The 144,179-nt window shown below is 44.5% G+C and overlaps 3 protein-coding genes across 4 annotated transcripts; 1 reads left to right on the plus strand and 2 right to left on the minus strand.

The window, feature by feature from the left end:
* Positions 1 to 17,275: 17,275 nt before the first annotated feature.
* Positions 17,276 to 27,985, minus strand: LOC122923618 (heme-binding protein 2-like). The gene is made up of 4 exons (XM_044274487.1): positions 27,839 to 27,985; positions 21,354 to 21,483; positions 19,780 to 19,951; positions 17,276 to 17,501 (listed from the first exon to the last, which is right to left on the minus strand). The coding sequence occupies exons 1-4, from the start codon at positions 27,983 to 27,985 to the stop codon at positions 17,276 to 17,278; spliced, it is 675 nt and encodes a 224-aa protein (XP_044130422.1).
* A 2,558-nt stretch (positions 27,986 to 30,543) lies between these two features.
* Positions 30,544 to 102,814, plus strand: LOC122923614 (heme-binding protein 2-like). 2 transcript variants are annotated; one of them, XM_044274481.1, is made up of 4 exons: positions 30,544 to 30,704; positions 94,281 to 94,410; positions 98,201 to 98,372; positions 102,449 to 102,814. In XM_044274481.1, exons 1-4 carry the CDS (start codon positions 30,558 to 30,560, stop codon positions 102,672 to 102,674), a joined length of 675 nt encoding a protein of 224 aa, XP_044130416.1. In that variant the 5' UTR covers positions 30,544 to 30,557; the 3' UTR covers positions 102,675 to 102,814. The 2 variants fall into 2 exon arrangements, with proteins under 2 accessions (XP_044130416.1, XP_044130417.1); XM_044274482.1 differs by lacking the exon at positions 30,544 to 30,704 and adding an exon at positions 91,991 to 92,114.
* LOC122923616 (heme-binding protein 2-like) lies at positions 83,771 to 89,346 on the minus strand. Its single transcript, XM_044274483.1, has 4 exons — positions 89,241 to 89,346; positions 87,592 to 87,721; positions 86,315 to 86,486; positions 83,771 to 84,126 (listed from the first exon to the last, which is right to left on the minus strand). Exons 1-4 carry the CDS (start codon positions 89,244 to 89,246, stop codon positions 83,901 to 83,903), a joined length of 534 nt encoding a protein of 177 aa, XP_044130418.1. The 5' UTR covers positions 89,247 to 89,346; the 3' UTR covers positions 83,771 to 83,900.
* Positions 102,815 to 144,179: the final 41,365 nt, after the last annotated feature.

Consider the following 144,179-nt stretch of genomic DNA (forward strand, 5'->3'; position numbering starts at 1 on the left):
TCTTTTTGTAGTGATCAGAAAGTCTCTTGGCACAAGTAGCGCACTTTAGAGGTCTTGCTCTAGATTTAGATTCTCTTGCTCCCTAAGGAACAGAGAAGAGCAAACAAGTATCATACATTGGGTTAAGGAAAAAGACACAAATGCAAAAATCATACTCCCCATAGGGGAACTCACGGGAGGTGCAGCCGGAAAGGGTGCTGGAGCTTCAGGTGCAGACACGGTGCATGAGATGCAGTTTCCAGGTTGCATGAGCGCCCCGCTTTCAAATACCGGTGTATTGGTATGTGAAGCCGGAGATGCGTGTCACAAGCATTGCACGAGTGTCCCACGTGACCCAGGTTTCACTGAGCATACCCTGTAGAAGCAGGATAGCAATCTGGATGGAACTCAGGCCCCAGCATGAACCGGAGCGAGCGTCCCATGACCTAAAGTATCCAAGGTCTGCTTCCTACATGTAGTGGAAGGAAGACCCAGACATGGATTGAGCGCAGGTCCCAGTTTGAGCCGGAGCGGGCCTCTATGTTGTTCCCGCTGCCTAGCCTTAGCTCCTGCCGCGGGAAGGTAGCAGGAGATGTGAAAGTAAAAAAATCTGACATCTTCACCTACCGATTGGGAGGAATCTCTCTGCATGCTTACACCGTAGGGGCAGTTTAAACTATCTCTGTATCAGGGGCGTTGCTAGGTTAAAACATTCGGGGCCTGGGACCCTGATGTTTTGTCCCAGGCCCCGAATGTCCTGCCTGGCAGATACAATTGAATCTAATGCCCTGCAAGAGCTGAAGGACCTGTGGTCACATCACAGATCATGTGATCAGTTCTAAATGCTGTAGCTGGAAAGGACCTGCGATGATGTCACCATCATGTGACCAGTGCAGGAGAGGATGGCTCAGCAGTGAAGAGAAGTTCTGGGAAGAAGCTGTGGTGAGGTCTGCTACATGAGGAGAGGTAAGTGAAGAGAGGCAGAGCAATGTTGGGAGTTTTGGTTATTTAACTGGAACTGTATGTTAGGGCTGAAGGGAGGGGAGTTTGTGTGTTGGAGGTTGCTAGGGCAGGGTGTTATTTACATGGGACTATATATTGAAGGCGGCTGTGGAAGGGAGTGATATTTACACGAGACTGAATGTTGAGAGGTAATGTTATTTACATGGGACTGTATGTTGAAGGCAGCTCGGAAGAGGGTGATGCTTTTTACATGGAGGGGGTTGTAGATAGGGATGTTATTTACATGGGACTGTATATTGGAGGGGGCTGGAGAGGTGGTGTGATGGTATTTACATGGGACTCTATGATGGAGGGAGGAAAATAATGTTATTTACATGGGACTGTATGTTGGGGGGCCGAGGAATTATAATTTCTGAGGGCACTAAACAGAGGAATATAACTACAGGGGCACTTTAGGGGTATTATAACAGTAAGGGTGATATAAATACTTGGGCACATCAGGGTGAGCAATATAACAGTAGGGGCGATATAAATGTGGGGAGTTTTAAATTCAAGGGACATTAGGCGTTCCCATTACTACTGGGGGCTCTACCGGAGGGACATAGATCTGCATTATTTCTACTAAGAGCACTGTGGGGGCCTTACTACTGAGGGGTCAGTAGATCACTTTACTACTGGGGGGCTCTATAAGGGCATTATTAATAATGGAGGCACTATGGGCGAGCACCATCACTGGTGGGGGGCACTGTAGTGAGCAGTATTACCAATGAGGGCATTCTAAAAGGGAACTACTATTGGTGGGACTCAGTTGCACTATTACTATGAGTAAGAGCCGTATGGCACTAATTTTTCTTTAGAATAGCACTTGGGGTACAGAAAAGTGAGGACCCCAAGATGTCCATGTGTTACACTCTGCAGAGACAAGATGGCTGAGAGAATTTGTCCGGAACAAATGGAGATGATGGCAGAGATCTACATGAGAGGAGACGTCACATGGGAGGCACCGGATGTGAGGTATAGCAAGTACAGTAAAAAGGTCTTTAGTGCTAGTGTTTGCGGTGGGTCAACTTAGAGAACTGGTCAATATGCATTGGGGCTTGGGTCCCAGATCTTTTGAGACCCTAGCAACGCCCATGCTCTGTATATTCCTGCCCCTACAGAGGTCATCTCTATTCTGGGAGTCATGGTGGATGGAATGGAAAATAACCACCTCCGGACCGCCTAACGCACATGTGCGTTCCGGAGGTGGCAGCGCTGCGCACAGTCACGCATATACGCGTCATCTCGCGAGACGCGAGTATGCGCCCGCGCAGTTCGCGCTGGAATTTCATCGAGAAGTATTTCGTCAGCAACCTGCCAGCCAATGATCGTGGCTGGCAGGTTGCTGATTTTTAAAAAATCCAATCAAAGTGCCAGATAGCAGATCATATTTGTAAATATGTTCTGTTATATGGCTGCCTGCTCCTCTTCTGGTTCTTTTCGTCGGTTGGATCCAGCAGAGGAGCAGGCTTCACAGTGAGTACACCAAACACTACACTATAGCCCCTGATCACCCCCCTGAACCCCAATTAACCCTTTGATCACCCCTTTGATCACCCCTGTCAATCACAAGTGAAAAGAAAAAAGTGATCAGTGCAAACTGTCACTTTTTTTTTTCACTGTTATTGACCGTTAGGTTTTAGGTATAGTTTAGGTCCCTTGGTTAGGTAGTTAGCGATCAGTTAGCGCCCAGCCCACCGCACCGCAGTCCGTTATTCGCTGATTAGCGTATCGCTAATCAGCATTTGTACTTTTATAGTATCTGGAAGTGATCAAAACTGATCACGGTCAGATCTATAATTGTATTAGTGTCACTTTAGTTCGCCCTCCACCCAAAACGCAGTGTTTGCCCGATCAGGCCTGATCGGTCGCCCACACGTGCGTTCGCCCACACCCGCCCCACCGCAGTGACAAAAAAAAATTTTTTTTTTGATCACTGCACATTCACTTTACACGCACTGCGGCGATAAAAAAAATCTGTTTTGAGATTTTTTATCAACCGCAGCGGCCTCCGGTACTTCGCTAGCCTCCCCTTTGTAAGACAGGCTTGCTTTTTTTTTCTTGGGTAGTCTCAGGGAATACCCCTAAATTTAGTTGCCCACATGTCTAACAGGGGGTATTCCTCTGAAGAGGCCTACAGGCTTCTGACCCAGTCGGATGAGGAGTGGGAACCCTCATCTGATGAATCCAGCGGGTCAGAATACGAACCTGTAGAAAGCAGTGGCTCTCTGACCCAAAGTTCGGACGAGGAGGCTGAGGTCCCTGATAGCAGCAGGCGTACCCGGCCCCGTGTCGCTAGACCGCAGGTTGCGCAGGATCCGCTTCAAGAGCAGCAGAGTGGGGCTGGTGCTGTCGGATTACGTGGTGAGGCATACACCAGCAGCCCAGCCCTCCCTGGACCTAGTACCAGCACTGCCGTTCAACCTGGTGAAGTAGCGAGCACCAGAAGGGCAGTTGAAGCTGGTACGGTGGCACGTGCAGTAGTGACCCCGTCGCAGCTACCGCAAAGACGTGCCCGTAGAGCCCCTAGAATCCCAGAGGTGCTGGCAAACCCTGATTGGCAGTCCCCAACTTCAGCCGCACCTGTAGTTTTCCCCTTCACTGCCCAGTCTGGAGTTCGGGTTGAGACGGCTCAGATCGGTTCGGCCCTGGGATTTTTTGAGCTGTTCTTGACTGCGGAGCTTTTAGACATAGTTGTGGCCGAAACAAACTGGTATGCCACACAATTTATCACCGCTAACCCGGGAAGCTTTTATGCCCAGCCTTTCCGGTGGAAACCAGTCCAAGTTTCCGAACTTAAAACTTTTCTGGGCCTCCTCCTCAACATGGGCCTGACAAAAAAGCATGAATTGCGGTCATATTGGTCCACGAACCCGATTCATCACATGCCCATGTTCTCTGCTGCCATGTCCAGGGCACGTTTTGAGGCCATCCTGCGGTTCCTGCACTTTAGTGACAACACCGCCTCCCGTCCCAGGGGCCACCCTGCTTTTGACCGGCTCCACAAAATTCGGCCCCTCATAGACCATTTCAACCAGAAATTTGCAGATATTTATACCCCAGAGCAAAACATCTGCGTAGACGAGTCCCTGATACATTTTACCGGGCGCCTTGGCTTCAAACAATACATCCCAAGCAAGCGCGCCCGGTATGGGGTCAAATTGTATAAGCTCTGTGAAAGGGCCACAGGCTATACCCACAAATTTCGGGTCTATGAGGGAAAAGATTAGACCCTGGAGCCGGTCGGTTGCCCTGACTACCTGGGGAGCAGTGGGAAGACAGTTTGGGACTTGGTGTCACCCTTATTCGGCAAGGGGTACCATCTTTATGTGGACAATTTTTACACAAGTGTGGCCCTCTTTAGGCATTTGTTTCTAGAACGGATTGGCGCCTGTGGTACCGCGCGGGCTTCCCCCAACGGCTCGTTACCACCCGTCTTGCAAGGGGGCAGAGGGCCGCACTGTGTAACGAAGAACTGCTCGCGGTGAAATGGAGAGACAAGCGTGACGTTTACATGCTCTCCTCCATTCACGCAGACACTACAATACAAATTGAGCGAGCAACCCGTGTCATTGAAAAGCCCCTCTCAGTCCACGACTATAACCTCCACATGGGAGGGGTCGACTTCAATGACCAGATGTTGTCTCCGTATTTAGTTTCCCGACGCACCAGATGCTGGTATAAGAAGGTGTCTGTATATTTAATTCAATTGGCTCTGTACAATAGTTTTGTTCTCTACAGTAAGGCTGGGAGAACTGGATCCTACCTCAAATTTCAGGAAGAGATCATCGAGAACCTCCTGTATCCAGGAGGTTCCGTGGCCCCAACCACCAGTGTAGTTAGCCGTCTACACGAGCGACATTTCCCCAATGTCGTTCCTGGTACCTCAACCCAACAGTCACCCCGAAAAAGATGTCGTGTCTGTAGCAGGAGTGGAATAAGGCGTGACACCCGCTATTTCTGTCCTGACTGTCCGGACCACCCTGCCCTATGCTTTGGAGAGTGTTTCCGGAAGTACCACTCACAGGTACACTATTAGCATAGGGATCATCTCACCATGACAGGCACACAGGGCTATTAGGGCCCATTCACTCACTGCTGCTGCAAACGTCTCCTTTCACATGGGACAAAGTGCATAACGCACTTCGCCACATCTTTGGGCGATTTGCGCTTTGCACATTGACCCATGGGGAAGGAGAGGTTTGTTCTATAAAGGTAAAAAAAAAAAAAACACACCAGTAAGCAAACACGTTAATGTTCAGTTAAAAAAGTTAAAGTTTATATGTTCTGTTGCAAAGTTAATAAAATTATTGCGTTGCGGCCTGGTTTTTTCTTTTTTTTTTTTTTTTCTTTTTTTACCTTCCAGGTGGACCAACCGATTGACTAGCTGCAGCACCGATGTGCATTCTGACAGAAGCATTGCGCTGCTGTCAGATTACACGCAAGTCGGTGTATGCGGCGCTGCAAGACGGGATTTTCTCCTCTGCAGTGACAGATACGTTTGCCGAGGCATACGAGCTGAGGAGGAGGCGGCGTTCCTATGCTTTGGCAAACACTTTGTATATATATGTATATATATATATATATATATAAAAAAAAAAAAAAATCCCGGCAATGATTTATTCATCCACATCGATTGATGTGAATGGAGAAATCTGGTTTGCCAGGGCATACGAGCTAAGTGGGTATGGATGTTGGGCGGAGCTCCTATGTCCTGGCAGACGCCTTTCCCCTCCATTTTTTTTTTTTTGGCAGAGATTTTTTCATCCACATTGATCGATGCGAATGAAGAAATCTGTGCCGTTCATTTTTTTCTTTCAGCCCAGATTCTGAACGGAAAAAATAATCTCATTACCTGTATGCTCAATATAAGGAGAATAGCAGAAACTCCTAATGCTGGCCATACAGGTCCTTCTCAAAAAATTAGCATATTGTGATAAAGTTCATTATTTTCTGTAATGTACTGATAAACATTAGACTTTCATATATTTTAGATTCATTACACACCAACTGAAGTAGTTCAAGCCTTTTATTGTTTTAATATTGATGATTTTGGCATACAGCTCATGAAAACCCAAATTTCCTATCTCAAAAAATTAGCATATCATGAAAAGGTTCTCTGAACGAGCTATTAACCTAATCATCTGAATCAACTAATTAACTCTAAACACCTGCAAAAGATTCCTGAGGCTTTTAAAAACTCCCAGCCTGGTTCATTACTCAAAACCGCAATCATGGGTAAGACTGCCGACCTGACTGCTGTCCAGAAGGCCATCATTGACCCCCTCAAGCAAGAGGGTAAGACACAGAAAGAAATTTCTGAACGAATAGGCTGTTCCCAGAGTGCTGTATCAAGGCACCTCAGTGGGAAGTCTGTGGGAAGGAAAAAGTGTGGCAGAAAACGCTGCACAACGAGAAGAGGCGACCGGACCCTGAAGAAGATTGTGGAGAAGGACCGATTCCAGACCTTGGGGGACCTGCGGAAGCAGTGGACTGAGTCTGGAGTAGAAACATCCAGAGCCCCCGTGTACAGGCGTGTGCAGGAAATGGGCTACAGGTGCCGCATTCCCCAGAAACAGCGGTAGAAGCGCCTGACCTGGGCTACAGAGAAGCAGCACTGGACTGTTGCTCAGTGGTCCAAAGTACTTTTTTCGGATGAAAGCAAATTTTGCATGTCATTTGGAAATCAAGGTGCCAGAGTCTGGAGGAAGACTGGGGAGAGGGAAATGCCAAAATGCCTGAAGTCCAGTGTCAAGTACCCACAGTCAGTGATGGTCTGGGGTGCCATGTCAGCTGCTGGTGTTGGTCCACTGTGTTTTATCAAGGGCAGGGTCAATGCAGCTAGCTATCAGGAGATTTTGGAGCACTTCATGCTTCCATCTGCTGAAAAGCTTTATGGAGATGAAGATTTCATTTTTCAGCACGACCTGGCACCTGCTCACAGTGCCAAAACCACTGGTAAATGGTTTACTAACCATGGTATTACTGTGCTCAATTGGCCTGCCAACTCTCCTGACCTGAACCCCATAGAGAATCTGTGGGATATTGGGAAGAGAAAGTTGAGAGACGCAAGACCCAACACTCTGGATGAGCTTAAGGCCGCTATCTTATGCATCCTGGGCCTCCATAACACCTCAGCAGTGCCACAGGCTGATGCCTCCATGCCACGCCGCATTGAAGCAGTCATTTCTGCAAAAGGATTCCCGACCAAGTATTGAGTGCATAACTGAACATAATTATTTGAAGGTTGACTTTTTTTGTATTAAAAACACTTTTCTTTTATTGGTCGGATGAAATATGTTAATTTTTTGAGATAGGAAATTTGGGTTTTCATGAGCTGTATGCCAAAATCATCAATATTAAAACAATAAAAGGCTTGAACTACTTCAGTTGGTGTGTAATGAATCTAAAATATATGAAAGTCTAATGTTTATCAGTACATTACAGAAAATAATGAACTTTATCACAATATGCTAATTTTTTGAGAAGGACCTGTACATGTAATGATTGCGGAGACCCTCAAATGCCAGGGCAGTACAAACACCCCACAACTGACCCCATTTTGGAAAGAAGACACCCCAAGGTATTTGCTGAGGGGCATATTGAGTCCATGAAAGATTAAAATTTTTGTCCTAAGTTAGCGGAAAGTGAGACTTTGTGAGAAAAAAAAATAAATATCAATTTCCGCTAACTTATGCAAAAAAATAAAAAATTCTATGAACTTGCCAGGCCCCTCATTGGATACCTTGGGGTGTCTTCTTTCCAAAGTGGGGTCACATGTGGGGTATTTATACTGCCCTGGCTTTTTAGGGGCCCTAAAGCGTGAGAAGAAGTCTGGGATCCAAATGTCTAAAAATGCCCTCCTAAAAGGAATTTGGGCACCTTTGCGCATCTAGGCTGCAAAAAAGTGTCACACATCTGGTATCGCCGTACTCAGGAGAAGTTGGGGAATGTGTTTTGGGGTGTCATTTTACATATACCCATGCTGGGTGAGAAAAATATCTTGGTCAAATGCCAACTTTGTATAAAAAAATGGGAAAAGTTGTCTTTTGCCAAGATATTTCTCTCACCCAGCATGGGTATATGTAAAATGACACCCCAAAACACATTCCCCAACTTCTCCTGAGTACGGCGATACCAGATGTGTGACACTTTTTTGATGCCAAGGTGGGCAAAGGGGCACATATTCCAAAGTGCACCTTTCGGATTTCACCGGTCATTTTTTACAGATTTTGATTGCAAAGTACTTCTCACACATATGGGCCCCTAAATTGCCAGGGCAGCATAACTACGCCACAAGTGACCCCATTTTGGAAAGAAGACACCCCAAGGTATTCCGTGAGGGGCATGGCGAGTTCCTAGAATTTTTTATTTTTTGTCGCAAGTTAGTGGAATATGAGACTTTGTAAGGAAAAGAGAAAAAAAAAAAAATCATCATTTTCCGCTAACTTGTGACAAAAAATAAAAAATTCTAGGAACTCGCCATGCCCCTCACGGAATACCTTGGGGTGTCTTCTTTCCAAAATGGGGTCACTTGTGGCGTAGTTATACTGCCCTGGCAATTTAGGGGCCCATATGTGTGAGAAGTACTTTGCAATCAAAATGTGTAAAAAATGGCCTGCAAAATCTGAAAGGTGCACTTTGGAATATGTGCCCCTTTGCCCACCTTGGCAGCAAAAAAGTGTGACACATCTGGTATCGCCGTACTCAGGAGAAGTTGGGGAATGTGTTTTGGGGTGTCATTTTACATATACCCATGCTGGATGAGAGAAATATCTTGGCAAAAGACAACTTTTCCCATTTTTTTATACAAAGTTGGCATTTGACCAAGATATTTTTCTCACCCAGCATGGGTATATGTAAAATGACACCCCAAAACACATTCCCCAACTTCTCCTGAGTACGGCGATACCAGATGTGTCACACTTTCTTGCTGCCAAGGTGGGCAAAGGGCACATATTCCAAAGTGCACCTTTTGGATTTCACCGGTCATTTTTTACACATTTTGATTGCAAAGTTCTTCTCACACATTTGGGCCCCTAAATTGCCAGGGCAGTATAACTACCCCACAAGTGACCCCATTTTGGAAAGAAAACACCCCAAGGTATTCCGTGAGGGGCATGGCGAGTTCCTAGAATTTTTTATTTTTTGTCGCAAGTTAGTGGAATATGAGACTTTGTAAGAAAAAATAAAAAATCATCATCATTTTCCGCTAACTTGTGACAAAAAATAAAAAGTTCTATGAACTCACTATGCCCATCAGCGAATACCTTAGGGTGTCTACTTTCCGAAATGGGGTCATTTGTGGGGGTTTTCTACTGTTTGGGCATTGTAGAACCTCAGGAATCATGACAGGTGCTCAGAAAGTCAGAGCTGTTTCAAAAAACGGAAATTCACATTTTTGTACCATAGTTTGTAAATGCTATAACTTTTACCCAAACCATTTTTTTTTTTGCCCAAACTTTTTTTTTTAATCAAAGACATGTAGAACAATAAATTTGGCGAAAAATTTATATATGGATGTCGTTTTTTTTGCAAAATTTTACAGCTGAAAGTGAAAAATGTCATTTTTTTGCAAAAAAATAGTTACATTTTGATTAATAACAAAAAAAGTAAAAATGCCAGCAGCAATGAAATACCACCAAATGAAAGCTCTATTAGTGAGAAGAAAAGGAGGTAAAATTCATTTGTATGGTAAGTTGCATGACCGAGCGATAAACGGTGAAAGTAGTGTAGTGCCGAAGTGTAAAAAGTGCTCTGGTCATGAAGGGGGTTTCACCTAGCGGGGCTGAAGTGGATAAGATATGGCTTTCAGAAAATGGAGACATAAACATGATGGTTTCAAAAATTATATTGCGTTAAACCAAAATAAGACAAATTTGTTAATGCCACGTCCGTATCAACCTGCTCTATAAAAATTTCAGGTGAAAAATGTCAGGTGAAAACTTAAAAAAAAAAATATATAATGTTTTTTACCATACATCACAAAAAGTGTAATACCAAACGACCAAAAAGTAGTATGTACCACAAAATATACCAAACAGTCAACCCCTTGCCACAAAAACTGAGCCCTTACATAAGATAAATCGCTCGAAAAATTGGCTTTTAGAAGAGACAAAGAGTTAAAAAAAAGCTTTTACGTAAAACTGAAAAAAAAATTTTTTTATATATATGGTAGTGTCCATAACCTTCTCTATAAAAATAGCACATGATCTAACCTGTCAGATGAACACCATAAAATACTGCCATTTCTTGGTTAAAAGTCAATAACCCCAAAATAGTACCAATGAAAGTGTCACCTTATCCTATAATTTTCAAAATGGGGTCATTTTGGGGGAATTTCTCCTCTAAGTGCATGGGGGGGGGGGGGGGGTTTAATGTCATAGCAATTTAAGATTATCCCAGTGAAATCTGCTGTCCAAAAACTCAGTGCTCCTTTCCTTCAGCACCCTGCCATATGCCTGTACAGCAGTTTAAGACCACATGTGGGGGAGTTTCTGTAAACTGCAGAATCGGGTAATTGTTTTATTTGTCAGTTAACTCTTGTGATACAGGGGGAAAAAAAATGAAAATCTGCTAAAAAGCCGGAATTAGTACTTACCGGTAATTCATTTTCCATGAGATCACCACGACGGCCATACAAGGAGATTGACCCCTGACCTCTGTAGGGGCAGGAAGCAGAGAAAGGTTTAAATACTCCCCTCCCACCACCAACACCAGTGCTTCCAAAATACCAGAGTAAAGGGTGGTGGATACACACGTGAAAAAATAAATAAACAGGAGAAGATATTCCATCATATCAACCCCCAGGTAATTAACAGGGAGGGAAATACGGGCCGTCGTGGTGATCTCATGGAAAATGAATTACCGGTAAGTACTAATTCCGGCTTTCCATATCATCACCACGACGGCCATACAAGGAGGTATATCAAATATGAATTTACGGGGGGGACACAGACTGAAGGACTTTGTCCGAAAGACATATCAGTCTTTTTTGAAAAGGTCCAACCTATAATGTTTGGCAAAAGTATGGATACTGGACCAGGTGGCTGCCTTACAGATCTCCTCAAGGGAGACACCGGCTCTTTCTGCTTGAGAAGATGACATTGCCCTGGTAGAGTGGGCTCTGATATTGCCAGGGCAGGAAAGATTCTGTAAGGAATAACAAGAAGCGATGGTAGCTTTGATCCATCTGGCAATGGAGGACTTGGAAACCTTCTGGCCCTTGTTTCTTCCTCCAAACTGGACAAAGAGGCAGTCTGATTTCCTAAAGTCTTTAGTGGTATCTAAATAATCCAGTACTGCCCGTCTGACATCAAGTGAATGAAGGGTAGATTCCGAATCATTAGATGGGTTGTTAAACAAGGAAGGGAGAGTGATCTCCTGATCCCTATGAAACTCTGTGTCTACTTTCGGTAGAAAGCACGGGTCTAGTCTTAGAACTATCCTGTCATCCCGGACCTGTAGGTAAGGCTCTCTAAGTCTTCTGGCTGAGGAGATGGCAACCAGGAACGCAGTCTTGTAAGATTTATGCTTCAAAGAGCAGTCACTCAGAGGTTCAAATGGAGGATGTGATAGGACGATGTCTAAATCCCAGAAAGGTACTTGAGACCTTAAAGTCGGACGTAGCCTCGTTATTGCCTTCATGAAACGCTTTATCCACCTATGGTTTGCCAGCTCTGTGTCGTAAAAGCAACTAAGGGCTGATACCTGTACCTTGAGTGTGGAAGGTCTTAATCCCAGGTCAAAACCTTTTTGTAAAAAGTCCAGAATCATTTGGATGTTTGGAGCTGAGGTATTTGGAGAAGGCGAACCCGACCATGAGCAGAAACGTTTCCATATCTTCATGTAAATTGAAAAGGTCACCTTCTTTTTGGAAGCCTTTAGGGTTGAAATTACCGCATCAGATAGTCCCTGATGCTTTAGGATCTGGGTCTCAGGATCCAGGCTGCTAGGTTGAGGAAGTCCGGGTGTAGGATCGGACCTTGGTGAAGGATGTCTCGTCTCTTTGGCAGAATCCAAGGATCTTCGCTGGCCAGGTTCCACAGGATTGGGAACCAGCTCCTCTTTGGCCAGTAGGGTGTTACTAGTATGATTGAAGTACTGTCCTGTATGATCTTCTGTACCACCCTCGGTATTAACGGAAGAGGAGGGAAAGCGTAATGGAGACCTCGGTTCCATCTGAAAGAGAAAGCGTCCATAAATCTCGGGCTGTCTCTGGGATGTAGGGAACAAAAAACTGGCGACTTTGAGTTTACTCGAGTGGCAAAGAGATCTATTGCTGGTCTCCCCCACTTGTCTACTATCATCAGGAAGACTTCCTCGTTTAAGGACCATTCTGAGTGATCTATCCTTGCCCGGCTTAGGTAGTCTGCTTCCACATTTAGGGACCCCTTCAGGTGGACTGCTGACACAGACCGGACGTTCGCCTCGGCCCAGGTGAATATCCTTGCCGACAATTCCAGCAGGCTGCTCGAACCTGTGCCTCCCTGATGGTTTAAATACCTTATCACTGTCGTATTGTCTGACAGGACTCTTACGTGATGGCCTTGAAGATGACTCTTTGCTTGCCTTAGAGATTCTCAGACTGCCATCAATTCTCGAAGATTTGACGACTGGAGACTGAAAGATTTGGACCAGACTCCCTGGTAATAAACATCTCCGACCTTCGCTCCCCAACCGTACTGGCTTGCATCTGTGGTGATCTGGGCATAGGGATTCTTTGACCACTGCACCCCCCTGGAGATATTGAACCTGTCTTTCCACCAAATAAGGGAGGTTTTTATCCTCTGAGGGACAATCACCCTTTGGTCTAGGGAAGATTCCCTTCTGTCCCAAACCCTGAGGATCCACATCTGCAGGGTTCGGAAGTGGATCTGACACCACTGAACGGACGGTATGCAGGATGTGAGGATCCCCAGGAGACTCATTGAGTCTCCGATGGAGCAGAAATTCTTTGAGTTGAAGATGGAGATTTTCTTCTGGATGTCCTGTATCTTGCTCTGAGGCAAACAGGTTATCTGCCTCTGGGAATCCAGAATAACCCCCAGGAACTGGATCTTTGTTGTCGGATCTAACTGAGATTTTTTTATGTTGATCAACCAACCCAGACCCTCTAGGGTTTGACGGAAAAAAACTTAGATCTCTCTGCAGAAGAGGAACGGAACTGTTTGAGATTAGAAAATCGTCTAAGTATGGAAAAACTGTCAGACCTTCCTTCCTTAGATAGGCCACTACCTCGATCATTAGCTTTGTAAAAACTTGAGGGGCTGATGATATGCCGAAGGGGAGAGAGGTGAATTGATAATGAAGGATTCTGCCGAGATGGTCTCTGACCGCGAACCTTAAGAACCGTTGAGAGCTGGGATGTATCGGTACATGATAGTATGCGTCGGTCAGATCGACCGAGCACATCACTGAATTGTTCTGGAGCAGAGGGACTATAGATCTTAGAGTCTCCATCCTGAATTTTTGATAGGTAATGTATCTGTTCAGGCGCTTTAAGTTTATTATTGTGCGGTAGGATCCCTCCTTCACTAGGAAGAGGTTCGAATAAAAACCCTCTCCTTGTTCGGATCGTGGTACCTTCACCACTACCCCCTTTGCGAGTAGTTCCCGAATGCCCACGTGAATAGGATGATTGAATTCAGGGATCGCAACCTTGGTGACTAGGAATCTTCTTGGGGGAAAGTCTGAGAATTGTATTTTGTAACCTGACTCTACAATCCTCAGAGCCCAGGAGTTTGAGGATATCTCCTCCCAACGGGGAAAAAACATCCTCAATCTCCCTCCTACCCTGATGTCACTGGTTTCCATTTCCTTTTTGGGGGGCAGGAGCGGGAGCCCTTGGGGTAACTGAAACGGCCCGACTTGTCCTTACCAGAGAACTGACTACTTTGGTTGGAAGGGGCACGAAAGGGACTTTTGTAGACCTTTTTCCTCCGGAAAACCCTTCTTTTTATCGGAGGCCCTTTCTAGGATCTTCTCTAATTCTGGTCCGAAGACATACTTTCCAGAAAAGGGGATGCCACAGTCTGGATTTTGACACTTTGTCCCCTGACCAGCATTTCACCCACAAGGCACGGCGAGCTGCATTGGACAGACCCGCAGCTTTTGCTGAAAAACGTATCGACTCCGCGGAGGCGTCCGCTAAAAAAGCTGTAGCAGATTTTAACAGGGGGATGGCACTCACAATCTCATCTGTTGAGGGATCGCTGGAGGCCCTATTCTCTAACTCAGAGCCAGATGAACATAGATCTGGCAACTGAAGTGGCTGCTATGTTCGACTTCAGCGTGAACATGGCCGCCTCCCAGGACCTTCTCAATAGGCCATCAGCCTTTCTATCCAGTGGATCTTTAAGCTGAGAGGCATCCTCAAATGGTAGACTGGTCTTTATATTGACCCTAGCTACCTGGGCGTCAATTTTAGGAATGGTATTAAAGGTCCTAGCCTCTTCTTGATCAAAGAGAAGCCGGTTCTGGAAGGATCTGGCAAGACCTAGCCGTTTCTCCGGATCTGCCCATTCATCCCCTTGATATTATCGTTAATAGGGAAGACACTGGATTTCTTCACCCTGAGACCTCCAAACATCTCCTCTTGTACTGATGGAGTAGCGGGGACCTCCTCTACTCCCATAGTAGCTTTGACGGCTTTCAAAAGCTCGGGCATATCCTCAGAGGAGAAGTAAAACTTCCTTCTATTTTCTGAAATCTCTCGTTCAGAGAGCTTATCTTCATCCTCCACATGTTTAGAGGAGGAAGCCGAACCCCCATAAACCTCAGAATCGGATGAAATATAATCGTCCGATCTGTGGCGTTTAGCGGGGGGCTCCGAAACAGGTTTCTCTGTTTGGAGAGAGGAAAAAGCCGCAATGGAGGATCTAATCTCTTCCTGCATTATGGACTTAATCTCGTCCATGAGGGACGGCTGTTCCTCCCGGACAATCTTAGCAATGCAATCCCTGCACAACTTCTTAGGGTGGTCATCAGGAAGACGCTTAAGACATGAAATACACTTTGATGACTTCTTGGGTTTTCTCAGAGAATCCTTAGCAGTCTGGAAAAGCCAAGAAAAAAACTCATCAATAATGGGCCCAGGTGAGGAAGAAAAAACTCTCCCCTATGGGGAACTTACGGACGGCAGAGTAGAGGCCTCGGTATGCTCAGATGCAGACATCCTGAAGTACCGCCAGAGAAAGGCAAGTCCTCACCGCAGGACGCTGCCGCAAAGAGGATCCATTTGAATTCTCCCGCCTCCTGGAGCCGGCCCCGTCCGCGTCACTGCTAACCGAAAATGACGAATGTATATAGCGCCGCATGGCGCTGGGCGCACAAGCCGGCATGGTTTAGGTGAACCAGCGGGCGTTCCGTGCCCCGGGAGCAGGCCCCAGATCAACCGGAGGCGAGTCTCTCCCTTTCCCCCCTGTCCGGCATAAGTATAAAACCGCGGGCTGACGGGGGGGGGGGGGTCCCGCTAAAGCAGGTACGCGACTCCGTCCACTTCTGGACCTTCATCTCCACGGCAGCTGCCTGCGGAGACCTTTCTCCGCCCCTGTCCTCTGTAGGGACAGGAAACACTGGTGTTGGGAGGGAAATATTTAAACCTTTCTCTGCCTCCTGCCCCTACAGAGGTCAGGGGTCAATCTCCTTGTATGGCCGTCGTGGCGATATGGAAAAAAGATGTTTAATTTAATCTCTTCCTTTAGTTCTTGTGGAACACCTAAAGGGTTAACAAAGTTTGTAACTTCAGTTTTGAATAACTTGGTGTCGTTTCTACAATGGGGTAATTTCCACTATGCAAGCCCCACAAAGCGACTCTAGAATTGAAGGGGGTCCTTTAAAGGTGGGTTTCAGAAAATCTTAAATTTGCTTCTAAAATTCTAAGGCTTAATGCACAAACGCATTTTTCTTTCAGTGTTTTTTGTGGATCATATATGGAACCATTCATTTCAATAGGTTCACAAAATGTGCAGATCCTAAAAAAATAAAACTACATTTACAAAATGCAAACCTGAAAGTGGACATATGGGAAATATAAGGCAATAACCCATGATCTGCCTGAAAAGCAGAGTTTTGAAAATTTTGGATTTTATAAAAAGGCAAATTATATAAAATTCTCACCATCATGAAGTACAATGTGTGGTGAGAAAACAATTTCAGAATAGATTGGATAAGTAAAAGCAATCTTGAGTTATTACCACATAGTGACATGTCAAGTCTCAAAAAAAAACTTCCTGGTCCTTAAGGTGAAAAATGGCAGGGTGTTAAAGGTTTTCCAAGACTCTGAATTATGACCCATCCTCAGTAGGTCATCAGTATCCGATCATAGGGGTCCAACACCTGGGACCCCCACTGATCAGCTGTTTGTGGTGCTCACAGCACTGTATATCATAGAATCTGTGCTTGGCATTGTGCTCACCCACATTCTATACGGCTGAGCTGCAGCTAGGCCACATGACTGATGGATGTGTTGTTACTGGCTTAGAGAAGGTTGTGGCATTACTGCAAGCGCTGCAGCCTTCTCAAACAGATGATTGGTGGGGTCCCCAGGTGTCAGCCTCCCACTGGTCAGAAAGTCTTGGAAAAAAACTCACCTTAAGGCCTCATGCACACAACACTATTTTTTGAGGTCTGCAAAAAGGTGTTCCGTTCTGTGAGTCTTTATTTTTTGGAGGATCTCCAAACATTAAGAAGAAGAAGAAAAAAAAAACAAACAAACAAAAAACCTTGTGTGCATCCTTGTTTTTGCACGGACCCATTGACTTGAATTGGTCCAAACAGTTGTCAGTGAAAAAAAATAAATAGGACAGGTCACGTTTTTTTTTAACGGACTGGAAACACACATGCGGACGACAAATGGTGCATTAGCCGAGTTTTCCATGGACCCATTGAGGTTGTGTGCATGAAGCCCAAGTCTGTCAGAGACTCCTGGAGGAAGTGCCAAACTTGCATAGGGGCTTTTGACTACACAACTTGTGCTTCTTCCAGCAGAACAGTGGGCGTTAAGACTGTCTTGGAAAACACTGGTCTTAATAAGTGTACCCCTGCTGATATAAATAACACGACCCCACAACGATATTTGTCACACTTCATCCGCCAGGGGCTATTATGTACACAAAGATAATCTACTCAAGTATATAAACCAAGAAAAGCCACAGTATACAAATATTTTATTGCTGCAAAATCAGTTACAAAATCAGCACATACATAACACTTACAAGGCAATGCTGAAGATGTAACAGCCAGACTATTTTGCACATTTGGATCTGAGCTGTATAGAGAGAATGCATGAGGATCACAGCCAGGGCTGAGCAGCAGAAAGATCAAGAATATCCCACTGCTGAGGGGACTTTGCCATGTACCACACTTCATTGTGGCGGCCGAAAAAGTCTAAAGGAGAATTGTAGCCAGCACGTACAAAGTATGTATAATCAAACTGCAGACCAAGGGCAGCCAGGTTCTCTGCTAGGGCTTTAGCTTGCTCGACATACATAGCGGTAGAGGCGTATCCTCCAAAAGTCCTGGAAGAGGAAAAAAAAAAAATATTTAAAATATTAAATCCAGCAGCGATCAGTAAATAATTTACACATCAGGTTACATCAGTTAGACATATGTCCATCAAGTTCAACCAAGGGATAGGTGGGGATGCAAATCTGGGGATCTGTGGATGACACTGTTATGTGTTTGCCATCCACAGACCCCCCACCCCATAACAGTGCCTTCCACAGACCCCCCCACCCCATAACAGTGCCTTCCACAGACCCCCCCACCCCATAACAGTGCCTTCCACAGATGTTCCCTGTAAAACTGTTAGCCACAGATTTCCCCCTCCAGTATACAAATATAAAATCTCATTCAATTAAGAGTGATTAAACATGTCCCCTCACTCCTAATATTACCATACATCCTAACAGCTTCTGTACAATGCAGGCGGGATGGCCGGCACGTCACTTGCCTGCGCCGCCTGCTTCATTCATAAAGTAGGAGGCGCAGGCACGTGACATCAGGGAGTTAGGCTGCCGCCCGGCCTGCATTCTACAGAGGCGGTTAGGATGTATGGTAATATTAAAAGTGTGGGGGCATGTTTAATCACCCCCCCTCCCCCCCCCCCATGTTTAATCACTTAATTGAATGAGCCTTTTTATAATCCAGCACTGGAGCGGCAGGGCCGTACTACAGTGACTGCACCGCCCTAACTGCCCACCCCCCCCCCGCATATACATTGCAGCCTGTGATGTAAAAATGTCAGCATTCGCCCCATAAGACGCAGGGGGTGCGGAGTGCGTCTTACGGGGCAAAACATATGGTAATCTGAGGCTCTCCAGCTGTTGAAAAAAAAATACAACTCCCGGTATGCTCAGACTGCCTACAGCCATCAGCAGGGCATGGTGGGAGTTGTAGTTTTACAACAGCTAGAGCAGGCATGTCCAAACTGCGGCCCTCCAGCTGTTGCAAAACTACAACTCCCAGCATGCTCTAATAGCTGTAAGCTATCCAGGCATGCTGGGAGATTTAGTTTTGGAACAGCTGGAGGGCTGCAGTTTGGACATGCCTGAGCTAGAGTTTAATCAAACAGGTTATCCAAGCTTTTATTATATAATAATTATACCTAAATAAGTTCTCTAGTTAGCCATCTTGTTTATTTCATCTCCATCCTCACCTACCAGTTCATTTTGTCTTCTACCTTTGACCACATGAAGCATGCACCAAATAGAAGGTCGCTTCATTGAAGCATAATTGGATGATGCTTTACATAAAGGAATGTTATGATTTTATTGGCATTTGTTCTCCTTCGATAACCTGATTATACCGTTATTCCGCTTTACACTAACAAATCAGACTAAAGCACGTTAACAGTTTGAAATTAAAAACTCCATAAAAACGACTGAAACAGAAAATACATCAGTTCTGCAACCATCGGCACTTAGTGTTTTCTAATCTTTTTTAGGTCTTGTCCATCAGGTGTGGTTTATTGGAAATGTGCATTGGTTTGTAGGAAAGTGTGTGGTTTGTAGTAGACTGCACCAATATTGGAACTTTTTTGCAGCAAAACTAAGTCAACGTATAGGTGATATAAGCTTACAGTAGACCGCCTAAAAAACTAAGATCCTTTATCCAGCATCAACCATAAATCTGGTTCTGTTTAAAACCAAGTTTACAGTTATTTAAACATTAGCAAATCTGCCCCATGGTTCCAAATTAAAGATTAGGCAAAGGGTGACATTTTAGTGGTAATATACTATGTGTGTAGGGGCTCTTATACTGTACAGCAGTTCACCTGACAAGTTTTTGTGAGGTCTGAGAAATGAGACCCTCTATGGTCAGTTGCTCGATGTGCCTGTATAAGGGCTCAGTCACACAGCCCACAGAACAGAACCCGGCTGTGTGACCACCACAAATCCATTAACTTCAATGGGTCCTTGCGCCACATGTTGTGACAATGTCTAGAGCTTGTCCCATCTTGCTGCATGGTTACAGAAGCCCTTCCACATCCAAGCCAGATATGGCAAGTCCTGTGCTTCACCACAACATGTACAAACCCATTTAAAGGAGTTGTCCGGAGTCAGCTGTGAACCCGGACAACCCCCTTTAAGTCACGGGTCAGCACCGTCAGTAACTTATGGATCTGTGTTTTGCAGACCACAAAACATGGTTGTGTAAATGGGACCCAAGAAATGTCTAGGCATAAACAGTATATTCACCCTTGTCATGCAATGTCTGTGCCATAGTTTTAGATTTCTCTTTACATGTTGCTACAACAGAACAAATGGACCACGATCTGAACCGGCAGCGACTTACTTCACATATAGAGAAACTGCAGGATATGTATCCAGGTAAACTTCAGGGTCTGTAGGTGGCGGAGGTTTCTTCACTTCATGTGACACAAAGAAGGACATAGTGGCACTGCCAGCAAGGGGTTGCTTTAATGGCATGTATACCATCACCGGTACTGTCATATTCATCTTCAGCCCTATAAAGGAGACAGATTGTCAGTATGGATTATACAACACATTGATGCCATATTGTCTACACAGCCTCTGAAACACCTCACTGGATAGCTAAACCTCAATACCTCTTGTATCAGGGCCAACACCTCGTTCTGCAAGTCAAGTACAGAACCACTTAAACTTTTTATTTTACAACATTAAAGAAATCAAAACTTCAAGATGGTGGCTCACTCAAAACAAAATACAGGAGCAGGTGCTACTAGCCCAAATTAGAGGGACACCCACCCTCTAGTAATGTTTGGTTGAAATAAAAGCTATAGTAATGGGCGAGCACACTTCATTTGGACTTGTGTGATTTAATTAAATTTTATAAACCGTACAATTTTATAATGGACACGTGTATATCATAGAAATAAAATGGGATATAAAACAATGTACTGTAAAATACAATAAGATAGTTAAAAATAAAATGCAACTTATTTTATAACATTAAAGAAATCAAGTTGTTTGAGTGAAGTCCAAAGTAAATTTTCATTTATACGACTGGTGTTAATACACAACTACATGGCTTTGGATGCATACCTTTATATGGGAAAATTCCTACATCACCATAAGTTAGTGTTAAAATACAGAATCTCCATATTATGCCATGGTTTGAAGCTCTCCATTGTTGCCTCATATCAGACAGTGGGGGCATATTGCTAGGATATGCCCCCATTCTCTTCCAGGTGTGAGTCCCACCGCTGGAAGCCACACCTATAGCAAAAAACAGAGCCACACAAAGTGGTGGCTGGAGGAATTCAGTCACCAAGCACTCAGCCCACAGAAGAGCTCCATGCATGACCGGCCACTACTTCTATGGGCCTGACGGAAGTAGCCGAGCCAGTGCTCAGCTATTTTCGGAGGCCACATAGAAATAATGGAGGGTGGCTGCGCATGCGCAGTGTGCCCTCACCACTTTTAGGGCTCCGTTCAATATATCTATTCATATGCTTCCGTTATCTGAGATGAGAACCCATTTAAAGCTTTGGATTCCATTATATTCTTTGCCATTATTGTTCTGGTGCAGTGCCAGACGGTACTGTTGGCATTTACTTATATAATTGGTTCTGTCAGGGTTTCAATCATTTTGATAGCAATAAGGGTCCATTCACACGTCCGTTGTTTCTTTCCTGATCTGTTCCGTTTTTTGCGGACCAGATCTGTACCCATTCATTTTCAATGGGTCCTGAAAAAAAGAAAAAAATCTGACATTGTGCTGTCCGATTTTTTTTTTTTCAGGACCCATTGAAAATGAATGGGTACAGATCTGTTCCGCAAAAAACGGAACAGATCAGGAAAGAAACATCGGACGTGTGAATGGACCCCAATAGTACTCCAAAACAGAGAACCGCACAAGATGGCCTTATCAAGAACACAACCTACCTTCAGCATTCTTCCCATTGATATACCTAAACAGACGACTGAAGCTAGTCACCATCCCTATGTTAAAAGGGTCCTGTTTTAGTGAAGTTGTCACCCAATGAGTTTCCTCATAGCAACGAAGTTCAAAGTCCTGAAAATGTAAACATCCAATTAGAACACAATTATACTGTCAGCAGCTAGGTTAGGATGACCAGATAAAAGTAACACTAGAGCGACTCACGATTGTCCAGAGCACACATAAATATCAGTTTATTAGTCAATTATTCTTACAAAACAAACATCCTTAAAAACAAGCCGTAGTGCATGAAGTACTGTAGCAGCATGTACCCCCTCAGTTCACTGGATCAGGTACTGTAAGCTCGGAGATGCCTGGGTTAAGCCACACCTATAGCCACACCCATTTGGGGTGTGGCTTAACATAGCCAGTATTTTTTGTTGGGAAAGGTGGCAACCCTACAGCCAGTACCAAAGCCCACTAAGGAGTCCTACCTTAAAGTGTTTTAACCACCTCCGGACCGCCTAACAGGATCGCGCTCCGGAGGCGGCTCTCCCAGGCAGAGTCACGCAGTAATGAGTCATCTCGCGAGACGACGCGATTAGCCGGCCTGCACATGCGCATCGCGGGCTGGCAATAGTTAGAGGGGGGGGGGGGGGGTCAGGTCATCAGCTTGCCAGCCAATGATCGTGGCTGGCAAGCTGATTTAAAAAATAAATAAAAAACAGAAGCCAGTTAACACATTATATTAGTAAATATAAGGTGTTAAATGGCTTCCCTGCTCCTCTGCTGGTCCTTTTGGTCAGTTGGTTCCAGCAGAGGAGCAGGAATCACAGTGAGTAGCACCAAACACCACACTTAACCCCAGATCACCCCTGTCAATCACCTAGTGAAAGGAAAAAAGTGATCAGTGTAAACTGTCAGGTTTTAGGTATAGTTTAGGCCCCTTGGTTAGGTAGTTTAGCGATCGGTTAGCGCCCAGCCCACCGCAGTCACTGATTAGCGTATCGCTAATCAGCATTTGTACTTTTATAGTATCTGTAAGTGATCAAAACTGATCAGTCAGATCTATAATAGTATTAGTGTCACCTTAGCTCGCCCTCCACCCAAAATGCAGTGTTTGCCCGATCAGGCCTGATCGGTCGCCCACACATGCGTTCACCCACACCCGCCCCACCGCAGTGACTAAAATATATATTTTTTTATCACTGCACATTCACTTTTCAAGCGCTGCAGTGATAAAAAAAAAATCAAAACTGATTTATTTATTTTTATCAACCGCAGCGGCCTCCGGTACTTCGCTAGCCTCCCATTTGTAACACAGGCTTGCTTTTTTTCTTGGGTAGTCTCAGGGAATACCCCTAAATTTAGTAGCCCAAATGTCAAACAGGGGGTATTCTTCTGAAGAGGCCTACAGGCTTCTGACCCAGTCGGATGAGGAATGGGAACCCTCATCTGATGAATCTAGCAGGTCAGAATATGAACCTGTAGAAAGCAGTGGCTCTGGCACAAAGTTCGGACGAGGAGGTTGAGGTCCGTGATACCACCAGGCGTACCCGGCCCCGTGTCGCTAGACCACAGGTTGCGCAGGATCCGCTTCAAGGGCAGCAGAGTGGGGCAGGCGCTGTCAGATTACGTGGTGAGGCATACACCAGCAGCACAGCCCTCCCTGGACCTAGTACCAGCACTGCTGTACAACATGGTGAAGTGGCGAGCACCAGAAGGGCAGTTGAAGCTGGTAGTGGCACGTGCAATAGTTACCCCGTCACAGCCACTGCACAGACAGGCCCGTAGACCCCCTAGAATCCCTGAGGTGCTGGCAAATCCTGATTGGCAGTCCCCAACTTTTGCCACACCATTAGTTCCCTCTTTCACCGCCCAGTCTGGAGTTCGGGTTGAGACAGCTCAGATCGGTTCGGCCCTGGGATTTTTTGAGCTGTTCTTGACTGCGGAGCTCTTGGACTTAGTCGTGGCAGAAACAAACAGGTATGCCACACAATTTATAACCGCCAAACCGGGAAGCTATTATGTCCAGCCTTTCCGGTGGAAACCAGTCCAAGTTTCTGAAATTAAAACTTTTCTGGGCCTTCTCCTCAACATGGGTCTAACCAAAAAGCATGAATTGCTGTCATATTGGTCCACAAACCCAATTCATCACATGCCCATGTTCTCTGCTGCCATGTCCAGGGCACGATTTGAGGCCATCCTGCGTTTCCTGCACTTGAGTGAAAACACCACCTCCCGTCCCAGAGGCCACCCAGCTTTTGACCGGCTCCACAAAATTCGGCCCCTCAGACCACTTCAACCAGAAATTTGCAGATTTGTATACCCCTGAGCAAAACATCTGCGTAGACGAGTCCCTAATACATTTTACTGGGCGCCTTGGCTTCCAACAATACATCCCAAACAAGAGCGCCCGGTATGGGGTCAAATTGTTTAAACTCTGTGAAAGGGCCACAGGCTATACCCACAAATTTCGGATCTATGAGGGAAAAGATCAGACCCTGGAGCCGGTCGGTTGCCCTGACTACCTGGGGAGCAGTGGGAAGACAGTCTGGGACTTGGTGTCACCCTTATTTGGCAAGAGGTACCATCTTTATGTGGACAATTTCTACACAAGTGTGCCCCTCTTCAGGCATTTGTTTCTAGAACAGATTGGCTGCTGTGGCACCGCACGAACTAGTCGCGCAGGCTTCCCCTCCCCAACAGCTCGTTACCACCCGTCTTGCAAGGGGGGGGGGGGGGGCTGCCTTGTGTAACGAAGAACTGCTCGCAGTGAAATGGAGAGACAAGCGTGACGTTTACATGCTCTCCTCCATTCACGCAGACACGACAATCCAAATTGAGCGAGCAACCCGTGTCATTGAAAAGCCCCTCAGTCCACGACTATAACCTTCACATGGTAGGGGTGGACTTCAATGACCAGATGTTGGCTTCATATTAAGTTTCCCGACGCACCAGACGCTGGTATAAGAAGGTGTCTGTATATTTGATTCAATTGGCTGCATATAATAGTTTTGTTCTCTACAGTAAGGCTGGGAGAACAGGATCCTTCCTCAAATTTCAGGAAGAGATCGAGAACCTCCTGTATCCAGGAGGTTCCGTGGCCCCATCCACCAGTGTAGTTAGCCGTCTACACAAGCAATGACATTGGGGAAATGTCGCTGCTGGTACCTCAACCCAACTGTCACCCCGAAAAAGATGTCGTGTCTGTAGCAGGAGTGGAATAAGGCGTGACACCCGCTATTTCTGTTTTGACTGCCCTGACCACCCTGCCCTATGCTTAGGGGGAGTGTTTCCGGAAGTACCACACAGGTACACCTAGCATAGGGATCACATCTCACCAGGACAGGCACACAGGGCTATTAGGGCCCATTCACACACAGCTGCTGCAAACCTCTCCTTTCACCTGGGACAAAGTGCATAACGCACTTCGCCACATCTTTTGGGCGATTTGCGCTTTGCACATTGTCCCATGGGGAAGGAGAGGTTTGTCCTATTAACCGCCTCCGGACCGCCTAACGCAGATGTGCGGTCCGGAGGCGGCAGCCGTGCGCACAACGACGCATATACGCGTCATCTCGCGAGGGCCGGGATTTCCTGTGAACGCGCGCTCACAGGAACGGAAGGTAAGCGAGTGGATCTCCAGCCTGCCAGCGGCGATCGCTCGCTGGCAGGCTGGAGATCTGATTTTTTTTAACCCCTAACAGGTATATTAGACGCTGTTTTGATAACAGCGTCTAATATACCTGCTACCTGGTCCTCTGGTGGTCCCTTTTGTTAGGATCGACCACCAGAGGACACAGGTAGGTCAGTAAAGTCGCACCAACCACCACACTACACCCCCCCCCGGTCACTTAACCCCTGATCACCCACCCCCCCCCCCCCCCCCCCCCCGTCATGCTCCGTTCAGACGTCCGTATGATTTTTACGGATCCACGGATCGGATCTGCAAAACACATGCGGACGTCTGAATGGAGCCTTACAGGGGGGGTGATCAGTGACAGGGGGGGTGATCACCCATATACACTCCCTGATCACCCCCTGTCATTGATCACCCCCCTGTAAGGCTCCATTCAGACGTCCGCATGTGTTTTGCGGATCCGATCCGTAAAAATCATACGGACGTCTGAATGGAGCCTTACCAGGGGGGTGATCAATTACAGGGGGTGATCAGGGAGTCTATATGGGTGATCACCCCCCCCCCCCCCCCCCCGTAAGGCTCCATTCAGACTTTTTTTGGCCCAAGTTAGCGGAAATATATATATTTTTTTGTTTGTTTTTTCTTACAAAGTCTCATATTCCACTAACTTGTGTCAAAAAATAAAATCTCACATGAACTCACCATACCCCTCACGGAATCCAAATGCGTAAACATTTTTAGACATTTATATTCCAGACTTCTTCTCACACTTTAGGGCCCCTAAAAAGCCAGGGCAGTATAAATACCCCACATGTGACCCCATTTCAGAAAGAAGACACCCCAAGGTATTCCGTGAGGGGCATATTGAGTCCATGAAAGATTGAAATTTTTGTCCTAAGTTAGCGGAAAGTGAGACTGAGAAAAAAAAAAAAAAAAATAATTTCCGCTAACTTATGCAAAAAAAAATAATTTTATATGAACTCGCCAGGCCCCTCATTGAATACCTTGGGGTGTCTTCTTTCCAAAGTGGGGTATTTATACTGCCCTGGCTTTTTAGGGGCCCGAAAGCGTGAGAAGAAGTCTGGGATCCAAATGTCTAAAAATGCCCTCCTAAAAGGAATTTGGGCACCTTTGCGCATCTAGGCTGCAAAAAAGTGTCACATCTGGTATCGCCATACTCAAGAGAAGTTGGGCAATGTGTTTTGGGGTGTCATTTTACATATACCCATGCTGGGTGAGAAAAATATCTTGGTCAAATGCCAACTTTGTATAAAAAAAAAAAAATGGGCAAAGTTATCTTTTGCCAAGATATTTCTCTCACCCAGCATGGTTATATGTAAAATGACACCCCAAAACACATTCCCCAACTTCTCCTGAGTACGGCGATACCAGATGTGTGACACTTTTTTGCTGCCAAGGTGGGCAAAGGGGCACATATTCCAAAGTGCACCTTTCGGATTTCACAGGGCATTTTTTACAGATTTTGATTTCAAACTACTTCTCACGCATATGGGCCCCTAAAATGCCAGGGCAGTATAACTACCCCACAAGTGACCCCATTTTGGAAAGAAAACACCCCAAGGTATTTCATGATGGGCATAGTGAGTTCATGGAAGTTTTTATTTTTTGTCACAAGTTAGTGGAATATGAGACTTTGTAAGGGAAAAACAAAAAACACACCATTTTCCTCTAACTTGTGACAAAAAATAAAAAGTTCTATGAACTCACTATGTCCATCAGCGAATACCTTAGGGTGTCTACTTTCCGAAATTGGGTCATTTGTGGGGTTTTCCTACTGTCTGGGCATTGTAGAGCCTCAGGAAACATGACAGGTGCTCAGAAAGTCAGAGCTGCTTCAAAAAGCGAAAATTCACATTTTGTACCATAGTTTGTAAACGCTATAACTTTTACCCAAACCATTTTTTTTTTATTTATCAAAGACATGTAAAACAATAAATTTAGGGGAAAAAAAATGTATATATAGATGTCATTTAAAAAAAAAAAATAAAATTTACAACTGAAAATGTCATTTTGTTGCAATGAAGTTTCGATTAATAACAAAAAAAGTAAAAATGTCAGCAGCAATGAAATACCACCAAATGAAAGCTCTATTAGTGAGAAGAAAAGGAGGTAAAATTCATTTGGGTGGCAAGTTGCATGACCAAGCAATAAACGGTAAAAGTAGTGTAGTGCAGAAGTGTAAAAAGTGGCCTGGTCATTAAGGGGGTTTCAGCTAGCGGGGCTGAAGTGGTTAAAATATGCAGATAGGAATATTGTGGTAAATCACCAAAGTCTCACACAACTATGGGCAATATGAAGTTTGCCTTCAAAGAGACAGTACATTTTAACACTATAGAAACAGCAATAAAAACTAAGGGAGTTATCAAACTGGTGTAAAGTAGAACTGGCTTAGTTGCCAATAGCAACCAGATTCCACCTTTCATAGCTCCTTTGGAAAACAAGAGGTGGAATCTGATTGGTTGCTAGGGGCAATTAAGCCAGTTATATTTTACACCAGTTTGATAAATGACCCCATATGTTTTTTAATGAGTCAACTCTGGATCTACAATCCAAAGCACAATTCACTCAAGCCTAGCCCTGACCGATTTACAATCTTCACAGCTGGAAGCAGGCATAAGAAGGAGAACTATTCCAGTCAAGGGCCCAAATAGTTTTTACTCCAAGAGCACAGGCCGCAAGAGGTGCACCCAATGAGCACCAGTTACAGATACATAGACTAGGACAGCACAGGAGGTTCTACCAATTGACAGAAGAGAGCATTAGGTGAAAATAGTAACTAATAAGTGAATCCACAACTAGAAGACATGATGGCTCCTCCACACTTACAGCATATTCTTTCACCAGCCGATACTTCGGACAATCATAGTTGTGACAAAATGGAGGCAACTGGTTCTGACTGGAGACATCAGCCGCTTGTACTGCAATCCCCAGTACAGAGAGCAGCCCCAGCAGAAGTCTTCTCCTCACCTCCATGTCTGGATGTGTCTGAGGGGAGCTCAGCTGCTGATATAGGAGGTGGATATGGGTGGAGCAGAGAACGTTCCCAATCAACAGGTTAAAGCCTGGAGTTATGTCCGATCACCGTCACCTGGAGACAACGCGGGAGCACATTTAGGCTACTGTACGGCTACACAGCGAATTGTTGTTGCCAAAAAGTAATGTGACATTTTTTATAATGATAGACACGACAGTTGCAAAAAAAGAAAAAATCCATCCAAGTTGTATTTTTGTGTGGCACCATTGACCATTATTATAAAATATGTTGCGCAACTTATTGTTGCCTTAGGCTAGGTCTACACGACGACATTTGTCGCACTAACGTCGCGCAACAATTTTTATAATGGCAGTCTATGGTGTCGCACTGCAACATGCTGCTACTGCGACGCAACAGTCGCGGAAAAATCCATCTCGAATGTGCAACAAAATGTCGCGCAACAAATGTCGTCGTGTAGACGTAGCCTTAGGGTACAACTACACTACATGTTTTTTGTAATGATAGTCAATGCCGTCACACCGCAACATGCTGCAACTGCAATGTGACAGTCACACGAAAATCCCACTTAGATGGATTTTTTGCAACTGTCGCGTCACAGTAACAGCGTGTTGCGGTGCGACACCATTGACATTCATTACAAAACAACGTCGCGGTGTAGTTGTACCCTTTTTGTAAGGCCTCCTGCACACGAATGTGTGCTGCTCATTGCCATATTGCGGACCACATTTGTGGATCCGCAATACACGGGCGCCGTTCAGTGGGCATTCCGCATCACGGTCACGGACCCATTCACTTCAATGGGTCCGCAAATTCGGAGATGCAGAATGATGTGGAACGGAAGCACAGAACAGAACCCTTCAGAGTGCTTCCACAGGGTTTTGTCCCGTACTTCCGGTTCGCAAAAAGATAGAACATGTCCTATCTTTTTGCGGGAACGGCCGGATCGCTGACCCATTAAAGTGAAAGGGTCTGCAATCCGCTGCGCCTGCCCCACGGTCAGTGTTCATGCATTGCGGCCCACAATTTGCGGGCTGCAGCACGGCCACAGGGCGCACACGTTTGTGTGCAGGAGGCCTTACACAACTTTTCTGCAACACATGTCGCCGTGTAGCTCTAGCCTTAGGGCTTGTTCACATCACCGTTATGGATTCCGTTTTTGTTTTCCATTATAACAAGGTTATAACAGAAAATAATGGAATCCATAAGACGGAAGTCAAAACGGAAGCCTTTAAGAGGCACTCCGTTTTGATCCGTCATAATAGTAGTCTATGAGAATTATAACGTCTGGCTCCCGTTATGCAAGACGGACAACAAAGTCCTGTCGATAGGACTTTTTTTTCGTTCTGCAGAATGAAAACCAGACGGATACGTTATGATTCCCATAGACTTCTATTATGACGGATCAAAACGGAGTGCCTCTTAAAGGCTTCCGTTTCGACTTCCGTCTTATGGATTCCGTTATAATCATGTTAAAATAGGACATGTTCTATCTTTTCTGCAGAGCCGCGGTACGGAATAACGGATGCGGACAGCACACGCAAACCTTCCGCAAAATTGCGGGACGGGTGTGTATCTGTTCATACAGCCGTGTGAATGAACCCTAAGGGCTTGTTCGCATGAACGTAAGAGCCCCGTGGCCGTGCTATGGACTGCAAATTGCGGCCTGCAATGCACAGGCACCGACTGTGGGGCAGTCGTATGCGGATCGCAGACCCATTCACTTGAATAGGATCCACGATCCGTCCGTTCAGCAAAAAGATAGAACAAGTTCTATCTTTTTGCGGAACGGAACACCACAGAAGCACTCCGTAGTGCTTCTATGGGGTTCAGTTCTGTACTTCCGTTCCGCACCGTATCTTCGGATTTGCGGACCTATTGAAGTGAATGGGTCCGCATCCGTGATTTGGAATGCCCACGGAACGGCGCCCGTGTATTGCGGATCTGCAAATGTGGTCCGCAATATGGCAATGAGCAGCACACATTCGTGTGCAGGAGGCCTTACAAAAAGGATACAACTACGCTGCGACTTTTTTTGTAATGAATGTCAATGGTGTCGCACCGCAACACGCTGTTACTGTGACACCACAGTTGCAATAAATCCATCCAAGTTGGATTTTTGTGTGACTGTCGCATTGCAGTTGCAGCATTTTGCGGTGCGACGACATTGACTATCATTACAAAAACACGTAGCAGTGTAGTTGTACCCTTATTGTCGCTGTGTAGCCCTAGCCTAAGGCAACAATAAGTTGTGCAACAAAATGTCGCGCAACATATTTCATAATGATAGTCAATGGTGTCACACAAAAATACAACAACGATTTTTTTTTGCAACTGTCGTGTCTATGATTATAAAAAATGTCACATTACTTTTTGTCAACAAGAATTCGCTGTGTAGCCCTACAGTAGCCTAAATGTGCTCCCGTGTTGTCTCCAGGTGACGGTGATCGGACATAACTCCAGGCTCTAACCTGATGATTGGGAACGTTCTCTGCTCCACCCATATCCACCTCCTATATCAGCAGCTGAGCTCCCCCTCAGACACATCCAGACATGGAGGTGAGGAGAAGACTTCTGCTGGGGCTGCTTTCTGTACTGGGGATTGCAGTACAAGCTTCTGATGTCTCCAGTCAGAACCAGTTGCCTCCATTTTGTCACCATTATGACTGTCCAAAGTACCAGCTGGTGAAAGAATATGCTGTAAGTGTGGGGGAGGGGTGGTGGAGCTGTCATGTCTTCTAGTTGTGGATTCACTTATTAGTTATGATTTTCACCTAATGTTCTGTCAACTGGTAGAACCTCATGTGCTGTCCTAGTCTATGTATCTGTAACTGGTGCTCACTGGGTGCACCTCTCGCGGCCTGTGCTCTTGGAGTGAAAACTACTCCGGCCCTTGACTGGAATAGTCCCCCTTCTTATGCCCACTTCCAGCTGTAGATCAGTCAGGGCTAGGCTTGAGTGAATTGAACATTAGATCATAGATCCAAAGTTGACTCCTTCAAAAACATATGGAGTCATTTATCAAACTGGTGTAAAATAGAACTGGCTTAATTGCCCCTAGCAACCAATCAGATTCCACCTCTTGCTTTCCAAAGGAGCTATGAAATGTGGAATCTGGTTGCTATCGGCAACTAAGCCAGTTCTACTTTACACCAGTTTGATAGCTCTCTTAGTTTTTACTGCTGTTTCTATAGTGTTAAAATGTATTGTCTCTGTGAAGGCAAACTTCATATTGCCCATAGTTGTGTGAGACTTACCACCATAATTTTATCTACCTATATTAACACACTTTAAGGTAGGACTCCTTAGTAGGCTTTGATACTGGCTGTAGGGTTGCCACCTTTCCTGACAAAAAATACTAGCCATGTTAAGCCACACCCCCAAATGGGGTGTGGCTATAGGAGTGGCTTAACCCAGGGTGTTAAATTGCTATCATACTGTGGCTCCAAATAATAATGCTCTTATTAGCGCCCCCATGTAATAATGACTCCATCAGTGAACCCCAGAATTGATGCCCCCAGTAAGAGTAATGGGCCCATTAGTGCCCCCAGTAAAAAATAATGCCCCCCTACTAGTGCACCCCAGAATTAATGTCCCCATCAAGTCAAAATAACCACGCCCCTTCCCTTTTAACTGACAGTCGCTAGCTGTTCAGCAAAGCCGGCAGAAAGTGAGTGTGCATCAGATGTTCATGTGTGGCTGTCAATCTGAGGTGAAGGGGCAGGGAAAGGGGGTGTGGTTATCCTGACTTGAATCGGGGAGGCCGCTGCCCCCTTGACTTCAAACTCTGCTGTTACATAGCGCGTGCAGGGGATTAAAGTTAGTTTTTCAAGATTTTGGTGCATCTGGGCGGAGGAAGAAAAGTATCTTTAGGAACATACTGCTGGCTACTTTAAGGTAAAGCTGGTGGTTTGGGAGGTGTTTTTTAGGTGACAGTTTCCCTTTAAACATAGCACATCCACAGTGCCCCAGTGACCTGCATAGCGTTCCGCCTCTGTGGCTGATGGCTATGCTGTCTCTCATAGAAACCTGTACACTCAAGACGGCCGGGTCCTGGTGCATGGTAAGGACTGGTACATAAACTGCTCGTAGTCTGTAGGGAAGCTGATCCTCTGAGGTGGTCTCTCCTGAGCAAGCGGCTATAATTCCAGTGGCTCTTCCTACAGGAGCTGTTGCTGCTCTGAGGTGTTCTCTCCTCAGCTGGCAGCCACAAACTCCAGGATCTTCCTCCTAGAGAGTAAGGGTGGAACCAGCCCTGACTAGCCTCATGGGACCTCCCACTTCCTATACAACCTTATGGGATTTGTGGGTCATGCACATAATACATGAAATACATTACCCCTCTTCTGTGAGCAGGCAGTCTGGGTTCACTAGTCAGATCAGCGACCGGGTTTGATAACTGGAGGAAGCATGTTACCTTTTTGTATTTGCTTGTACTCTTCATTTGAGTAGGAAAAAAGCATTACTCTTCAAGAGCTCATGACAGTTATGCAGTCTGCATTTCAGCTGGCCCATAATACAACAGAAAAACAAAAGGGTGGTCCCTAGAGGGAGATAGTGTTAAAACACTCTCCCAAAGTGTACTGCTCTGTAACAAGGAATGTATAGAACGAGTGAGGGGCAGTAACGTTTTAAAACTTAAAGTTTATTTAGGACTGTTTTAAGAAAAAGCCCCTACCAGACAAACGAGACAAACAACAAGCAACAGTATGGGACCCACATCAGTGAGTCACCGTCGTACGAGTCCGCCGGTATTTATACAGAGGTGCGGAGCCGAATGACAAAGCAACACCATATACAGTCTGATGGTAGGGTGCCGCAGACTAATAAAAATGCCAGAGGCAAATAATGGGGTGGATCTTACCGGTGGTGCCAGTTGGGACCTTGTAGTCCAAAACCCTGGAGGATGAGGGGCTTCTCGGATCCGAAAAACGCGTCCTCTTTCCAATTTCACCTGGTGCCAGGGGCTGCAGGGAGAATCTATCCCTGTTTTTGCCCTACTTGGCCTGTATATCCCTAGCTGCCTCCTAACACGGGGTCCTATCCCCGCAAGGGGTGGCCTCGTCCGGAACCTAACCCTAATAAATGAACCCTAAATGGCCCTATAGGGACAGCAATAGTTGGCCCCAAGGGTGATGGTAGCTGATAGGGTGAAAAATGATCTAAGTTCTGATGGATTTATTCTACGTCCCTACGCGTTTCATCTAATGAACAAATCAAAACTATAAAGAGTACCTCCACTTCATAAAGATAGACTGGAGACCCCCTGACTCATCAGGGGACAGGGGTCATGGGTGGAGGATAAGGTCTATACCCTTAACCTATTCTGATAGATAATGGGAGAGGGTAAGCCAAAAAGGATTGCACAGACCTGACTAGACCTATGTGGTCCCAAATCAGTCCGGATACCTGTGGATGATGTAATAACAAAACAAAACCCATTCAGATGTTGAACCCACCAAAAGCTGATATACTTGTGGCTAAAAGAGGTGTACTTACTTTTAAGGTCATGGAAGCCGTGTGGCCAGTGCCATGAGAAGCGGGAGTGTGGTTTAGCACCCGCCTGTTATATCGGCGTCTGTCTGCGCTGCTAAAGGCGCCAGTGAGTTTAAATGGAAGGGGGTATCATGAAGTGCGCCTGCGCAAGGAGTGCGGCCGCCGTCATGTGACTAAAGCATGTGTCAGCTGACGTCGCGATCCGCCTCCTAACAAGCGCATGCGCACATGTGGAATACAACAGTCCTGTCCATAATGTCTATCTTATTTTTTTGCAACCCTATTGGAGAGGTTCTGCGTACGGCTGTAAAAAAAAAGCACAACAGACCATACAATCTTGTGTGTGAGTCTGAAGACATGGTTTTACCTAACTGGTCACCCTAACCTAGCTGCTGACAGTTTAATTGTGTTCTAATTGGCTGTTTATATTTTCAGGACTTTGAACTTCGTCGCTATGAGGAAACTCATTGGGTGACAACTTCACTAAAACAGGACACTTTTAACATAGGGATGGTGACTAGCTTCAGTAGTCTGTTTATGTACATCAATGGGAAGAATGCTGAAGGTAGGTTGTGTTCTTATGTAAGGCCATCTTGTGCGGGTCTGTAGTACTATTCTTGCCATCAAAATGATTGAAACCCTGACAGAACCAATTATAAGTAAATGCCAACAGTACCGTCTGGCACTGCACCAGAACAATAATGGCAAAGAATAAAATGGAATCCAAAGCTTTAAAGGGGTTCTCATCTCAGATAATGGACGCATATCGATAGATATATTGAGAACGGAGCCCTGAAAGTGGTGAGGGCACACTGCGCATGTACAGCCACCCTCCATTTATTTCTGTGGCCACTGAAAATAGCTGAGCGCTGGCTCGGCTGCTTCCATCAGGCCCATAGAAATGAATGGGAGCGGTGGCCGGTCATGCATGGAGTGCTCCCATTCTCTTCTGTAGCTGGGTGTTTGGTGACTGGATTCCTCCAGCCACCACTTTGTGTGGCTCTGTTCCCGCTATAGGTGAGGCTTCCAGCGGTGAGACCTGCACCTGTAAGTTAATGGGGGCATATACTAGCGCTATGACCCCACTGTCTAAGATGAGGCAACAATGGAGCATCCTTGTGTCTAGAGCTTCAAACCATGGCCTAATATGGAGATTCTGTATTTTAACGCTAACGTATGGTGATGTAGGAATTTTCCCATATAAAGGTATGCATCTGGCCTACAATGTGGAGACGTCCAAACCCATGAAGATGTGTATTAACACCAGTCGTATAAATGGACTTTGGACTTCACTCAAACAACTTGGTGTCTAAAGTAAAAAAAGTTAACCACTTCACATCCAGGTCATTTGCCCCCTTTCCTGACCAGGCCTAATTTTGCAAATCTGGCATATGTCGCTTTATGTGGTATTGGCTTTGGAATGCTTTTACTTATCCAAGCCATTCAGAGACTGTTTTCTCGTGACACATTGTACTTCATGATGGTCATAAATTTGAGCCAATATATTTCACCTTTTTTTTATGAAAAAAATCCAACATTTACCAAAAGTTGAGAAACTCAATTTCAATTTCCCTGCTTTTAAGTGATTCCTCATAAAATATTTATTACTGAACATTAGCCATATGTCTCCATTTATTTATTTTTTTAGAACGTTAGAAGGCTTAGAGTTTTAGAAGCGTGTCTTAAAATTAAGAATTGCCGAAATCCACTTTTTAAAGACTAGTTCAGATCTGAAGTCACTTTGTGGGGCTTACATAGTGGATAACCCCCATAAATGACCCCATGGTAGAAACTACACCCCTCAAGTTGCTCAAAACTGATTTTAAAACTTTGTCAAACCTTTAGGTGTTGAGGAATTAAAAGAAAATGGCAGAATTCACTTTGGCAGATTTCCATTTTAATCCATATATTTTTTTTTTTTTCTTTAACAAATCAAGGTGTTAACAGCCAAATAAAATGATTTATCACCCTGATTCTGCAGCTTACAGGAACACCCCACATATGGTTGTAAACTGCTGTATGGCCACACGGCAGGGCACAGAAGAAAAGGAGCGCCATATGGCTTTTGGAAGGCAGATTTTGCTGAACTGGTTTTTAGATGCCATGTCCCATTTGAAGCCCCCTGATGCACCCTTAGTATAAAGTCCCAAAAAAATACCCCCTTTTGGAAACTAGGGGGTAAGGTTCCAGTTTTATTGGTACTATTTTGGGGTACATATGATTTTTAATTGTGCTATATTACATGTTTTGTGAGACAAGGTTACCAAAAAAATTGCAGTTTTGGCACAGTTTTTATTTTTTACAACTTTCATCTGACAGGTTAAATCATGCGCTATTTTTATAGAGCAGGTTGTTACAGACGCAATGATATCAAATATGTCTTTGTTTTACATAACTTATTTTCAAAAATGCTTTGTTTTATTGTCATGTTCTGAGAGCTATAGTTTTATTTTTTATATATATTTTTTTTAATGTTTATCAGACTGGATGGATCTTGTGATATATTTATGGAGCTGACTGTCACGGATGCGGCAAAATCCAATATGTCTTATTTTTAAACATAACCACATGGCGCTTCCTGATCTGTACACAGTGCTGGTTGAACGCTGTGGATGCAGCGATCTAGAAGGCAGGGACACCTGGGAACTGTCCCTTATCTCTGGGTTGCCCTGCTGTCACTGACGGCAGGCAACCGCTCTGCAACTGAATGATTAGCGTGCAGCTGCCATCTCTGGACATGGAGATCCACCTCCCCAGATGTTTAGTCAATGGGCAGAAGGGAGGTGGTAAAGTAGGTGCATATTAAGTAGTTCTGTAGTTGACTTGCAGAATAAGGTGTTATCCCTGATACAAGAGGTATTGAGATTTGGCTATCCAGTGAGATGTTTCACATATTGATGCCATACTGACAATCTGTTTCCTTTATAGGGCTGAAGATGAATATGACAGTACCGGTGATGGTATACATGCCATTAAAGCAACCCCTTGCTGGCAGTGCCACGATGTCCTTTGTCACATGAAGTGAAGAAACCTCCGACGCCTACAGACCCTGACGTTTACCTGGATACATATCCTGCAGTTTCTCTATATGTGAAGTAAGTTGCTGCCGGTTCAGATCGTGGTCCATTTGTTCTGTTGTAGCAACATGTAAAGAGAAACCTAAAACTATGGCACAGACATTGCATGACAAGGGTGAATATACTGTTTCTGCCTAAACATTTCTTGGGTCCCATTTACACAACCATGTTTTGTGGTCTGCAAAACACAGATCCACAAGTTACTGACAGTATGCACACAGCATCACGGTGCTGACCCATGACTTAGAGGGTTGTCCAGATTCAGAGCTGAACCCGGACAACCCCCTTTAAATGGGATGGTACATGTTGTGGTGAAGCACAGGACTTGTCATATCTTGGATGTGGAAGGGCTTCTGTAACCATGCAGCAAGATGGGACAAGCTCTAGACATTGTCACAACATACAGCACAAGGACCCATTGAAGTTAATGGATTTGTGGTGGTCACACAGCCGGTTTCTGTTCTGCGGGCTGTGTGAATGAGGCCTTATACAGGCACATCGAGCAACTGACCGTAGAGGGTCTCATTTCTCAGACCTCACAACCAGCTGAACGTGTCAGGTGAACTGCTGTACAGTATAAGGACCACTACACGTGTGGCAGATTACTACTAAAATGTCACCCTTTGCCTAATCTGTAATTTGGATTTTTCTTTTTTTTTTTTAACCATGGGGCAGATAAACTGCACCAGATTTATGGTTGATGCTTGATAAAATCTGTTTTTAGGCTGTCCACTAAGCTTACGTCACCTATACATTGACTTGGTTTTGCTGCAAAAAAGTTCCAATATTGGTGCAGTCTACTTAAACCACACACTTTCCTACAAACCAATGCATTTCCAATAAACCACACCTGATGGACAAGACCTAAAAAAGGTTAGAAAACACTAAGTGCCAATTGTTCCAGAACTGATGTATTTTCTGTTTCGGTAGTGTTTTTATGGAGTTTTTAATTTCAAACTGTTAAAGTGCTTTAGTCTGATTTGTTAGTGTAAAGCGGAATAACAGTATAATCAGGTTATCCAAGGAGAACAAATTCCAATAAAATCAGATAACATTTCTTTAATGTAAGGCATCATCAATTTTGATTCAATGAAGCAACCTTTTTTTGGTGCATGCTTCATGTGGTCAGAAAGGTGCAGAAGATAAATGAACTGGTAGGTGAGGATAGAGATGAAATAAACAAGATGGCTAACTAGAGAACTTACTTAGGTTTGATTTATTATATAATAAAAGCTTGGATAGTCTGGATTAAACTCTCTAGCTGTAGGATTCTCTCCAGCTGTTGTAAAACTACAACTCCCACCATGCCCTGCTGATGGCTGTAGGCAGTCTGAGCATGCTGGGAGTTGTAGTTTTGCAACAGCTGGAGAGGTTGGCCATACCTGATATGTTTCATGTTGAATAGAAAGTTTGATCTTTCACTTACATTGATGCAGCGCCAAGAATCATAAGTCTTTCTCCAATAACCAGGAGTTCATTGACTGGTTTGGTCTCATGTTCCGGCTAGTGGTGTCTAATGCTGGATTAGCTATAGTGTTTGAGGTCACCAAACATGAATATATGAACCTCTTGAACTGCTGCAAATTTATAAAAAAAAAAAATCTAAAGCATAGGGGCAATATAAATTACATATTGTATGTTGAATTCAGCTTGCATGACAAGAAACACTATCTTTCAATAGACATCTCCTCAAATGCTATGGAGTCTCTAATTGCAATGCGCACACCAGCCTTTTTTGGTTTGAGCATGAGAGGTAAATATAGGGGAAAAGTTTATGCTTCATTCTAGAGGCATCTCCTAGCAGTAGATGGGATTCTTGAATGCAGATAATGTCTGCTCCATGATTTATAATATAATTTTTTATTTTTCCTTCCCTCCAGAATGGCATTTATATGGATGACTACAACAAAACTGGACTAGGACATTCATAGTCACAGGTGCACATCCAAAAAGCTAGCATGCAGGAGGCAATAAAACTGGGAAATGGGTATTCTACTTATTAAAGGAGTATTATACCTACTATAAATGAAAAAAAGTAGAAGCCTTTTGTGCAAATTTTGATCTAATATGGGTTGGGCCCATCTACCAGGCATCAAGGTGGCTTCTGCAGATGGCTCCCTAACAGAACTGCCTCTCCTGGGTTTGACCTCAGCCTACAATGTTCAGGGCAGTGTAGGAACCATAATAGGGCTCTTTCACATCTGCGTTCTTGTCTTCCGGCATAGAGTTCCGTCGTCGGGGCTCTATGCCGGAAGAATACTGATCAGGATTATCCTAATGCATTCTGAATGGACAGTCCGTCCTTCAGGATGTCTTCCATTCCGGAACGGAACGTTTTTTGGCCGCAGCAAATAGCGCAGCATGCTGCGCTTTTTGCTCCTGCCAAAAATCCGGAACACTTGCTGCAAGGCCGGATCCGGAATGAATGCCCATTGAAAGGCATTGATGCGGCCTTAAGCTAAACGTCGTTTCGCGCATTGCCGGATGCGACGTTTAGCTTTTTCTCAATGGTTACCATGGCTGCCGGGACGCTAAAGTCCTGGCAGCCATGGTAAAGTGTAGTGGGGAGCAGCATACTTACCATCCGTGCGGCTCCCGGGGCGCTCCAGAGTGACGTCAGGGCGCCCCAAGCGCATGGATGACGTGATCGCATGGATCACATGATCCATGCGCATGGGGCGCGCTGACGTCATTCTGGAGCGCCCCGGGAGCAGCGCGGACTAAGTATACTGCTCCCCCGCTCCCCACTACTACTATGGCAACCAGGACTTTAATAGCGTCCTGGCTGCCATAGTAACACTGAAAGCATTTTGAAGACGGATCCGTCTTCAAATGCTTTCAGTACACTTGCGTTTTTCCGGATCCGGCGTGTAATTCCGGCAACTGGAGTACACGCCGGAACCGGACAACGCAATTGTGAAAGAGGCCTTATATGGGTGATTAAGTCAGTTTACATTTGAGGAGAATACTTTAATAGTCATTTTGTGTTGTGAATAGCTTAGTCCAGTCCCAAGAAACTGACAACTGTAAGTCCTTGGCTTGACTGGCATAAATCAGTTTCGGGTTGGAAGGTCTTCTGAGGATGAGTGGTTGTTATGTTGGTTGCAATAAGGACCTAAAAAGAAACGTGGCAAAAACTCAAACCAAAATCCTATTCCTTGTAGAATTGGAGTTAGTGTTGTCTGGGTTATCAATAAGTGTATAGGGACAGTCATTGTGGACTTGTTCACCTCATGTGTTGAGGTTCAGGCCTCCGAATAGGCAGGGAGCCATTCCTCCTGAATATTCCTCTTTTCCTGCTTTCCTCAGGTTCTGTTATTTGGTTTTGGTGTTTTGTAGAACAAATGTAATGTTATGCATCTTGGTAGTAATCTGTGCTTCATATGTCCTAGGTGATGTAGCACTGGGAGAGTCACTTATAGAGAAGGATTTGGGTGCCCTTGTGGATGGTAGATTAAACTACAGCATACAATGTCAATCGGCTGCTTCTAAGGCCACCAGGATATTGTCATGCATGGACTCGCGGGGCAGGGGTGAAATATTACCACTTTACAAAGCACTGGTGCGCCCTCTTCTGGCATATGCAGTTCAGTTCTGGGCACCAGTCCATAGAAAGGATGCACTGCAGCCAGAAAAAGTACAGAGGAGAGCGACTAAACTGATAAGGGGCATGGAGGGTCTTGGTTATGAAAGATTAAAAATTTAATTTATTTAGTCTTCAGAAGAGACATCTAAGGGGGGACATGATTAATCTATACAAATATATAAATGGGCCATACAAAAAATACTGTGAAAATCTGTTCCATGTAAAGTGTGCTCAAGACAAGGGGGCACTGCATCCGACTGGAGAGGAAAAAGTTCAGTCTCCGGAAAAAAGCTTCTCTGCAATAACTGTGGAATAGACTTCCTCAGGACGTGGTCACAGCAGGAACAGTGGACAGTTTAAAAATTCGTCTGAACCCTTTTTGAAAAGTGAAAACATGTAGAAATCTGAGTCTCCCTTTTGGGATTCACATTCCCCCACCTATCCCTTGGATGAACTTGATGGACGTATGTCTAACTATGTAACCTGATGTGTAATTATATACTGATCTCTGCTGGATTAATTTATTTATTTTTTTCCTCTTCCAGGACCTTTGGAGGATACGCCTCTACCGCTATGTATGTCGAGCAAGCTAAAGCCCTAGCACAGAACCTGGCTGCCCTTGGTCTGCAGTTTGATTATACATACTTCGTACGTGCTGGCTACAATTCTCCTTTAGACTTTTTCGGCCGCCACAATGAAGTGTGGTACATGGCAAAGTCCCCTCAGCAGTGGGAATTTCTTGATCTTTCTGCTGCTCAGCCCTGGCTGTGATCCTCATGCCTTCTCTTTATACAGCTCAGATCCAAACGTGCAAAAAAGTATGGCTGTTACATCTTCAGCATTGCCTTGTAAGTGGTTTTGCAGCATTAAAATATCTGCATAATGTGTCTTTTCTTGGTTTATATACTGAGTGGATTTTCTTTGTGTACATAACCCCTGGTGGATGAAATGTGAAAAATATCTTTGTGGGGCCATATGTGCCAGCAGAGGGACATTTATTAAGACCAGTGTTCTCCAAGACAGTATTAACTCCCACTGTTCTGCTGGAAGAAGCACAAGTTGTATAGTCAAAAGCCCCTTTAAGTTTGGCACTTCCTCCAGGAGTCTTTGTGACAGACTTAAGGGGAGTTTTCCAAGACTTTCTGACCAGTGGGAGGCTGACACCTGGGGACCCCACTAATCATCTGTTTGAGAAGGCTGCAGCGCTTGCAGTAATGCCACAACCTTCTCTAAGCCAGTAATGACACATCCATCAGTCATGTGGCCTAGCTGCAGCTCAGCCCTATAGAATGTGGATAAGAAGGCACAAAGGCTTCTGTGAGCACCACAAACAGCTGATCAGTGGGGGGTCCCAGGTGTTGGACCCCTGTGATCAGATACTGATGACCTATTGAGGATGGGTCATAATTTAGTCTTGGAAAACCTTTAAAATCCCTGTCATTTTTCACCTTAACGACCAGCATGTTTTTGGAAACTTGATGTGGTAATAACTTCAGATTGCTTTTACTTATCCAAGCGATTCTAAAATTGTTTCCTCACAAAACATTGTACTTCATGATGGTGAAAAATTGTAATTGATAATTTGCCTTTTTATTAAATCCAAAATGTACAGAATTAGGAATTTTCTAAACTCTGCTTTTCATGCAGATACTAGTACATGAGTTACCTTACATTCCCCATATGTCCACTTTCATGTTTGCATCATTTTGTAAATGTAACTTAATTTTTTTAGGATCTTATAAGGCTTAGGCCTCATGCACATGACGTATGTATTTTGCAGTCCGCAAAAAATACAGGTGACGTCAATGTCCATTCTGTGGAACAGCTGGCCCCTAATAAAACAGTACTACTCTTGTCCATAATGTGGACAATAATAGGACATGTTCATATTTTGAGAAATGGAATGCACGCAGAGTAACTTATTTTTCCAGGACGTCCCCCATGACAGCACATGGGAGGATGTCCAATCCAATCTCTGTTGGGACAGGAAGTGAGACAGATTAAAAGCCCCTTCCCTCCAATCTCCAGTGTCTTCCTGTCCCTACAGGGATGGGCAAGTGAAGCAGGTTTTTCCCTTAGGAATTGGGGTGCTTACCTAGGCACCAGGGGTCGGGTCGGGGGTCCGGTACTCCCCTCTCAGGCCAGGTCGGGTGGCGTCCCGTACGGCCCCGCTAGCGCCCCCCTCCGAGGGTTCTCTAGCTTGTCCCGGCCTGCCTTGGACGGCGGCAGGCGGGACGCTGATGCCGCTTCTCCTCCGGGAGCTCTGGGCTCAGTGGCGCGCTCCTGACGGCGTTGTCGCACATCTCGTGACGCGGCCATAACGTCACTTCCGGGTCAGCCGGAAACAAGATGGCGGCGCCCAGCACAAGCGCTGGAGGCCCGGTCTCGCGCTCAGGGGTTGACTCCCTCCCCCTGGGGGGTTGAGTTCCCCTTATAAGAACGGAGCAGCGCGGCAGCAGAGGTGGAGGTAAGCCCCAGTGGGGAAGTTGTGAGCTGCTGTGTGTTTGCTTAGCCACCATGGAGCCCCAAGCGTCAGCGAAATCTGAGATTGTGTCTGACCCCTCTGCTGCAGCCCATGTAAGTGTCCTTATCCTTATACCCTGGTGTACTCTCCCCAGTCATTGAGCACGGTTTCTCAGATTTTTTCCTAGGATAAAAAAAGTTCAGGGCAGTCGGCTCCCCAAGATCCCAAAAGGAAACCGAGAAAATGTGCGACTTGCGGGGAAAGGATGCATATATCTTACAAGAAGCAGTTATGTGCCGATTGCATTGCCAGGTTAATGAAGGAGGAGCAGCCGTCGTTTCTCACAGAACTTAGGAATATCGTTCGTGAAGAAGTACAGGCTACGGTTTCTTCTCTAAACCCTCCGCCACCTCCTTCTCAACCTGACTCCTCTCCCCAAAAAGGAGGACTCAGGAGGACTCTGATAATCAGGAAGTCTCGGACGGAGAGATTGAGGAAGACACCATCTCTGCTTCTGGTTCTTCAGACCACCCTAAAAGATTTTTATTTTCTACTGAAGACCTAGACGCCCTCCTCCATGCGGTTAAAGATACCATGCAAGTAGAGGAAGCTAGCCCTCCCATATCCGTTCAGGACGAGATGTTTGGGGGGTTAGGGGCAAAAAAGACTCGCCTATTCCCAGTAAATTCCCATCTGAAGAAGATAATTCTGGAGGGAGGCCGAAAAGAAACTAGTTATGCCTAGGGAATTAAAAAATCGGCTGATATTTAATCCTGAGGATACTAAACTATGGGATGAAGTTCCCAAGATAGACATTCAGGTGGCGAAGGTCACAAAGAAGACCACCATCCCCTTTGAGGATTCCTCAAACTTAAAGGACCCTATGGATAGGAAGGCGGAGGGTCTACTTAAGAAGGCCTGGGAGTGTTCGTCTGCTCTTATTAATGCCAATATTACTGCCACCTCGGTAGCCAGGTCTATGGGGTTATGGCTGAATCAGCTAGAGAACCACCTTAGACTAAAAACCCCAAGGGAGGACATTTTAGAATCCATTCCCCTTCTTAAGATGGCTACGGCCTATCTGGCGGACTCTTCGGCCGAATCCATCAGGATTTCAGCTAGAAACAGAACCCTGGTGAATACGGCTAGAAGGGCCCTTTGGCTAAGAAGTTGGTCAGGGGATGTAGCGTCAAAGAATAAGCTCTGTTCGATCCCTTTCTCAGGTTCACATGTGTTTGGCCCAGTCCTAGATACAATCCTTGAGAGTGCCGCGGACAAGAAAAAAGGCTTTCCGGAAGAGAGCTCTAAAAAGACTCAGTCCTTTCGGAAGGATTCAGGCCAGGGACAAACACAGAATTTTTCAGGTAGAGGGAACGGCAAATCGGGCAGGTGGAGCTACCCCAAAGGTGGGAGGGGGTTCCTTCTCAAACCCAACACTTCCTCTTACCAGAATAAATGACGCCAGACCAGTGGGGGGGAGACTTCGGTTCTTCAGTCATCAATGGTCTTTAGTAACTCAGAACCCCTGGGTACTTCAGACTGTACGAAAGGGGTACAAAATAGAGTTCTGTCGTCCTCCCCCTCAGATTCTGTGTTACCACTCCCTAGTCTCCGTCTCTAAAGAACCAGATGGTTCAGGACTTGGAGAAACTTTGCGCAATGGAAGCAATAGTTCCGGTTCCAAGACCCCAACAGGGCAGAGGCCACTACTCCAAACCGTTCTGGGTAAACAGACGGTTCACTAAGAACTATCATAAACCTGAAGTTCCTGAACAGATGGATTCAATATTTCAGGTTCAAGATGGAGTCAATACGTTCAACGGTTCCACTGATTCCAGCAGGGGCATTGATGTGCACCATCGATCTCAAAGATGCCTACTATCATGTCCCCATTCATCATTAGTTCCTCAGGTTCGTGGTGACGTTAGACGGCATAGTTCATCACTTCCAGTTCCAATGTCTTCCATTCGGGATTTCAAGTGCTCCACGCATCTTTACGAAACTAATAGTAGAGATAATGGCTTTCCTGAGACAACAGGGAATAACAATAGTCCCGTACTTAGACGACTTCCTCCTGACAGCATCCTCAGAGGTCCTTCTGCGGAACCATCTGCAGACGACGTTACGGGTTCTACAAGATTTAGGCTGGATAATCAACCTAGAGAAATCAGATCTTTGCATGAGCGAAAGGAAGATCTTTCTAGGCACCCTTCTGGACTCCCAGAGACAGATGTCCTTCCAGATTCAAAACGCGACGCTTTCATAAAAGAAATATCCTCCTTCCAAAGAAGAAACCTCTGCTCCATCAGAGGCTATGCGGATACTAGGCTTGATGACATCCTGTATACAGATGGCCCAGATCCACTACAGGGTCTAGTTCTCACCAAGTGGGACAAAGACCAGAGGTCTCTAGACAGGAAGATCAGGATCCCAATGTCCATAAAAGAGTCCTTGAACTGGTGGATAACTCCCGACAACCTGCAGAGAGGGGTTCACTGGTTGAGAAGACCTTGTTTGACGGTGACCGATGCCAGCATGACCGGTTGGGGTTCGCACATAGAAGATCATCTTTCAGGGTTCATGGTCCCTGACAGAGTCAGCGTTCCTCAAACGTAAGGGAATTAACCACTTCAGCCCCGCTAGGTGAAACCCCCTTCATGACCAGGCCACTTTTTACACTTCGGCACTACACTCCTTTCACCGTTTATCGCTCGGTCATGCAACTTACCACCCAAATGAATTTTACCTCCTTTTCTTCTCACTAATGGAGCTTTCATTTGGTGGTATTTTATTGCTGCTGACATTTTTACTTTTTTTGTTATTAATCAAAATGTAACGATTTTTTTGCAAAAAAAATGACATTTTTCACTTTCAGCTGTGAAATTTTGCAAAAAAAACGACATCCATATATAAATTTTTCGCTAAATTTATAGTTCTACATGTCTTTGATAAAAAAAAAATGTTTGGGCAAAAAAAAAATGGTTTGGGTAAAAGTTATAGCATTTACAAACTATGGTACAAAAATGTGAATTTCCGCTTTTTGAAACGGCTCTGATTTTCTGAGCACCTGTCATGTTTCCTGAGGTTCTACAATGCCCAAACAGTATAACTACCCCACAAATGACCCCATTTCGGAAAGTAGACACCCTAAGGTATTCGCTGATGGGCATAGTGAGTTAATAGAACTTTTTATTTTTTGTCACAAGTTAGCGGAAAATGATGATGATTTTTTTTTTTTTTTTTTTTCTTACAAAGTCTCATATTCCACTAACTTGCGACAAAAAATAAAAAATTTCTAGGAATTCACCATGCCCCTCACAGAATACCTTGGGGTGTCTTCTTTCCAAAATGGGGTCACTTGTGGGGTAGTTATACTGCCCTGGCAATTTAGGGGCCCAAATGTGTGAGAAGAACTTTGCAATCAAAATGTGTAAGAAATGACCGGTGAAATCCGAAAGGTGCACTTTGGAATATGCGCCCCTTTGCCCACCTTGGCAGCAAAAAAGTGTCACACATCTGGTATCGCCGTACTCAGGAGAAGTTGGGGAATGTGTTTTGGGGTGTCATTTTACATATACCCATGCTGGGTGAGAGAAATATCTTGGCAAAAGACAACTTTTCCCATTTTTTTTATACAAAGTTGGCATTTGACCAAGATATTTTTCTCACCCAGCATGGGTATATGTAAAATGACACCCCAAAACACATTCCCCAACTTCTCCTGAGTACGGCGATACCAGATGTGTCACACTTTTTTGCTGCCAAGGTGGGCAAAGGGGCACATATTCCAAAGTGCACCTTTCGGATTTTGCAGGGCATTTTTTACACATTTTGATTGCAAGGTACTTCTCACACATTTGGGCCCCTAAATTGCCAGGGCAGTATAACTACGCCACAAGTGACCCCATTTTGGAAAGAAGACACCCCAAGGTATCCAATGAGGGGCCTGGCAAGTTCATAGAATTTTTTTTTTTTTCGCATAAGTTAGCGGAAATTGATTTTCTTTTGTTTTTTCTCACAAAGTCTCACTTTCCGCTAACTTAGGACAAAAATGTCAATCTTTCATGGACTCAATATGCCCCTCAGCAAATACCTTGGGGTGTCTTCTTTCCAAAATGGGGTCAGTTGTGGGGTGTTTGTACTGCCCTGGCATTTGAGGGTCTCCGCAATCATTACATGTATGGCCAGCATTAGGAGTTTCTGCTATTCTCCTTATATTGAGCATACAGGTAATGAGATTTTTTTTTCCGTTCAGCCTCTGGGCTGAAAGAAAAAAATGAACGGCACAGATTTCTTCATTCGCATCGATCAATGTGGATGAAAAAATCTCTGCCAAAAAAAAAAAATGGAGGGGAAAGGCGTCTGCCAGGACTTAGGAGCTCCGCCCTACATCCATACCCACTTAGCTCGTATGCCCTGGCAAACCAGATTTCTCCATTCGCATCAATCGATGTGGATGAATAAATCATTGCCGGGATTTTTTTTTTTATATATATATATATATATATATATATATATATATATATATATATACAAAGTGCTTGCCAAAGCATAGGAACGCCGCCTCCTCCTCAGCTCGTATGCCTCGGCAAACATATCTGTTACTGCAGAGGAGAAAATCCCGTCTTGCAGCGCCGCATACACCGACTTGCGTGTAATCTGACAGCAGTGCAATGCTTCTGTCAGAATGCACATCGGTGCTGCAGCTGGTCGATCGGTTGGTCCACCTGGAAGGTAAAAAGACAAAAAAAAAAAAAAAAAAAAAGAAAAAACCAGGCCACAACGCAATAATTTTATTAACTTTGGAACAGAACATGTAACTTTAACTTTTGGAACTAAACATTAACCTGTTTGCTTACCTGTTTTTTTTTTGTTTTTTTTTTACCTTTATAGAACAAACCTCTCCTTCCCCATGGGTCAATGTGCAAAGCGCAAATCGCCCAAAGATGTGGCGAAGTGCGTTATGCACTTTGTCCCATGTGAAAGGAGACGTTTGCAGCAGCTGTGAGTGAATGGGCCCTAATAGCCCTGTGTGCCTATCCTGGTGAGATGTGATCCCTATGCTAGGTGTACCTGTGTGTGGTACTTTCGGAAACACTCCCCTAAGCATAGGGCAGGGTGGTCGGGACAGTCAGGACAGAAATAGCGGGTGTCACGCCTTATTCCACTCCTGCTACAGACACGACATTTTTTTCGGGGTGGCGGTCGGTTTGAGGTACCAGCAACGACACTGGGGAAGTGTCGCTCGTGTAGACGGCTAACTACACTGGTGGTTGGGGCCACGGAACCTCCTGGATACAAGAGGTTCGCGATGATCTCTTCCTGAAATTTGAGGAAGGATCCAGTTCTCCCAGCCTTACTGTAGAGAACAAAACTATTGTACAGAGCCAATTGAATTAAATATACAGACGCCTTCTTATACCAGCGTCTGGTGCGTCGGGAAACTAAATACGGAGCCAACATCTGGTCATTGAAGTCGACCCCTCCCATGTGGAGGTTATAGTCGTGGACTGAGAGGGGCTTTTCAATGACACGGGTTGCTCGCTCAATTTGTATTGTCGTGTCTGCGTGAATGGAGGAGAGCATGTAAACGTCACGCTTGTCTCTCCATTTCACCGCGAGCAGTTCTTCGTTACACAGTGCGGCCCTCTGCCCCCTTGCAAGACGGGTGCTAACGAGCCGTTGGGGGAAGCCCGCGCGACTAGTTCGCGCGGTACCACAGGCGCCAATCCGTTCTAGAAACAAATGCCTAAAGAGGGCCACACTTGTGTAGAAATTGTCCACATAAAGATGGTACCCCTTGCCGAATAAGGGTGACACCAAGTCCCAAACTGTCTTCCCACTGCTCCCCAGGTAGTCAGGGCAACCGACCGGCTCCAGGGTCTGATCTTTTCCCTCATAGACCCGAAATTTGTGGGTATAGCCTGTGGCCCTTTCACAGAGCTTATACAATTTGACCCCATACCCATGTATCAGGGACTCGTCTACGCAGATGTTTTGCTCTGGGGTATAAATATCTGCAAATTTCTGGTTGAAATGGTCTATGAGGGGCCGAATTTTGTGGAGCCGGTCAAAAGCAGGGTGGCCCCTGGGACGGGAGGCGGTGTTGTCGCTAAAGTGCAGGAAACGCAGGATGACCTCAAATTGTGTCCTGGACATAGCAGCAGAGAACATGGGCATGTGATGAATCGGGTTCGTGGACCAATATGACCTCAATTCATGCTTTTTTGTCAGGCCCATGTTGAGGAGGAGGCCCAGAAAAGTTTTAAATTCGGAAACTTGGACTGGTTTCCACCGGAAAGGCTGGGCATAAAAGCTTCCCGGGTTAGCGGTGATAAATTGTGTGGCATACCTGTTTGTCTCTGCCACGACTAAGTCTAAAAGCTCCGCAGTCAAGAACAGCTCAAAAAATCCCAGGGCCGAATCGATCTGAGCTGTCTCAACCCGAACTCCAGACTGGGCGGTGAAAGGGAAAACTACGGGTGCGGCTGAAGTTGGGGACTGCCAATCAGGGTTTGCCAGCACCTCTGGGATTCTAGGGGCTCTACGGGCACGTCTTTGCGGTGGCTGCGACGGGGTCACTACTGCACGTGCCACCGTACCAGCTTCAACTGCCCTTCTGGTGCTCGCTACTTCACCAGGTTGTACGGCAGTGCTGGTACTAGGTCCAGGAAGGGCTGGGCTGCTGGTGTATGCCTCACCACGTAATCCGACAGCACCAGCCCCACTCTGCTGCTCTTGAAGCGGATCCTGCGCAACCTGCGGTCTAGCGACACGGGGCCGGGTACGCCTGGTGCTATCAGGGACCTCAGCCTCCTCGTCCGAACTTTGGGTCAGAGAGCCACTGCTTTCTACAGGTTCGTATTCTGACCCGCTGGATTCATCAGATGAGGGTTCCCACTCCTCATCCGACTGGGTCAGAAGCCTGTAGGCCTCTTCAGAGGAATACCCCCTGTTAGACATGTGGGCAACTAAATTTCGGGGTATTCCCTGAGACTACCCAAGAAAAAAAAAGCAAGCCTGTCTTACAAATGGGAGGCTAGCGAAGTACCGGAGGCCGCTGCGGTTGATAAAAAATATCAAAACTGATTTTTTTATCGCCGCAGTGCGTGTAAAGTGAATGTGCAGCGATCAAAAAAAAAAATTTTTTTTTGTCACTGCGGTGGGGCGGGCGTGGGTGTACGCACGTGTGGGCGACCGATCAGGCCTGATCGGGCAAACACTGCGTTTTGGGTGGAGGGCGAACTAAAGTGACACTAGTACAATTATAGATCTGACCGTGATCAGTTTTGATCACTTCCAGATACTATAAAAGTACAAATGCTGATTAGCGATACGCTAATCAGCGAATAACGGACTGCGGTGCGCTGGGCGCTAACCGATCCCTAAACTACCTAACCAAGGGGCCTAAACTATACTGAAACCTAACGGTCAATACCAGTGAAAAAAAAAAGTGACAGTTTGCACTGATCACTTTTTTCCTTTCACTAGTGATTGACAGGGGGGGATAAAAGGGGTGATCAAAGGGTTAATTGGGGTGATCTGGGGGCTAAATGTGGTGTGGTGGGTACTCACAGTAATGATGTGCTCCTCTGCTGGAACCAACCGACCAAAAGAAGGAGCAGAGGAGCACAGCAGCCATATAACCCCATCATATTTACTAATATGTGGGGTTAAATGGCTGCTTATTGGTTTTTTTGAAAATCAGCAGCCTGCCAGCCAATGATCGTGGCCGGCAGGCTGCTGACGAAATACTCTGCAGTGAAATGCCGGCCCGCGATGCGCATGCGCGGGCCGGCTGTGACGTAATCTCGCGTCTCGCGAGAGGACGCGCCGATGCGTCCAGGAGGAACTAATCAACCACCTCCCGGACGCATCGGTGCGTACAGCGGTCGGGAGGTGGTTAATGGCGGTACTAAAGTCTCTCCAAGCAGCAGAACTTCTCTTAAAAGGGAATCACGTTCAAGTTCTGTCAGACAATATAACTACAGTCTGCTATATAAGGCATCAAGGGGGAACTCAGAACCCAGGTCTTCAGGAGGTCGCAGGAAAAATCTTTCTTTGGGCACAGGAAAATATCCTATCTATCTCAGCCCTCCATATCAGAGGGAAGGACAACATTACAGCAGACTACCTGAGCAGAAGAAGATTCCATCCGGGAGAATGGATGCTGAACAGGCAAGTCTTTCATCAGATCTGCAGGAAATGGGGGTACCCCCAGGTGGATCTCCTAGCCTCCAAAGAAAACGCCCAGGCTTCTCAGTTCTTTTCCCTAGATCCCAGCGGGGATCCTCTGGGGATAGATGCCATGTCAAAACCATGGGACATGGATCTAGCATATGCCTTCCCGCCAATCCCGCTTATCCCGGCCACCTTGAGGAAGATCAGCGAGAGCTCGGGGAAGTTCATTTTCATAGGCCCAGCTTGGCCGAAGAGGAGCTGGTATCCCCTGTTAGACAGGCTAAAGGTAGAAGAACCAATATCACTCCCTCTGAGGCCAGACCTTCTCACTCAGGGGTCCCTTCTCCACCCGAATCTGGAGAAATGGAATCTGAAAGCCTGGATCCTGAAAGGAGAATGCTGAGCAGGCAGGGCTTGTCACATGCTGTGATTTCCACATTACAAAAAAGTAGGAAACCAGTGACAAATGCTATATATAGGAAGATCTGGAGCAGATTTAATTCCTGGTTGGCTGATACACATCCGTCCAGATCAACTCCTTCCATTGCGCAGATTCTTGACTTCCTACGGAGGGGCTTAGACCTGGGGCTACGCCCTAGCACGATCAAGGTGTAGATATCAGCCTTATCATCCTTCCTAGACTACCCACTAGCAGAGCATCGTTGGATAAAAAGGTTCGTAAAGGCTATATCCAGACTAAAACCCACTCTGAGACACTGTTCCTCCTTGGGACTTATCTATAGTTCTAGATACCCTCTGTAAGATGCCCTTTGAACCCTTGGACACCATTCTGTTAAAATTACTCTCCTGGAAGACGGCCTTCTTGGTAGCCATCACTTCAGCACGCAGAATTGGTGAACTTCAGGCCTTATCCATGAAGGAACCTTTCTTATTAGTCTGCCCGGATCGAATAATTCTTCAGTTAGACCCAGCGTTCCTCCCTAAGGTCGTCTCTACTTTCCATAGGGAACAAGAAATATTCTTACCTTTTTACGCCTCTCCTAGAGATCCGGAAGAGGAGAAATTCCATTGCCTGGACGTCCGTCGGGCAGTCCTTGAATACCTTCGCCGAACAGAACCGGATAGGAAGGACTCAAACCTCTTTGTACAATTTGGAAAAGCAGGAAGAGGGAAGAAAGTGATTAAGAGGACTCTGACAGAGTGGATCAAGTCAACAATTGTGGAAGCATATCGTCTTCAGGATAGTCCCTGTCCTATCTCTATCAGGGCACATTCTACTAGGACAGTCGCAGCTTCCTGGGCGGAGAAGGCGAACGCCTCTATAGATCAGATTTGTCAGGCAGCCACCTGGACAAGTTATTACACCTTTTGTAAACATTACAGGTTGAACCTACCGTCCAATCGTCAGCTTTCCTTTGGGCGTAAGGTTCTACAGGCTGTGGTCCCTCCCTGATGGCTAAGTTGGTAACTCTCCCATGTGCTGTCATGGGGGACGTCCTGGAAATCGGTAGTTAGTCTTACCGGTAACGTTCTTTCCAGGAGTCCAACATGACAGCACTACTAATTCCCTCCCTAATATGTGATTCAGTGTGATGTTAACATTGCTTATCATATTAGTAATAAAATTGTGTTGCATCCATCCGGTGTAGTAATTTAGAAGACACTGGAGATTGGAGGGAAGGGGGGGGGGGGCTTTTAATCTGTCTCACTTCCTGTCCCAACAGAGATTGGATTGGACATCCTCCCATGTGCTGTCATGTTGGACTCCTGGAAAGAACGTTACCGGTAAGACTAACTACCGATTTTCAGACCAATTGAAATGACTGGTTCCATATATTGTCCACAAAACGGACACTGAGAGAAGTGCATTTACGTGCATGAAGCCTTGGAATTTTAGAGGCAAATTTAAAATTTTCTGAAACCCACCTTTTTAAGGACCACTTCAATTCTAGTGGGGCTCACATAGTGGAAACCACCCATAAATGACCCATTATAGAAACTACACCCCTCAAGTTATTCAAAACAGTGTTTTACAAACTTTGTAAACCCTTTAGATTCCACAAGAATTAAAGTAAAAGATTACATTTGTAAATTTCACTATGGCAGATTTTCCACTTTTTTTTTTTTGTTGTAACACAAGGGTTAACAAATAAATAAAATATTTATTACGCCAATTCTGCAGTTTACAGAAACTCCCCCACATGTGGTCATAAACTGCCGTACAGGCACATGGCAGGGTGCAGAAGGAAAGGAGCGCTGTTGGGTTTTTGGACAGCAATTTCACTGGGATAATCTTAAATTGCCATGACATTAAAGACCCTCTGATGCACCCCTAGAGTAAGTCCCAAAAAGTGACCCCATTTTGAAATTATCGGATAAGGTGACACTTTTATTGGTACTATTTTGTGTTATGACTTGACTGCTCTATATATTAGGCTTTTTGTGAGGCAAGGTAACCAAAGAGTGCCTGTTCTGGCAGTTTGTATTTTACAGTGTTCACCTGACAGGCTAGATCGTGCTATTTTTATAGAGCAGTTTGTTTATGGACACAACAATACAATTTTTTATTTTTTTTTTGTCTTTTCTAAAAAGCCTTATTTATTCGGGCGAGTTTCTTATGTAGGATTTCTTTTTGTGGCATGAGGTGATGGTTTGGTACTATTTTGGGGTACATACTACTTGATCGTTTTGATGTATGGTGACAACATTTTTGGGGCAGTTTTATTTTTTACAAAATGTTGCATGATATTTTTATAGAGCAGGTTGTTACGGACACAGCGATACCTAATTTGCCTCTTATTTTGGTTTTACACAATAGTTTCTGTCTCCATTTTCTGAAAGCCATATCTCTATAGTTTCCTTTTGATGCTTTGTCTTGGTCTCTTATTTACAGGATGAGATTGGTATTTTTGGGTACATATGGTTTTGATCACTTGGCATTACACTTGATGAAAGGTGACAACTTCAGCAGTTTTTATGGTGTTCACCAGACAGATTAGGTCATGTGATATTTTTATTCGGCAGGTTGTTGCGCAAACAGCGATGCCTAATTGAACCTTTTAATTATATTTATTTAACACTTTTTTACTTCACTTTATTTTTGTCCCACTGTGGGACTTCAACATTACAGGGTCCCATCCCTGTTTCAATGCAGTACAATACATCTATCAGTGGCCCTAGGCCTCCGTAGCTGCCAGGCCCAAAGGCCTTTAATGGCTTGAGGCTGCCATAGCAACCATTGGATCCACGCCACTGCAGCACAGGGAGCTGATGGCTCAGGAGAGGGAGTGCAAACCTCCCATATGCTGTGACATGAGGGGGTTAATCCACCAGCATTGTTGATGCTGGCGGATGAAGCAGGGATCCAGCTGTCAGTAACAGCTGAATCCTTGCTGCTGATCACAGCACTGCACATGGGGGTGTTGAGGACCGCTGGATGAGAATGCTTGTCCTGGGCCCTTAAGGGGTTAACCCTACCCCAAAAAGGGGGCTGGTGTAGATTTAAAGGCTATGGACACTTAATCTTTTTGAGCTTATTTTGTGGAGAAAATCATTTCTCCAAATATTTTATTTTTTGGTTCTACAGCCAACTGTGTGTTCTATGCTGCATTCGTAACAAATGATCTATAAAAGGATCATGTTTTACCCCCCCCCCCCCCCCCGAGGCTGGTACCATTGATATCTCAGCCCCCAAATAGAGACACCACTACGGATTTCACTGGTGATGAGATGTACTGGATGTAAACCACTCCACTGTTAGGCTACAGCGATCTGCCATTATCATTAGAGATGAGCAAAGTTATTAAAACTTCAATTTGACTGCATTGCCCAATTTCACAAAAAAATTGATAAAATATTTGATTCGTGATGAACTACTCACGGAGCGCATATATTTGTAAGTAGCGGGCTCATGGCCCTTTTGTCATTGAACCCCTGGGATGTTGTGTTTATTGCATCTGAGATGAAAAATTAGGGCTCTCAGGGGTTTAAAATAACATTCACCTGTTTGTTTGAGCACAGAGTCTTCTGCAGCCATCTTGAATGAAGACCTGCCGTGAAATCTTGCGCGATGTGTGAGGATGTCATTGTGCTGCCTGAAATTTGATGTTTTACCATGAAGCACAAGGAAATTTGGTTTCGCTGCGAATAGAATTTTCCTTAATTCAGATCGAAGTCCACTTTGATTCACTCAACACTAATTATCATACTTCATAACAGTCCCAGATTTGGCAGCTGTCCCAGGAGGGCTAAGGAATGTCCTCATTTCAGCTGTATCTGCTTCCTGAGGACAAAAATCCAGTTGAATGCAATAGTGAAACACGGAGCTGTAAGCTCTCTGCTCCACCAGTCCCCTGCTGGTGTCCTTCCCAGTAGCAGGCACAATGAAGTGGTGTCATCGCTCCTGCTGAGCTGAAGACTAGAGAGCACATATGATGGAGACCCTCATCTAGTTTATGTACTCTTTTCTCATGCCCATTGCCCACCAAGCTGTTGGTGAGAGCATGATATTTTATGGTCTGTTTATTGGAGGCATGTGGCTTGTTGAGTATTGCTTATTATTTGAAAAGTACATGGGCAGCACTAGTGTGAATGAGGCATTACAGATCAGTGTTTTGGTCAGCGATTTTCGGCCAAAACCAGGTATGGCTCTATAAACAGAACAGGTGCTGATCTTTCCTTTTATACCTTATGTCTGTGGAGGCTCCAATCACTGATAATAATGACGTGAATGAGGCTTAAGGGGGCATAACTACTCTGTGGGGTGACTAAGGGGCATATCTACTATGTGGGGGGCACAAAGGGACTACACCATTGTAAGTGGGCACTAAGGGGGTAGCATTGTTGTGAGGGAGGCATACTGTGTGGGTGCACTAAGGGAACATAACTATTCTGTGCGGTCACTAAGGGAGCACTCTACCTTGTGGGGCACTACGGAGGTATCCCTACTATGTGGAGGTCACGAAGGATGAATACCTACTGTGTCAATTTTTCTCCACGCATAGTGTTGTGTGTTTCTTCCAAACAATTCAACTTTAGTTTTATCTGTCCACAGAATATTTTGCCAGTACTGCTGCGGAACATCCAGGTGCTCTTGTGCAAACTGTAAACGTGCAGCAATGTTTTTTTGGACAGCAGTGGCTTCCTCTGTGGTATCCTCCCATGAAATCCATTCTTACTTAGTGTTTTATGTATTGTAGATTCGCTAACAGGGATGTTAGCATATGCCAGAGACTTTTGTAAGTCTTTAGCTGACACTCTAGGATTCTTTTTTACCTCATTGAGCAGTCTGTGCTGTGCTCTTGCAGTCATCTTCACAGGAAGGCCACTCCTAGGGAGAGTAGCAGCAGTGCTGAACTTTCTTCATTCATAGACAATTTGTCTTACCGTGGACTGATGAACAGCAAGGCATTTGGAGATACTTTTATAACCCTTTCCAGCTTTATGCAAGTCAACAATTCTTAATTGTAGGTCTTCTGAGAGCTCTTCTGTGTGAGACCTCATTCGCATCAGGCAATAGGGCAGGGAAGCTGTAACCAACACCTCCAATCTCATCTCATTGACTGGACTCCAGTTGACTGACACCTCACTCCAATTAGCCCTTGGAGATGTCATTAGTCTAGGGGTTCACATACTTTTTCTACCTGCACTGTGAATGTTTACATGGTGTGCTCAATAAAAACATGGTAACATTTAATTCTTTGTGTTATTAGTTTAAGCAGACTGTGATTGTCTATTGTTGTGACTTAGATGAAGATCAGATCACATTTTATGACCAAATCCATATCATTCCAAAGGGTTTGCATACTTTTTCTTGCAACTGCATATTGGCATTGGTTGGAGTTTTAGGTATGGCTTAGTGTTACATGCTCATCTGATGTATTTCCTCCTTAGGCCTTTGAAAAGTTGGGAGGTATGGTCACTATCATTTTGTGACCAAGCACTGGACCAAAGTAGTAAATGCTTCTGTTATTTTTCCATTGACCCCCCCCCCCCTCCCCCAAATCACTGAAATCAATAGATCCATGTGCTGCTTATGGAGAACATGGACAGCACATGTCTGTCATGGTAACACAAGTCCCATATTCTCCCAACATAATGAATACCGATAAAATACACACAATAGAAAGCAATTTGGCTGCAATCCACCCAGCCCAGGGATGCTTTTTTTTTTTTTTTTTTTTTATACCAGTAGGGTCATGGGTAAGGAATACCCTATTAGATCTTTCATAAAATGTAGCACAAAAGGGGTTATTTATAAAGTTATCTGTGTGTGGCCTAGAATATATTGGCAAGATGACCCAAAAACTACATAGGCGAATTGGCGAAAATCTGACTTAAAGGGACTCTGTCACCACTTTCTAACCCCCACTTTTTTAACTATCGTTTTATTCATGGTGCCCTTCTGATTACAGTTGTCATCTTATATGTTAGATCTGCGGTGCCGTTTAGGTAAAAAATCGATTTATATCACCTGTCAATCAGCTAGATAAGGTGCCCAGGGCGTTCCTCTCCTCTTGAATCTGCCGCCTGCCGCCGCCGCCGTTGGTGCCCAGCTCCTCCCCCGTTCTCGTCAGCGCTGCTTCAAACAACACAGATCCGCCTCCGGCTCTCCCTCAATGCCCCCTCCTTTTTTTCGGAAATCTCGCGTGTGCGCACAGGCCTGCGCCCGTGCGTACGCATCCTTTTCTCGCGCATGCGCATAACGCGAACTTAGAGCGATGATGCCGAAAGGATGCGTACGCACGGGCGAGATTTCCGAAAAAAAGGAGGGGGCATTGAGGGAGAGCCGGAGGCGGATCTGTGTTGTTTGAAGCAGCGCTGACGAGACCGGGGGAGGAGCTGGGCACCAACGGCGGCGGCGGCAGGCGGCAGATTCAAGAGGAGAGGAACGCCCTGGGCACCTTATCTAGCTGATTGACAGGTGATATAAATCGATTTTTTACCTAAACGGCACCGCAGATCTAACATATAAGATGACAACTGTAATCAGAAGGGCACCATGAATAAAACGATAGTTAAAAAAGTGGGGGTTAGAAAGTGGTGACAGAGTCCCTTTAAGGCATAACAAAAAATACCCCTCTTGCACAACATATTGAAGGGGAACATGGGGGAGACTCCTCCAAACTCCGATTCATGGGTATTGAGGCTGTTCAGCCTCTTAAGAGAGGAGGAGATTGGGATAAAAAAAAACTTTTGCAGAGAGAAACCTGGTGGATTTTTTAACTCAAAACAGTCCATCCAAGGGGACTAAATGAACAACTACTCTTTGGTTGTTATATTTGACACACCACCATTATATAACTTTGCTCGTTTACCATTCTTCCATTGCTATTTTCCCAGGGCCTTGGGCACCTCGAGTGGTCTAGTAGATCTACCTTTTTTGTAGGTCATATTTCTGCATATGTATACAAATACCCTTGGGTACAGGCTGTGGACCCTATTGTCTTATTCCCTTTCTCCCTATGGACATGTATTCATGAGCTCTTTCATGGCTCTCTTCGGCTTCTGCCCCACTCAGTATTTTCAATCCTTACACATAGTGTCTCTCTTTTTCCCCCCTCTGTCATACTTTTGGAAGTGTGCATGTTTTTATGGGTTATTTCTACATGTGGAAATATGCTTACTAGGTACCGTTGAGCCTTTTTGGAGTAACTTTTATGTTATCCTAAGCCATTGAGTATATATTGTTACCGGTGATTGAAACTAGCACCTGCCAGTAAAACCCATTCTGCCTTGAGCGCATAGGTACAGTATTGTTGCGCTCGGCATACCATATCTCTAACATACTGACGGGCAGGCTGTGGGAGGCGAATTAAGGCCAGCCGCTTCCCACATCCCTGCCCATTTCTCCACGTAGCTCTGACACCAGGTCGGGGGTGGCTCCACATCTTAAGGAGGCGCTCCCAGGCCGGTCTCGTCCGATCACGTGGCGGTTTTGGTCATCTGACTCGTCACGTGATCGGCTACCATGTGCTGCCACATGCAGGACACTAGATGAAGACTACAGCTGAAACATGAGGGGCTACTATTGGACAGCTAAGTAAATGGTGTTTCGCTTTGTAAACACTGCAAAGATTATTGCAAATCTGTTCCTCCAGCATTATAAGAGTACCCTGTAGACCTCAATTAAGATCATCTTCCAGTCCAGAACGTACTTGGATTGGGATGGAATGTAGAGAATGACAAGTTCTTCTTTAAAGTATCTATTGAAGAGAAAATTGCAACTAGACGTACTATTCTTTCCACAGTGGCGTCTATATTTGATCCATTGGGATTCTTGGCCCCAGTAATCCTCAGAGCAAGAGAAATACTACAAGACTTATGCAGACAGAAGTTGGGATGGGATGAGCCCATACTGGAAAATTTGAGGCCTAAGTTGGATAAGAGACTTGCAAAACTTGAGAGTGATAGAAGACACTTGGAAGTGATGGAAAATTCTTCAAATTTATATTTAAGTCCTACCACTAGGAACATAAAATTATAGATAATTTTGGTGGGAGTGTGGCTGGCCAGCAAAGACCTGTCCTAGGTTGCTAACCTAGCTTATATGTTTATACAGCTAAACCTGCCAATAACCTTAATATAGTTCCTATGTTTGTGTGTTAAAGACAAGAGCAGAGTTATTTACAGTGATCTCATGTTTAGATGTCATATAATAGTTTGATTTTGTGTCCACAGAAGCAGAAAAAGATAATGTGCCATTAAGATTCATTATATAATGTAGTAAGGTAAGCTCAATGACACAGCAGACACAACAGAAAGCAAAGAGTTAAACTGTTGTTGCTAGGCAGGAGTATTGACCAATCCTAGCTAGCCTTACACAGCCCAGGAGTTTGGATCAGTTACAGCCAGCCTCACACACAGCTTGTGTGGGAAATTCCCCTAGCAGGAGCTTCTGGAATCATTATTCACCAGGGAGAGGAGCTGGACAGACACACACTCCACTAAGAGCTCTGTTTTATGGAAGCAAGAGGCCAAAATAGGTATTTAAAACAGTTATATAATGTTCCAACTGTTAATATAGTGATTAGAACTGTATACTGTTTTGTTTTAAAATTGTTTTTATTGTTTTTACAACATAAGGATCATACAATTGTTGATATGCCCTAACAGGGCGCAAATGAGAGGAATACAGTTGATACCGTACAATCAGGTTGGTAACAATCAAATTATAAAAAATAGTAATAATAAAATAGTAATAATGAAATCAAAATTATAGGAACATAGAATAAGGGAGAGGGGGGAAGGAAGGTCCAAGGGAGAGAAATGGAGGGGGTGTTGGCGCCATTTTTGATGCAAAATGACAGTACTTGGATACGGATAGTTACTTGAACTATATCAAACGTGTTCACTAGCAATATACTTAAGATTATCACTTTGTAAAACCCCTAACATCTTTCCAAGGTTTCCAAATAGCTTCAAATCTGTGTGGTGTTCGGGCCTCCCAGTGAGCCATCTGTTCAAGGCGATACAATTGGTCACATCTTTGAATCCAATGTTTTAGTGGGGGCGTCTCAACTTTTTTCCAGTATACTGCAATAAGTAATCTGGCTGCTGCCAATAAAATCTGACCCAATTTTTGTGTGTCTCTAGAACATCTGAGATCCCCGAACACCCCAAAGAGGCACATTTTAGGAGAAACCGGAAAGCTTATTTTACACACGTCAGAAATTACTTTACATATCTTTTGCCAGTAGGAAGCAATTTTAGAGCAGTTCCACCATATATGGCTGTGATTGCCTAATTCCGACTTACACCTCCAGCAGTACGGGCTGCTTTCAGGAAACATACGGTTAATTCTTTGTGGAGTGTAATACCATTGAGATAGCACTTTATAGCTATTCTCTTGTAGTTTGACACACCTGGACACCCTATGAGGCGCTTTAAGTACACTATGTACTTCCTTTGCTGAGAACTGGATCTTTAGTTCACTCTCCCATTTAGAGATGAAGGAAACTTTTACCGGGCGCGACAGGGTCAATAGAAGGCTGTATAGTTTGGATATCTTTCCTTTTGGTTCTTTTAATTGCAAGGCAAGTTTCTCTAAAACAGATTTTTCTGAAGTTAAATTGAGATTCTTGAGGTGGGATTTCATAAAATGAATAAAGTGAGCCAATTGGAAATTAGAAAGGCAAGCTGCTTCAGGGTGTTTTTTCAGTTCTTCGTATATTGGGACATCATTATCTGGACATAGGGACAAAACCGGTGTAGTAACAGCTTTAGCTCTGTCAGATATAGTTTCCCAGAACTGGGTTGAGGAGTGGCAGAGGACATCCCGCACTTGCATCAGGGCAAGATAGTTGGTTAATAAGTGGTCTTTCCATTTAGAGTTTTTCCACATGTCGAAAGTATATTTAGTGATGGCTTTTTTTTTTTTTTTTATACCAGTAGGGTCATGGGTAAGGAATACCCTATTAGATCTTTCATAAAATGTAGCACAAAAGGGGTTATTTATAAAGTTATCTGTGTGTGGCCTAGAATATATTGGCAAGATGACCCAAAAACTACATAGGCGAATTGGCGAAAATCTGACTTAAGGCATAACAAAAAATACCCCTCTTGCACAACATATTGAAGGGGAACATGGGGGAGACTCCTCCAAACTCCGATTCATGGGTATTGAGGCTGTTCAGCCTCTTAAGAGAGGAGGAGATTGGGATAAAAAAAAACTTTTGCAGAGAGAAACCTGGTGGATTTTTTAACTCAAAACAGTCCATCCAAGGGGACTAAATGAACAACTACTCTTTGGTTGTTATATTTGACACACCACCATTATATAACTTTGCTCGTTTACCATTCTTCCATTGCTATTTTCCCAGGGCCTTGGGCACCTCGAGTGGTCTAGTAGATCTACCTTTTTTGTAGGTCATATTTCTGCATATGTATACAAATACCCTTGGGTACAGGCTGTGGACCCTATTGTCTTATTCCCTTTCTCCCTATGGACATGTATTCATGAGCTCTTTCATGGCTCTCTTCGGCTTCTGCCCCACTCAGTATTTTCAATCCTTACCCATAGTGTCTCTCTTTTTCCCCCCTCTGTCATACTTTTGGAAGTGTGCATGTTTTTATGGGTTATTTCTACATGTGGAAATATGCTTACTAGGTACCGTTGAGCCTTTTTGGAGTAACTTTTATGTTATCCTAAGCCATTGAGTATATATTGTTACCGGTGATTGAAACTAGTACCTGCCAGTAAAACCCATTCTGCCTTGAGCGCATAGGTACAGTATTGTTGCGCTCGGCATACCATATCTCTAACATACTGACGGGCAGGCTGTGGGAGGCGAATTAAGGCCAGCCGCTTCCCACATCCCTGCCCATTTCTCCACGTAGCTCTGACACCAGGTCGGGGGTGGCTCCACATCTTAAGGAGGCGCTCCCAGGCCGGTCTCGTCCGATCACGTGGCGGTTTTGGTCATCTGACTCGTCACGTGATCGGCTACCATGTGCTGCCACATGCAGGACACTAGATGAAGACTACAGCTGAAACATGAGGGGCTACTATTGGACAGCTAAGTAAATGGTGTTTCGCTTTGTAAACACTGCAAAGATTATTGCAAATCTGTTCCTCCAGCATTATAAGAGTACCCTGTAGACCTCAATTAAGATCATCTTCCAGTCCAGAACGTACTTGGATTGGGATGGAATGTAGAGAATGACAAGTTCTTCTTTAAAGTATCTATTGAAGAGAAAATTGCAACTAGACGTACTATTCTTTCCACAGTGGCGTCTATATTTGATCCATTGGGATTCTTGGCCCCAGTAATCCTCAGAGCAAGAGAAATACTACAAGACTTATGCAGACAGAAGTTGGGATGGGATGAGCCCATACCGGAAAATTTGAGGCCTAAGTTGGATAAGAGACTTGCAAAACTTGAGAGTGATAGAAGACACTTGGAAGTGATGGAAAATTCTTCAAATTTATATTTAAGTCCTACCACTAGGAACATAAAATTATAGATAATTTTGGTGGGAGTGTGGCTGGCCAGCAAAGACCTGTCCTAGGTTGCTAACCTAGCTTATATGTTTATACAGCTAAACCTGCCAATAACCTTAATATAGTTCCTATGTTTGTGTGTTAAAGACAAGAGCAGAGTTATTTACAGTGATCTCATGTTTAGATGTCATATAATAGTTTGATTTTGTGTCCACAGAAGCAGAAAAAGATAATGTGCCATTAAGATTCATTATATAATGTAGTAAGGTAAGCTCAATGACACAGCAGACACAACAGAAAGCAAAGAGTTAAACTGTTGTTGCTAGGCAGGAGTATTGACCAATCCTAGCTAGCCTTACACAGCCCAGGAGTTTGGATCAGTTACAGCCAGCCTCACACACAGCTTGTGTGGGAAATTCCCCTAGCAGGAGCTTCTGGAATCATTATTCACCAGGGAGAGGAGCTGGACAGACACACACTCCACTAAGAGCTCTGTTTTATGGAAGCAAGAGGCCAAAATAGGTATTTAAAACAGTTATATAATGTTCCAACTGTTAATATAGTGATTAGAACTGTATACTGTTTTGTTTTAAAATTGTTTTTATTGTTTTTACAACATAAGGATCATACAATTGTTGATATGCCCTAACAGGGCGCAAATGAGAGGAATACAGTTGATACCGTACAATCAGGTTGGTAACAATCAAATTATAAAAAATAGTAATAATAAAATAGTAATAATGAAATCAAAATTATAGGAACATAGAATAAGGGAGAGGGGGGAAGGAAGGTCCAAGGGAGAGAAATGGAGGGGGTGTTGGCGCCATTTTTGATGCAAAATGACAGTACTTGGATACGGATAGTTACTTGAACTAAATCAAACGTGTTCACTAGCAATATACTTAAGATTATCGCTTCGTAAAACCCCTAACATCTTTCCAAGGTTTCCAAATAGCTTCAAATCTGTGTGGTGTTCGGGCCTCCCAGTGAGCCATCTGTTCAAGGCGATACAATTGGTCACATCTTTGAATCCAATGTTTTAGTGGGGGCGTCTCAACTTTTTTCCAGTATACTGCAATAAGTAATCTGGCTGCTGCCAATAAAATCTGACCCAATTTTTGTGTGTCTCTAGAACATCTGAGATCCCCGAACACCCCAAAGAGGCACATTTTAGGAGAAACCGGAAAGCTTATTTTACACACGTCAGAAATTACTTTACATATCTTTTGCCAGTAGGAAGCAATTTTAGAGCAGTTCCACCATATATGGCTGTGATTGCCTAATTCCGACTTACACCTCCAGCAGTACGGGCTGCTTTCAGGAAACATACGGTTAATTCTTTGTGGAGTGTAATACCATTGAGATAGCACTTTATAGCTATTCTCTTGTAGTTTGACACACCTGGACACCCTATGAGGCGCTTTAAGTACACTATGTACTTCCTTTGCTGAGAACTGGATCTTTAGTTCACTCTCCCATTTAGAGATGAAGGAAACTTTTACCGGGCGCGACAGGGTCAATAGAAGGCTGTATAGTTTGGATATCTTTCCTTTTGGTTCTTTTAATTGCAAGGCAAGTTTCTCTAAAACAGATTTTTCTGAAGTTAAATTGAGATTCTTGAGGTGGGATTTCATAAAATGAATAAAGTGAGCCAATTGGAAATTAGAAAGGCAAGCTGCTTCAGGGTGTTTTTTCAGTTCTTCGTATATTGGGACATCATTATCTGGACATAGGGACAAAACCGGTGTAGTAACAGCTTTAGCTCTGTCAGATATAGTTTCCCAGAACTGGGTTGAGGAGTGGCAGAGGACATCCCGCACTTGCATCAGGGCAAGATAGTTGGTTAATAAGTGGTCTTTCCATTTAGAGTTTTTCCACATGTCGAAAGTATATTTAGTGATGGCATTATATGTTTGTACTTTGGTGTGTTTTGGAGACTGGTCCAAGAAGATTAAAGAGCGAAGCGGGAGGTTTAACATATCGTCTTCTGTAATTAAATCTAGCCGATTGGGGTAAGGTCGTAGCCATTCTAGGCACCTAAGTGCAATTACTGCTTTATGATAGGTATATAGGTCTGGAATACCAAGCCCCCCGTATATATATACTGTATACTGTATATATGTATACTGAACTGGTTATATGTACAGTCAGGTCCATAAATATTGGGACATCAACACAATTCTAACATTTTTGGCTCTATACACCACCACAATGGATTTGAAATAAAACGAACAAGATGTGCTTTAACTGCAGACTGTCAGCTTTAATTTGAGGGCATTTACATCAAAATCAAGTGAACAGTGTAGGAATTAGAACAGTTTGCATATGTGCCTCCCACTTTTTAAGGAACCAAAAGTAATCGGACAATTTGATTCTCGGCTGTTCCATGGCCAGGTGTGTGTTATTCCCTCATTATCCCAATTACAATAAGCAGATAAAAGGTCCAGAGTTCATTTCAAGTGTGCTATTTGCATTTGGAATCTGTTGCTGTCAACTCAAGATGAGATCCAAAGAGCTGTCACTATCAGTGAAGCAAGCCATCATTAGGCTGAAAAAATAAAACAACCCCATCAGAGAGATAGCAAAAACATTAGGTGTGGCCAAAACAACTGTTTGGAACATTCTTAAAAAGGAAGTTAGCAACACCAAAAGACCCGGAAGACCACGGAAAAAAACTGTGGTGGATGACCGAATAATTCTTTCCAACAGTTGGCCAGATCAAGAACACTCTCCAGGAGGTAGGTGTATGTGTATCAAAGTCAACAATCAAGAGAAGACTTCACCAGAGTGAATACAGAGATGTGAACCTTTGGTGAGCCTCAAAAACAGGAAGGCCAGATTAGAGTTTGCCAAACGACATCTAAAAAAGCCTTCACAGTTCTGGAACAACATCCTAGGGACAGATGAGACCAAGATCAACTTGCACCAGAGTGATGGGAAGAGAAGAGTATGGAGAAGGAAAGAAACTGCTCATGATCCTAAGCATACCACCTCATCAGTGAAGCATGGTAGTGTCATGGCGTGTGCATGTATGGCTGCCAATGGAACTGGTTCTCTTGTATTTATTGATGATGTGACTGCTGACAAAAGCAGCAAGATGAATTCTGAAGTGTTTTGGGCAATATTATCTTCTCATATACAGCCTGCAGAACTCATTGGACGGCGCTTCACAGTGCAGATGGACAATGACCCAAAGCATACTGCAAAAGCACCCAAAGAGTTTTTTAAGGGAAAGAAGGGCAATGTTATGCAATCACCTGACCTGAATCCGATTGAGCATGCATTTCAAAACTGAAGGGAAAATGCCCCAAGAACAAGCAGGAACTAAAGACAGTTGCAGTAGAGGCCTGGCAGAGAATCACCAGGGATGAAACCCAGCGTCTGGTGATGTCTATGCGTTCCAGACTTCAGGCTGTAATAGTTGCAAATCCTTTGCAGTCAAAGTATTAAAAAATGAAAGTTTGATTTATGATGATTATTCTGTCCCATTACTTTTGGTTCCTTAACAAGTGGGAGGCACATATGCAAACTGCTGTAATTCCTGCACCGTCCACCTGATTTGGATGAAAATATCCTCAAATTAAAGCTGACAGTCTGCAGGTAAAGCACATCTTGTTAGTTTAATTTCAAATCCATTGTGGTGGTGTATAGAGCCAAAAATGTTAGAATTGTGTCCATGTCCCAATATTTATGGACCGGACTATGTTTACTTACAGTTCCACCATACAAACGAACTACTGAGCCATACAATCCAAACAAATTCCATACAAATGCTAACTGCTCATACCAGATCATAAGCAATTGTATAGAGCAAATTGCAAACCAAGTGAACTATTGGTTTACTTTAGATATACCTTTCAGAGAGATCATAAAGTGCTTAAATAACTTAGTGAGAGTACAGATACTGAAGAGAGAAATATATCCACCATTTTATGTTGAATGACAAGATTGAACAGTTGAGCCACCATCTTATGCATACCGCCATTATATGATACTTTATTCAACACGTGTTTTGTACATGGACTATCTGTAGCAGAGGCGGCAGTGTTATATATGAAGAAAAGTTGAAATTAATAAAAAAAAAGCAATTTCAAGCATTTGGTGTGCTTTTAAAACCTCCTCCTGCTTCCATAGAACGGTGCTAGAGGAATTACAGATTAATAGACACATTCTGGTTAGACTAAAAAGTATATAAAAATTCTTCTAATGCCACAGCGCAAAAGGCACTTCATAGTGCTGCGCCTGCCGCACCCTGTGCTAGGACCTGTAAAGCCCAGAGATTTTATGTGATGTGATTCCATTGCTCGAGAAAATCCTTCAACCTTCCTCCTACTTTTGGCGTCATTGTTTGTTCTGGTTATTCTGGGGATTGAGGATAAATCCCCTACCTTTGACTCCCTTGATGTAGCTCCAACGACCTGTCTTACCCTTTCCTCTATAGGATCTAGATTGGGAAGAGAACGGGCAAAAGGGTTTCTTTCTCTTTCGGAAACCCTTTCTTCTTGTCAGCAGCTTTTTCCAGTATTTTGTCTAATACTGGCCCAAATACAAATTTGCCTGAAAAGGCGATGGAACATAACTTGGCCTTGGAGGCCTTATTTCCCAACCAAGCTTTCATCCATAATGCTCTTCTGGCAGCATTGGATAAAGCTGCATCTTTGTCGGAAAAACGCATTGACTCAGCCGATGTGTCAGCCAAAAAAGCATTGCCGATTTTAAGAGTGGGACAGAATTTATAATATCTTCCCCGGGGGTCTTATTTTTTAGATGTTCCTCTAATTCTGATAACCAGAAATACATAGCTCTGGCTACAGATGTAGCTGCAATGTTAGTCTTGACGCCAAACATTGCAGATTCCCAAGCTTTCCATCAGATCGCTAAGTTGCAAGGAATCCTCAAACGGAAGCGAAGTCTTTTTTACTACCTTAGCCACCTGGATATCAATCTTGGGAATTTCATCAAATATTTTACATTCTGTCGTATCAAATCTTAATCTATTCTTAAATTCTCTTGATGCTCCTAGCCTTTTTTCTGGCTCGATCCATTCATCCATAATCATGTCCTTAATGTTTTCATTGATGGGGAATACGTTAGATTTTTTCGCTTTTAGACCCCCAAACATCTGTTTGTGGTTTGAGAGTATCTTCTATACCCATAGTGGATCTTATGGCTTTGATTAATTCCTTCATCTCATCTGAGGAGAAGAAGTATTTTTTATCATCCTCCACAATTTCTCCCTCAGACAATAGATCCTCTTCAAAGACTCGTCTGGAGGAAGAGGCATCCTCGTCAATGTCCTCTGGCTCAGAGGACGATTGAACAGACAGTCTGGGTTTTTTAGGAGTTGGAGTGGGACTAGCTGATCTCAGTGATGCCATGGAAGATCTGATCTCTTCTTGAATAAAAGATTTAATCTCAGAAAAGATAGATGGCTGCTCTTCTTTTATGATGTCCGACATGCAGACTTTACATAATTTCTTTTTGTAGTTATCAGGTAATCTCTTGGCACAAGTAGCGCACTTTAGAGGTCTTGCTCTAGATTTAGATTCTCTTGCTCCCTAAGGAACAGAGAAGAGCAACCAAGTATCATACATTGGGTCAAGGAAAAACACACAAATGCAAAAATTATACTCCCCATAGGGAAACTCACGGGAGGTGCAGCCGGAGAGGGATCAGAGCCCTCTGACCGGGGTGCAGGACATGCAGTTTCCAGGTTGCATGAGCGCCCTGCTTTCAAATACCGGCATCTGATGTCATCCTTGTGAGCCTTGCATGGTGCTCCGCCTCCCTCTGCTTCTGGAGGTGCGCATCCCATGTGACCGAGGTCTCATCGAGAGTACCCTGTAGAAGCAGGATAGCAATCTGGATGGAACTCGGGCCCCAGCATGAACCGGAGCGAGCGTCCCATGACCTAAGGTATTCGTAGTCTGCTTCCTACATGTAGTGGAAGGAAGACCCAGACATGGATTGAGCGCAGGTCCCAGTTTGAGCCGGAGCGAGCCTCTATGTTGTTCCGGCTGCCTAGCCTTAGCTCCTGCCGCGGGAAGGTAGCAGGAGATGTGAAAGTAAAAAAATCTGACATCTTCACCTACCGATTGGGAGGAATCTCTCTGCATGCTTACACCGTAGGGGCAGTTTAAACTATCTCTGTATCAGGGGCGTTGCTAGGTTAAAACATTCGGGGCCTGGGACCCTGATGTTTTGTCCCAGGCCCCGAATGTCCTGCCTGGCAGATACAATTGAATCTAATGCCCTGCAAGAGCTGAAGGACCTGTGGTCACATCACAGATCATGTGATCAGTTCTAAATGCTGTAGCTGGAAAGGACCTGCGATGATGTCACCATCATGTGACCAGTGCAGGAGAGGATGGCTCAGCAGTGAAGAGAAGTTCTGGGAAGAAGCTGTGGTGAGGTCTGCTACATGAGGAGAGGTAAGTGAAGAGAGGCAGAGCAATGTTGGGAGTTTTGGTTATTTAACTGGAACTGTATGTTAGGGCTGAAGGGAGGGGAGTTTTTTTTTACATGGGAATGTGTGTTGGAGGTTGCTAGGGCAGGGTGTTATTTACATGGGACTATATATTGAAGGCGGCTGTGGAAGGGAGTGATATTTACACGAGACTGAATGTTGAGAGGTAATGTTATTTACATGGGACTGTATGTTGAAGGCAGCTCGGAAGAGGGTGATGCTTTTTACATGGAGGGGGTTGTAGATAGGGATGTTATTTACATGGGACTGTATATTGGAGGGGGCTGGAGAGGTGGTGTGATGGTATTTACATGGGACTCTGATGGAGGGAGGAAAATAATGTTATTTACATGGGACTGTATGTTGGGGGGCCGAGGAATTATAATTTCTGAGGGCACTAAACAGAGGAATATAACTACAGGGGCACTTTAGGGGCATTATAACAGTAAGGGTGATATATTGCTCACCCTGATGTGCCCAAGTATTTATAACAGTAGGGGCGATATAAATGTGGGGAGTTTTAAATTCAAGGGACATTAGGCGTTCCCATTACTACTGGGGGCTCTACCGGAGGGACATAGATCTGCATTATTTCTACTAAGAGCACTGTGGGGGCCTTACTACTGAGGGGTCAGTAGATCACTTTACTACTGGGGGGCTCTATAAGGGCATTATTAATAATGGAGAGCTCTTCGACTAATGGAGGTACTATGGGCGAGCACCATCACTGGTGGGGGGCACTGTAGTGAGCAGTATTACTAATGAGGGCATTCTAAAAGGGAACTACTATTGGTGGGACTCAGTTGCACTATTACTATGAGTAAGATCCGTATGGCACTAATTTTTCTTTAGAATTGCACTTGGGGTACAGAAAAGTGAGGACCCCAAGATGTCCATGTGTTACACTCTGCAGAGACAAGATGGCTGAGAGAAGTTGTCCGGAACAAATGGAGATGATGGCAGAGAAGATCTACATGAGAGGAGACGTCACATGGGAGGCACCGGATGTGAGTTATAGCAAGTACAGTAAAGGGTCTTTAGTGCTAGTGTTTGCGGTGGGTCAACTTAGAGAACTGGTCAATAAGCATTGGGGCTTGGGTCCCAGATCTTTTGAGACCCTAGCAACTCCCATGCTCTGTATATTCCTGCCCCTACAGAGGTCATCTCTCTTCTGGCAGTCATGGTGGATGGAATGGAAAATAAGATATGGCTTTCAGAAAATGGAGACATAAACATGATGGTTTCAAAAATTATATTGCGTTAAACCAAAATAGGACAAATTTGTTAACGCCACGTCCGTATCAACCTGCTCTATAAAAATTTCAGGTGAAAAATGTCAGGTGAAAACTTAAAAATAAAAAAAACTATTTTTTTACCATACATCACAAAAAGTGTAATACCAAACGACCAAGAAGTAGTATGTACCACAAAATAGTACCAAACAGTCAACCCCTTGCCACAAAAACTGAGCCCTTACATAAGATAAATCGCTCGAAAAATTGGCTTTTAGAAGAGACAGAGTTAAAAAAAAAGCTTTATTACGTTAAACTGAAAAAAATATAAAAAATTATATATATGGTAGTGTCCATAACCTGCTCTATAAAAATAGCACATGATCTAACCTGTCAGATGAACACCATAAAATACTGCCATTTCTTGGTTACCTTGCCTCACAAAAAGCCTAATATAGAGCAGTCAAAAGTCAATAACCCCAAAATAGTACCAATGAAAGTGTCACCTTATCCTATAATTTTCAAAATGGGGTCATTTTTGGGGAATTTCTACTCTAAGTGCATGAGGGGGGGGGGGGGGGGGTTAATGTCATGGCAATTTAAGATTATCCCAGTGAAATCTGCTGTCCAAAAACTCAGTGCTCCTTTCCTTCAGCACCCTGCCATATGCCTGTACAGCAGTTTAAGACCACATGTGGGGGAGTTTCTGTAAACTGCAGAATCGGGTAATTGTTTTATTTGTCAGTTAACTCTTGTGATACAGGGGAAAAAATATAAAAATCTGCTAAAAAGCCGGAATTAGTACTTACCGGTAATTCATTTTCCATGAGATCACCACGACGGCCATACAAGGAGATTGACCCCTGACCTCTGTAGGGGCAGGAAGCAGAGAAAGGTTTAAATACTCCCCTCCCACCACCAACACCAGTGCTTCCAAAATACCAGAGTAAAGGGTGGTGGATACACACGTGAAAAAATAAATAAACAGGAGAAGATATTCCATCATATCAACCCCCAGGTAATTAACAGGGAGGGAAATACGGGCCGTCGTGGTGATCTCATGGAAAATGAATTACCGGTAAGTACTAATTCCGGCTTTCCATATCATCACCACGACGGCCATACAAGGAGGTATATCAAATATGAATTTACGGGGGGACACAGACTGAAGGACTTTGTCCGAGAGACATATCAGTCTTTTTGAAAAGGTCCAACCTATAATGTTTGGCAAAAGTATGGATACTGGACCAGGTGGCTGCCTTACAGATCTCCTCAAGGGAGACACCGGCTCTTTCTGCTTGAGAAGATGACATTGCCCTGGTAGAGTGGGCTCTGATATTGCCAGGGCAGGAAAGATTCTGTAAGGAATAACAAGAAGCGATGGTAGCTTTGATCCATCTGGCAATGGAGGACTTGGAAACCTTCTGGCCCTTGTTTCTTCCTCCAAACTGGACAAAGAGGCAGTCTGATTTCCTAAAGTCTTTAGTGGTATCTAAATAATCCAGTACTGCCCGTCTGACATCAAGTGAATGAAGGGTAGATTCCGAATCATTAGATGGGTTGTTAAACAAGGAAGGGAGAGTGATCTCCTGGTCCCTATGAAACTCCGTGTCTACTTTCGGTAGAAAGCACGGGTCTAGTCTTAGAACTATCCTGTCGTCCCGGACCTGTCAGTAAGGCTCTCTAATTGAAAGAGCCTGTAGTTCACTTATTCTTCTGGCTGAGGAGATGGCAACCAGGAACGCAGTCTTGTAAGATTTATGCTTCAAAGAGCAGTCACTCAGAGGTTCAAATGGAGGATGTGATAGGACGATGTCTAAATCCCAGAAAGGTACTTGAGACCTTAAAGTCGGACGTAGCCTCGTTATTGCCTTCATGAAACGCTTTATCCACCTATGGTTTGCCAGCTCGGTGTCGTAAAAGCAACTAAGGGCTGATACCTGTACCTTGAGTGTGGAAGGTCTTAATCCCAGGTCAAAACCTTTTTGTAAAAAGTCCAGAATTATTTGAATGTTTGGAGCTGAGGTATTTGGAGAAGGCGAACCCGACCATGAGCAGAAACGTTTCCATATCTTCATGTAAATTGAAAAGGTCACCTTCTTTTTGGAAGTCTTTAGGGTTGAAATTACCGCATCAGATAGTCCCTGATGCTTTAGGATCTGGGTCTCAGGATCCAGGCTGCTAGGTTGAGGAAGTCCGGGTGTAGGATCGGACCTTGGTGAAGGATGTCTCGTCTCTTTGGCAGAATCCAAGGATCTTCGCTGGCCAGGTTCCACAGGATTGGGAACCAGCTCCTCTTTGGCCAGTAGGGTGTTACTAGTATGATTGAAGTACTGTCCTGTATGATCTTCTGTACCACCCTCGGTATTAACGGAAGAGGAGGGAAAGCGTAATGGAGACCTCGGTTCCATCTGAAAGAGAAAGCGTCCATAAATCTCGGGCTGTCTCTGGGATGTAGGGAACAAAAAACTGGCGACTTTGAGTTTACTCGAGTGGCAAAGAGATCTATTGCTGGTCTCCCCCACTTGTCCACTATCATCAGGAAGACTTCCTTGTTTAAGGACCATTCTGAGTGATCTATCCTTGCCCGGCTTAGGTAGTCTGCTTCCACATTTAGGGACCCCTTCAGGTGGACTGCTGACACAGACCGGACGTTCGCCTCGGCCCAGGTGAATATCCTTGCCGACAATTCCAGCAGGCTGCTCGAACCGGTGCCTCCCTGATGGTTTAAATACCTAATAACTGTCGTATTGTCTGACAGGACTCTTACGTGATGGCCTTGAAGATGACTCTTTGCTTGCCTTAGAGTTTCCCAGACTGCCATCAATTCTCAAAGATTTGACGACTGGAGACTGAAAGATTTGGACCAGACTCCCTGGTAATAAACATCTCCGACCTTCGCTCCCCAACCGTACTGGCTTGCATCTGTGGTGATCTGGGCATAGGGATTCTTTGACCACTGCACCCCCCTGGAGATATTGAACCTGTCTTTCCACCAAATAAGGGAGGTTTTATCCTCTGAGGGACGATCACCCTTTGGTCTAGGGAAGATTCCCTTCTGTCACAAACCCTGAGGATCCACATCTGCAGGGTTCGGAAGTGGCTCTGACACCACTGAACGGACGGTATGCAGGATGTGAGGATCCCCAGGAGACTCATTGAGTCTCTGATGGAGCAGAAATTCTTTGAGTTGAAGATGGAGATTTTCTTCTGGATGTCCTGTATCTTGCTCTGAGGCAAACAGGTTATCTGCCTCTGGGAATCCAGAATAACCCCCAGGAACTGGATCTTTGTTGTTGGATCTAACTGAGATTTTTTTATGTTGATCAACCAACCCAGACCCTCTAGGGTTTGACGGAAAAAACTTAGATCTCTCTGCAGAAGAGGAACGGAACTGTTTGAGATTAGAAAATCGTCTAAGTATGGAAAAACTGTCAGACCTTCTTTCCTTAGATAGGCCACTACCTCGATCATTAGCTTTGTAAAAACTTGAGGGGCTGATGATACGCCGAAGGGGAGAGAGGTGAATTGATAATGAAGGATTCTGCCGAGATGGTCTTTGACCGCGAACCTTAAGAACCGTTGAGAGCTGGGATGTATTCGTACATGATAGTATGCGTCGGTCAGATCATCCGAGCACATCACTGAATTGTTCTGGAGCAGAGGGACTATAGATCTTAGGGTCTCCATCCTGAATTTTTTATAGGTAATGTATCTGTTCAGGCGCTTTGTTTATTATTGTGCGGTAGGATCCCTCCTTCTTCGCTAGGAAGAGGTTCGAATAGAAACCCTCTCCTTGTTCGGATCGTGGTACCTTCACCACTACCCCCTTTGCGAGTAGTTCCCGAATGCCCACTGGAATAGGATGATTGAATTCTGGGATCGCAACCTTGGTGACTAGGAATCTTCTTGGGGGAAAGTCTGAGAATTGTATTTTGTAACCTGACTCTACAATCCTCAGAGCCCAGGAGTTTAAGGATATCTCCTCCCAACGGGGAAAAAACATCCTCAATCTCCCTCCTACTCTGATGTCACTGGTTTCCATTTCCTTTTTGGGGGGCAGGAGCGGGAGCCCTACCTCTCCCCCCCCCCCTTGGGGTAACTGAAACGGCCCGACTTGCCCTTACCAGAGAACTGACTACTTTGGTTGGAAGGGGCACGAAAGGGATACTTCCTTTTGTAGACTTTTTCCTCCGGAAAACCCTTCTTTTTTTATCGGAGGCCCTTTCTAGGATCTTCTCTAGTTCTGGTCCGAAGACATACTCTCCAGAAAAGGGGATGCCACATAGTCTGGATTTTGACACTTTGTCCCCTGACCAGCATTTCACCCACAAGGCACGGCGAGCTGCATTGGACAGACCCGCATCTTTTGCTGAAAAACGTATCGACTCCGCGGAGGCGTCCGCTAAAAAAGCTGTAGCAGATTTTAACAGGGGGATGGCACTCACAATCTCATCTGTTGAGGGATCGCTGGAGGCCCTATTCTCTAACTCAGAGATTCAGATGAACATAGATCTGGCAACTGATGTGGCTGCTATGTTCGACTTCAGCGTGAACATGGCCGCCTCCCAGGACCTTCTCAATAGGCCATCAGCCTTTCTATCCAGTGGATCTTTAAGCTGAGAGGCATCCTCAAATGGTAGACTGGTCTTTATATTGACCCTAGCTACCTGGGCGTCAATTTTAGGAATGGTATTAAAGGTCCTAGCCTCTTCTTGATCAAAGAGAAGCCGGTTCTGGAAGGATCTGGCAAGACCTAGCCGTTTCTCCGATTCTGCCCATTCATCCAAAATCATCCCCTTGATATTATTGTTAATAGGGAAGACACTGGATTTCTTCACCCTGAGACCTCCAAACATCTCATCTTGTACTGATGGAGTAGCGGGGACCTCCTCTACTCCCATAGTAGCTTTGACGGCTTTCAAAAGCTCGGGCATATCCTCAGAGGAGAAGTAAAACTGTGGCGTTTAGCGGGGGGCTCCGAAACAGGTTTCTCTGTTTGGAGAGAGGAAAAAGCCGCAAAGGAGGATCTAATCTCTTCCTGCATTATGGACTTAATCTCGTCCATGAGGGACAGCTGTTCCTCCCGGACAATCTTAGCAATGCAATCCCTGCACAACTTATTAGGGTGGTCATCAGGAAGACGCTTAAGACATGAAATACACTTTAATGACTTCTTGGGTTTTCTCAGAGAATCCTTAGCAGTCTGGAAAAGCCAAGAAAAAACCCTCATCAATAATGTGCCCAGGTGAGAGAGGAATAAAAAAACTCTCCCCTATGGGGAACTTACGGACGGCAGAGTAGAGGCCTCGGTATGCTCAGATGCAGACATCCTGAAGTACCGCCAGAGAAAGGCAAGTACTCACCGCAGGACGCTGCTGCAAAGAGGATCCATTTGAATTCTCCCGCCTCGTCACTGCTAACCGGAAATGACGAATTTATATAGCGCCGCTGGGCGCACAAGCCGGCATGGTTTAGGTGAACCAGCGGGCGTTCCATGCCCCGGGAGCAGGCCCCAGATCAACCGGAGGCGAGTCTCTCCCTTTCCCCCCTGTCCGGCGTAAGTATAAAACCGCGGGCTGACAGGGGGGGTCCCGCTAAAGCAGGTACGCGACTCCGTCCACTTCTGGACCTTCATCTCCACGGCAGCTGCCTGCAGAGACCTTTCTCCGCCCCTGTCCTCTGTAGGGACAGGAAACACTGGTGGTGGGAGGGAAATATTTAAATCTTTCTCTGCTTCCTGCCCCTACAGAGGTCAGGGGTCAATCTCCTTGTATGGCCGTCGTGGTGATGATATGGAAAACAGATGTTTAATTTAATCTCTTCCTTTAGTTCTTGTGGAACACCTAAAGGGTTAACAAAGTTTGTAACTTCAGTTTTGAATAACTTGGTGTAGTTTCTACAATGGGGTAATTTCCACTATGTAAGCCCCACAAATCGACTCTAGAATTGAAGGGGTCCTTAAAGGTGGGTTTCAGAAAATCTTAAATTTGCTTCTAAAATTCTAAGGATTCATGCACACTAACGCATTTTTCTTTCAGTGTCTTTTGTGGATCATATATGGAACCATTCATTTCAATAGGTTCACAAAATAAATATATATATATATATATACACATATATAGTCATGTGCAGATCCTAAAAAATAAAACTACATTTACAAAATGCAAACCTGAAAGTGGACATATGGGAAATATAAGGTAATAACTAGGGATGAGCGAACTCGAACTGTATAGTTCGGGTTCGTACCGAATTTTGGGGTGTCCGTGACACGGACCCGAACCCGGACATTTTCGTAAAAGTTCGGGTTCGGTGTTCGTCGCTTTCTTGGCGCTTTTGTGACGCTTTCTTGGCGCTTTTTGAAAGGCTGCAAAGCAGCCAATCAACAAGCGTCATACTACTTGCCCCAAGAGGCCGTCACAGCCATGCCTACTATTGGCATGGCTGTGATTGGCCAGAGCACCATGTGACCCAGCCTCTATTTAAGCTGGAGTCACATAGCGCCGCCCGTCACTCTGCTCTGATTAGCGTAGGGAGAGGTTGCGGCTGCGACAGTAGGGCGAGATTAGGCTGATTAACTCCTCCAAAGCACTTGATTAATTGATCGATCTGCAGCTGTGGATCATTGAGCTGCTGATAGTCAATTGCTCACTGTTTTTAGGCTGCCCAGACCGTTTGTCAGTCACTTTTTTCTGGGGTGATCGGCGGCCATTTTGTGTCTTGTGCGGTGCTGCGACCAAGTGCATCCAAGCTGCGACCAAGTGCATTTAACCCTCAATGGTGTGGTTGTTTTTTGGCTAAAGCCTACATCAGGGTGAAGCTGTCACACCAAGTGCATTTAACCAGCAATAGTCTGTTTATTTTTTGGCCATATACTAAATCAGGGGCAAGCTGCGCCCGTCACCAAGTGCATTTAACCCTCAGTAGTGTGGTTGGTCAAGCTGTCACACCAAGTGCATTTAACCAGCAATAGTCTGTTCATTTTTTGGCCATATACTAAATCAGGGGCAAGCTGCGCCCGTCACCAAGTGCATCTAACCAGCAATAGTCTGTTCATTTTTTGGCCATATACTACATCAGGGGCAAGCTGCGCCCGTCACCAAGTGCATTTAACCCTCAGTAGTGTGGTTGGTCAAGCTGTGACACCAAGTGCATTTAACCAGCAATAGTCTGTTCATTTTTTGGCCATATACTACATCAGGGGCAAGCTGCGCCCGTCACCAAGTGCATTTAACCCTCAGTAGTGTGGTTGGTCAAGCTGTCACACCAAGTGCATTTAACCAGCAATAGTGTGGTTATTTTTTGGCCATATCCCAGTCTAATTCTGTCACTAAATCCATACCGGTCACCCAGCGCCTAAATACTAGGCCTCAAATTTATATCCCGCTAAATCTCTCGTTACCGCTGTCCTGTTGTGGATGGGAAAGTTATTTAGTGTCCGTCAAAGCACATTTTTTGTTCTGGGTTGAAATACAATTCCCAATTTAGCAATTTCATAATTTAGTGGTTTCTGCCATATCAGAGCTATTTGAAATCTATCCCTAAAAGGGTATATAATATTCAAGGTGCACATAGGGTCATTCAGAATAACTTCACACACACGCTACTGTGCATTTCCAAGTCTAATTCTGTTAGTAAATCCATACCGGTCACCCAGCGCCTAAATACTAGGCCTCAAATTTATATCCCGCTGAATTTGAATACAATACATTGGGCCAAATAATATTTTTGTTGTTGTGGTGAACCATAACAATGAGGAAAACATCTAGTAAGGGACGCGGACGTGGACATGGTCGTGGTGGTGTTAGTGGACCCTCTGGTGCTGGGAGAGGACGTGGCCGTTCTGCCACATCCACACGTCCTAGTGTACCAACTACCTCAGGTCCCAGTAGCCGCCAGAATTTACAGCGATATATGGTGGGGCCCAATGCCGTTCTAAGGATGGTAAGGCCTGAGCAGGTACAGGCATTAGTCAATTGGGTGGCCGACAGTGGATCCAGCACGTTCACATTATCTCCCACCCAGTCTTCTGCAGAAAGCGCACAGATGGCGCCTGAAAACCAACCCCATCAGTCTGTCACATCACCCCCATGCATACCAGGGAAACTGTCTCAGCCTCAAGTTATGCAGCAGTCTCTTATGCTGTTTGAAGACTCCGCTGGCAGGGTTTCCCAAGGGCATCCACCTAGCCCTTCCCCAGCGGTTGAAGACATAGACTGCACTGACGCACAACCACTTATGTTTCCTGATGATGAGGACATGGGAATACCACCTCAGCATGTCTCTGATGATGACGAAACACAGGTGCCAACTGCTGCGTCTTTCTGCAGTGTGCAGACTGAACAGGAGGTCAGGGATCAAGACTGGGTGGAAGACGATGCAGGGGACGATGAGGTCCTAGACCCCACATGGAATGAAGGTCGTGCCACTGACTTTCACAGTTCGGAGGAAGAGGCAGTGGTGAGACCGAGCCAACAGCGTAGCAAAAGAGGGAGCAGTGGGCAAAAGCAGAACACCCGCCGCCAAGAGACTCCGCCTGCTACTGACCGCCGCCATCTGGGACCGAGCACCCCAAAGGCAGCTTCAAGGAGTTCCCTGGCATGGCACTTCTTCAAACAATGTGCTGACGACAAGACCCGAGTGGTTTGCACGCTGTGCCATCAGAGCCTGAAGCGAGGCATTAACGTTCTGAACCTGAGCACAACCTGCATGACCAGGCACCTGCATGCAAAGCATGAACTGCAGTGGAGTAAACACCTTAAAAACAAGGAAGTCACTCAGGCTCCCCCTGCTACCTCTTCTGCTGCTGCCGCCTCGGCCTCTTCCTCTGCCTCTGAAGGAACGTTGGCACCTGCCGCCCAGCAAACAGGGGATGTACCACCAACACCACCACCACCTCCGTCACCAAGCGTCTCAACCATGTCACACGGCAGCGTTCAGCTCTCCATCTCACAAACATTTGAGAGAAAGCGTAAATTCCCACCTAGCCACCCTCGATCCCTGGCCCTGAATGCCAGCATTTCTAAACTACTGGCCTATGAAATGCTGTCACTTAGGCTGGTGGACACAGACAGCTTCAAACAGCTCATGTCGCTTGCTGTCCCACAGTATGTTGTTCCCAGCCGCCACTACTTCTCCAAGAGAGCCGTGCCTTCCCTGCACAACCAAGTATCCGATAAAATCAAGTGTGCACTGCGCAACGCCATCTGTAGCAAGGTCCACCTAACCACAGATACGTGGACCAGTAAGCACGGCCAGGGACGCTATATCTCCCTAACTGCACACTGGGTAAATGTAGTGGCAGCTGGGCCCCAGGCGGAGAGCTGTTTAGCGCACGTCCTTCCGCCGCCAAGGATCGCAGGGCAACATTCTTTGCCTCCTGTTGCCACCTCCTCCTTCTCGGCTTCCTCCTCCTCTTCTTCCACCTGCTCATCCAGTCAGCCACACACCTTCACCACCAACTTCAGCACAGCCCGGGGTAAACGTCAGCAGGCCATTCTGAAACTCATATGTTTGGGGGACAGGCCCCACACCGCACAGGAGTTGTGGCGGGGTATAGAACAACAGACCGACGAGTGGTTGCTGCCGGTGAGCCTCAAGCCCGGCCTGGTGGTGTGTGATAATGGGCGAAATCTCGTTGCAGCTCTGGGACTAGCCAATTTGACGCACATCCCTTGCTTGGCGCATGTGCTGAATTTGGTGGTGCAGAAGTTCATTCACAACTACCCCGACATGTCACAGCTGCTGCATAAAGTGCGGGCTGTCTGTTCGCGCTTCCGGCGTTCACATCCTGCTGCTGCTCGCCTGTCTGCGGTACAGCGTAACTTCGGCCTTCCCGCCCACCAGGTGGAACTCCACCTTGCACATGCTGGACAGACTGTGCGAGCAGCAGCAGGCCATAGTGGAGTTTCAGCTGCAGCACGCACGGGTCAGTCGCACTACAGAACAGCACCACTTCACCACCAATGACTGGGCCTCCATGCGAGACCTGTGTGCCCTGTTGCGCTGTTTCGAGTACTCCACCAACATGGCCAGTGGCGATGACGCCGTTATCAGCGTTACAATACCACTTCTATGTCTCCTTGAGAAAACACTTAGGGCGATGATGGAAGAGGAGGTGGCCCAGGAGGAGGAGGAGGAGGAAGAGGGGTCATTTTTAGCACTTTCAGGCCAGTCTCTTCGAAGTGACTCAGAGGGAGGTTTTTGGCAACAGCAGAGGCCAGGTACAAATGTGGCCAGACAGGGCTTACTACTGGAGGACGAGGATGAGGAGGAGGTGGAGGAGGATGAGGATGAAGCATGGTCACAGCGGGGTGGCACCCAACGCAGCTCGGGTCCATCACTGGTGCGTGGCTGGGGGGAAAGGCAGGACAACTTGTCCTTACCCCTGGGCAGCCTGGCACACATGAGCGACTACATGCTGCAGTGCCTGCGCAACGACAGCAGAGTTGCCCACATTTTAACCTGTGCGGACTACTGGGTTGCCACCCTGCTGGATCCACGCTACAAAGACAATGTGCCCACCTTACTTCCTGCACTGGAGCGTGATAGGAAGATGCGCGAGTACAAGCGCACGTTGGTAGACGCGCTACTGAGAGCATTCCCAAATGTCACAGGGGAACAAGTGGAAGGCCAAGGCAGAGGAGGAACAAGAGGTCGCAAAGGCAGCTGTGTCACGGCCAGCTCCTCTGAGGGCAGGGTTAGCATGGCAGAGATGTGGAAAACTTTTGTCAACACGCCACAGCTAACTGCACCACCACCTGATACGCAACGTGTTAGCAGGAGGCAACATTTCACTAACATGGTGGAACAGTACGTGTGCACACCCCTCCACGTACTGACTGATGGTTCGGCCCCATTCAACTTCTGGGTCTCTAAATTGTCCACGTGGCCAGAGCTAGCCTTTTATGCCTTGGAGGTGCTGGCCTGTCCGGCGGCCAGCGTTTTGTCTGAACGTGTATTCAGCACGGCAGGGGGCGTCATTACAGACAAACGCAGCTGCCTGTCTACAGCCAATGTGGACAAGCTGACGTTCATAAAAATTAACCAGGCATGGATCCCACAGGACCTGTCCATCCCTTGTCCAGATTAGACATTAACTACCTCCCCTTAACCATATATTATTGGACTCCAGGGCACTTCCTCATTCAATCCTATTTTTATTTTCATTTTACCATTATATTGCGAGGCTACCCAAAGTTGAATGAACCTCTCCTCTGCCTGTGTGCTAGGCCTAAATATATGCCAATGGACTGTTGCAGTGGTGGCTGACATGAAGCCTGATTCTCTGCTATGACATGAAGACTGATTCTCTGCTGACATGAAGCCAGATCCTCTGTTACGGGACCTCTCTCCTCTGCCTGTGTGCTAGGCCTAAATATCTGACAATGGACTGTTGCAGTGGCGGGTGACGTGAAGCCTGATTCTCTGCTATGACATGAAGACTGATTCTCTGCTGACATGAAGCCAGATCCTCTGTTACGGGACCTCTCTCCTCTGCCTAAATATCTGACAATGGACTGTTGCAGTGGTGGCTGACGTGAAGCCTCATTCTCTGCTATGACATGCAGACTAATTCTCTGCTGACATGAAGACAGATTCTCTGTTACGGGACCTCTCTCCTCTGCCTGGGTGCTGGGCCTAAATATATGCCAATGGACTGTTGCAGTGGTGGCTGACGTGAAGCCTCATTCTCTGCTATGACATGCAGACTAATTCTCTGCTGACATGAAGACAGATTCTCTGTTACGGGACCTCTCTCCTCTGCCTGGGTGCTGGGCCCAAATATCTGACAATGGACTGTTGCAGTGGTGGCTGACGTGAAGCCTGATTTTCTGCTATGACATGAAGACTGATTCTCTGCTGACATGAAGCCAGATCCTCTGTTACGGGACCTCTCTCCTCTGCCTGGGCCTAAATATCTGAGAATGGACTGTTCCAGTGGTGGGTGACGGGAAGCCAGATTCTCTGCTATGGGACCTCTCTCCAATTGATTTTGGTTAATTTTTATTTTAATTCATTTCCCTATCCACATTTGTTTGCAGGGGATTTACCTACATGTTGCTGCCTTTTTCAGCCCTCTAGCCCTTTCCTGGGCTGTTTTACAGCCGTTTTAGTGCCGAAAAGTTCGGTCCCCATTGACTTCAATGGGGTTCGGGACGAAGTTCGGATCCCGAACATTTCCGGGAAGTTCGGCCGAACTTCTCGAACCCGAACATCCAGGTGTTCGCTCAACTCTAGTAATAACCCATGATCTGCCTGAAAAGCAGAGTTTTGAAAATTCCTAATTCTGTAAATTTTGGATTTTATAAAAAGGCAAATTATATAAAATTTTCTCACCATCATGAAGTACAATGTGTGGTGAGAAAACAATTTCAGAATAGATTGGATAAGTAAAAGCAATCTTGAGTTATTACCACATAGTGACATGTCAAGTCTCAAAAAAAAAAAACTTCCTGGTCCTTAAAGTGAAAAATGGCAGGGTGTTAAAGGTTTTCCAAGACTCTGAATTATGACCCATCCTCAGTAGGTCATCAGTATCTGATCATAGGGGTCCAACACCTGGGACCCCCACTGATCAGCTGATTGTGGTGCTGTACATCATAGCATCTGTGCTTGGCATTGTGGTCACCCACATTCTATAGGGCTGAGTTGTGACTAGGCCACATGACTGATGGATGCGTCATTACTGGCTTAGAGAAGGTTGTGCCATTACTGCAAGCGCTGCAGCCTTCTCAATCAGATGATTGGTGGAGTCCCCAGGTGTCAGCCTCCCACTGGTCAGAAAGTCTTGGAAAAAACTCACCTTAAGGCCTCATGCACACACTATTTTTTGAGGTCCGCAAAAAGGTGTTCCGTTCTGTGAGTCTTTATTTTTTGGAGGATCTCCAAACATTAAGAAAAAAAATAAAAAAATTTATGGATGACAATCTTGTGTGCATCCTTGTTTTTGCACAGACCCATTGACTTGAATTGGTCCAAACCGTTGTCAGTGAAAAAAAAATAAATAGGACAGGTCATGTTTTTTTCAACGGACTGGAAACACACATGCGGATGACAAATGGTGCATTAGCCGAGTTTTCCATGGACCCATTGAGGTTGTGTGCATGAGGCCCAAGTCTGTCAGAGACTTCTGAGGAAGTGCCAAACTTGCATAGGGGCTTTTGACTACACAACTTGTGCTTCTTCCAGCAGAACAGTGGGCGTTAAGACAGTCTTGGAAAACACTGGTCTTAATAAGTGTACCCCTGCTGATATAAATAACACGACCCCACAACGATATTTGTCACACTTCATCCGCCAGGGGCTATTATGTACACAAAGATAATCCACTCAAGTATATAAACCAAGAAAAGCCACAGTATACAAATATTTTATTGCTGCAAAATCAGTTACAAAAACAGCACATACATAACACTTACAAGGCAATGCTGAAGATGTAACAGCCATACTATTTTGTTGGCTTCAGCTGTATTAAGAGAAGGCATGAGGATCACAGCCAGGGCTGAGCAGCAGAAAGATCAAGAAATTCCCACTGCTGAGGGGACTTTGCCATGTACCACACTTCATTGTGGCGGCCGAAAAAGTCTAAAGGAGAATTGTAGCCAGCACGTGCGAAGTATGTATAATCAAACTGCAGACCAAGGGCAGCCAGGTTCTCTGCTAGGGCTTTAGCTTGCTCGACATACATAGCGGTAGAGGCGTATCCTCCAAAAGTCCTGGAAGAGGAAAAAAATATATATTAAAAATATTAAATCCAGCAGAGAACAGTAAATAATTTACACATCAGGTTACATCAGTTAGACATATGTCCATCAAGTTCAACCAAGGGATAGGTGGGGATCTGTGGATGACACTGTTATATGTTTGCCATCCACAGACCCCCCACCCCATAACAGTGCCTTCCACAGATGTTCCCTGTAAAACTGTTAGCCACAGATTTCCCCCTCCAGTATACAAATATAAAATCTCATTCAATTAAGAGTGATTAAACATGCCCCCCCTCACTCCTAATATTACCGTACATCCTAACAGCTTCTGTACAATGCAGGCGGGATGGCTGTCACGTCACTTGCCTGCGCCATTCATAAAGTAGAAGGCGCAGGCACGTGACATCAGGGAGTTAGGCTGCCGCCCGGCCTGCATTCTACAGAAGCGGTTAGGATGTATGGTAATATTAAAAGTGGGGGGCCCCCCCCCCCCCCATGTTTAATCACTTAATTGAATGAGCCTTTTTATAATCCAGCACTGGAGCGGCAGGGCCGTACTACAGTGACTGCACCGCCCTAACTGCCGCCCCCGCATATACATCGCAGCCTGCGATGTAAAAATGTCAGCATTCGCCCCATAAGACGCAGGGGGTGCGGAGTGCGTCTTATGGGGCAAAACATATGGTAATCTGAGGCTCTCCAGCTGTTGAAAAAAAATACAACTCCCGGTATGCTCAGACTGACCTACAGCCATCAGCAGGGCATGGTGGGAGTTGTAGTTTTACAACAGCTAGAGCAGGCATGTCCAAACTGCGGCCCTCCAGCTGTTGCAAAACTACAACTCCCAGCATGCTCTAATAGCTGTAAGCTATCCAGGCATGCTGGGAGATTTAGTTTTGGAACATCTGGAGGGCTGCAGTTTGGACATGCCTGAGCTAGAGTTTAATCAAACAGGTTATCCAAGCTTTTATTATATAATAATTATACCTAAATAGGTTCTCTCTAGTTAGCCATCTTGTTTATTTCATCTCCATCCTCACCTACCAGTTCATTTTTCCTTCTACACCTTTGACCACATGAAGCATGCACCAAATAGAAGGTCGCTTCATTGAAGCATAATTGGATGATGCTTTACATAAAGAAATGTTCTGATTTTATTGGAATTTGTTCTCCTTGGATAACCTGATTATACCGTTATACTTTACACTAACAAATCAGACTAAAGTAATTTAACAGTTTGAAATTAAAAACTCCATAAAAACTACTGAAACAGAAAATACATCAGTTCTGCAACAATCGGCACTTAGTGTTTTCTAATCTTTTTTAGGTCTTGTCCATCAGGTGTGGTTTATTGGAAATGTGCATTGGTTTGTAGGAAAGTGTGTGGTTTAAGTAGACTGCACCAATATTGGAACTTTTTTGCAGCAAAACCAAGTCAACGTATAGGTGATGTAAACTTACAGTAGACCGCCTAAAAACTAAGATCCTTTATCCAGCATCAACCATAAATCTGGTTCTGTTTAAAACCAAGTTTACACAGTTATTTAAACATTAGCAAATCTGCCCCATGGTTCCAAATTAAAGATTAGGCAAAGGGTGACATTTTAGTAGTAATATACTATGTGTGTAGGGGCTCTTATACTGTACAGCAGTTCACCTGACAAGTTTTTGTGAGGTCTGAGAAATGAGACCCTCTATGGTCAGTTGCTCGATGTGCCTGTATAAGGGCTCATTCACACAGCCCACAGAACAGAACCTGGCTGTGTGACCACCACAAATCCATTAACTTCAATGGGTCCTTGTAGCACATGTTGTGACAACGTCTAGAGCTTGTCCCATCTTGTTGCATGGTTACAGAAGCCCTTCCACATCCAAGCCAGATATGGCAAGTCCTGTGCTTCACCACAACATGTACAAACCCATTTAAAGGGGTTGTCCGGGATCAGCTCTGAACCTGGATAACCCCCTTTAAGTCATGGGTCAGCACCGTGATGCTGTGTGCATACTGTCAGTAACTTGTGGATCTGTGTTTTGCAGACCACAAAACATGGTTGTGTAAATGGGGCCTAAGAAATGTTTAGGCATAAACAGTATATTCACCCTTGTCATGCAATGTCTGTGCCATAGTTTTAGATTTCTCTTTACATGTTGCTACAACAGAACAAATGGACCACGATGTGAACTGGCAGCGACTTACTTCACATATAGAGAAACTGCAGGATATGTATCCAGGTAAACGTCAGGGTCTGTAGGTGTCGGAGGTTTCTTCACTTCATGTGACACAAAGAAGGACATAGTGGCACTGCCAGCAAGGGGTTGCTTTAATGGCATGTATACCATCACCGGTACTGTCATATTCATCTTCAGCCCTATAAAGGAAACAGATTGTCAGTATGGATTATACAACACATTGATGCCATATGGTCTACACAGCCTCTGAAACACCTCACTGGATAGCTAAATCTCAGTACCTCTTGTATCAGGGCCAACACCTCGTTCGGCAAGTCAAGTACAGAACCACTTAAACTTTTTTATTTTACAACATTAAAGAAATCAAAACTTCAAGATGGTGTCTCACTCCAAACGAAATACAGGAGCAGGTGCTACTAGCCCAAATTAGAGGGACACCCACCCTCTAGTAATGTTTGGTTGAAATAAAAGCTATAGTAATGGGCGAGCACACTTCATTTCGACTTGTACGGTTAAAATTTTTTTTATTAAATCACACAATTTTATAATGAACACGTGTATAACAGAAATAAAAAGGGATATAAAATACAATATGATAAAGTTAAAAATAAAATGCAACTTTTATTTTATAACATTAAAGAAATCAAGTTGTTTGAGTGAAGTCCAAAGTAAATTTTCATTTATACGACTGGTGATAATACACATCTACATGGCTTTGGATGCATCTCCATGTTATGCCATGGTTTGAAGCTCTCCATTGTTGCCTCATATCAGACAGTGGGGGCATATTGCTAGGATATGCCCCCATTCTCTTCCAGGTGTGAGTCCCACCGCTGGAAGCCACACCTATAGCAAAAAACAGAGCCACACAAAGTGGTGGCTGGAGGAATTCAGTCACCAAGCACTCAGCCCACAGAAGAGAGTGGGAGCGCTCCATGCATGACCGGCCACTACTTCTATGGGCCTGACGGAAGTAGCCGAGCCAGTGCTCAGCTATTTTCGGAGGCCACATAGAAATAATGGAGGGTGGCTGCACATGCGCAGTGTGCCCTTACCACTTTGAGGGCTCCGTACGATATATCTATCGATATGCTTCCGTTATGTGAGATGAGCCAACCCATTTAAAGCTTTGGATTCCATTATTGTTCTGGTGCAGTGCCAGACGGTACTGTTGGCATTTACTTATATAATTGGTTCTGTCAGGGTTGCAATCATTTTGATAAGAATAATAGCACTCCAAAACAGAGAACCGCACAAGATGGCCTTATCAAGAACACAACCTACCTTCAGCATTCTTCCCATTGATATACCTAAACAGACGACTGAAGCTAGTCACCATCCCTATGTTAAAAGCGTCCTGTTTTAGTGAAGTTGTCACCCAATGAGTTTCCTCATAGCGACGAAGTTCAAAATCCTGAAAATGTAAACATCCAATTAGAACACAATTAAACTGTCAGCAGCTAGGTTAGGGTGACCAGATAAAAGTAACACTAGAGCGACTCACGATTATTCAATTAAAACAAATTGTGGATAGTTCAATGTGTGATATTCCACAAAGAACCAAATATACAAGAGCACACATATATATCAGTTTATTAGTCAATTATTCTTACAAAACAAACATCCTTAAAAACAAGCCGTAGTGCATGAAGTACTGTAGCAGCATGTACCCCCTCAGAGTTCACTGGATCATGTACTGTAAGCTCGGAGATGCTATATCCATTGGGGTTCGACACAATTGTCAATAATTTACCTCACAAACTGACAAATATCCACAACCCCGTACAGTGGAAGGTCTTGTACACAATCCCATTAATACCCTGGGTTAAGCCACGCCTATAGCCACACCCCTTTGGGGTGTGGCTTTTCATGGCCAGTATTTTTTTGTTGGGAAAGGTGGCAACCCTACAGCCAGTACCAAAGCCCACTAAGGAGTCCTACCTTAAAGAGTTTTAAAATATGCAGATAGGAATATCATGGTAATTCCCCAGAGTCTCACAACCAGGCTCAGACTGGCCCACAGGGGGTGCAGGGGAATTCCCCGGTGGGCCCCTGAGCAAGGTGGACCCCTGTGATGCACCCCCTGTACAAGTGGCACATAACACATTAGACTTCCTGCACTACATACATATATTCAATGTACAGCACCTCAACCAGCCTATTTTCATATAAAAAAACATTAGATTATTTATTATATTTGAATGTATCTGTATGGTGGGCCCCCAAAATAAATTTTACTGGTGGGCCCTAGGTACCCCAGTCCAACACTGCTCACAACTATGGGCAATATGAAAGTTTACCTTCACGGAAACAATAAATTTTAACACTAAAAAAAATAAAAACTAAGGGAGTGTTATCAAACTGGTGTAAAGTAGAACTGGCTTAGTTGCCAATAGCAACCAGATTCCACATTTTATAGCTCCTTTGGAAAACAAGAGGTGGAATCCGATTGGTTGCTAGGGTCAATTAAGCCAGTTCTATTTTACACCAGTTTGATAAATGACCCCATATGTTTATGAAGGAGTCAACTCTGGAGCTACGATCCAAAGCACAAGTCACTCAAGCCTAGCCCTGACTGATCTACAGCTGGAAGTGGGCATAAGAAGGAGAACTATTCCAGTCAAGGGCCGGAGTAGTTTTCACTCCAAGAGCACAGGCCGCGAGAGGTGCACCCAATGAGCACAGGAGGTTCTACCAATTGACAGAAGAGAGCATTAGGTGAAAATAGTAACTAATAAGTGAATCCACAACTAGAAGACATGACGGCTCCACCGCCCCTCCCCCACACTTACATCATATTCTTTCACCAGCTGGTACTTCGGACAGTCATAGTTGTGACAAAATGGAGGCAGCTTATTCTGACTGGAGACATCAGAAGCTTGTACTGCAATCCCCAGTACAGAGAGCAGCCCCAGCAGAAGTCTTCTCCTCACCTCCATGTCTGGATGTGTCTGAGGTGAGCTCAGCTGCTGATATAGGAGGTGGATATGGGTGGAGCAGAGAACGTTCCCAATCAACAGGTTAAAGCCTGGACTTATGTCCGATCACCGTCACCTGGAGACAACGCGGGAGCACATTTAGGCTACTGTAGGGCTACACAGCGAATTCTTGTTGCCAAAAAGTCATGTGACAATTTTATAATTATAGACACGACAAGGCACAAAAAAAAAAATCCATCCAAGTTGTATTTTGTGTGGCACCATTGACTATCATTATAAAATATGTTGCGCAACATTTTGTTGCACAACTTATTGTTGCCTTAGGCTAGGGCTACACGACGACATTTGTTGCGCGACATTTTGTTGCACTAATGTCACGCAACAATTTTTATAATGGCAGTCTATGGTGTTGCACTGTCACATGCATGGGTTTTCTGTGACTGTTGAGTCGCAGCATGTTGCAGTGCGACACCATAGACTGCCATTATAAAAATTGTTGCGCGACATTAGTGCAACAAAATGTCGCGCAACAAATGTCGTCGTGTAGACGTAGCCTTAGGGTACAACTACACTACATGTTTTTTGTAATTGATAGTCAATGCCGTCACACCGCAACATGCTGCAACTGCAATGCGACAGTCACACAATAATCCCACTTAGATGGATTTATTGCTACTGTCGTGTCACAGTAACAGCGTGTTGCGGTGCGACACCATTGACATTCATTACAAAACAACGTTGCGGTGTAGTTGTACCCTTTTTGTAAGGAAGGCCTCCTGCACACAAATGTGTGCTGCTCATTGCCATATTGCGGACCACATTTGCGGATCCGCAATACACGGTCGCAGTTCAGTGGGCATTCCGCATCACGGTCACGGACCCATTCACTTCAATGGGTCCACAAATTCGGAGATGCAGAATGATGTGGAATGGTAGCACGGAACGGAACCCTTCAGAGTGCTTCCACAGGGTTTTGTCCAGTACTTCCGTTTCGCAAAAAGATAGAACATGTCCTATCTTTTTGCGTAACGGCCGGATCGCTAACCCATTAAAGTTAAAGGGTCTGCAATCCGTGTTCATGCAGTGCGGCCCACAATTTGCGGGCCGAAGCACGGCCACGGGGCGCACACAGGAGGCCTTACACAACTTTTCTGCAACACATGTCGCCGTGTAGCTCTAGTCTTAGGGCTTGTTCACATGACCGTTATGGATTCCGTTTTTGTTTTCCATTATAACATGGTTAGAACAGAAAATAACGGAATCCATAAGACGGAAGTCAAAACGGAAGCCTTTAAGAGGCACTCCGTTTTGATCCGTCATAATAGAAGTCTACGGGAATCCTAACGTATCCGACTGGTTTCCATTCTGCAGAACGAAAAAAAAAGTCCTATCGACAGGACTTTGTTGTCCGTCCGGCGTCTTGCATAACGGGAGCCAGACGTTATAATTCTCATAGACTTCTATTATGACGGATCAAAACGGAGTGCCTCTTAAAGGCTTCCGTTTTGACTTCCGTCTTATGGATTCCGTTATAATCATGTTAAAATAGGACATGTTCTATCATTTCTGCAGAGCCGCGGTACGGAATAACGGATGCGGACAGCACACGCAAACCTTCCGCAAAATTGCGGGACGGGTGTGTATCCGTTCATACAGCCGTGTGAATGAACCCTAAGGGCTTGTTCACATGAACGTAAGAGCCCCGTGGCCGTGCTATGGACTGCAAATTGCGGCCTGCAATGCACAGGCACCGACTGTGGGGCAGTCGCATGCGGATCGCAGACCCATTCACTTGAATAGGATCCACGACCCGTCCGTTCCGCAAAAAGATAGAACAAGTTCTATCTTTTTGTGGAACGGAACACCACAGAAGTGCTTCTGTGGGGTTCAGTTCTGTACTTCCGTTCCGCACCGCATCTTCGGATTTGCGGACCCATTGAAGTGAATGGGTCCGCATCCGTGATGCGGAATGCCCACGGAACGTGTATTGCGGATCTGCAAATGTGGTCCGCAATATGGCAACGAGCAGCACACATTCGTGCGCAGGAGGCCTTACAAAAAGGGTACAACTACACTGCGACTTTTTTTGTAATGAATGTCAATGGTGTCGCACCGCAACACGCTGTTACTGTGACACCACAGTAGCAATAAATCCATCCAAGTTGGATTTTTGTGTGACTGTCACATTGCAGTTGCAGCATTTTGCGGTGCGACGACATTGACTATCATTACAAAACACGTAGCAGTGTAGTTGTACCCTTATTGTCGCTGTGTAGCCCTAGCCTAAGGCAACAATAAGTTGTGCAACAAAATGTTGCGCAACATATTTTATAATGATAGTTAATGGTGTCACACAAAAATACAACTTGGATGGATTTTTTTTGTTGCAACTATTGTGTCTATCATTATAAAAAATGTCACATTACTTTTTGTCAACAAGAATTTGCTGTGTAGCCCTACAGTAGCCTAAGGCTAGGTCTACACGACGACATTTGTCGCGCGACAATTTTTATAATGGCAGTCTATGGTGTCGCACTGCAACATGCGACATGTTGCGACTGCGACGCGACAGTCGCAGAAAAATCCATCTTGAATGGATTTTCTGCGACTGTCGCGTCGCAGTCGCAGCATGTCGCATGTTGCAGTGCGACACCATAGACTGCCATTATAAAAATTGTCACGCGACATTGGTGCGACAAATGTCGTCGTGTAGACCTAGCCTAAATGTGCTCCCGTGTTGTCTCCAGGTGACGGTGATCGGACATAACTCCAGGCTCTAACCTGATGATTGGGAACGTTCTCTGCTCCACCCATATCCACCTCCTATATCAGCAGCTGAGCTCCACTCAGACACATCCAGACATGGAGGTGAGGAGAAGACTTCTGCTGGGGCTGCTCTCTGTACTGGGGATTGCAGTACAAGGTTCTGATGTCTCCAGTCAGAACCAGTTGCCTCCATTTTGTCACCACTATGACTGTCCAAAGTACCGGCTGGTGGAACAATATGATGTAAGTGTGGGGGAGGGGTGGTGGAGCCGTCATGTCTTCTAGTTGTGGATTCACTTATTAGTTATGATTTTCACCTAATGTTCTGTCAATTGGTAGAACCTCCTGTGCTGTCCTAGTCTATGTATCTGTAACTGGTGCTCATTGGGTGCACCTCTCGCGGCCTGTGCTCTTGGAGTGAAAACTACTCAGGCCCTTGACTGGAATAGTCCCCCTTCTTATGCCCACTTCCAGCTGTAGATCAGTCAGGGCTAGGCTTGAGTGAATTGACCATTAGATCATAGATCCAGAGTTGACTCCTTCAAAAACATATGGAGTCATTTATCAAACTGGTGTAAAATGGAACTGGCTTAATTGCCCCTAGCAACCAATCAGATTCCACCTCTTTTCCAAAGGAGCTATGAAATGTGGAATCTGGTTGCTATTGGCAACTAAGCCAGTTCTACTTTACACCAGTTTGATAGCTCTCTTAGTTTTTACTGCTGTTTCTATAGTGTTAAAATGTATTGTCTCTGTGAAGGCAAACTTCACATTGCCCATAGTTGTGTGAGACTTTGGTGATTTACCACCATAATTTTATCTACCTATATTAACACACTTTAAGGTAGGACTCCTTAGTGGGCTTTGATACTGGCTGTAGGGTTGCCACCTTTCCTGACAAAAAATACTAGCCATGTGAAGCCACCCCCCCAAATGGGGTGTGGCTATAGGAGTGGCTTAACCCAGGGTGTTAAATTGCTATCATACTGTGGCTCCAAATAATAATGCTCTTATTAGCGCCCCCATGTAGTAATGACTCCATCAGTGAACCCCAGAATTGATGCCCCCAGTAAGAGTAATGGGCCCATTAGTGCCCCCAGTAAAAAATAATGCCCCCTACTAGTGCACCCCAGAATTAATGTCCCCATCAAGTCAAAATAACCACGCCCCTTTCCCTGTCCCTTCCCTTTTAATTGAGTCGCTAGCTGTTCACCAAAGCCGGCAGAAAGTGAGTGCATCAGATGTTCATGTGTGGCTGTCAATCAGAGGTGAAGGGGCAGGGAAAGGGGGTGTGGTTATCCTGACTTGAATCGGGGAGGCCGCTGCCCCCTTGACTTCAAACTCTGCTGTTACATAGCGCGTGCAGGGGATTAAAGTTAGTTTTTCAAGATTTTGGTGCATCTGGGCGGAGGAAGAAAAGTATCTTTAGGAACATACTGCTGGCTGCTTTAAGGTAAAGCTGGTGGTTTGGGAGGTGTTTTTTTAGGTGACAGTTTCCCTTTAAACATAGCACATCCACAGTGCCCCAGTGACCTGCATAGCGTTCCGCCTCTGTGGCTGATGGCTATGCTGTCTCTCATAGAAGCCTGTACACTCAAGACGGCCGGGTCCTGGTGCATGGTAAGGACTGGTACATAAACTGCTCGTAGTCTGTAGGGAAGCTGGATCCTCTGAGGTGGTCTCTCCTGAGCAAGCGGCTATAATTCCAGTGGCTCTTCCTACAGGAGCTGTTGCTGCTCGGAGGTGTTCTCTCCTCAGCTGGCAGCCACAAACTCCAGGATCTTCCTCCTAGAGAGTAAGGGTGGAACCAGCCCTGACTAGCCTCATGGGACCTCCCACTTCCTATACAACCTTATGGGATTTGTGGGTCATGCACATAATACATGAAATACATTACCCCTCTTCTGTGAGCAGGCAGTCTGGGTTCACTAGTCAGATCAGCGACCGGGTTTGATAACTGGAGGAAGCATGTTACCTTTTTGTATTTGCTTGTACTCCTCATTTGAGTAGGGAAAAAAAGCATTGCTCTTCAAGAGCTCATGACAGTTATGCAGTCTGCATTTCAGCTGGCCCATAATACAACAGTCCTGTCTATTTCTTATTTTTTTGTGACCCTATTGGAGAAGTTCTGCGAACGGCTATAAAAAAAAAAAAGCACAACAGACCATACAATCTTGTGAGTCTGAAGACCTAGTTTTACCTAACTGGTCAACCTAGCCTAGCTGCTGACAGTTTAATTGTGTTCTAATTGGATGTTTATATTTTCAGGACTTTGAACTTCGTCGCTATGAGGAAACTCATTGGGTCACAACTTCACTAAAACAGGACATTTTTAACATAGGGATGGTGACTAGCTTCAGTCGTCTGTTTATGTACATCAATGGGAAGAATGCTGAAGGTAGGTTGTGTTCTTATGTAAGGCCATCTTGTGCGGGTCTGTAGTACTATTCTTTCCATCAAAATGATTGAAACCCTGACAGAACCAATTATAAGTAAATGCCAACAGTACTGTCTGGCACTGCACCAGAAAAATAATGGCAAAGAATAAAATGGAATCCAAAGCTTTAAAGGGGTTCTCATCTCAAATAATGGATGCATATATCGATAGATATATTGAGAACGGAGCCCTGAAAGTGGTGAGGGCACACTGCGCATGTACAGCCACCCTCCATTTATTTCTGTGGCCACTGAAAATAGCTGAGCGCTGGCTCGGCTACTTCCGTCAGGCCCATAGAAATGAATGGGAGCGGTGGCCGGTCATGCGTGGAGCGCTCCCATTCTCTTCTGTAGCTGGGTGTTTGGTGATTGGATTCCTCCAGCCACCACTTTGTGTGGCTCTGTTCCCGCTATAGGTGAGGCTTCCAGCGGTGGGACCCACAACTGAAGGGTAATGGGGGCATATACTAGCGCTATGACCCCACTGTCTAAGATGAGGCAACAATGGAGCATCCTTGTGTCTAGAGCTTCAAACCATGGCATAATATGGAGATTCTGTATTTTAACGCTAACGTATGGTGATGTAGGAATTTTCCCATATAAAGGTATGCATCTGGCCTACAATGTGGAGACGTCCAAACCCATGAAGATGTGTATTAACACCAGTCGTATAAATAAATTGACTTTGGATATCACTCAAACAACTTGGTGTCTAATGTTGTAAAGTAAAAAAAAAAGTTAACCACTTCACATCCCGGCCATTTGCCCCCTTTCCTGACCAGGCCCAATTTTGCAAATCTGGCATATGTCACTTTATGTGGTATTAGCTTTGAAATGCTTTTACTTATCCAAGCCATTCAGAGACTGTTTTCTCGTGACACATTGTACTTCATGATGGTCATAAATTTGAGTCAATATATTTCACCTTTTTTATGAGAAAATCCAACATTTTACCAAAAGTTGAGAGAATTTTATTTTTTTACGACGTTGGAAGGCTTAGAATTTTAGAAGCGAGTCTTAAAATTAAGAATTGCCGAAACCCACTTTTTAAAGACCAGTTCAGATCTGAAGTCACTTTGTGGGGCCTACATAGTGGATAACCCCCATAAATAACCCCATTGTAGAAACTAAACCCCTCAAGTTGCTCAAAACTAGTGTTGAGCGCGAATATTCAAATTGCAAATTTTTTTCCTCGACTATCGCAATTTCGAGATTCCGCTAATATTTAGAATATCGTTCTATATTCACGAAATCGAATATTCGCTTTTTTTTTTTTCTTTCCCACTTCCCTAAAGTTCTTACCTGTCCTTTGGATTCCTGGCTGCTCCAGTCAGTGCCTGTTGCCGGTTCTGCTGACTTCCGTGCTCATAGAGCGTCCCCATCACCATGGGAACGTCTCCATATACTAAAATGTACTGTCGGATTTGAGAATTACGTTGAAATCGCAATTCGATTAATTCAAGTTATAATAATCAAATTGCGATTTCAACTTAACACTGCTATATTCCATATTCGTTAATTCTAGCCTACTAGGCTAGAATTAATGAATATGGAATATAGCATGAAGTTGAAATTGCGATGAAATTTAATTAATTGCATGGCGATTTCAACTTGGCACTGCTATATTCCATATTAGCTAAATTACAATCTATATGGGTATTTTATGAAATTTCGTAATATTGCTCTAACTTCGTCTTTTAGAATATTACAAATATTCTAAAAGATGAAGTTAGAGCAATATTAGGAATATATGTAAAAAGTTGAAATCGCGATGTGATTAATATAACTCGAAGTAATCGCATGGCAATTCAACTTAGCACTGCTATATTCCATATTTGTTAATTCTAGCCTAATATGGAATATAGCAGTGTCAAGTTGAAATCGCCATGCGATTTACTTCGAGTTATATTAATCGCATCGCGATTTCAACTTTTTATGTATATTCTTAATATTGCTCTAACTTCATCTTTTAGAATATTCGTAATATTCTAAAAGACGAAGTTAGAGCAATATTACGAAATTTCGTAAAATGCATTAGCCTAGCCATAGTCAATTAGTCATAGGAACGTTGCATTATACTATCAACTTACTATAAAGGACCCTATCTGGGAAGGGTTTATTTATCACTTAAACACTATTGCCTACTCGGCTAACTAACCACTCTTGTCCCAGACTAATAAAACATAACTTTTACTTATTCATGTTAAAAAAGAAAAAAATCTATTGTGAGCTACCTATAGGGTTAAAAACACTGTACCCCATGAGGCTCACTGTATATAAAGGGTCACTTTGGTGTATGAGTTGGCGGGAGTGCACTAACACCGCTCAGTCATACATCATAATCCCAATTGTATAGACAGATTCAAGAAACGTGCCTGATAACTGCTTGGCCCCCCATGTCTGGGGAGTACACACTAAGGTTAAATGGGCTTAAAGGTACCATATATTGTGGTATCGGGTACACAAAACACTGTAAGGGCTCAGTAGGGTCAGCAAGTTAAAAACCTAAGTTCCGCCCCCCCCCCCCAACATGTTTCGCCAGCTAATCTGGCTTCATCAGGGGTATCGGGCAGACTTGATACTTATACTATCAAAGGAAAAATCGCAATACGCCATTAAATTGCATATTATTCGCGATCATTGGAATAATTACGAATATTCGATTTCAACAAATATTCACGAAATCAAATATGGCACCTCCCACTCATCACTACTCAAAACTGATTTTAAAAACTTTGTCAACCCTTTAGGTGTTCAAGAATTAAAAGAAATTGGCAGTTTTTTTTTTTCTCTTTAACACATCAAGGGGTTAACAGCCAAATAAAACTATTTATTACCCTGATTCAGCGGTTTACAGAAACACCCCACATATGGTTGTAAACTGCTGTATGGCCACACGGCAGGGTGCAGAAGGAAAGGAGCGCCATATGGCTTTTGGAAGGCAGATTTTGCTGAACTGGTTTTTAGATGCCATGTCCCATTTGAAGCCCCCTGATGCACCCTTAGTATAAACTCCCCCCAAAAAAATGACCCCATTTTGGAAACTAGGGGGTAAGGTGCCAGTTTTATTGGTACTATTTTGGGGTACATATAATTTTTAATTGTGCAAAATTACGTGTTTTGTGAGACAAGGTAACCAAAAAATGGCAGTTTTGGCGCTTTTTTTATTTTTTACAATGTTCATCTGACAGGTTAAATCATGCGCTATTTTTATAGAGCAGGTTATGTACGCAATGATATCAAATATGTCTGTTTTTTACATAATTTATTTTCAAAAATGCTTTGTTTTAATGTCATGTTCTGAGAGCTATAGTTTTTTGTTTTTTTTATGGTCATCAGACTGGAAGGATCATGTGATATATTTATGGAGCTGACTGTCACGGACGCGGCAAAATCCAATATGTCTTATTTTTAAACAGTGATGTAGAAGGCAGGGACACCTGGGAACTGTCCCTTATCTCTGGGTTGCCCTGCTGTCACTGACGGCAGACAACCCGCTCTGCAGCTGAATGATTAGCATGCAGCTGCCATCTCTGGACATTCAGAAACATCCTTTCTGAGATGGAGATCCACCTCACCAGACCTTTAGTCAACGGGCAGAAGGGAGGTGGTTAAGTAGGTGCATATTAAGTAGTTCTGTAGTTGACTTGCAGAACAAGGTGTTATCCCTGATACAAGAGGTATTGAGATTTAGCTATCCAGTGAGGTGTTTCACATACTGATGCCATACTGACAATCTGTTTCCTTTATAGGGCTGAAGATGAATATGACAGTACCGGTGATGGTATACATGCCATTAAAGCAACCCCTTGCTGGCAGTGCCACTATGTCCTTCTTTGTGTCACATGAAGTGAAGAAACCTCCGACACCTACAGACCCTGAAGTTTACCTGGATACATATCCTGCAGTTTCTCTATATGTGAAGTAAGTCGCTGCCGGTTCAGATCGTGGTCCATTTGTTCTGTTGTAGCAACATGTAAAGAAAAATCTAAAACTATGGCACAGACATTGCATGACAAGGGTGAATATACTGTTTATGCCTAAACATTTCTTGGGTCCCATTTACACAACCATGTTTTGTGGTCTGCAAAACACAGATCTGACAGTATGCACACAGCATCACGGTGCTGACCCGTGACTTAGAGGGTTGTCCAGATTCAGAGCTGAACCCAGACAACCCCCTTTAAATGGGATGGTTGTGGTGAAGCACAGGACTTGTCATATCTTGGATGTGGAAGGGCTTCTGTAACCATGCAGCAAGATGGGACAAGCTCTAGACCAGTGATGGCGAACCTATGGCACGGGTGCCAGAGGCGGCACTCGGAGCCCTCTCTGTGGGCACTCGCACACTGGAAAAAGTCTATGGTGTACAAATAAGCCTTAGACTTTTCCTGCCATTCATCAGCGAAGGGCACGCATGAATGGCACAGTCAGAGCACTGAATGTAGGCAGTTATTATAGCTAAATGATAAAGTACATGGAAGATACAGTATATTGGTATTAAGGTAAAATTGCCGTGTTAGCACTTTGTGATAAATAAGTGGGTTTAGGTTGCAGTTTGGGCACTCGCTCTCTAAAAGGTTCGCCATTACTGCTCTAGACTGTCACAACATGCGGTGCAAGGACCCATTGAAGTTAATGGATTTGTGGTGGTCACACAGCCGGTTCCTGTTCTGTGGGCTGTGTGAATGTGACCTTATCCAGGCACATCGAGCAACTGAACGTAGTGGGTCTGATTTCTCAGACATCACAAAAAGCTGAACTTGTCAGGTGAACTGCTGTACAGTATAAGAGCCCCTAAACGCATGTGTGGCATATTACTACTAAAATGTCACCCTTTGCCTAATCTTTTATTTGGCTTTTTTGGAACCATGGGGCAGATAAACAGCACCAGATTTATGGTTGATGCTGGATAAAATCTTAGTTTTTTAGGCGGTCTACAGTAAGTTTACATCACCTATACGTTGACTTGGTTTTGCTCCAAAAAGGTTCCAATATTGGTGCAGTCTACTACAAACCAATGCACATTTCCAATAAACCACACCTGATGGACAAGACCTAAAAAAGGTTAGAAAACACTAAGTGCCAATTGTTCCAGAACTGATGTATTTTCTGTTTCAGTAGTGTTTATGGAGTTCTTAATTTCAAACTGTTAAATTACTTTAGTTTGCTTTGTTAATGTAAAGCAGAATACGAGGTATAATCCAATGAAGCCACCTTCTATTTGGTGCATGCTTCATGTGGTCAGAAAGGTGTAGAAGAGAAATGAACTGGTAGGTGAGGATGGAGATGAAAAAAACAAGATGGCTAACTAGAGAGAACCGATTTAGGTTTGATTTATTATATAATAAAAGCTTGGATAGTCTGTTGGCTTAAACTCTAGCTGTAGGATTCTCTCCAGCTGTTGTAAAACTACAACTCCCACCATGCCCTGCTGATGTCTGTAAGCAGTCTGAGAATGCTGGGAGTTGTAGTTTTGCAACAGCTGGATTGCCTCCGGTTGGCCATACCTGATATATATATTATGTTGAATAGAAAGTTTTGATCTTTCGTTTACATTGATGCAGCGCCAAGAATCATATAAATCTTTCTCCAATAACCAGAAGTTCAATGAAGGGTTAGGTCTCATCTTCTGATTAGAAGTGTCTAATGCTGGATTAGCTATAGTGTTTGAGGTCACCAAACATGAATATATGAACCTCTTGAACTGCTAATTTAATTTAAAAAAATCTAAAGCATTGGGGCCATATAAATTACATGATGTATGTTTCATATTATTCAGCTTGCATGACAAGAAACCTTCCCCTGTTATATTTCAATAGACATCTTCAATGCTATGGAGTTTAATTGTAATGAGCACACTCTCCTTCTTGGTGGTTTGGGCATGAGTGGTAAATGTGAAGGAAAAGTTTATGCTTCATTCTAGAGGCATCTCCTAGCAGTAGATGGGATTCTTGAATGCAGATAATGTCTGCTCCATTGTTTTTTGCTTCCATCCAGAGTGGCATTTATATGGATGACTACAAGAAAATTAGAGTAGGACATTCAGTCGCAGGTGCACATCCATAAAGCTAGCATGCAGGAAGCAAACAAATCAGTATGGCAGCACAACATTTCACAGACTAACAATAAAACTGGGGATTATACTTATTGTGGTATTATACCTACTGTAAATGAGGGGAAAAATGCACACATTTTTGATCCAACATGTGTCAAGGCCCATCTACCAGGCATCAAATTGGCTTCTGCAGATGGGTCCTTAACACTAACAGAACTGCCTCTCCTGGGCTTGACCTAAGCCTACAATGTTCAGGGCAGTGTAGGAACCAGTTTATATGGATGATAAAGTCTTGACATTTAAGGAGAATACTTTAATAGTCATTTTCTGTTGTACAGTCTAGTCGCTAGGATCTGACAACTGTAAGTCCTTGGCTTGACTGGCGTAAATCGGGTTGAAAGGTCGTCTGAGGTTGAGTTGTTGGAGTAGTTGTCATTTAATGTTGGTTGCAATAAGGATCTAAAGAGAAACCGGGCAAAAACGCACACCAAAAACCTATTCCTTGCAGAATTGGAGTAAGTGTTGCTTGTGGACTTGTTTACCTCGCGTGTTGAGGTTCAGGCCTCCTGAAAAGGCAGGGAACCATTCCTCCTGAATATTTCTCTTTTCCTTCTTTCCTAAGGTTCTGTTTAGTTTTTGTGTTTTTTGAAAAACAAATGTAAAGTTATGCCTCTTGGTAGTAATCTGTGCTTCATATGTCCTAAGTGATGTAGCACTGGGAGAGTCACTTATAGAGAAGGATTTGGGTGTCCTTGTGGATGGTAGATTAAATTACAGCATACAATGTCAATCAGCTGCTTTTAAGGACACCAGGATATTGTCATACATTAAACGAGGCATGGCAGGGATGTAATATTACCACTTTACAAAGCGTTGGTGCGGCCTCATCTGGAATATGAAGTTCAGTTCTGGGCACCAGTCCATAGAAAGGACGCACTGGAGCTGGAAAAAGTACAGAGGAGAGCGACTAAACTGAAAGGGGCATGGAGGGTCTTGGTTATGAAGAAAGATTAAAAGAATTGGATTTAATCTTCAGAAGAGACATCTAAGGGGGGACATGTCATGCCCCACTCTGACAATGTGCGGAGGTCGGCCAGGATAGCAGTAAGAGTTTAGTGTTTTGGAGCCGTGCTGGATCCGCCTCTCATCAGGTGCACTGGGTGGGGTCATTAGTTTAAATGGCACACCAGCCCAGTGCTCTGAGTGGATTATACAAATCATTGTGGTCTTGGAAGCTAGGAAGGTTGTCTGTCTGTTCCAGCTCAGAAAGATAAGTGTGATTTCAAGTTTGGTGGTTTTGTCATCTCTCCCATGCAGGTTGCTCCTATTTCCCCTCTTCACCATCTCATGGAATTTAGGGTTTTGTCAGACCAGGCATGAGGACACATCCCTACCTTTAAGGTCTGCACGTGGGCTGAGCAGTGCAGGGAAAAAGGTCAGGGATTGGCTAGGAGGTGACCCTTCCCCTGTCTCTCGCCCAGAGCCTGGTTGGTGGGTTATCTGAATCTGAGTGCACACCCGCTGTGACAGGACATGATTTAACCTATATAAATGGGTCATACAAAAAAATAGTGAAAAGCTGTTCCATGTAAAATGTGCTCAAAAGACAAGTGGGCACTGCCTCCGACTGGAGAGAAAAAAGTGGTCTCGGGAAGAGTCAAAGCTTCACTAAGAACTGTGGAATAGACTCGGGACATGGTCACAGCAGGAACAGTGGACAGTTTCAAAAAGGGTTTAGACTAATTCTTAAAAGTGAAAAAATAATGCTTATGAAAACATGTAGAAATCTGAGTCTTCCTTTTGGGATTTGCATCTCCACCTATCCCTTGGTTGAACTTGATGTATGTCTATTAACTATGTAATCTGATGTGTAATTATATACTGATCTCTGCTTGGATGTTCAGGTGTTTCACTATATATTTTTATTTTTTTTCTCTTCCAGGACTTTTGGAGGATATGCCTCTAACGCTATGTATGTCGAGCAAGCTAAAACCCTAGCACAGAACCTGGGTGCCCTTGGTCTGCAGTTTGATTATACATACTTCGCACGTGCTGGCTACAACTCTCCTTTAGATTTTTTCGGCCGCCACAATGAAGTGTGGTACATGGCAAAGTCTCCTCAGCAGTGGGAATTTCTTGATCTTTCTGCTGCTCAGCCCTGGCTGTGATCCTCATGCCTTCTCTTAATACAGCTGAAGCCAACATGCAAAATAGTATGGCTGTTAAATCTTCAGCATTGCCTTGTAAGTGTTCTGTATGTGCTGTTTTTGTAACAAAATTTGCAGCAATAAAATATTTGTATACTGTGGCTTTTCTTGGTTTTATATACTTTGTGTACATAATAACCCCTGGCAGATGGAGTGACAAATATCGTTGTGGGGTCTTATATATGCCAGCAGGGGGACATTTATTAATACTAGGTTTTTCCAAGATGGTCTCAACTCCCACTGTTCTGCTGGAAGAAGCACAAGTTGTGTAGTCAAAAGCACCTATGTACGTTTGGCACTTCCTCAGAAGTCTTTGTGACACATAAAGGGAGTTTTCCAAGACTTTCTGACCAGTGGGAGGCTGACACCTGGGGACCCCACCAATCATCTGATTGAGAAGGCTGCAGCGCTTGCAGTAATGCCACAACCTTCTCTAAGCCAGTAACGACACATCCATCAGTTATGTGGCCTAGCCGCAGCTCAGCCCTATAGAATGTGGATGAGCACAATGCCAAGCACAGATGCTATATGATCGGTGCTGTGAGAAGGCACAGGCTTCTGTGAGCACCACAAACAGCTGATCAGTAAGGGTCCCAGGTGTTGCACCCCCATGGTCGGATACTGATGACCTATTGAGGATGGGTCATAATTTAGTCTTGGAAAACTTAACACCCTGCCATTTTTCACCTTAATGACCAGGACGTTTTTTGGAAACGTGACACTATGTGGTAATAACTTCAGATTGCTTTTACTTATCAAAGCGATTCTGACTTTCTCGCAACACAATGTACTTTATGATGGTGAAATATTTTGGTTATAATTCTACTTTATTAAATCAAATTTACAGAATTAGGTATTTCCATAGCATCATCACGACGGCATACAAGGAGATTGACCCCTGACCTCTGTAGGGGCAGGAACAGAGAAAGGTTAAATACCCTCCTCCCACACCAACACCAGTGTTTCCTGTCCCTACAGAGGACAGGGCAGAGAAAGGTCTCCCTGTATGCAGGGAGATGAAGCTAGGGATTCAGTCCGGATACCTTAAGAAATCGCCGGCATCCTGCATGGCGTCCCCCTGCCCTCCCGCGGTCCAGTACTAACGCTGGGCAGGGGTGTGGGGCTCTACCTCGTCCCGATTTTCGGGGCCTGTTCCCTGGCGCAGTCTCCCTTCCGGCATCATCGCGGCTGGGTGCGCGCCGGCGCATTGGGCGCATATGTATGACGTCACGGCCGGCGACCCGGAAGTGACGTCAGTGGCGGCAGCGTGGAGCTTAATTTAAAAACCGAGGCCTGCTCCGGACAAACGCTCCCAGGATCGGTCCCCCACTGGCGGAACCCTTACCTCTCGGAAGAAGCGACCATGTCGGTACCGGAGCGGTCCCCCAGAGCTGAGCCGCCGCCAGCGCCTCTAACTGTGAGTCCCCTTCGGGGGTGGTTATGAATGGGTCAGGGAGTCTGTTGATCCCCCTCTCCCACGATGATATAGGGGGGGGGGGGAGAGGAGGAGCGAGCTCTTGCTCCATGCTCAGTGCAGCTACGGCAGGGCGCAGGCTCCTACATCCACTCCCCCGCCGCCCCCCCCCCCCTCCTCTTGGTGGGCCATATCCCTTATACTTTGCCGTTTCATCTCTTTTAGGCAAAAGAAACCCCAAAAAAGATGGGGAAGTCACTCAAATGTGTCTCCTGCTCTAGTAGACTCCCTGACGGCTACCCCAAAAAACTGTGCAAGCCTTGTATTTCAAATATCGTACGGGAGGAGGCACCCTCCCTAAAAGAGGAATTAAAAACTATGATTCAGGAGGAGATCCGTTCATCCCTGGCCCACCTGTCCACTAATCCCCCCGATTTGCCGCAACCAAAGAAGAAGCGGGCTAGATCCCCATCCCCCTCTGATATAGAAGTCGTTGCGGAGGAAAGTGCCCACTCTGTTAAGTCGTGGGAGGAGGGGGAGAGAGTCTCTGACTCAGACGACGATGGACGTAGATATTATTTTTCTACGGAAGAAATGTCCGACCTTCTGAAAGCTGTAAGGTCGACTATGGGTGTGGAGGAGGTACAACGTACCCATTCGGTACAAGAAGAGATGTTTGGGGGCCTGAGGGTTAAGAAGACCCGTGTGTTTCCCATCAATGAAAGCATTAGGGACATGATCCTTGATGAGTGGACAGACCCAGAAAAAACGACTGGGAGTCCCGGCAACGTTCAAAAATAGGTTGCTATTTGATCCGGAGGAATCTAAAATTTTCAATGAAATTCCCAAGATTGATGTACAGGTGGCCAAAGTGAACAAAAAGACGTCCCTTCCATTCGAGGATGCCTCCCAACTCAAAGAGTCGATGGATCGTAAGGCGGACAGTCTCCTCAGGAAATCCTGGGAGGCGTCCATGTTTAACGTTAAAACCAATATTGCGGCTACTTCAGTCGCCCGGTCCATGTATCTTTGGTTGGGAGAGTTGGAAACTCATATTAAAGACAGAGCGTCTAGGGAGCAGATTCTGGAGTCTCTCCCCCTTCTAAAGTCGGCCACGGCCTTCCTGGCGGATGCCTCTGCCGAATCAGTTCGGTTCTCCGCCAGAGATGCAGCGCTCTCCAATGCAGCTAGGAGAGCCCTCTGGATGAAGTGTTGGTCGGGGGATAAGACATCTAAGTTAAAGCTTTGCTCCATCCCCTTTTCCGGAGAGTTCGTGTTTGGCCCGGTGCTAGATAAGATCCTAGAGAAGGCCGCGGATAAGAAGGGGTTTCCGGAAGATCGCCCTTCCAAACGCCGGTATCCTTTTCGCCCCCCCTCGGGTCAAGAAAAGAGTTACAGGGGAAAAGGGAAATCAGGGCGTTGGAGTTACCCAAAAGGAGGAAGAGGAAGAGGTCAGTCCTTCTCCCAGCAAAAACCTTCAGATAAACAATGACGCCGGAGTGGGGGGAAGACTCTCAAGATTCCTGGGATCATGGGAATCCATCTCCCAGAACCCCTGGATTTCCAAAGTAGTCGGTACAGGCTATCAGAGTGGTCTTCAAGACCCCCAAACAAATTTTCTCTGACACGGTTCCAAACGAACCTTTGGCAAGGAGTCCAGAAACTTCTTCAGATGAATGTAATCTCTCCGGTCCCACCTCTAGAAAGAGGCAAGGGTTTTTATTCAACTTTATTTTTAATCAGGAAAAAAGGTACCTTTCGGACGATCATAAACCTGAAGCCTCTAAACAAATTCATCCGTTATCAGAAATTCAGGATGGAGACCCTAACATCTACAATCCCTCTGTTAAGCAAAGACGTCTTCATGTGCACTATAGACCTGCGAGACGCTTATTACCATATTCCCATTCACGCCAGCTCCCAGTGTTTTCTCCGGTTTGCAATCCAGGATATATCAGGAAACGTCCATCACTACCAGTTCAGAGCCCTTCCCTTCGGGATTTCGTCTGCCCCGAGAATATTTACCAAAGTGGTGGTAGAGATGGTTGCCTTCGCCCGAAGGCAGGGACTCATGATAATCCCCTATTTGGACGATTTCCTTTTGGTCAGCGAAAGTCGCAGCCAAATCAATTCCAATCTGAAGGTCTTTCTCTCCATCCTAGACGACCTGGGGTGGATCGTAAACGAGGAAAAATCCGTCCTCACCCCCTCAAGAGAAGTTCGTTTCTTAGGTATGATCCTGGACTCCCGAAAGCAAGCAGTGTTCCTACCTCGGGACAAAATATCAGTTCTCCAACAAAAGGTCAGGTCCTTTCAAAAGAGAAGATCTTGCTCTATCAGAGAGGCGATGAGCATGCTGGGTCTGCTGACATCTTGTATTCCGGCAGTCCCCTGGTGTCAAATACACTTCAGACCCCTTCAGTCCTGGATACTGAGTGTCTGGAACAGGTGCCAATCCTCTCTAGATCGCCAAGTAAGTCCTCCATTTCGGATTCTGCAGTCCCTAAATTGGTGGAAAAACCACGAGAACCTATCCCGGGGAAATCCCTGGCAGAAGACTCCCCAGTTGCAGGTAATAACAGACGCAAGTCTGTCCGGCTGGGGCGCAAAGGTCGGGGACCGTATATTTCAGGGCACTTGGCCAGATTCGATCAGATCCCAATCATCGAATTTCAGGGAGCTGAGAGCAGTCTGGGAAGCATTGAGGGCGGCAGAGGAAATGTTGTGTCATCATCATATAAAGGTGCTATCGGACAACACTACAGCCATTGCCTACCTCTCCCATCAGGGGGGAACCCGGTCCGTAACCCTTCAGGCGCTGGCAACAAAGATCTTTGCCTGGGCAGAACAGAAGGTGGCCTCTGTATCGGCAGTTCACCTGAGGGGGATACTAAATCAAGAAGCAGATTTTCTCAGCCGCCACAGGATCGATCACACAGAGTGGTCTCTAAGTCCAGAAGTCTTCAGGTTAGTGGTAAGGAAATGGGGGTTGCCCGACGTAGATCTGTTCGCCACCAGAGCCAACTCAAAAGTGGAAACATTCTGTTCCCTAAACCCCAGGGACAGGCCTCATACATTAGACGCCTTCGCCATCCGTTGGCATTGGAATCTATGCTATGCCTTCCCTCCACTTCCTCTAATCCCGAAGGTGGTGCAGAAAATTCTCCAGGACAAGGCCACGGTGATTGTGATCGCCCCCCTGTGGCCAAAGAGAAGTTGGTTCTCATCTCTCCAGAGACTTTCTCTACAGGATCCTTGGCCCCTTCCGGTACGGGAGGACCTACTCCAGCAGGGCCCAGTTCTACACCCAAACCCGCAGTTTCTGAAATTAGCAGCTTGGATCCTGAGTTCCAAACCCTGAAACTTCAGGGACTATCAAACGAGGTTATTACTACTCTGAAAGCTTCCAGGAAGAAGGTAACGTCAGCAATCTACCTTAAGATCTGGAGACGTTTTTGTTCGTGGAGTGGGGATGAATCGCCACATTTACATAAACCTAACATCCAAAGGATACTGGACTTCCTACAGCGGGGTCTAGATCTGGGACTTAGGCCCTCTACCTTGAAGGTCCAGATCTCAGCCCTGGCTTGTTTTTTTGACCAAGATATAGCCGGTCATCGTTGGATCAAAAGATTCATCAAGGCAGCGACAAGGCTCCGCCCAACGATCACCGCTCGTGTCCCTTCCTGGGATCTGAACATCGTTCTTACAGGCCTTACCTTACCGCCCTTTGAACCCATGTCTGACTGTCCTATAAAATTATGGTCCTTGAAAACGGCCTTCTTAATTGCGATAACTTCGGCCCGCAGAGTAGGAGAATTGCAAGCCCTATCGATCAGGGAACCCTACCTCCGTATTCTAGATGATAGATTAATTCTCCGGTACAGTATATGGGGTTCGGACCGCGCTTCTGCGGACTGGTGATATATTTATTTTCTTTATTGTAGATTAATTCTCCGTCTGGACCCTGGTTTTCTCCCCAAAGTGGTATCAAATTTTCATCGGAGCCAGGAAGTTACCCTACCTTCCTTTTGTCAACACCCTGCTAATGACAAAGAAGCCACATTTCACTCTCTGGATGTTAGACGGGCAGTCCTAAACTATATCACTGTGACGGAAAAGTTTAGGAAGTCGGACAGCCTACTAGTTCTCTTCGGAGGAAGACTTAAGGGCCAGAAAGCCTCCCGGTCATCTATAGCCAGATGGCTCAAAGAAACTATTAGTCTTTGTTATCAATTACAAAACCTTACATGTCCAGTCCACATTAGGGCCCATTCCACCCGGGCCATGTCCTCCTCTCAGGCTAAGAGAGCTGGGGCTTCTCTGGAGGAAATCTGTCGTGCTGCCACTTGGTCCAGCATTCATACCTTTATAAAGCACTATCGCCTGGATCTTTCCAGGTCATCCGATCTGTCCTTTGGGCGGAAAGTCCTCCAGGCTGTAGCCCCCCCTTAACTGATATATTTTTTATATCTCCTTGTATGCCGTCGTGATGATGCTATGGAAAGACCGGAATTAGACTTACCGGTAATTCTGTTTCCATGAGATCATCACGGCGGCACGTTATTCCCTCCCTTGATTCAAATTATTTGACCTACCCAGGTCTCTGGAAGGTATGAAGTAATACCTTTTTTCTTGTTTTTTACTGTTCTCCACCACCGGGTTGCTCTGTGTGATTTTGGAAACACTGGTGTTGGTGGTGGGAGGAGGGTATTTAACCTTTCTCTGTTCCTGCCCCTACAGAGGTCAGGGGTCAATCTCCTTGTATGCCGTCGTGATGATCTCATGGAAACAGAATTACCGGTAAGTCTAATTCCGGTCTTTTCAAAACTCTGCTTTTCAGGCAGATAGTGTTAGGCTACTTTCACACTTGCGGCAGGACGGATCCGACAGGCTGTTCATCATGTCGGAGCCGTGCCCACGGACCGCCGCTCCGTCCCCATTGACTACAATGGGAATGGGGGTGGAGCCCTGGCAGTGCACGGAGAAAGCCCGCTGGACTAAAATTACTGCATGTCCTTATTATAGGATAAGGTATCTGACTTGACTGCTCTATTAGGCTTTTTGTGAGGCAAGGTAACCCAAAAAAATGGCTGTTCTGGCAGTTTGTATTTTAGTGTTCACCTGACAGGTTAGTTAGATTATGTGCTATTTTCATAGAGCAGGTTGTTATGGACACAATACCAAATGTTTTTTACACTTTTTTGGTTTTTCTAAAAGCCATATTTATTAGGGCAATTTAATTATGTAGAGGCTCAGTTTTTGTGGCATGAAGTGACGTAGTAATTTGGGGTACTTACTACTTCTTGATCGTTTGGTATTTTACACTTTGACATTTTTTATTTTTTGTCGTACTGTGGGACTTCAACACTACAGGGTCTCATCCCTGTTTTCAATGCAGCACAATAAATCTCAGTGGCCCTAGGCCTTCATAGGTGCCAGGCCCCAAGGCCTTTAAATGGCTTGGGGCTGCCATGGCAACCATCGGATCCCCGCCACTGCAGCACAGGGACCTGATGGCCCAGGAGAAGGCGCACAAACCTCTCATATGCTGTGACATATGAGGGGTTAATCCACCGCCATCACTGATGCTGGTGGATGAAGCAGGGATCCAGCTGTGAGTAACAGCTGAATTCTTGCTGCTAATCACAGCACCACACATGGGGGTGTTGAGGACCGCTGGATGAGAATGCTTGTCCTGAGGCACACAGTACCAGCCATTTGGGATGAGCATTCTCGTCCTGGGCAATTAAGGGGTTAAACCTACACCAGCAAGGGGGCTGTTGTGGATTAAAAGGTTATACAGTCGTGGCCAAAAGTTTTCACAAAGTTTGCTGCTAAACTGCTTTTAGATCTTTGTTTCAGTTGTTTCTGGGATGTAGTGAAATATAATTACACGCACTTCATACGTTTCAAAGGCTTTTTGACAATTACATGACATTTATGCAGAGTCAGTATTTGCAGTGTTGGCCCTTCTTTTTCAGGACCTCCTGCAATTCGACTGGGCATGCTCTCAATCAACTTTTGGGCCAATTCCTGACTGATAGCGACCCTTTCTTTCATAATCACTTCTTGGAGTTTGTCAGAATTAGTGGGTTTTTGTTTGTCCGCCTCTTGAGGATTGACCAAGTTCTTAATGGGATTAAGATCTAGGGGAGTGATGGCTAACCTTGGCACTCCAGCTGTGGTAAAACTACAACTCCCAAGATGCCCCCCCCCTTGCTTGGCTGCTTTCAGAACTCTGTAGAAATAAATGGAGCATGCTGGGAGTCGTAGTTTCACCACAGCTGGAGTGCCAAGGTTAGCCATCACTGATCTAGGGAGTTTCCAGGCCATGGACCCAAAATGTCAATGTTTTGGTCCCCGAGCCACTTGTCACTTTTGCCTTATGGCACGGTGCTCCGTCGTGCTGGAAAATGCATTGTTCACCAAACTGTTGTTGGAGGGTGTTTTGGTACCATTCTTTATTCATGGCTATGTTTTTGGGCAAAATTGTAAGTGGGCCAACTCCCTTTGATCAGAAGCAACCCCACACATGAATGGTCTCAGGATGCTTCACTGTTGGCATGACACAGGACTGATGGTAGCGCTCATCTTTTCTTCTCCAGACAAGCCTTTTTCCTGATGCCCCATAAGAGAATGACTTTGCCCCAGTCCTCAGCAGTCCATTTACAATATTTTCTGCAGAAGATCAATCTGTCCCTGATGTGTTTTTTTTTTTTTTTGGAGAGAAGTGGCTTCTTTGCTGCCCTTCTTGACACCAGGCCATCTTCCAAAAGTCTTCGCCTCACTGTGCGTGCAGATGCACTTACACCTGCCTGCTGCCATTCCTGAGCAAGCTCTGCACTGGTGGTGTGCTGTTCCAGCCTTTTATTCTTCTATTTTACCAATTGCTGTGTTCGCATTATCTATCATTTACTATGTTGTGTAACACTGCCACCCTGTGGTTATTCTTATAATACATTTTATAGTGTGTCATGTAAATTTCCATTGCAATGCTCTCCTCCCTCTTTTGTGACATTACATCCTCTGGAAGGTCCTTCCTCTTTGCTGCAGACTTCAAGCTGGTGAGAGCAATTCTTTTTGACCTCTAATATCCCCTGCATTTGTTTTCAAGCAAATCAATAAATTATCAAAGCTTCACCATTGTATTCTCCTCACTGGATTATCACATGCAACTGGTGCCTATATCTGGAGATATTAGTGAGTTCAGCTATCACTCGCAACCAATCAGGGGATTTTCTCTAACGAACATCTGTGGCAGAATAGGTGGCACGCCGATCCCGCAGCTGAATCCTCTTTAGGAGACTATCCTGGCGCTTGCTGGACTTTCTTGGATGCCCTGAAGCCTTCTTAACAAGAATTGAACCTCTTTCCTTGAAGTTCTTGATGGTCCTATAAATTGTTGATTGAGGTGCAATCTTAGTAGCCACAATATCCTTGCCTGTGAAGCCCTTTTTATGCAACGCAATGATGGCTGCACGTGTTTCTTTGCAGGTCACCAATGGAAGAACAATGATTTCAAGCATCACCCTCATTTTAGCCCAATCAGCCTGACATAATCTCCAGCCTTGTGCTCGTCAACATTCTCACCTGAGTTAAAAAGACGATTAGTGAAATTAGCTCAGCAGGTCCTTTAATGAAATGCAGTGGAAATGTTTTTTTGTGATTAAGTTAATTTTCATGGCAAAAAAGGACTATGCAATTCATCCGATCACTCTTCATAACATTCTGGAGTATATGCAAATTGCTATTATAAAAACTTAAGCAGCAACGTTTCCAATATTTATGTAATTCTCAAAACTTTTGGCCACGACTGTAGACACTTAAGCTTTTTTTTTTTACACTTTTATTTTGTGGAGAAAATAATTAAATTTTTTTTTCTACAGCCTGCTGTGCTTTCTATGCTGCATTTGTAACATTATAAAAGGATCATGTTACTTTACCGCTTGGTGAACACAGGGGTTTACCTAGCCTTTCTGCTGCCTGAGGCAAAAACTTAAACGGTGCCCCAACCTCCACCAATGCCTTCCCTCAGCCCTACTGTTACATACTTGGAAAATATTACATACAGAGCTGCAGGAACAGATGAACCCACTTCTGTCAATTTGGAGCCGCTTACAACATGAGGCCACATTTTATTTTTGAGTCAAGCTATTAAAACTTTGATTTGACTGCTTTGCTGAATTAAAAAATAAAATAAAATCATGCATCATGATGAATTTACTTATGGAGCACATATATTTGGAAGTAGCAGGCTCATGGCCCCTTTGTCATTGAACCCCTGGGAAGCTGTGTTTATTGCTGATCACGGCATCTGAGGTGAAAAATGAGGGCTTTCAGGGATTTAAAAAAATTAAAATGATACTCTCCTCACCCATTTGAGCACAGAGTCCGCTGCAGCCATCTTGATTGAAGATCCGCTGTGAAATCTTGCGTGGTATGTGTGTAGTGTCCCACTAGGTAGGGGTGGGCACTACACAAGGGTCAATTGGGTAACGTGTTACTTCTGCTCACAAGGGACAGTGATGTTATATTTGACTGTGCACTTTAATGCATTTTCTATGTGTTTTTACATGCAATGTTTTCCCTGTATTATGCATGGCAGGCCTATTAGGGTGTAGTTAGGGAGCCCCTAGTATAAATGTCCAGGCCCAGACAGGGAGGAGTTAGTTCATAGTCAGGAGTCTGTGGAGACAGAAGTGAGAAGGCACCAGCCCCGGATATGCTGAGGGCCGCCTCCTGACATGCAGCTTGATAGCCCCGGCTGCTAGCTACAACCAGGAGGCTAGTGAAGAACCCTAGCCTGCCTGTGGATCAAGAGAGCCTCAGTTAGCTCAGAAGATTACCCCAGTAGTAGGGATGCACCTCCTGGGAGCAACCTGCAGTTTCCCTACCGAGCGAGGATAATACAGATAAGTAACCTGATGGGCAGAAGTACTATAAAGTGAAGAGCAAGGGTCTATACTGGAGGAAAGATTTATATACCAAGGATTAAAGCCAGCAATTAGGCATCCGGGCCTTGGGATCCAGCTAGAATAGCTGAGGGGACAGAGCAGAATTGCACTGCAAAGCATTAACTGTTTGCCCTCCAAGTATCTTGCATGATTAATACCTGCCTGTGAAGTATTGTTCAAGGGACTGCATCATCATTAACGACTGTAATTGTCTGTACAAAGTTTGGACTGTTTTCCAAGTAAAGCAACGTTTGGTTCACCATACAATCTGTGTACCTCAATTACTGCTCCTATAAATCGGTGTGCCACCGTTACAGGCACTGGCGTCACGATCCTTAAAGGGACCTTACCTAAGGCACTCAAAACACCTACAACATCCAGGGCACCTCACACACCATCAGGCCTGGTCCCTATTTACAGAGTGTGCCCCAGAGGAACTAGTGTCTGCCTCTCCTTCACTGCCGCATGCCTGCCCAGGGTCCTCCAAAAAGTGAGTAACCCTCGATTGCCCATACCGTGACCTCACTGTCGCTATACCCTGCAGGTCTGGCGTGCTGCATGTGTGTGAGGGTGTCATCACGCTGCTCAAAATTTGATGCTTCACCGTGAAGCACAAGGAAATTAGGTTTCGCTACGAATAGAATTTTCCTTGAAATTCAGATCGAAGTCCACTTTGGATACTTTGATTCACTCAACACTAATTATCATACTTCAAAACAGTCCCAGATTTGGCGGAACAGTTTAGGAATTTGGCAGCTGTCCCAGGAGGGCTAAGGAATGTCCTGATTTCAGCTGTATTTGCTTCCTCAGGACAAAAATCCAGTTGAATACAATAGTGAAACGGGGAGCTGTAAGCTCTCTGCTCCACCAGTCCCCTGCTGGTGCTCTTACCAGTAGCAGGCGCAATGAAGTGGTGTCATCGCTCCGGCTGAGCTGAAGACTAGAGAGCACATATCCTGGAGACCACCATCTAGTCTATGTACTCTCTTTTCTCATGCCCACCAAGCTGTTGGTGAGAGCATAATATTTTATGGTCCGTTTATTGGAGGAATGTGGCTAGGTGAGTATTGTTTTTTTTAATTTGGAAAATACATGGGCAGCACTACTGTAATGCCTCATTCACACATCAGTGATTTTGAGCCAAAACCAGGTAGGGCTCTAAACACAGAACAGGTACGGGTACGTCATGATGTCCTGGTACTTAAGGACACATGACATACCGGTACGTCATGTATGGTTCCGATCACCGGCGGGCGGTGATCGGAACCTGGTGCCTGCTCAAATCATTGAGCAGGCACCTAGGCTAAATGCGCTGGGGGGTCCTGTGACCCCCCCCCCCCCTATGTCGGCGATCGCAGAAAACCGCAGGTCAATTCAGACCTGCTGTTTTCTGCGTTTCCGGGTTATTCGGGTCTCTGAAGACCCGATAACCCGGAACAGGATGGTGATGGTGGTGTGATTTCACCCCACCAATCACCATCCAGCGATCCTGAGTGGTGATGGTGACATCAACTCTCAGGATCGCCTTTGATTGGTCTGTGGGCAGGCCAGCGGCAGATTCAAATGATGCAAGCGCTCCTCTCCTCCTCCTTTTGTGTTCCGGAGCCAGAGGAGCTGCCTGCACGTATCGCCCGTCGGTGCCAGCATCACCCTATCTGTGCCCGTCCCCCCATCCCATCCCATCTGAACTTCAGGTGCATAGGGAAAGTTTGGGTTAGGCAGGGGAAAAAAGGGGAAAGTTAGGGTGATGCAATCAAAGCTAATGCAACTAAGTTAGGGTGTCTGGGGTCCACAGCACAGCTGTGTGACTCTAGACCCCCCCCCCCCAGGGGTGCTGCCGCTTGCCCCCACCCCCACTTTTTTTGGGTGCAGGATTAAATTTTTTATTTTTTTTGTGTACGCTGACTGTTGCCGGCACTCTTAGCATCCGGCCACTGTTAGCGAATCGCACACCCCACCGCTGATCAACTTCGGACGGTTGATCAGCGGTTTAGAATTATTTTTTTCATTTTTTGCCCTTTTTTTTGTTAGTTTTTTACACACGCAGATACACACTCCCCTATGGCCCGCCGGACGTTCTCGGCCGAGGAGGCATACGCCCAGCTTGCCTCCAACTCCGAGAGTCCCAGTGAGGACGAGGATGACCCCACATTCCTGTTGTCATCCGCGTCCTCCTCATCATCTAGCGATGATGATGAGCCCCCAAGGCGGCGGAGGCGGAGCAAGGGGACCGCCATGTTAGGGACCCTGTGGCCCAGCCTTTTACGAGCAGCTCTGGGACTCGTACTGGTTTCCCGGCCCACCAGTTAAATCCACCGGAGCACCCTGCCGGTGAACTTGTCTGGTGTAGCCCAGAGCGATACGAGCCCGTGATTCCTGATTTTGTAGGCCAATCAGGAATCCAGATTTCCACAGTGGGCTACACTGAATATGACTCTTTTTTTGTCATTTTTTCAGTGACCCACTGGTAAATCTGATGGTGGAGCAGACGAACCTGTACGCCCAACAGTTCGTTGCTCAACACCCGGGCTCCTTTTTGGCCAGGCCCGGTGGCTGGACGCCGGTCAGTGCAGCCGAAATGAGGACATTTTGGGGCCTCGTGCTGCATATGGGCCTGGTCAAGAAACCCAGTGTCAGGCTGTACTGGAGTGGGGACATCCTATACCAGACCCCACTTTACAGTACGGCCATGACACGCTCCCGGTTTGAGGCCATCTGGAAATGTCAGCATTATTCCGATAATGCAGCATGTCCCCCCCCCCCCCCCCCCCCGAGGTGATCCTGCCCATGACCGTCTGTATAAGATACGGCCGGTCATCGATGACTTTGGGGCCAAATTCATGAAGGCCTATGTACCTGGAAGGGAGGTCGCGGTTGAGTCTCTCATTGCGTTCAAGCGGGCGAGGTATGGCGTGAAGCTATACAAAATTTGTGAGAGTACCTCAGGGTACACTTACAAATTTTGTATATACGAGGGGCGAGATTCCCGGATTCAACCCCCAGAATGTCCCCCCACTCTGGGTGTTACCGGGAAACTTGTGTGGGACCTTATGCACCCACTGCTGGATAAGGGTTACCACCTGTACGTGGATAACTTTTATACCAGTATCCCCTTGTTCCAGTCCCTTGCCGCCAGATCCATGTCCACTTGTGGGACCGTGCGGAAAAATCAACGTGGCCTCCCCCTCCAGGTACCTATCCCCAGGGGTGAGACCCGTGCCCTTACCACTGGAAACCTGTTGCTGGTTAGGTATAAGGACAAGAGGGATGTCCTTATGCTGTCCACAATTCATTGTAACGGCATCACCCCTGTCCCTGTGCGAAGTACCGCGGCAACGGTCCTCAAGCCCGATTGTATCGTCGACTACAATCGGTAAATGGGAGGAGCTGATCTCTCTGATCAAGTCCTATAACGTCATACGAAAAACCGGGGCATGGTACAAAAAAGTTGTGGTCTACTTGGTACAGGTTGCCATGTACAACTCTTTTGTGCTGTCCCGGAGCGCTGGCAACACAGGGACATTCCTCCAGTTCTATGAGGCAGTCCTCAAGGCCCTGATCTTTTCGGCCCGGGAAATAGCAGGCCGGAGTACCTCGGGAACTGTAGGCGCCCGGATCGTCCCTGGCCAACACTTTCCAGGTGTGGTCCCCCATACTGGAAAGGAGGGACGAACCCAAAAAAGGTGCAGAGTGTGTCACAGGAGGGGGATACGGAAGGACACCACAACTCAATGTGACACGTGCCCCGATAATCCGGGCCTCTGCATTATTGGTTGCTTCAGGTAGTATCACACTTCCATAGAGTACTAAATTTATATCCCAATTTAGCACTGACATCGGATAAAAAAAACTGGTTCTCAGACTTAAGACACCCAAAAAAAACTAAAATAATGTATTAAAAGTAGACATATTAGGTATCGCCGCGTCGGTAATAATCTCCTCTATAAAAATACCCCATGACCTAACCCCCCAGATTAACATGGTCCAGAATTTTTTTTTAATAGCAAGCGATCAAAAAGTCATATAGCCCCCAAAATAGTGCCAATAAAACCGTCGTCTCATCCCGCAAAAAATTAGCCCCCACATAAGATAATCGGATAAAAAATAAAATAAATAACTCTTAGACTTTAGATACCCCAAATTTTTTTTTGTATCAAAACGGATAATATAGTCTAAAACCTAAATAAATGTAAAAAAGTAGACCTATTAGGTATCGCCGCGTCCGTAAGAATCTCCTCTATAAAAATACCCCATGACCCAACCCCCCAGATTAACACGGTCAAAAAAATAAATAAAAAAATGGTGCAAAAAAAGAATTTTTGTCACCTTACATAGCAAAAAGTTTAATAGCAAGCGATAAAGTCATATAGCCCCCAAAATAGTGGCAATAAAACCGTCCGCTCATCCCGCAAAAAATGATTTAGTGAAAAACCTAAATAATTGTTTTTCCATTTCAATCCGTTTTTTCCGGTAACAAAACAAGGGTTAACAACCAAACAAAAGTTTATATTTATTACCCTGATACTGCAGTTTACAGAAATGCCACATTTGTGGTCGTAAACTGCTGTATCAGTAAAAGGGAGGCCACAAAAGGAAAGGACAGACATGGTTTCTGGAAGGCCGATTTTGATGGCCTTTTTTATTGACACCATGTTCCTTTTGAAGCCCCCCCTGATGCCCCCCTAGAGTAAAAACTCCCTAAAAGTGACCCCATCTAAGAAACTACACCCCTCAAGGTATTCAAAACTGATTATACAAACTTTATTAACCCTTTAGGTGTTCCTCAACCGTTAATGGCAAATGGAGATGAAATTTTTTCATTTCAATTTTTGGTAACCTTGCCTCACAAAAATGGTATATAGAGCAACCAAAAATCATATGTACCCTAAAAATAGTCCCCCAAAAATGCCACCTTATCCCTTAGTTTCCAAAATGGGGTCACTTTTAGGGAGTTTCTACTCTAGGGGTGCATCAGGGGGGCTTCAAATGCGACATGATGTAAATAAACCAGTCCAGCAAAATCTGCCTTCCAAAAACCAAACGGCGCACCTTTCACTCTACGCCCCGCTGTGTGACCGTACAGTAGTTTACGGCCACATATTGGGTGTTTCTGTAAACAGCAGAGTCAGGGCAATAAAGATAGTCTTGTTTGGCTGTTAACCCTTGCTTTGTTAGTGGAAAAAATGGGTTAAAATGGAAAATTAGACAAAAAAATTGAATTCTCAAATTTCATCCCCATTTGCCAATAACTCTTGTGCCACACCTAAAGGGTTAACAACGTATGTCAGTTTTGAATACCTTGAGGGGTGTAGTTTCTTAGATGGGGTCATTTTTGGGTGGTTTCTATTATGTAAGCCTCGCAAAGTGACTGAACTGGTCCCTAAAAATTGGGCCTTGTAACATCCCCAAAAAATAAAATATAATTCCCAAAATAATTCAAACATGAAGTAGACATATGGGCAATGTAAAGTCATCACAATTTTGGGGGGTATTACTATGTATTACAGAAGTAGAGAAACTGAGACTTTGAAATTTGCAAATTTTTCTAAATTTTGGGTAAATTAGGTATTTTTGGTGTAAAAAATTTTATTTATTTTTTACTTCATTTTACCAGTGTCATAAAGTACAATATGTGATGAAAAAAAATCTCAGAATGGCCTGGATAAGTCAAAGCGTTTTGAAGTTATCAGCACTTTGACACTGGTCAGATTTGCAAAAAATGGCCTGGTCCTTAAGGTGAAATAAGGCTGTGTCCCTATGGGGTTAAGGGGGCATAACTACTCTGTGGGGCGACTAAGCGGCATATCTACTATGTGGGGGCACAAAGGGAACATACCTATTCTGTTGTGAGGGAGGCATACTGTGTGTGGGCACTAAGGGAACATAACTATTCTGTGCAGTCACTACAGGAGCATTCTACCTTGTGGGGCACTACAGAGGTATCACTACTATGTAGGGGTCATGAAGGAGGAATACCTACTGTGTGGGTTGACCAGGGGGACTGTGCAAGATTGGTCTTATATATATTGGCATTGGTTGGAGTTTTAGGTATGACTTAGTGCTACATGCTGATCTGATGTATTTCTTCCTTAGGCTTTTCAAAAGATGGGAGGTATGGTCATTGTCATTTTGTGACCAACCACTGGACCAAAGTAGTTAATGCTTCTGTTATTTTTCCACTGACCCCCAGTGTCAATAAAATCAATAGATACATGTGCTGTTTGTGGAGAACATGGACAGAACATGTTTGTCATGGTAACACAAGTCCCATTTTCTCCCAACATAATGAATACCAATAAAATACACACACTAGACAGCAATTTGGCTGCAATGTTTATTCGGGGTGACATAACTAAAATTTAAAACAGAAGTATACTTCATGGACCAAGTCCACCCAGCCCAGGCTGGGTGACAATACCTCAACATTGTAACAAAATGAAAGAAAAAGTGAGGGTGGACAGGGTCCCGGTTTATAGCTCTTCACGGACTGACGGTCAATACCCCTGCGCACTGGATATACACTCACCTAAATAATTATTAGGAACACCATACTAATACGGTGTTGGACCCCCTTTTGCCTTCAGAACTGCCTTAATTCTACGTGGCATTGATTCAACAAGGTGCTGATAGCATTCTTTAGAAATGTTGGCCCTTATTGATAGGATAGCATCTTGCAGTTGATGGAGATTTGAGGGATGCACATCCAGGGCACGAAGCTCCCGTTCTACCACATCCCAAAGATGGTCTATTGGGTTGAGATCTGGTGACTGTGGGGGCCATTTTAGTACAGTGAACTCATTGTCATGTTCAAGAAACCAATTTGAAATGATTCGAGCTTTGTGACATGGTGCATTATCCTGCTGGAAGTAGCCATCAGATGATGGATACATGTTCTCATTCTGTTTACGCCAAATTCGGACTCTACCATTTGAATGTCTCAACAGAAATCGAGACTCATCAGACCAGGCAACATTTTTCCAGTCTTCAACAGTCCAATTTTGGTGAGCTCGTGCAAATTGTAGCCTCTTTTTCCTATTTGTAGTGGAGATGAGTGGTACCCGGTGGGGTCTTCTGCTGTTGTAGCCCATCCGCCTCAAGGTTGTGCGTGTTGTAGCTTCACAAATGCTTTGCTGCATACCTCGGTTGTAACGAGTGGTTATTTCAGTCAACATTCTTCTATCAGCTTGAATCAGTCGGCCCATTATCCTCTGACCTCTAGCATCAACAAGGCATTTTCGCCCACAGGACTGCCGCATACTGGATGTTTTTTTTCTTTTCACACCGTTCTTTGTAAACCCTATAAATGGCTGTGCGTGAAAATCCCAGTAACTGAGCAGATTGTGAAATACTCAGACCGGCCCGTCTGGCACCAACAACCATGCCACACTCAAAATTGCTTAAATCACCTTTCTTTCCCATTCTGACATTCAGTTTGGAGTTCAGGAGATTGTCTTGACCAGGACCACAACCCTACATGCATTGAAGCAACTGTCATGTGATTGGTTGACTAGATAATCGCATTAATGAGAAATAGAATAGGTGTTCCTAATAATTCTTTAGGTGAGTGTATAATGGCCATTGCACATGACCGTATGTCCTCTGAGACATACGGTCCGTGAGCAGGCCATATGTCCCGGAGCAGCATTGATTGGGAGCACACAGCATCATAGATTACAATGATGCTGTGGATGTCGGGCCGCCCGCGGTGCTATTGTCCTGCACTCATGATTTTATGAGTGCAGGACAATAGCACCACGGGTGGCCCGACGTGCACAGCATCATTGTAATCTATGATGCTGTGTGCTCCCGTGTGCATGACCAATGACGCTTCAGGACATATGGCCTGCTCACAGACCGTATGTCTCGGAGGGCATACAGTCGTGTGCAAGGGCCCTAAGGGAGAACTTTCCCACCACTGCCACCATTTTTCTAATAAAGATGAAACCGTCTTCCCACCGCTGCATAAAACTCCAAACAGTTGACCTCAGCATGACAATGCAGGCAGACTTTCTAAATCGGATCATACCACAGCACAGCTGACCTCCACATGATCTCCATAGGTAAGATCCATAGTAATCTACAAAAGAAAATGTATAGGCCTCCCCAGAGCATTTAACTTGGGGGACACATGGGGGCACATATACCCTGTTGTGCTTTTTCATAGGTGTACAACATTTATATATAAATAACAAAATTATAGGGGTTAATTATATATAATAAGCCATATTGTGTTATATTCACCTTTGTGTATGTATTTTAAAGTAGACCGAAAGAGGTTCATGGAGAGGACACAGTTCATATAATTTCTTCTCTGTAGATGTACCAGTCTGAAAAGAGTCATTCTTGTCTCCTTACAGATTTATAAGATAAGGATATTTTCTAGACGCATCTGGTGCTAATAACCCCTATGGTTTAATGTCTGTTAAATAAGCAGAAAATCTGTGATGTATATGTATAATGAACATTAAGTTTTAGTATAAGATAATCAATAGGACATATGTATTGTACTATGTTGTTAAAGATTATGAAGGACGTCAATGCATCTATTATCTTTTTTTTTTATATTTCTCACTAGGAACGCAAACATTTCTTAAGCATGATGAGAAGAATTTTAAGTGTAAACTTTGTTAGCAAGATAGTGTTATTTTAACTAACAATCAATCAATAGTAGGAGTAACAGAGGAGACACACGTCTGTACAAGGTCCATTATATTCTTATCGGTACCATAAATTTAGTAGCTTGGGAAATGTGGTACCCAAACGTCTGTGTTTTAGTTGGTTTATGTGTCAAAAAGAATCCCTTAGCTCTGATTTATGATTCCTTATGTTATGTGTAGTAAGAGAAATCAGACCTGGACATTCAACCCTTACTAGTATGATGCTAATAGCTTATGCAATAGTGCCACCTAGGCATGAATAGGTAACATTGCACAAACAGTTTAAATGCATTTTGGGTGATATAGTGACATCACAGTCATTATCATATGTACACACCTAACCAACAATGATTGGAAAACTCCAAGTTAGGAAGGTGTGTCTAACTGATAAGTTTGTGATCTTAAACCACACACACATGAAGGAGCAACAGAAGACACAGAAAACGAAAAACGCAGAGAAACAAGGAAAGAAAGGAGAGACCCCAGGAGAAACATCCCAGTGATCGGAACGGACTTTAGTGCTGACTTCCCTTAGACTCTGCATTTCAACTGCACTCTTAGGTAACGTATAACTTTATTATGTGTAGTATTGATTGAATTAATTGGCTTGATATTTAGGAACATCCCAGCTTTAGTGCGGATGTATGATGTTAAGTGCTACATCAATATTATCACTATTCAGTAAAGATGCATATTACTGAATAAAAGATCTAATATTGATTTAGGAGAAAATCCCTGATTGGAATATTCAATTGCATAGCCAATATCTGGCCTGATAATTTATAAATTGTGTAGCAATACTACCCATTATCAGAGATTGGTCATAGTTTGAGCAGAGCAATAGTTCGTATCTGTCCTTATCACTGTTGAGTGTATATCTCATAATTGTCGTCGGGACGCTTGTATTACATTTTATGTTTGAGAGGTAATAGAGAACGCTGGTAGTCGTGTTAGAGCCATCTAGTGGCAAATTTTGGGTACTGCATATCACTCTGTGTTATTGCATATTATTGAGTTTTACATTCACTAAGCTCTGATTGCATTTCAAGTTATTGTATGATAAAACATTTATATTTTTGCATAGACACTTGTACAATGATTTACTGATTGCACAACTAATTATTTTTTAGTTGTTTTATATGTCCACCTCTAGGATCAATTCCCTTTGAAATTTTTTATTTGATCCTTTCTTTTATATAAAGTATTTGTTTTATATCCCTGACAACCCTTAGGTTTTTTTTTTAGGTATAAGTTTGGGTGTTTTTTTTTTCTTTCTCTCCCCCTTGTTTTTGTAAATCTACCTCAGGATAATTACCTGAGAGAAGAAGACTGGTTTAATCTAGCCAGAGATGGTGCTAGCTGAAGTTGCTGCAGGGTCCAGGTCCATGGTGATTAGTTGCTGGTGGAGAAATCCTAGATGTTGATTTGTTGTGGCTGTAACCGGCGGGAATCTGACCTCTTTATAATGCAGCATTTGGTTGAGCTGGGAGCCAGTTTGAAGAGGACCTGATCTGCGCCCTCCCTCCCCCAAAAATATTTTTTTCAATGTTGCATGCTTTATTAGTGGGATTTATCACTCAGCTATAGCTGAGTGGATTGGGATTTTTAAAGGTTAATTAATTGGTATTGGAAAGGTTAATTAACTATTTATTCTAAATTATTGATTCATTTATGATTTAGTAATTTATTGGGTAACTCATAATAAAGCATTGCGGCCATTTAAAAAAATAGTGTTATGTTTTTATTTATTACTTAGGTATTTATTAGTTAGTTTTGTGGGTGTAATGGGCCTCCATGTCTATAATCTGATGATTTTTGTGCTAAGATTTAAAGGGGTATTCCAGGGCAATAAAAAAAAAAAAAAAAAAGCTGTACCTGGAGATGTACAAAAAATAAAAAAAAAAATTATACATATCTTATTGATCCTCTGCCGCTGCAGTTCTGATGGTGCGGATCCCTGGCAGCACCCCATTTCCTGCTACTCTCTCAACATGGCAGGAAAATGGATCTTTGACATAATAAGCCTTAAGTGTCCCTCTTTGACTTGTCCAAAAACTTGGGTGGTATGTGGTGGTAGTAATAGTAGTGGAAGTAGTATCAGATGCCTAGTGTTAGTAGTGGTGTAGTAGGATATTAGCAGCATGGAGTACTAGCTTGGCGGTTCTGGCAGCAGCAGCCATATGGTACATTTTGGCAAGCAGCATGATGGAGGCAGCAGAAGCCTTACAAAACATGATGTAGCCAGCAGCAGCCATGATGGTGGGCACCAACAGCAAGGCTAGATCTATTCATTGTCCTCCGCCAGATAAGTGTTCAAAGTCTCCCGAATTCAGGCTTGGTTAATTTTGACAAAAGTGATGTTTTGGACACTGGTGGGGAACAACTTGTTCCATTTGGGTCTCCAAACACCCCCCGAGGCACTGAAACCCCTCCCCGAGATGACACTGGAGGCTGAGTAAGAAAGAAGAATGAGCATACTGTGGCAGTTCGGGCCACTGTTTCAAGTATGCCTGCCCAGAAATCCATGGCGTATGGAAACAGAGTATGCACCGGAGACAGGCCAAAGTGTAGGTAGGCCTGAACTTGGGCGTTGAGGTGGGAAGTCTCGGCCTGCTGATTTGCCTCAGTCTGGCACGGCACAAGACAAACCTGCGGCTTCTGTAACTTGTGGCGGTGTGAGGTGGGTGACCCTGCATGGGACAGAGAGGAGCCTCCTTTTCAGATATGCTGGTGGCAGGCATCTGCTTGCTGACAGCTGCATTCACAGTGTTTCCTGATAACATAATTTGGCCTCCCTTTCGGGAGGAGGAAAATATTCCCCCATTTTGCTTTGATAGCGAGGGTTTAAAAATATGACTATCCAGTAATCATCAGACTGCTTGATGTCAGTGATACGGCTGTCACTGTGAGCATACAGTTTGCCATTCTGTGTAAAGTAATTAACACGGAAGAGGACAGTATACTGCTACAGATGGATCTTGATAGATTGGAGGCTTGGGCAGAGAAGTGGCAGATGAGGTTTAACACTGACAAATGTAAGGTTATGCACATGGGAAGGAACAATGCAAGTCACCAGTACATACTAAATGGTAAAACACTAGGTAACACTGACATGTAAAATGACCTAGGAATTTTGGTGAACCGCAAACTAAGTTGTAGAAAGCAGTGTCAGGCAGCTGCTGCCAAGGCAAATAAGATAATAGATTGCATCAAAAAGGACATAGATGCCCATGATGAGAACATAGTCCTGCCACTTTACAAATCACTAGTCAGACCACACATGGAGTACTGTGTACAGTTCTGGGCTCCTGTGAACAAGGCAGACATAGCAGAGCTAGAGAGGGTTCCGAAGAGGGCAACTAAAGTAATAACTGGAGTACCCTGAAAGATTATCAAAATTAGGGTCATTCACTTTAGAAAAAAGACGACTAAGATATAATAACTATGTATAAATATATCAGGGGTCAGTACAGAGATCTCTCGGATCATCTATTTATCCCCAGGACTATGACTGTGACAAGGAGACATCCTCTGCGTCTGGAGGAAAGAAGGTTTGTACACATAGAAGAGAATTCTTAACGGTAAGAGCAGTGAGACTATAGAACTCTCTGCCTGAGGAAGTGGTGATGGTGAGTTCAAGAGGGGCCTGGATGTATTTCTGGAGGGTAATAATATTACAGGCTATAGCTACTAGAGAGGGGTCGTTGATCCAGGGAGTTATTCTGATTGCCTGATTGGAGTCAGAAAGGAATTTTTTTCCCCTTAAGTGGGGAAAATTGGCTTCTACCTCACAGTTTTTTTTTTTGCCTTCCTCTGGATCAACTTGCAGGATAACAGGCCGAACTGGATGGACAGATGTCTTTTGTCGGCCTTATAATGTGGTGGGAAGACACAATTGTGATCTCTGAGGGGTATCATGGAGGGAAACAACATACCGTATTTTTCACTTTGTAGGGGGGGGGGGGAAATAGCAGCGCGTCTTATAAAGCGAACGCTGCCATTTTTACTTTGCTCACATTGATAAATCGCCGGCCGCTATGATGCACAGCGCGGCCTGTGATGTATCAGCGGGAAGGGAGGAGGCTGGAGGACGGCAACTCGCGGCGGGGCCCGGTTCAGTCACTGTACTCTAATACACCGGGCCCCGCACAGTAATCTTCATATGTAAAGTGTAGTAGTCATGTAATCCTAATTAAAAGTAGCGCAATGCTCTGCAGTAGTACTTACTATTAAACTACTGTAGCAGGCAGGCTGGCTGGCAGAGTAACCTCACTCACTCCATCACGCGCCTGCTCCTCCTGCTTCATTAATAAAGTAGGAGGAGCATGCGCATGACGGAGTGAGTAATGTTACGCTGCCGGCCAGCCTGCCTGCTACTGTTGTTTGATGGTAAGAACTACTGCAGAGCATTGCGCTACTTTAATTAGGATTTCATACCTACTACACTTTACATATGAAGATTGCTGTGCGGGGCCCGGTGTATTGGGGTCACTATTTACACAAGGACACTTATAGGGGGGATCTGTGGATGACACATATATAGCATAAGATGCTATATATGTGTCATCCACAGATGCCCCCCATAACAGTGTCATCCACAGATGCCTCTCATAACAGTGCGTCATCCACAGATCCCCCATAATTGTGTCATCCGCAGTCCACCATTAGTTCCAAAGCACACCTTTTTGTTCAAAATATATTTTTTCTTATTTTCCTCCTCAAAAACCTAGGTCTGTCTTATCATCAGCTGCGTCTTATAAAGCAAAAAATACGGTATTACTCTTTGGGTATGTTTATTGATGATATCTTGCTTTTTTTTTGGTCAGGATCTAAAGCAGAGTTCCTACAGTTTATGGATGTATTAAAACAAAACCAGATTGGGTTATTTTTTACATAGCAGAAAAATAGAAATACTATCACTTTTTGATACTGGAAAAAGCTAGAGAAATTCTGTCACTCAGACTTGAGTGATGTATTATCCAATACTCCGGCAATTACCTTTAGGAGGGGGGCGCAGTGTCAGTGATTCTATAGTCCACTGTCACTTTGAACCCCCAGTGAAGGACAGCTGGCTTATAAATATAAAATGGGGTACATTTAGATGTGGGCACTGTAAGGCCTGTGCATATATTAAAGGGGGCTCTCCGGGAATTAAGAAATGAAAATACTTAAATATTACCTTATAATAAATATAATACTAAATATCTCTCATTATTTATAATGGCTCATTTTGTCTGGGGAGCAATCATCAGGGGAAACAAAATGGCCGCCACCCTATTAGTTCACACAAAACCTGTCCTAATCACAAAGCAAGACAAGTTACTTCACAACACTGAGGTAAAGAGCTGCCTCATCCTCCTCTTAACCCTACTGGTCAGGGATTATGATCCTGAATACAGCGGATAAGAACTTTAGCCGAATCTCTGGGGAATTGTTGGGGCAATAAAATAAAACTTCTTCTATAATTGTCTGGGTCCCAATTGAAGTTTTCTTTATGAGCACTCAGAGAGCTGACAGACACACTGCTGAATCAGATTATCTCTCTAATTTATTCCACTACAGATAATCACAGACAAATCTGGCATACCACCAAAGGGGTCGAAAGCAAAACTAATGATTTGATTGTTTATTCATAAAAGGCAATACTTCTGCACCAACCTAACAGAATTTTAATAATTAAAAAGTTTCTGCAACATATTATCTTAAAGTTCACATTCTTCAGCAGCACTTCCCAAAACTCAGAAGAAACATAACTCTTGTATGTCAAACTCTGATAAGAAATTGAGGGAGCTGCTACCTTGTCCTTGTAGCTATCTATACACAAAAGCTGCCATGTCTTCAAAGCTGACTCATTAATTTTTTCCTTTTTTGTTTTCCTCCACATAAGCACAAGATGCAGGACATATTTATACAATTCCCCCATTTTGAGATATCTTGGAACTGACATCTTAACCCAGAGGTACTTCAGTTGGGATAGGTCCAACTGCCAGCAGGAGGCCAGATTACCTCCCAGGTGTCGATGCAGTTCCCAAGACCTCTCAATAACCCTGGAATTTTCTCCTTTTGGTACAGAACCTATTGGTGCACATAAGCTTAATCACAGCATATACTACTATTATAATCAACACTACTTGCATTAATGTTTGTCTTGCCACCAGGGAGCCTCCACCCACACTGCTATGGGGAGAGGGACTGCAGTGGAGTTACACTTTTGATCATCAGGCCCTGGTCTTCTTTATGAGACGAACTACCAACAAGACATATGAATATGTTCTTTAAAAGTCAAAGTATTCGCCAGATAAGGCATAGTTCTTGGACTCACAGGACTGTGAGTACAGATCCAACAGCCTTTAATTTTACTGTCAGTGTCATTGAGTCCTCTAAACAGTATCTGGTGGTGTTGGATAAGTGCATTGTCCCAATAATCCTTCAGTTGTTGGTACAGTGCCGTTGTTCCCAGGATTAGAGTGGCCATCAGCAGGAAGATCCTCATCCTTAGGCATCAGAACTTTCTTGCAGTGAGAAGCGTGTATCCAGTTAGGCTTTCCTTCAACCTTTACTGTTGTATGAGTAGTCAACAGGACTTGGAAAGGACCATCAAATCTGGAATCCAGGCCTTTCCTCACATGTCTTTTTATCACCACCCAGTCTCCTTGCTGCAGACTGTGTGTTCCATCTACTGGATCTGGATCTGCAAGGGAAGCAAAAACTTGTTTATAGGTGTGCTCAAGCCTCTTAGTAAGGGCCCGCATGTAGCTTGTTAGGCTATCATAGTTCATTTGCAACTGTTGTGGAAAATACAATCCTGATCTGGGGGCTTTTCCAAACAGAATCTCAAATGGGGATAATCCTGCCTTTCCGTTTGGAGTGGTCCTGATTTAGTATAAGGCCAAAGGCAAAACAATCTGGCAGAGGCCGCTGAATTTCCTGCATGGCTTTCTGTATTTTCAATTTGAGCATGCCATTTAGGCGCTCAACGCGGCTGCTGCTTTGGGGATGGTATGCTGTATGGAAAGCTTGGGTGACCATGGCAACTTTTGATAGGTGGGTGGGCACGTGGGCCTCCTGAGCCATAGCTGGGTTTAGAGAGCGTGGTAGAAAAATTTTGTCCTTGTTTCTCCAAATTCCATGTTCATCAGGTTTGGCCCCTTGTTTTCCCCAAAGTTCTTTTTCCTCAGGAGGGGCTTGTTCGAGCATTCTTTGAAATGTACTTACAGAAATGTCCTCAGGTCTCAAGCATTTCACCGGGGTGGCGTCAGCATTTAGTTGCTGGAGTGCAGCTCGTTTGGCTGCCTTGTCTGCTCGATCATTGCCTTTTGATTCCACCGTGGTACATCTTGTATGAGCCTTTACCTTAATAATAGCAACCTCCTCTGGTAATATTTAGACCAAAAAGTAGATTACATGAATCAACGAAAGATGACAAGCCACATAAAACCCTCTAAGCGAAGCTACCTCAGCAAAATGAAATAACCTACAACAAAACACTAAGGCTAATTAGCTATAAAAAATAAAATTTTATTGAAACACATATTAAAAAACATCCAAAAAAGAGATGACAAACGTATAAATACTAAGTGCAGTACATCCCTGGGAGATGTTAATCATGGGTATGACACTAGGAAAGATATAAGGAGAGAACACTTAATGACCTGCTGAGTGGGTATCAATACATATAAAGTGCAAAATGTGCAAAATAAGCCCTATTATACAACAGAGGCAGTATCCCTACCCTATCAATAAAAGCCAAATAGTACAAAATAGTTCTAAGTAACCAAATACCCTTACAAGACTGATATCCCCTCAGGAAGACCGCACACCCCGATGCATGTTTCAGTGGAAACCTTCCTCTGACGGCACGGTTCTTCCTATAGGAGGGCTCTATTTAAATGAACACCCTACCAATCAGACATTACCTCATCAGATCAATTAAAAACATAAGTTACAAACATGGCCGACTGTCTAATCACAGCCTCTCATATAGGTGGGGGTATAGAGCGGCCGCTCGAGCGCTCCCTGAGTAACCAGGCAAGGACCTGGAGTGACGCGGTGATGCCACGAGACAAGCAGCGGTCACGTGATGGCCAGTCACGTGACCGTCGACGTCAGAGGGCCCGAGAGAGACAGATCACGTGACCGCAAATAGTGGTCACATGATTGGCATACACAGAGTAATCCGGAAGGCCTAATAACATTGCTAGGCTGAAGGAGAGGAAACAAATACTAGTGACATAAGTGAAAAGTAAATGTACAATGTGCGACAGTGCGCACAGATGAATAACATTCAAAATAAGAATCAGGAGAAAAAAGGAAAAATAAGAGTATAGAAAAGTGAAATGTGAAAAACCTATGAAAAATAAATAAATAAGGCACAAACGTGACGGTAGCAGTGGAACGCTCCAAAACGTGATAAGAAATATCGATTCACATGAATAATATTAATACAAACAATAGTGTGTGTATACAAAAGTGACGTTAAATCCTGCAATGTTTATGTCTTCATAAGGCGTTAGACAATTATAAAGATGTAAAATCGGGATCCATCCTGATGCTCTCGCAGTCATTGTAAGAAGATGAATGCAGCCAATAGGCACATAAAGAAGCATAATGAATAATATGTAATGGAAGAACACGTTAAACAACAAATTAAGAAAAATGTGATAAAAAAATAAAAACGCACTAATGCATATTATAGAAATGGGGCGAAAGACAGAGCATCATTGAGGCCTTTAGGCTGTATAGTATATAAGGTCCAGATCCACTTAGTCTCACGTTGGGCCACACATTTCATCACATTGCCCCCCCCCCCTGCATCCCCAAGTCTACGTGATCAATCCCACAAACTTTCAAAAGTGAGGGATCACTGTCGTGAAACATTTTAAAATGTTTGGGGATGGGTTTGAGACTAATCAAATCATATTCCTTGGATTTAACAATGTCCCTAACGTGTTCACAGACACGTACTGTTAACTCTCTGGTTGTCAGACCAACATAGATTTTTGGGCACGGACAGGTGGCATGATAAATTACCCCCTTGGTGACACATGAAATGCAGTGAGTTATTTTGTACATTTTTGTTTGCATGGAGAATTGGTGAATTCCGTAGTCCTCAGAATGTTGCCACAGCGACATATTTGCCACACGGGGAACAGCCCCATTTGGGTCCCTTGGAACCGAAAATTTCACCTGGCATTTGAGGGCCATAGTAAGACCTCACCAGGCGATCCCCTCGATTCTTGGCTCTCCTAGCTACCAAGGATGGATGCGGGGGTAAAATCCTTTCCAAAATTTGATCGGCCCTCAATATTGGCCAAAACGTTTCCAGCACATCCCACATGTGTTGCCACTGTGAGTGGGAATGGGTGATGTACCTTACCATGTCTGTGGATCAGGTCTTGACGCGTTTAATGTTTCGCACGATTATATGCCTTCCTCACTGATCTCCTACTATACCCTCTTTCCAGAAAACGTTGTCGTAGGATGTTTGATTGAAATTCAAAGTCTTCATTGGTTGAGCACACTCTTCTAATCCTGATGAATTGACCGGTAGGTATCGCCTTCATTGTCTGGGGGGGATGAGAAGATAACACATGTAAAAGTGCGTTGACAGCCATCTCCTTTCTATATATATCCGTTTGTAGGAAGCCCCGATCATCACGTCTAATCAAGACAGCCAGAAACTAAATTTTTTCCGTGTCATGTTTGAAGGCAAGATGAATGTTATAGTTGTTATCATTAAGATCTTCCATAAATTGGCACAGTGTTTGAGAGGTACCCTGCCAAATCAAAAAGATATCGTCAAGGTACTGGTCCCAAAAAATGACCCGCTCCATCGACGAACTGCGATCGGACATAAATAGGTCATGTAACCAACACCATATCTGAGTCAAGGTGAATACCGTCAATTTTCTGGAGTAGATCTGCAGTTTCCCGTGTGTAGGATTGTAAACATTCCACCAATGTTTTTAACTTAGTCTAAAAATTTACAGACATTTTCTAAAAGACCTCCACAGCCTGATAAAATTGGCCTACCAGATGGTTTTGTGGGGTTCTTGTGGATTTTTGGCAGAAGGTATAAGGTAGGTATCGAGGGATTCCGCACTATCAATGCATTACACAACTGCTAAGAGATGACATCATCAGTTACCGCTGTCTCCAAGAGGTTCAATAGTAGTTGACTGAAAGAAGAAAGGGGGTTGTAAGTTAGCTTCTTGTAACATGTAGTGTCCATTAATTGGCGGTAAGCCTCTGCTTCATACATCTTCCTGGGCCAAATAACAACATTTCCCCCCTTATCAGCCGGTTTAAACACATCCTTAAAGGACAGTAAGTTCTTCAAGCTCATACGCTAGTCAAATGTCAGGTTGTCATGTGATTTATTTTCTGTTAATTGGGGAAGTTCTTTTGTCACTGATTTTACAAAGAGATCTACCGCAGGGCATGGAGATAAAGGGGGGAACTTCTCAGAACATTTCCTGATCACCATAGGAATCTTACCTGAAGCATCTCCCTGTTCCTCTAGTAGACTTCCCAGAGTATCCAGAGCTTCTTTTTCCATAGGTGAATTAAATAGGTCCTCTTCCCCAGGTTTAAAAAAACACCTCTAAAATCAGAGACCGACCAAAAAGGTGTAGGTCCAACTCTGCCGTGAAAGTGTCAAGAGGGGCAGAGGTTAAGAAGGTAAGTCCCTTTTGTAAAACAGAAATATCCATATCGGAAAGATAATGGTCAAAAAGATTAATTACTTTCAAATTGTTTGTCTCCTGGTATGGATCATTTCTCTGTCTCCTCTTATAGGGTTGTGTTCTGTGTTCCCACTTCCTCTTATTGTGACCTCTCCACCTGGTCATCATCCCAGGACTGGTACGTCCACTAGCCTGACTATCGGTGTTACTCTTAACAGACAATGATGAGATAGATGAGGTGCGGGTAAGTGTATCAGGGCGTTGAGTACGTCTCCACCTATACACCTTCTTATTCTGTACGTCATTCAGATCTCTATTGAATTTATTAGATTTCTACTGTTGAATTTCCTTTTCCCATGTCTTGAATTGTATGCTAATCATTTCCTGGGGCTGTGGGAGAGGGAGCTATTTATATCCGATCGCAGTGCATCAATGGACCGGGTCATTTTTTGGGCCCAGTACATCGACGATATCTTTTTGATTTGGCAGGGTACCTCCCAAACACTGTGCTAATTTACGGAGGATCTTAATAATAACAACTATAACATTCATCTTACCTTCAAACATGACACAGAGAAAATTGAGTTTCTGGATGTCTTGATTAGACGTGATGATCGGGGCTTCCTACAAACGGATATATATAGGAAGGAGACGACTGTCAATGCACTTTTACATGTGTCATCTTCTCATCCCCTCCCAGACAATTAGGGCGATACCTACCGGTCAATTCATCAGGATTAGAAGAGTGTGCTCAACCAATGAACATTTTGAATTTCAATCAAACATCCTACGACAACGTTTTCTGGAAAGAGGGTATAGGAGGAGATCAGTGAAGAAGGCATATAATATCATATAATAGTGCAAAACATTCAACGCATCAAGACCTGATCCACTCTAAAGAAAGCAACAGACACCCATTACCACTCACAGTGGCAACACATGCAGGATGTGCTGGAAAGATTTTGGCCAATATTGAGGGCCGATCCAATTTTGGAAAGGATTTTATCCCCGCATCCATCCTTGGTGGCTGGGGGATCACCTGGTGAGGTACTATGTCCCTCAAAAGCCAGGTGAAATTTTCGGTTCCAAGGGACCCAAATCGAGCTGTTCCCTGTGTGGCAAATGTGTCACCTGTGGCAACATTCTGAGGACTACGTAATTCACCAATTCTCCATGCAAACAAAAATGTACAAAATAACTCACTGCATTTCATGTGTCACCAAGGGGGTAATTTATCATGCCACCTGTCCGTGCCCAAAAATCTATGTTGGTCTGACGACCAGAGAGTTAAGAGTACGTGTCTGTAAACATTGTTAAAGAGAACCTGTCACCTGGACTTCACCTATCTAAATAATCATTCCAAAATCTTTAGTACGTCTCCCCAATCACAAATATCTTAGTTACATTTAAATCTGCCGCCTGCATAACATTAAATCATCTTTTATTTATTTCCCGCCACATATGTAAATGCGCCCAAAAGAGTCATATCTTACTACTAGAAGCCGCAAGGAGTCATATCTTTCTGGAGTTCCTCTACTCCGCCTCAGAAACGCCCACAGTTCAGAAATCTCGGGCATGTGCAGTAATTACAAACCTGAAAACGAGGCTGCGTTTGTTTTGGAACGCAACGCCATTTACGTTGAACCCAGCGTAACAGTTCACCCTCTATTTCATCCCCGCCACTTTCTCTCCGATCTTTAGTAAGTTATGTTTTTCCTGGCAGCCCCGCGCTACATAACATATCAAGCAAGGATGCAGGCGGGTGGCTGACACAGTCAGTCATCTCGTTGCTCTCTCGTCTGCAGTGCTGGCCTCCGTCTGTCTCTCCTTCCCGCTGCCGTGGCACCGCTGGTCACGCTCCCTGCCTTGCTGTGCTAAAGCAGATGTGTGGGGAGTGGGGACCCGCACTGCCGCCGCCTCTAAATAAAAAAGGAACGGAGGTGACTAGAATAAAAAAAGGAAATTTATATTTATAATCCCAGCGAAGTGTGCGCCCGGCGCCCTTGTACGGCTGCTGCTCATGTCCTCCTGCATGGCTGGGGGCGCAATTGCGATCCCCCTCCCGCCTCCTTTCTAATGCTGTCCGCCTGTCCCTGGTGTCAAGTGGGTATAGCAGGGGGTCAGCACATTGCTGACCCCCTGCTATAAACTGCTGACTTCTGTGCCGTACAGATGTCAGCAGTTTAACCCCTTCCATACGCTGTATGGAAGGCGTTAACAGGGAGGGATCTCCCTCCCTCTCCCATCGGGGGGCTGCTGTGCTTTTGCAGCCCCCCGACAGGATGGGATCGCAGAGGGAGGGAGCTCCCCTGCCTCCCCATCACCTGCTGCTCTGTTCTGGCAGCGGGTGATGGTTACCATGGAGACAGGACGCTTTCAGAAGCATCCTGCTCTCTCCATGGTGCTGAAACTCTGAATAGACCTGCTAAAGGCAAAAGCCTATTCAGACTTTGTAAAGTAAAAAATACAGTAAGTACACTATATAGTGTACTTACTGTATTATATAGACACCAGATCCACTGGATCTAAAAGAACCAAGTGGATCTGGGTCCAAAAAAACTGTTAAATAGTGAAAAAAAAAGTAAACATTAAAAAAACACATATTACTGAATAAAAAAAATAATAATGAAATACACTACACATATTAGGTATCGTCGTGTCCGTAAAAACCTGCTCTATAAAAATTTCACATGACGGAACCCCTCAGGTGAACGCCATAAAAAAAAAAATGGGGTAAATAAGCCATTTTTTTGCACCTTACTTCACTAAATGTGTAATACAAATCGATAAAAAAAGGCCTATTCCTCCCAAAATAGTACCAATCAAACTGCCATCTGATACCGCAAAAAATGAGCCCCTACATAAGACATTCGCCCAAAAAAATATATATATATGGCTCTCAGACTAAGGCCTCATGCACACGACCGTTGTGTGCACCCGTGGCCGTTGTGCCGTTAGACGTGTTTTTCTGCGGCTCCATTGACTTTCAATGGGTCCGTTAAAAACTCGGCTTCTGCACCGTTTTTACACCGCGCCCGTGACCCGTGTTTCCAGGCCGTGAAAAAAATATAACCTATCCTATTTTTTTCACAGCTAACGGATCTCGCCCCCAAGTCAATGGGGCCGTTAAAAACGCGGTTGCACACCCGTTTGACACCCGCGTCCGCGCCCGTTTTATTTATTTCATTTGCCATGGGCACTCTGTCTGGCAAAAGTTGTGGCAATAAATTGAAAAAAAATGTACAGGAAGTTTAGGGTCACAGGTTATGCTAATTTCTAGCCACCTGTGTCTGGAAGCTTCTGTGTGTGGTGAGGCAGCCATTAATTTTCCAGACAAAATGCCTAGGTGGAATGTTGAGAAATTAATCACCCTGGTCCAGGAGAGGCCAGAGATCTGGGATACCCGCAGCAATCTGTATATGGATCGTACCAGAAAAGATGCTGCGTGGGAGCAGGTGGCCCGTAGCCTCCGCAGAAACGATTGGGCCAAAGCAGATAGCAGAGGCCGTGCCGAATTAGGTAAGTGAGAGCAATGTAGTTGTGCTGTGCGTGCCCTCTGGATGGCAACCAGATTTTGTTTTTAACCCTGAGTTCCCAATAGTGTTTTCTGTGCGGTTCAGCTTCATTTTCCATAAAGGGCTGAACATGCTTTGTTAAAGTGACGTCTATTACATACCATACAACACCATTTCAATGTGTAAATGGCTGTCCCTCCCTTTGCTCCAGCATACAGTTCTCATGTTTATAATCACATGTTTGTGCCCTTTTTGTCCCAGACACATGTCCTTGTATTTGAGCATCTTAGAGTTGGGACCTACACTTTTTTTTTTTAAGTTAGGGCCACAAGGCTTACACGACTAGTCTCCTCCATCTTGTTCATCTGCATTAGTATCCAGACACCTGCTGGACTGTACCATGTGCTGTTTATTCTGTCCTTTTTTGTTGGTACCTTGTTTTTCCCTATTTGCTCCCTTTTTTGTAAAATGACATTTTATGCTGGTTTATTTGGTTCCTTTTTAATTTGTTGTTTTTTATTTTTTGTTCATTATGAACAGTGAAACAAACCAAAACACGGTGGGCCAGTTGCCGGGACCAATTACGGCGTGAGGTCTCCAGCAAGGGCCGTAGTGGAGAGGGTACCTCCCGGAAGAGACCGTATATCTACACTGCCCAGTTGCAGTTTCTCAACCCCGTTATGGACTTGAGGCCGTAAGTAAATTATGATTTGTTGTTCCATTTCTCATTGTGCTTAAACTTTCGATTGTGTATGCCTCACCTAATGTGTACCCCAAAGTAATGGGTTCATTTGTGTTGTTCTTTGGAAGGCATATACTTTCTGTGGGCCTGCCACGTACAAAATGACTCAATCCCGCATTTTTTTAAGGTACACGCCAAGCATGCCTGAATAGCTGTAAGTTAACCAGTCCTGCTTGGAGTTGTCTTTGTGCCTCAGATGGTGGGCAACAGTTTGCACATGCCTGGGGTTGGTTGTGTCCATCACTTTATGTGGAAGAGTCACACCAGTCAATCCCGCTGCTGAGCTGTATGATGAGACGACACGTGTAGTGCGCATATAGCACCCCCCTCTCTGTTTGGTTCCTGCTGCACCAATTTTGGGCAGGTCCCGGAACATAGATGTTTTTAATATTGAAAGGATTTCACAAACGACATGCCACGTGCGCTCTGCACGCATTATCTCATGATACAGATGTTCTGCGTGTTTGGCTCCTGTTGGTCTTACACCACGATAATCTTTGGAACTTTTCATAGGGATAGGTAATTTATACCTCAAAATGTGCATGTCTCCCGTTTTGATGCGAGTCCTGATTAGTATATAATTTTTTACATTAGCGGGTGCTTTTATAGTTCCCATATAGATCCCATTTTTTTACTGACATGTCGGAATTTGATACCCATTTGGTATTGCCCACGTCATTTACATTGCTTTCAATGTATGGCACCAGGACCAACATTGATTCCTTGGATTGTTCGTGTACAATGAAAAAAACCCAGAATCCTCTGAAAATGGTTTAAAATGATGTTCCTTCTAGGCTTGACCAGCCGTCTCTGAATGACTGCTCTCATCATGCTCAATTGTGGCCCAGTACATGTTACTAGTTAGCCGTAAAAGAAGTTCAACCAGTTAGACCCTACGTCTTGTATGTTGGTATGGTTGAAGCAGGCCACATACTGGTGAGATGGCGTCAATATCCGCACTGGTTTTGGGCCTGGAATGAGTATTCCTCTTCTTTCGCTGGACTGCTTCAACCAGCAAACCATGTTTTACCATTACATTACCATTAGCGCTTTACCAGTTGTGACCCATCTTGTCCTATATATTGGAAATACATTAGGAATTGCACTGTTCACATAGATGCATGTGTTTATTGCGTATTCTCTTTATTATGTTGTATGGAGCCACTCCATATATATAGTGTATGTATACGGCTGATAACACCTAATATCACTGTTGATTTTCTGAAAAGTTTTTAAAAAGATATCTAATTGAGTTTTTACATGTCTTTGAAAAACAGTACTGTGGACAGTCTGGAACCCTGAGGAGTCTGCTTCGGATGGGAGTGAAACTCCCGCTGTTTTTTCACCTGAAAGAAGTCCGGAACCGACGCCGGCAGAGGACCCGGAGGATTCTTCACAGGGCCAGCAACAACAACCACTCTCCAGTCCACCCCGTTTCAGGCAGCTGCAGCCAAGACGCCGCCGCCAAGTCCCTCCCTCCACCTCTGTGCCAGAGAGTCGGGAGGTTATTGACGCACGCGTCATTGATTTTCTGGCACAGAGGCGGAGTGACGGAGTGGAGGAAAAAATGCTCCGGGGATTAGGGCCCCTGATGAAGAAAGTGCCGGAAAAAGAGTACAATGAGTGCGTGGCTTCAATTGCGGTAGTCTTGAAGCTGTTTGCGATCCCAAATCATGGGGACATTCTGGGGAGATTAAATACCTGGAAGAAGGATCTGGAAAGTGAGGGGCAACCCCAAATGCCCAGCCAATTTGCAGTTGAAAGGCAACCGACGCAGGCGCCTTCTTTTGCACCACACCCCCAGTACGGCCCACCCCATGGCCATATGCAAGGTGCAGCACAGGGCATTTACCAGGGCACTTTGCCCACTGTCCCACCACAGCATGCTCAGGGAAGGCCACGGTCCTCCTTTCCTGCAGGGTCTTTTACTCAGGACCTTTTTGAGTTGTGATTTTTTTTTTTGGTGTTGTATTTTTAGTGTAAAAATTGATTGTTGTGTTTTTTTGAAAGCAATGTCGTACCTCACCTGTTTTGGTGCTGAATAGTAAATCTTTTGTGCACCCAAAATGTGTCTGCTTTTTATTTTAAACATTCCACAAACCATTGACCTTCTCAATTTGTCTTTCATGCCAAAAAACACATGCACAGTATCTCCAAATGCAACACTTTATTAAGATGCACCGCACCTTTAAATTTCATTACTTTCAAGATGAGGTATTAGAAAATTTTATGGACAAAAGACTCGAAGTATAAAGATGTTATAGTCTAACTAAATTTAGACCAAAGCATCATTTAAATTAATGTGTAGATAGAATAAAATATGCGATGTCCACAAAATCTCAGCCCGCAAGCCCACGTCAAGGGTCCTCATTACCTTGCGAGTCCCTACACTCCACTAATACAATAAATTCAAGTAATCTATCTAGAAAATAACAAAAAACTAACGAGCCCAGAAGATTTCAAAAACTGCCACGAATAGCGTCCCTCTGCCATGGCAAGGACCCCTCTGGGCTGTGAAAGTAGTCTGCATAGAGTTCCCGAACTGCAATGCCTGCAGTCCCAGGTCGTCTATGCAGGGTCCTTTCCAAACCCAAATCTGATGACGTAGGAAGATCTTCCATGTCAACAGAAGAGGAAGCCTCGTGAATCCTGGTGAAGTTGTGTAGAACGACACAAGCTTTAATCACCAGGGTAGCATTCTCCGGATCCATCTGTATGGATGACAAAAACACCCTCCACTTGCTAGAGAGTATCCCGAAAGCGCACTCCACATACCGACGGGCACGAGTCAACCGGTAGTTGAAGATACGCCTCCTGACATCCAAACCACGCTTTGGAAAGGGCCGCATAACATGTGGAGTCAATGCAAACCCTTCATCCGCCACGATGACAAATGGAGCCGGCGGACCTGCATATCCGGGCAGTCTTCTGGACTCGGGCAGGGCACGCTGGTTGGCATGAAGCCGCTCACCCATTCTAGAAGCACTAAAGATGCGAGCATCCGCAGTGCTTCCATAGGCCCCGATATCTACCATTATAAACCGGTAATGACTGTCAGCAACTGCCATCAGCACTACCGAGAAAAACTGTTTATAATTGAAGTACCGGCTCCCAGAGTGTGGCGGATTCTTCACATGGATATGCTTGCCATCCATTGCCCCAATGCAGTTTGGGAACTGCGCAGAATTTTGAAAGCCCTCAGCGATCCGAAGCCAATCGTCCACCTTGGGCTGCGGCATCACCGTCTCTCGGAGTTGCTGCCAGATGACATGGCAAGTGTGTCGAACAATTCTCGAGATCGTGGAGGTTCCTAATAGAAACTCGAAATGCAGGGATGCAAAAGAGTTCCCAGTGGCAAGGAATCTGTTGAGAGAAAAAAAAATCTAAAAGTAACGGAACAACAGAGTCTGGATTCATGAACAATGTTCTAAACACTACATGATTTTTAACCACACTATGTCTAGTGGAGCGTAACCTATGGGACAGGTGCCAGAGGCGGCACTCAAGGGCCTCTCTGTGTGCGCCCACACCCATTGTAAATTCGAGGGTTAACAAATATACACCCTCGACTTTACAGAGCATTGATCTGCAGAAGGCACACAATTCAAGCGACAGGCAGCATGGAATTAATTCATGCATTGTCTAGCAAATGGTTAAAAACCAAAAGGCACAACTATATTGTACTACAGTATTCCTGCAAAATTGTCTGGTGTGCTTTTGGCAGTAAACTAGACAAATGATGGATGACCAGTCGCAACTCTGTCTGAAAACGGCTTGCCATCACTGCACCATGTCCATGGTTGCTTAAACTAAATTATATTGGCAATGGGGAATACAAACCATACCAAAGCATCATTTGGGGTGGGGGCAGTACTAACACTAATTTTTAACAAAAACAGTGTTTCTACACTTTGGAAAATGCAGATAGTCATGTGCAAGGTTAGAAATCTGCGAGCAATAGGCATTATGTGAACGTTACAAGGAAATCAGAGGGGTTGGCAGCAGCACAATCCCCTAAAAAAGTGAACAGACTGGGATATAGACTTCTAATAGGGTGGTACACGCCGCTAGAGAACCTGACAGAGTGACCCAATTCGTTCACACACTCCAAAACACAAACGAATACACCTGTATTTGTGGAAAATTGTCTAGAAGCCAAAAAAGGCATGTAACAGCCTGCAGTAACATGGCTGAGTGACTGACTAAAAACACCATTTTAACCAAACTACAGGCGAATGGCGAGGAATCATGGAGTGTCTGGAGCCCCTTAGATGAACACACGTTTTAAAGCTGCTAAAATAAACCTAACCAAAAAAAAAAAGAATCATATGTGGCAGGTTTTCAAGAGGTTAAATAAAAAAATACACACCCCAATAAAAATAGGAAAAAAATAAGTAGGTGACTTCAGGAAACAGTAGCACATGTCTCACAGCAGCCATTTTCAAGCACATGTTCCCCCTGACTGAAGCACTGCACATTACTAGTGAAACTTTACAAGTACTATACTGCTTACCTCAACGTGACGATGAGCCTTTCCTCCGGAGTAATGCTGCGCCTCATATTGGTGTCCATGAAGGTAAGGACAGTACGTAGAGACGACAGCAAGCGATCAAATGTACCCACTGACATCCGACAGAAGGAAAATAACTTCTCTGGATGCAGCCGCAGATCTTGGTATAGGGTATGGAAGTGTCCTTTCCGGTAGCGTTGGGAAACAATCAGATGGACCCAAAAACGTCGCCTTCTAGTCGGTTTATCATTCAACAAAGGAGGGTGCGGACCCCATTGCCGAGAAACGAGCCAATGCAGTAAGACCTCTTCCTCTGAATCAGACATGGTGATACAGCAAAGAGAGCAGCCAAAATAACCTCTGTACTCTGGAAAGACTACAGAAAATGGCCACAAATGCATACTCAGGTGCCCTTCATTTATACCAGTATCCTGGGTGGAGATATTAAAATGCAATTTTTTTCACCATTCCAGGATTTCTGACGGGCTGCAAAAAAAACGGTAACACGGACACACGGAAGCGCAACGGAAGCAAAAACGGCCACGGAACAACGGAACCACGTTTTGCGGGACGCTAAAAAATACTGTCGTGTGCATGAGGCCAAAAACATGATTTTTTTTGTTTCAAAAATGCTTTTTAGTGTTAAAGGAAAAAAAAAAAAAGTAGACATATTAGGTATCTACACGTCCGTAAGAATCTGCTCTATAAAAATATCACATGACCTAACCTCTCAAGTGAACACTGTAAAAAAAAAAAAAAAACTTTGTCAAAGAAAACATTTTTTGGTCACCTTACATCACAAAAAGTGTAATAGCAAGCGATCAAAAAGTCATATGACCCCCCAAAATAGTGCCAATCTAACCGTCACCTCATCCCGCAAAAATGATACCCAACTTGAGACAATCGTCTAAAAAATGAAAAAAATATGGCTCTCAGACTATGGAGACACTAAAACATGTCTTTTTTTGTTTCAAAAAGGTTATTATGCTGTAAAACCTAAATAAATAAAAAAAAGGTATACATATTAATTATTACCGTGTCCGTAAGGACCTGCTCTATTAAAATATAACATGACCTAACCCCTCAGGTCACTGCTGTAAACATAAAAAATAAAAAAATTGTCAAAAAAAAGTTTTTGTCACTTTACATCACAAAAAGTGTAATAGCAGGCGATCAAACAGTCATATGCACCCCAAAATAGTACCAATCAAACCACCATCTAATACCACAAAAAATGAGCCCCTACATAGGACAATCGCCCCAAAAAATGAAAAAAAATATGGCTCTCAGACTATGGAGACACTAAAACATTGTTGTTTTTTTTCTAAAATGCTATTATTGTGTCAAAGTAAAATAAAGAAACAAAAAATATACATATTAGGTATCGCCGCGTCCGTCACAACCTGCTCTATAAAAATAACACATGACCTAACCCCTCCGGTGAACACAGCAAAAAAAAAAATACGGTGTTATAAGCCGTTTTTGTCACCTTAGATCACAAACAGTCTAATAGCAAGCGACCAAAATGTCATATGCACTCCAAGATATGGCCAATCAAACCGCCATCTCATCCCGCAAAAAATAAGCCCCTACATAAGACAGTCGCCCCCAAAAAAAAAAATCTTTCTGAATGTGGAGACACTAAAAAACACATTTTTTTCAAAAATGCTTTATTTCGTAAAACTGAAACAAAAACCCCCTAAAAGTAGTCCTATTTGGTATTGTCGCAGCCGTATCAACCGGCTCTATAGAAATAGCACACAATCTAACCTGTCAGTACAACGATGTAAATAACAAAAAATAAAAACTGTCCCAAATCTGCTATTTTTTTGCAAATTTTCCATTTTAATCCATTTTTCCTGTAACAAATAAAGGGTTAACAGCCAAAGAAAACTCAATATTTATTGCCCTGATTCTCTAGTTTGCAGAAACACCCCATATGTGGTCGTAAACTGCTGTATGGGCACACGGCAGGGCGTAGAAGGAAGGGATCGCCATATGGTTTTTGGAAGGCAGATTATGCTGAACTGGTTTTTTGACACTATGTCCCATTTGAAGCCCCCCTACAGCAGAAACTCCGAAAAAGTGACCCCACTTTTTGAAACTACTGGATAAGGTGGCAGTTTTGTTTGTATTTTAGGGTAAATATGATTTTTGGTTTCTCTATATTACTTTTTTTTTGAGGAAAGGTAGAAAAAAAAATAGAAATTCTTAAATTTCATCTCCATTTGCCAATAACTCTTGTGGAACACCTAAAGGGTTAACAAAGTTTGTAAAATCAGTTTTGAATACCTTGAGGGGTGTAGTTTCTTTGATGGAGTCACTTTTATAGAGTTTCTAGTCTAGTGGTGCATCTGGGGCTTCAAATGGGACATGGTGTCAAAAAACCAGTCCATTCCAAAAACCATATGGCGTTCTGTTCCTTCTGCGCCCTGCCGTCACTGGGTCACATGGTCCAATCACAAGCATCCATGATAGGACCATGTGACCCAGTGACGTCACGGAAGGTCCTTTACTCTGCTGATCAACACAGAAGAAGGATGCGGGCAACTACGCGGTCAATCGGAGAAGGTTAGTTAAACAGTTTTTTTATATATTTAACCCTTTATGGCCATATTTACTGAGCATTCTGTATTTAGAATGCTATTATTTTCCCTTATAACCATGTTATATGGGGAAATAATAAAATATACACAATACTCAACCCTAAACTGGACTTCATCACTGAAGTCCGGCTTCGGGTCTGGGTACCATAAATGCGGATTTTTTTCACACGCGTGCTAAACGCACTACAAAAGTTAGCAGACGCGTGGAGAAATCGCGCATTTTCCTGCAACACAATTGATTCTTTTCCGGGCGTCAAATCTGACGCCCTTGTGAAAGAGGCCTTACAGCTCTTGAATTTAATGGATAAAACTTGCATAATGCTGTCAGTGTTATCCAACAAATCTCAGAACTGTAGGCTTACATAGTATCATAAATCAAT

This window comes from Bufo gargarizans, unplaced genomic scaffold, assembly GCF_014858855.1.
Source record: "Bufo gargarizans isolate SCDJY-AF-19 unplaced genomic scaffold, ASM1485885v1 original_scaffold_1775_pilon, whole genome shotgun sequence".
NCBI classification, from domain to species: Eukaryota; Metazoa; Chordata; class Amphibia; order Anura; family Bufonidae; genus Bufo; species Bufo gargarizans.

What these genes read in the sequence shown, in the direction of transcription:
- LOC122923618 (XM_044274487.1), bottom strand. Translation starts at nt 27,985, where the DNA reads ATGGAGGTGAGGAGAAGACTTCTGCTGGGGCTGCTCTCTGTACTGGGG. An exon ending in GGCTGGTGAAAGAATATGCT is followed by an intron (nt 21,484 to 27,838) that starts GTAAGTGTGGAG and finishes TTACATTTTCAG; the next exon opens with GACTTTGAACTTCGTTGCTA. An exon ending in CAATGGGAAGAATGCTGAAG is followed by an intron (nt 19,952 to 21,353) that starts GTAGGTTGTGTT and finishes TCTCCTTTATAG; the next exon opens with GGCTGAAGATGAATATGACA.
- LOC122923614 (XM_044274481.1), top strand. Translation starts at nt 30,558, where the DNA reads ATGGAGGTGAGGAGAAGACTTCTGCTGGGGCTGCTTTCTGTACTGGGG. An exon ending in CAATGGGAAGAATGCTGAAG is followed by an intron (nt 94,411 to 98,200) that starts GTAGGTTGTGTT and finishes TTTCCTTTATAG; the next exon opens with GGCTGAAGATGAATATGACA. An exon ending in GCAGTTTCTCTATATGTGAA is followed by an intron (nt 98,373 to 102,448) that starts GTAAGTCGCTGC and finishes TTTCTCTTCCAG; the next exon opens with GACTTTTGGAGGATATGCCT.
- LOC122923616 (XM_044274483.1), bottom strand. An exon ending in CAATGGGAAGAATGCTGAAG is followed by an intron (nt 86,487 to 87,591) that starts GTAGGTTGTGTT and finishes TTTCCTTTATAG; the next exon opens with GGCTGAAGATGAATATGACA. An exon ending in GCAGTTTCTCTATATGTGAA is followed by an intron (nt 84,127 to 86,314) that starts GTAAGTCGCTGC and finishes TTCCTCTTCCAG; the next exon opens with GACTTTTGGAGGATACGCCT.